This window comes from Oncorhynchus mykiss, chromosome 25 (genome assembly GCF_013265735.2).
Source record: "Oncorhynchus mykiss isolate Arlee chromosome 25, USDA_OmykA_1.1, whole genome shotgun sequence".
Classification (NCBI taxonomy): domain Eukaryota; kingdom Metazoa; phylum Chordata; class Actinopteri; order Salmoniformes; family Salmonidae; genus Oncorhynchus; species Oncorhynchus mykiss.
The window spans coordinates 43,052,440-43,196,618 of NC_048589.1; the positions used below are offsets into that span (position 1 = coordinate 43,052,440).

Below are 144,179 nucleotides of genomic sequence, written 5' to 3' on the forward strand. Positions count from 1 at the left end.
TCCACCCATTTATGTTAATCTATTAAAAATATGCAAATATACCCATTGTATTTATGCAAAGTAAGCACCATTTTCTTGATTTTAACACAAACATAAATTTAAAAAATGCTTGATATCATTAGAAAATGTATATATGAGTGCATTCTAAGAAAACAAAATTTGAAATTTTACAATTAATTGAAAACCTGAATCCCAACGCTTTAATTCCATAATTGCTATAATTCAGTCGATATCTGACAGATGATAAAAATTCAAAAAAAAGTTTGGAATATCTTCATCCATTGTTCAACTGCATTTATTAGAATTATTATTATTATTATTATTATTATTATTATTATTATTATTATTATTATTATTATTATTGTTTTGAATCTAACCTGGGTCAGGGACTGAATGTGCTACATACTGTAGCATAATCTCTACCTCACCTGAATTGTTTTGAATCTAACCTGGGTCAGGGACTAAATGTGCTACATACTGTAGCATAATCTCTACCTCACCTGAATTGTTTTGAATCTAACCTGGGTCAGGGACTAAATGTGCTACATACTGTAGCATAATCTCTACCTCACCTGAATTGTTTTGAATCTAACCTGGGTCAGGGACTAAATGTGCTACATACTGTAGCATAATCTCTACCTCACCTGAATTGTTTTGAATCTAACCTGGGTCAGGGACTAAATGTGCTACATACTGTAGCATAATCTCTACCTCACCTGAAGTGTTTCCCGGTGAGAGAGTGCAGCTCCTCTGCCACAGCGCAGTAGATGGATGTCTGGGCCCCGTCCCGAGGGCTCTTCAGGAACAAGGAGAACAGAGAGAACAGCAGAGACAGGATGGTGGAGTGGCGTACCAGCTCCGAGCGCACCAACCCAGGGTGGACAGAGTTCACAGTCACACTGGAACCTGGGGAGGGAGGTAGGAAGTGTTACCATGGGGGACAGTGTTTCTTCAAGATCACCTTCTGTGTGAGAACGTTTTAGATCACCGTATGTTGCTAAGTAACTTCATAACTGTCATTTTGCCTTTCTGATCATGTATTTTGTGTATGTGTTTTCTCACCAAAACTCTTTACCTCAGTTTCTCTTCGGTATTTTCTGATCCATTATACAACAAATGTGGCAGGTTGCCATTCTCTCTCCCCCTCCCCCTCCCCAGCCTACCTTTGAGTCTGCGGGCCAGCTCCCTAGCGAACAGAAGGTTGGCCAACTTGCTCTGGCAGTATGCGAGGCCGCTGTTGTAGCTGCCCTGGCTGAGCAGGTCATGGAAGCGGATCCAGCCAACGTTATGAGCCAGAGAGGAAACCACGACGATACGGGCCGGAGCACTACGCTTCAGCAGACCAATCAGGAGGTACGTCAACAGGAAGTGACCTATCAGGAGTAAACAACAACACAATCAGTTGCTTTGTCAGAAAGTGGGGGCGAGGCAATCTTTACCAAGGGTCCCCTTCAGTGCTCGGTTGTCTCCCAGCTGACCAAATCCTAAAGCAATGGGACTCCCAACATTTCTCAGATTATTACCAATCCCACAAGGTATGACTCCAAACACCCAGAAAAGGCTACTGTCCTCAATGTTTTCCTCAAAAAATAATCCTTAAAGGTATCTACTGCCCATGTCCCTTAATGTTGTGGTTGTTACTGACAAGAAGCACATGGCTGAGCTCTTTAAATCACCACTTCATTAAGTCAGGATTCCTATTTGACTCAGCCATGTCTCCTTGCTCGTCCAACATTTCCTCATCTCCCACCCCTTCTAATGCGACTATTCCCGATGCTTCTCCCTCTTGTTCCCCTGCCCAGGTCTCTCCCTGCAGGCAGTCACTGAGTCCGAGGTGCTAAAGGAGCTCCTTAAACTTGACCCCGAAAACCCTTTTTTCTTCAAGGTTGTTGCCCCTATAATCGCCCGTCTCTCCTCTCTGGGGAGGTTCCCATTGCTTGGAAGGCAGCCACAGTTCATCCTGTATTTAAAAGGGGGAGGTCAAGCTGACCCTAACTGTTACAGGTCTATTTATATTTTGCCCTGTTTATCAAAAGTGTTGCAAAAACTTGTCAATAATCAACCGACTGGCTTTCTTAATGTCTGTAGTATTCTCTCTGGTATGCAATCTGGTTTCCGCTCAGGTTATGGATGTGTCACTGCAACCTTAAAAGGTCCTCAATGATGTCACCATTACCCTTGATTCTAAGCAATGTTGTGCTGCTATTTTTATTGACTTGGGCAAAGCTGTTGATACAGTAGACCATTCCATCTTTGTGATCATTCCAGTATTGGTGTCTCTGAGGGGTCGTTGGCCTGGTTTGCCAACTACCTCTCTCAAAGAGGGCAGCCACTGCCTGTCACCAAGGCAGTACCCCAAGGCTCGATCCTAGGCCCAACGCTCTTCTCAATTTACATCAACAACATAGCTCAGGCGATAGGAAGCTCTCTCATCCATGTATATGCAGATCAGACAGTTTTATACTCAGCTGGCCCCTCCCCGGATTTTGTGTTAAACGCTCTACAACAAAGCTTTCTTAGTGTCCAACAAGCTTTATCTACCCTTAACCTTGTCCTGAACACCACCAAAACAAAGGTCATGTGGTTTGGTAAGAAGAAGGCCCCTCTCCCCACAGGTGTGATTACTACCTCTGAGGGTTTAGAGCTTGAGGTAGTCACCTCATACAAGTACTTGGGAGTATGGTTAGACGGTACACTGCACTTCTCTCAGCACATATCAAAGCTGCAGGCTAAAGTTAGATGAAACCAAGTCTAGATTTATCGTAATCGCTCCTCTTTAACCCAAGCTGACAAACTAACCCTGATTCAGATGGTCATCCTACCCATGCTAGATTACGGAGACGTAATTTATAGATCGGCAGGTAAGGGTGCTCTCGAGCGGCTAGATGTTCTTTACTATTTCTCCCGTAGGAGTCCTTGGTTTCGGATCCCACCCATGACATCAGCGTCTCGGTCTCACCCAGATGGTTGACCCCCAGCTGCATCTCGAAGCCGTCGTTGGTCTTCACGTAAGGACACATCATGACCCCAGCATTGTTGATCAGGATGTGGAGGTGGTCGACCTCTACAGGGGGTCAGAGCCAATATTAGACAGTTTTTAACAGAGGAGTAAACACATAATGAGAGCTAATTAAATTATGAATAATAAATACTGTAATAATGAGTGCTTGCTAATAACTAATAAATACTGTCATAATATTGTAATAACATGTAAAGGTCACATGGCCTGCGCCCCAAATGTAAAGGTCACATGGCCTGCGCCCCAAATGTAAAGGTCACAAGGCCTGCGCCCCAAATGTAAAGGTCACAAGGCCTGCGCCCCAAATGTAAAGGTCACAAGGCCTGCGCCCCAAATGTAAAGGTCACAAGGCCTGCGCCCCAAATGTAAAGGTCACAAGGCCTGCGCCCCAAATGTAAAGGTCACAAGGCCTGCGCCCCAAATGTAAAGGTCACAAGGCCTGCGCCCCAAATGTAAAGGTCACATGGCCTGCGCCCCAAATGTAAAGGTCACATGGCCTGCGCCCCAAATGTAAAGGTCACATGGCTTGCGTCCCAAATGTAAAGGTCACATGGCTTGCGCCCCAAATGCCACCGTTTTTAGAGCTCTATGGGCCCTGGTCAAAAGTAGCGCACTACATAGGGAACAGGGTGCTATTTGAGAAGCATCTGAAGTAGTAGGTTGACCTCTGAGTAAGCGTTGAGCGAAGGCCCGTATGGAGCTGGTATCAGCCAGGTCTAGCTCTCGGACCTCTACGTTTGCCTTAGAGTAGACGCGTCGTATCGATGCTGCAGCCTCCTCACCCTTCTCCACATCCCTGCACGCCATGATCACCCTCGCACCTGGCAATAGACAATAATCAATAACCAATAAATCAGCATAGATGACACAGTGTTCCTTTTTAAAAGACCACTTCTCCTCTTCCTTTACATCCTTCTATCGTTATTGTTGAGGTCATGAAGGAAAGGAGGTAAGGAAAGGAGGTAAGGAAAAGAGGTAAGGACAGTAATGAGGCCACACTATGAATTACTATTAGGATGAAGACCAGGTGTGCGTACCAAATGGGACTATATGCATTACTGTTGACCAAGGGCCCAGAGTAGTGCACTGAATAAGGAAAAGGGCCCAGAGTAGTGCACTAAATAAGGAACAGGGCCCAGAGTAGTACACTAAATAAGGAACCGGGGCCAGAGTAGTGCACTAAATAAGGAAAAGGGCCCAGAGTAGTGCACTAAATAAGGAACAGGGCCCAGAGTAGTGCACTAAATAAGGAACCGGGCCCAGAGTAGTGCACTAAATAAGGAACCGGGCCCAGAGTAGTGCACTAAATAAGGAACCGGGCCCAGAGTAGTGCACTAAATAAGGAACATGGCCCAGAGTAGTGCACTAAATAAGAAAGGGCCCAGAGTAGTGCACTAAATAAGAAAGGGCCCAGAGTAGTGCACTAAATAAGGAAAAGGTTCCATTTGAGCCTGTTTCTTTACTTAATCTCCACCGGCTGGCAATATCTGTGTGATGATGAATGTAAGGAGGCAAGGAAAGGAGACAAGGAATAGACTCCACACCATGTATGACTATCAGGATATGACCTTGTATGTGTCAGTTAGTCACCTCTGATAGCCAGGTCCAGGGCAGTCTCCTTCCCAATACCAGTGTTGGCTCCAGTAATCAGGACCGTCTTCCCGTCCAACCGGGCCATAGACATACATGTTCCACCTGCAGAGTATTTCCTGGACAGACAGGAAATATATCGGTGTTATTATCTCAAATCCAACGTATGTAGCTGTTCTGTCTACGTTGGTAAGGTTGGCACTGGCACATTGTGAAAAGTCCACACAGACCGCGTTACAAAATGGCTCCCTATTCTCCATATAGGGCTCTTCTGTTGGCCAGGGATCATAGGGCTCTACTGTTGACCAGGGATCATAGGGCTCTACTGTTGACCACGGCCCATGGAGCTCTACGGTTGACCAGGGCCCATAGAGCTCTACTGTCGACCAGGGATCATAGAGCTCTACGGTCAACCAGGGATCATTGAGCTATACTGTCGACCAGGGATCATTGAGCTATACTGTCGACCAGGGATCATTGAGCTATACTGTCGACCAGGGATCATTGAGCTATACTGTCGACCAGGGATCATTGAGCTATACTGTCGACCAGGGATCATTGAGCTATACTGTCGACCAGGGCCCATAGAGCGCTACTGTCGACCAGGGATCATAGAGCTCTATTGTCGACCAGGGATCATAGAGCTCTACTGTCGACCAGGGATCATTGATCTCTATTTTTGAGCAGGGCCATTAGAGCTCTACTGTCGACCAGGGATCATAGAGCTCTACTGTCGACCAGGGGTCATAGAGCTCTACTGTCGACCAGGGGTCATAGAGCTCTACTGTCGACCAGGGGTCATAGAGCTCTACTGTCGACCAGGGGTCATAGAGCTCTACTGTCGACCAGGGGTCATAGAGCTCTACTGTCGACCAGGGGTCATAGAGCTCTACTGTCGACCAGGGGTCATAGAGCTCTACTGACGACCAGGGGTCATAGAGCTCTACTGTCGACTAGGGGTCATAGAGCTCTACTGTTGACCAGGGGTCATAGAGCTCTACTGTTGACCAGGGGTCAGAGCTCTACTGTTGACCAGGGGTCATAGAGCTCTACTGTTGACCAGGGATCATAGAGCTCTACTGTTGACCAGGGATCATAGAGCTCTACTGTCGACCAGGGGTCATAGAGCTCTACTGTCGACCAGGGGTCATAGAGCTCTACTGTCGACCAGGGATCATAGAGCTCTACTGTCGACCAGGGGTCATAGAGCTCTACTGTCGACCAGGGGTCATAGAGCTCTACTGTCGACTAGGGGTCATAGAGCTCTACTGTCGACCAGGGGTCATAGAGCTCTACTGTTGACCAGGGGTCATAGAGCTCTACTGTTGACCAGGGGTCAGAGCTCTACTGTTGACCAGGGGTCATAGAGCTCTACTGTTGACCAGGGATCATAGAGCTCTACTGTTGACCAGGGATCATAGAGCTCTACTGTCGACCAGGGATCATAGAGCTCTACTGTCGACCAGGGGTCATAGAGCTCTACTGTTGACCAGGGATCATAGAGCTCTACTGTCGACCAGGGATCATAGAGCTCTACTGTCGACCAGGGATCATAGAGCTCTACTGTCGACCAGGGATCGATATAGGGAATAGGCTGTCATTTTGGATGCACCTCCCAGGCTACACAGAAAAGAGATTACTGGTTAAAATTGTATAAAAACATTTTTTGGGGAATTTATTATTTATTACTTTTATTTACGATTTAACATTAAACATATTGGTTTCTCAATATGCAAGGATCAATCTGACAACAATGATCAAACATTAACTCGTCCAACAGTTACACCACAAAACCTGGCTCGCTACCGATTAACCAATGGCTCGCGGAACATAATTTAACTCCAACCACGCGCGCAACGCTTCTTATGCATATTCATTAATATGATAGCGCTCGAGCCTACTCATCTGCATTATTCAGCGGTACTGGTCGCCTGACAATGACAATCATTGTCCGACTAATTTAGGCAATATGAGATGCCAATAATTCACAATTGGATCATATTCAATTGACAGTGCATTTTGAGCCTTTAATCCAAACAAACAACAAATTAATATTGTACTGAAGAAGGTTGTCTTCGTTATTGGGAGGAAAATGTGTTTCTTTGGGCTTTATTATTGCAGAGAAATCATTTTTTTTAAATGTAATCATCAACACTGATGTCGATTAATTTAGCGACCCAATTGCCTGTCACAATCTCTTCGTTTTTCGGTAGCCTGACAATGATGCCAAGCATAGTAACGGATGATGCATCGGCTATAGCCTGGAACATACGCCGCTCATTCTTACCTAATGTAGGGTGCGAATAAAACCATGAGCAGCGCGACAACCACAAGACCTGCGACAATCAGGACGAGCACCATCATGACACGGATCCTCTCTCTCTCGTTGGTTTTCCTCACTGCTGTTCCATCATGGCTCTGTGCTCCAGCGACCACACAGCTGATCTGAGATGTTAAACTTTATGGTGAAGTGTATGTAGGTGGATGGGTGTGTCACAGATGCTCGTTCAATGGAACCTGGGATTGTAGTTTTCTTTCCCCACATTAATCGTTGATTTTTTAATTTTTTAAATTTATTTATTATGTTTTAAAGAAAATAAAAAAAAACGAAAAAGTTGAAGTTGAAGTTGAATCTAATAACTGCTATTTAGTTTGTAAAATACTAGTCTACATATTCCCCCTTAGATGAAAACAATAATTAATCTGAAAGATGGTAAAGATATCAGTTATGATTATTATAAAAACGACATTGACCACAATGCACCATTGAACGTTACCCTTTCAATGCCCGTATATAAATATCTAACATATTATTTCGGTTTTAACCACAATTTTTTTAAACCATTATTCATATTAGAAGTATTCAACATACACTGCTGTCATACATTTTAAGTTACTTTGATTTTAAAAGCATGTACTTGACATTTTATTCGTGATAATTGGGCAGGATATTCACTTCAGGCAGGCAGTGACGCTAGACATGTGACACACGATCACCAGAATGCGGAAAGAGTCCCGAGGATCTTGTTAGGGGGTTTACGGTTTTATCAACAAAGCGTATAAGCGGCAATTAAACAGTTTAATGTTCTAGTATTTGGGCGTTTGTGTTGTCAAGAAAGAAACGGACAATTGAAAACACAAATCCTGCTGCTAAAATAAAAGCAAAATGTCATCGGAAGAGTTTGAAAAGCTGCAAGAGATCTTCAAATCCCTTTATGACGAACTGAAGTTGATGCCTGACAGATTACTGAAATGTCAAGGAGGTAAAACAAACAGTTGAATTTGTATCTGTAAATATGTATTTTGCATTCTAAATATCTCTCCAATCCACTACCATTAGCTGACCCCCCCACCCTGTTGTCTTGCTTTAGTTTTACTTCTGCTTAGCCGCCCACTGCTGTTAAATGTCCAAAATATGGTTGCTATCAAATGTAAATGATAAACTGGGTGGTTCGAGCCCTGAATGCTGATTAGCCGACAGCCGTGGAATATCAGACTGTATACCACGGGTATGGCAAAACGTTTACTTACACTGCTCTAATTTACGTTGGTAACCAGTTTATAATAGCAATAAGGCACCTCAGGGGTTTGTGGTATATGGCCAATATACCATGGCTAAGGACTGTATCCCGGCACTCCGTGTTGCGTCGTGCTTAAGAACAACCCTTAGCCGTGGTATATTGGCCATATACCACCCCCCGGGCCTTATTGCTTAATTATAAGAGGAGGTTGCAAGGCCGAGCAGATGAGTGTCGTCAACAACATTGTCGTGAGCAACAATAGTGGAATTGGCGGTTCGTCTTCAAAATAAAGTCCTCCCCATTTGAAACTGATGCAAACAGGTGAAACATAGTCTTGCCACACTTGGACGAGATAATGCTAAACAAGGGTTGGAATGTTGTTTATGACAAACACAAAATCTGTTTAAATCGCACGTTGAATGTATAGACTTTGCATTGGGGGAATACATACACTATAATGACAAAGGATGTGGACACCTGTCAAATTAGTGGATTTGGATATTTCACCCACACCCGTTCCTGGTGCATAAAATCGAGTACACAGTCATGCAATCATTTGACTTGGCCCCGTCGTAAGGATGCCACCTTTCTAACAAGTCAGTCCGTCAAATTTTTCCTCTGCTAGAGCTGCCCCTGCACTGTAAGTGCTTTTATTGTGAAGTGGAAACGTCTAGGAGCAACAACGGCTCAGCAGCGAAGTGGTAGGCCACACAAGCTCACAGAACGGGACCACCGAGTGCTGAAGTGTGTAGAGTGTAAAAATAGTCTGTCCTCGGTTGCAGTACTCACTACCAGGTTCCATACTCGGGGTGTCCAAATCCAAAGCTTATTTGTCATGTGCGCCGAATAGACCTTACAGTGAAATGCTTACTTACAGGCTCTAACCAATAGTGCAAAAAAAGGTATTGGGTGAACAATAGGTAGGTAAAGAAATAAAAACAACAGTAAAATGACAGTAGCGAGGCTGTACCTGCCCAGACACCGATTAGTCGGGCTGATTGAGGTAGTATGTACATGTACCACTGCTTTTAATCAGGGCAAGGTGACCGGAAACATGACCGAATACAAACAGTGTAGCTATTCCCTCCGCAAGGCAATCAAACAAGCTAAGCATCAGTATAGAGACAAAGTAGAGTCGCAATTCAACGGCTCAGACACGAGAGGTATGTGGCAGGGTCTACAGTCAATCACGTACTACAAAAGGAAAACCAGCCCCGTCGCAGACCATGATGTCTTGCTCCAAGACAAACTAAACTTCTTTGCTCGCTTTGAGGACAATACAGTGCCACTGACACGGCCCGCTACCAAAACCTGCGTCACTGCAAACCAACGTGAGTAAAACATTTAAACGTGTTCACCCTCGCAAGGCTGCAGGCCCAGACAGCATCCCCAGCCACTATTGTCCCTGTTCCCAAGAAAGCGAAGGTAACTGAGCTAAACGACTACGGCCCCGTAGCACTCACTTCCGTCATCATGAAGTGCTTTGAGAGACTAGTCAAGGACCATATCACCTCCACCCTACCTGACACCCTAGACCCACTCCAATTTGCTTACCGCCCCAATAGGTCCACAGACGATGCAATCGCAAACACACTGCACACTGCCCTAACCCATCTGGACAAGAGGAATACCAATGTAAGAATGCTGTTCATCGACTACAGCTCTGCATTTAACACCATAGTACCCTCCAAACTCGTCATCAAGCTTGAGACCCTGGGTCTGAACCTCGCCCTATGCAACTGCATCCTGGACTTCCTGATGGGCCGCCCCAGGTGCTGTGAGGGTAGGTAACAGCATCTCCACCCCGCTGATCCTCAACACTGGGGCCCCACAAGGGTGTGTTCTCAGCCCCCTCCTGTACTCCCTGTTCACCCATGACTGCGTGGCCATGCACGCCTCCAACTCAATCATCAAGTCTGCAGACGACACTAGAGTGGTGGGCGTGATTACCAACAATGACTTGACAGCCTACAGGGAGGAGGTGAGGGCCCTCGGAGTATGGTGTCAGGGGGGGGGGCGAGGGGTGTCTGGCCAGGTGTGATGTCGTTGATGTTAAAAAGATAGACAGGAGCGTGTGATGAGTGTACATTTTTTTAAAACGGGGTCATTGTAGGTAGTCCAGGTAGCGACTTGGTTAACTATTTCGAATAAAGTGACTAGGCAACAGGGTCGATAATAAACAGTAGCAGCAGCAGTGTATGTGATGAGTCAAAAGAGTTTTTACAAAAAGGCTCAATGCAGGTAGTCCGGGTAGCCATTTTATTCAGCTATTTAGCATTCTTGTTTAGATGTCTCATGACTTGGGGGTAGAAGCTGTTCAGGGTCCTGTTGGCTACAGACTTGGTGTGTCAGTACCACTTGCTTGGCAGTAGCAGAGAGAACAGTCTATGACTTGGGGGTAGAAGCTGTTCAGGGTCCTGTTGGTTCCAGACTTGATGCGTCGGTACCGCTTGACATGCGGAAGCAGAGAGAACAGTCTATGACTTGGGTGGCTGGGTTCTTTGACAATTTTTAGGTCCTTCCTCTGACACCGCCTGGTATAGAGGTCCTGGATGGCAACCAGTGATTACTGGGCCGTACACACTAGCTCTATAGCGCCTTGCAGTCAGATGCCAAACCAAGAAATGATGCAACCAGTCAAGATCCTGTCAACTGTAGAACTTTCTGAGGATCTCATGGCACATGCCAAATCTTTTCGGCCTCCTGAGGGGCAAGAGGCGTTGTCGTGTACTCTTCACAACTGTGTTGGTGTGTTTGGACCATGGTAGGTCCTTAAGTGATGTGGTCTGTCTCCACTACAGATCTGTCGATCTCAATGGGGGCGTGCTCAGCCCTCCTTTTTCCTGTTGTCCACCGATAATCTCCTTTGTCTTGCTGACGTTGAGGGAGAGATGGCAGGTCTCTGACCTCCCTATAGGCTTTCATTGGTGATCAGGCCTACCACCGTTGTGTCATCTGCAAACTTAATGATGGTGTTTGAGTCGTGTTTGGCCACGAAGTCACGGGTGAACAAGGAATACAGGAGGGGACTAAGCACTCACCCCTGAGGGGCCCCCTTCATTTCATGGACCATCCAGATCCATAGGTAAGGCTCTACGTTGCAAAAGGATTGTCCAATACTCACAATAGACTGAATAGTGAGGTGATTTCCCAAAGTTAATGTCCTGCAAGAAGAGCTACGACACTGATATTTGTGTAAACCCTTCGCAGTTATGATCTGTGAGTGTCACTGAGTAGACTGATACCTCATTTCATGGAGCCAAGGTCCAGTGAGAAGGATGTACATTGCAATATAATTATGTCCCCTTTGCAAATCTGAAGTCTATAAATCCACAGTGCTATTTCAACAGATTATTTTTTAATGGCAAGGAACTCCACACTGTCGTTTCCCACCTGGACAAAAGGCATTGACTACAGCTCAGCGTTCAACACCGTAGTGCCCACGAAGCTCATCGTTAAGGTAAGGATCCTGGGACTAAACACCTCCCTCTGCAACTGGATCCTAGACTTCCTGACGGGCTGCCCCCAGGTGGTAAGGGTTTGTAACAACACATCTGCCACGCTGATCCTCAACACTGGGGCCCCTCAGGGGTGTGTACTTAGTCGTAGTAGAGTAGTACTTAGTAGTAGAGCGGGTCGGGAGTTTATAGTTCCTTGGTGTCCACATCACCAACAAACTATCACGGTCCAAACACACCTAGATAGTCGTGAAGAGGGCATAACAAAACCTTTTCCCCCTCAGGAGACTGAAAAGATTTGGCATGGGTCCCCTGATCCTCAAAAAGTTCTACAGCTGCACCATCGAGAGCATCCTGACCGGTGGCATCACCACCTTTTTATGGCAACTGCTCGGCATCTGACCGCAAGAGGGTAGTGCGTACGGCCCACTACATCACTAAGGGCTAAGCTATCTGCCGTCCAGGACCTATATAATAAGCGGTGTCAGAGGACAGCTCATAAAATTGTCAGAGACTTCAGCCACCCTAGTCATAGACTGTTCTCTATGCCACCGCACAGCAAGTGTTACCGGAGCACCATGTTGAGGTGGTGGTAACAGGTCACAGCCCTCTGACCCCCTGTTGAGGTGGTGGTAGAGGACCAACAACAGGACATCCACTGTCATTAGCACTAATATCTTAATCATGCTATGCTAGCAGGATAACACAGGCCACCACTAACCCGTCTCCCTCACAGAGAACAGAGGATTTTAAAAAACAGTGGCAGCAGTACAGAACTCATCCAAAGACCTTTTGACTTGTCGAAGGCCACATCTCTCTAAGAAAGCAAGGCATTAGCCCAACTCTCACCTCTGATACAGTCACCTTAACGGTGTTAACCCAATGCTTATGCTAAGCTAACGCAAAGCTAGCGCGTATATATCTTGTACTGACGGCGGCTGAGCAATCACCAGTCATTTACAGGAAGTAGGAAAAGTTCACCGCACGCTGAATACCAACCAGAACTACGGCAGTTTATACAGCGTTGATAATAGACTCTTCTCCCATTCCTCAAATGTCCCTCTCCCTTCTCTCATTCCTCTAATGTCCCTCTCCCTTCTCCCATTCCTCAAATGTCTCTCTCTTCTCTCATTCCTCAAATGTCCCTCTCTCTTCTCCCATTCCTTTAATATCCATCTCCCTTCTCCCATTCCTCAAATGTCCCACTCTCTTCTCCCATTCCTCAAATGTCCCACTCTCTTCTCCCATTCCTCAAATGTCTCTCTCTCTCTCCTCTCTCCTCTCTCCTCTCTCCTCTCTCCTCTCTCCTCTCTTCTCCTCTCTCCTCTCTCCTCTCTCCTCTCTCCTCTCTCCTCTCTCCTCTCTCCTCTCTTCTCTCTTCTCTCTTCTCTCTTCTCTCTTCTCTCTCTCTCTCTCTGAACCATTTCTCCCCAATTTCGTGGTATTGGTAGTTAGTCTTGTCTCATCGCTGCGACTCCCGTACGGACTCGGTAGAGGCGAAGGCCAAAGAGCCGTGCGTCCTCCGAAACACAGCCCAGCCCACAGCCACACTGCTTCTTGACACAATGCCCACTTAACCCGGAAGCCAGCCGCACCAATGTGTCAGAGGAAACAACCGTACACCTGGCGACCGTGTCAGCGTGCACTGCTCCCGGCCCGCCACAGGAGACGCTATAACGCGCGATGGGACAACGACATCCCCTCCTCTAACCCGGACGACGCAGGGCCAATTGTACGCCGCCCCATGGGTCTCTCGGTCGCGGCCTGATGTGACAGAGTCTGGACTCGAACCCAGAATCTCTAGTGACACAGCTAACACTGTTACTTTTTTATAATTTTTTAAAACTTTTGTTTATTTGGTAAATATTTTCTTAACTCTTCTTGAACTGCACTGTTGGTTAAGGGCTTGTAAAGTCAGCATTTCACTGTAAGGTCTACCTACACCTGTTGTATTCAGCATTTCACTGTAAGGTCTACTACACCTGTTGTATTCAGCATTTCACTGTGAGGTCTACTACACCTGTTGTATTCAGCATTTCACTGTAAGATCTACTACACCTGTTGTATTCAGCATTTCACTGTAAGGTCTACTACACCTGTTGTATTCAGCATTTCACTGTAAGGTCTACTACACCTGTTGTATTCAGCATTTCACTGTGAGGTCTACTACACCTGTTGTATTCAGCATTTCACTGTAAGGTCTACTACACCTGTTGTATTCAGCATTTCACTGTGAGGTCTACTACACCTGTTGTATTCAGCATTTCACTAAGGTCTACTACACCTGTTGTATTCAGCATTTCACTGTAAGGTCTACTACACCTGTTGTATTCAGCATTTCACTGTAAGGTCTACTACACCTGTTGTATTCAGCATTTCACTGTGAGGTCTACTACACCTGTTGTATTCAGCATTTCACTGTAAGGTCTACTACACCTGTTGTATTCAGCATTTCACTGTAAGGTCTACTACACCTGTTGTATTCAGCATTTCACTAAGGTCTACTACACCTGTTGTATTCAGCATTTCACTGTAAGGTCTACTACACCTGTTGTATTCAGCATTTCACTGTAAGGTCTACTACACCTGTTGTATTCAGCATTTCACTGTAAGGTCTACTACACCTGTTGTATTCAGCATTTCACTGTGAGGTCTACTACACCTGTTATATTCAGCATTTCACTGTGAGGTCTACTACACCTGTTGTATTCAGCATTTCACTGTAAGGTCTACTACACCTGTTGTATTCAGCATTTCACTGTAAGGTCTACTACACCTGTTGTATTCAGCATTTCACTGTAAGGTCTACTACACCTGTTGTATTCAGCATTTCACTGTAAGGTCTACCTACACCTGTTGTATTCAGCATTTCACTGTGAGGTCTACTACACCTGTTGTATTCAGCATTTCACTGTAAGGTCTACTACACCTGTTGTATTCAGCATTTCACTAAGGTCTACTACACCTGTTGTATTCAGCATTTCACTGTAAGGTCTACTACACCTGTTGTATTCGGCATTTCACTGTAAGGTCTACTACACCTGTTGTATTCAGCATTTCACTGTAAGGTCTACTACACCTGTTGTATTCAGCATTTCACTGTGAGGTCTACTACACCTGTTGTATTCAGCATTTCACTGTAAGGTCTACTACACCTGTTGTATTCAGCATTTCACTGTGAGGTCTACTACACCTGTTGTATTCAGCATTTCACTGTGAGGTCTACTACACCTGTTGTATTCAGCATTTCACTGTGAGGTCTACTACACCTGTTGTATTCAGCATTTCACGGTAAGGTCTACTACACTTGTTGTATTCAGCATTTCACTGTAAGGTCTACTACACCTGTTGTATTCAGCATTTCACTGTGAGGTCTACTACACCTGTTGTATTCAGCATTTCACTGTGAGGTCTACTACACCTGTTGTATTCAGCATTTCACTGTAAGGTCTACTACACCTGTTGTATTCAGCATTTCACTGTAAGGTCTACTACACCTGTTGTATTCAGCATTTCACTGTGAGGTCTACTACACCTGTTGTATTCAGCATTTCACTGTGAGGTCTACTACACCTGTTGTATTCAGCATTTCACTGTAAGGTCTACTACACCTGTTGTATTCAGCATTTCACTGTAAGGTCTACTACACCTGTTGTATTCAGCATTTCACTGTAAGGTCTACTACACCTGTTGTATTCAGCATTTCACTGTGAGGTCTACTACACCTGTTGTATTCAGCATTTCACTGTGAGGTCTACTACACCTGTTGTATTCAGCATTTCACGGTAAGGTCTACTACACCTGTTGTATTCAGCATTTCACTGTAAGGTCTACTACACCTGTTGTATTCAGCATTTCACTGTGAGGTCTACTACACCTGTTGTATTCAGCATTTCACTGTAAGGTCTACTACACCTGTTGTATTCAGCATTTCACTGTAAGGTCTACTACACCTGTTGTATTCAGCATTTCACTGTGAGGTCTACTACACCTGTTGTATTCAGCATTTCACTGTGAGGTCTACTACACCTGTTGTATTCAGCATTTCACTGTAAGGTCTACTACACCTGTTGTATTCAGCATTTCACTGTAAGGTCTACTACACCTGTTGTATTCAGCATTTCACTGTGAGGTCTACTACACCTGTTGTATTCAGCATTTCACTGTGAGGTCTACTACACCTGTTGTATTCAGCATTTCACTGTAAGGTCTACTACACCTGTTGTATTCAGCATTTCACTGTAAGGTCTACTACACCTGTTGTATTCAGCATTTCACTGTCAGGTCTACTACACCTGTTGTATTCAGCATTTCACTGTGAGGTCTACTACACCTGTTGTATTCAGCATTTCACTGTAAGGTCTACTACACCTGTTGTATTCAGCATTTCACTGTCAGGTCTACTACACCTGTTGTATTCAGCATTTCACTGTGAGGTCTACTACACCTGTTGTATTCAGCATTTCACTGTGAGGTCTACTACACCTGCGCATGTGACAAATATAGTTTTTATTTTATTTTGAAGGAAACAAAACACAAAGTGGATTTAAATAATTTTAGGAAAACAGCCCTGATGTTGGAAACAAACATTTATATTGTAATCCACAGTCACATCTATTTAAATTAAATATATTCCAAGATGTAGAAAAGTTATTTTATTTTTACCATGGGGGAAATAAAAACATTGCGATACTGATATTGTCCAAGCCCTACTACAATGCTGTCATAATTCCACTATTTGTATCCGTTTGCATCAGTTTCAACGGGAGACTTTTATTTTGAAGGCGAGCCGCTATTCCACTAGTGTTGCTCAAGCTAATGTTGTTCATGACACATTGGCACCTAGGTATGCTTGCATATCATAATGAACATTTAGAAAAATGTTTTTTTCAAAGTAAACACCAAACAATACCGTGCAGCTCAGCCTTTAAAAAAAAAACATAAATAAATAAATTGAATACAGAGGTGTTCCTGTTTTACAGAGGAGAAGAAGAGGTTGGTGCGAACTTTTGACGAAAGACACGGAGAGGCCGTGGAAGTGGTAAGCGGCCATTTTGTATTTTATTGTATATGTTACACTTGGGGGGGAAAAGCGATCTGTCGCAATTCTCATCTGTATCGATTTATAGCTATAAAAATAAATTCTAGCAGATTATTCTAAATGTCCGTCGGCTGGTACTAGTGATCTGGCAACATAGTAGATAGTAAAAACATGATCGGTTTACTAATTAAACCTCAGATGGAAACGCTACTGGCATAGAGTTGAAGGAATTAACATGTACTACAATAACATGGGTTAACATTTCACAAATTAACTGGTTTTATTGAACAATAGTGTATTAATCCATATGAGATTAGTGTTTTTTTTCTTCAGTACCCAACATCTCCTTGTGTGTGTGTCACTCACACTCTCTCTCTCTCACACACACACATATATATATATATCTCTTGACCCAGTACAGCCTCCGAGGAAGGGCCACTCCAAGGAGCCAGGTCCTCCCAGGGTTTCTCCGCCCGACCAATAGGGAGTTTTTGCCACTGGCCACCGTCCTAAACACGGTCCAAGGAGTAGAGGCTGGGCCCATGAAGTACCAATTTACCCCGTTTTCCGTCACCGGATTGGAGCGTTTTATATATATATATATATATATACTCATTCATTCATACATACACGCATTAGGTTGCAAAGGCTGGAGCCGAGGGCAGCTATAATGTCATTTTTAGAGAGGTATGAAATGTTTCTCCTGGTGACTCTCCAGCTGCAGGGGATGGAGCAGGAGTTGATCGGTGTTCCCTCGTCCTACCGGAACGCCATGTCCACCAGGCTGCGTCTGTTCCGCAGAGACCTGGGGAAGCTCCAGAGAGAGGTGAAGAGCTCTGACCTGTCCTCCACCTCCTCTACCCGGCCAGCAGAGGGCGCCTACGGCATCTACTCCTCTCAGAACGAACACAGCGTGAGTCTAGACTGACTGACGTTGGTTCAAGGAGGGTAAAGTTGCCCCTAGAGACACTGATCTGGGGTCAGTTTAGCATTTTTTTCCCTAATAATGGTTAAGGTTAGAATTGGGGGAAGGGAAGCTGATCCTAGATCTGTACCTAGAGGGAGCTGTTTACATAAACCATCCATTCACCCAGTTTTATTTTATTTTATTTATTTCACCTTTTATTTAACCAGGCAAACTAGTTGAGAACAAGTTATCATTTACAACTGCGACCAAGATAAAAGCAAAGCAGTGCGACAGAAAAAAACAACAACAGAGTTACACATGGAATAAACAAGCACACAGTAGCCTTACAGTAGGATGAGTGGTGTCAGTTACAACTGGTAGTGGCTAAGACCACACAGCCCTGATATGTGGTGATGCTGTTGAGATATTATTACAAGACAACGTTCCTGAAACACAATAAAGAATATATTCAGGGCTTACGTTCTCCTGACAGCTTATTGCACTTTCCGTGCAGGGATTGATTGATTTATTAATTGATTGATTTTATATTATCTGTTTGTTTTCAGACCCAGCTTCAGTCTCAGAGGGCCTTGCTGATCCAGGGACACGAGCACCTGAACAACGCCAGTCAGAGTATAGAGAGGAGTCAGCGCATCGCCGCCGAGACAGACCAGATCGGCGTGGACATCATCGAGGAGCTGGGAGAGCAGAGAGAACAGCTGGACCGCACCAGAGACAGGGTGAGTGGGATTGGGACGCTCTGGAGACACAAGGCTCTGATTGGGAAGCTCTGGAGACATAAGGCTCTGATTGGGAAGCTCTGGAGACAAGGCTCTGATTGGGAAGCTCTGGAGACATAAGGCTCTGAGTGGGAAGCTCTGGAGACATACAGTGGGGCAAAAAAGTATTTAGTCAGCCACCAATTGTGCAAGTTCTCCCACTTAAAAAGACGAGAGAAGCCTGTAATTTTCATTATAGGTACACTTCAACTATGACAGACAAAATGAGAAGAAAAAAATCCAGAAAATCACATTGTAGGATTTTTAATGAATTTATTTGCAAATGATGAGATGATATGGACAGATATGAGATGATATGGACAGATATGAGATGATATGGACAGATATGAGATGATATGGACAGATATGAGATGATATGGACAGATATGAGATGATATGGACAGATCTGAGATCAGATTGAATGAGATGATATGGTGGATAGCTCCTCCTCAACACTGGTTGTCAATCCAGACTTGTCAGATCATTAAATATAAAAGGGGAGGGAGCAAATTGAGACTTTCTTGGAATCATAACCGTCAAAGAGTTTTTGAAAAGAGAAGATGTTGAATTCTGATGACCTGTTGTCTTTCGATGTTGTGTTCCACCTGTTAGCTGGTCAACACTGGGGAGAACCTCAGCCGGAGCAGGAAGATCCTACGAGCCATGTCTCGACGGTGAGTCAGATGGGTGTGCGGACAACGCTGTTACGCTATGGTCCATGTCCTCATGTTGGTGTAAAAATGGCGTCTGTATTTATACAGGTTATTCTAATTGTGAGAACTATTTATCAATAGAGGCCTTGCTTCTTCTTCAGTTTGTTGAATCTGTCCTCTGTCATTGAGTTGCTGTGTGTGTGTCTGTCCTTCCTGTTTTAGACTGATGACCAACAAGCTGTTGTTATCTGTCATCATTCTGATGGAGCTGGTCATACTGGGTGCAGTCGTCTACCTCAAGTTCTTCCGCAAGTAGTAGGTCTGCTGACGCATCAACGAGCAATACAGGTCGCAGCCAGCACTCAGCAACGCTCTCCTCTCCCTCTCCTCTCCCTGTCCTCTCTCCTCTCCCTGTCCTCTCCCTGTCCTCTCTCCTCTCTCCTCTCCCTGTCCTCTCTCCTCTCTCCTCTCCCTGTCCTCTCTCCTCTCACTGTCCTCTCTCCCTGTCCTCTCTCCTCTCCCTGTCCTCTCTCCTCTCTCCTCTCCCTGTCCTCTCTCCTCTCTCCTCTCCCTGTCCTCTCCCTCTCCCTGTCCTCTCTCCTCTCCCTGTCCTCTCTCCTCTCCCTGTCCTCTCTCCTCTCCCTGTCCTCTCCCTCTCCCTGTCCTCTCTCCTCTCCCTGTCCTCTCTCCTCTCCCTGTCCTCTCTCCTCTCCCTGTCCTCTCTCCTCTCTCCTCTCCCTGTCCTCTCCCTGTCCTCTCTCTCTCCCTGTCCTCTCTCTTCTCCCTGTCCTCTCTCCTCTCCCTGTCCTCTCCCTGTCCTCTCTCCTCTCCCTGTCCTCTCCCTGTCCTCTCCCTCTCCCTGTCCTCTCTCCTCTCCCTGTCCTCTCTCCTCTCCCTGTCCTCTCTCCTCTCCCTGTCCTCTCTCCTCTCCCTGTCCTCTCTCCTCTCCCTGTCCTCTCTCCTCTCCCTGTCCTCTCTCCTCTCCCTGTCCTCTCTCCTCTCCCTGTCCTCTCTCCTCTCCCTGTCCTCTCTCCTCTCCCTGTCCTCTCTCCTCTCCCTGTCCTCTCTCCTCTCCCTGTCCTCTCTCCTCTCCCTGTCCTCTCCCTGTCCTCTCCCTGTCCTCTCTCCTCTCCCTGTCCTCTGTCCTCTCTCCCTGTCCTCTGTCCTCTCTCCCTGTCCTCTGTCCTCTCTCCTCTCCCTGTCCTCTCTCCTCTCCCTGTCCTCTCTCCTCTCCCTGTCCTCTCCCTCTCCTCTGTCCTCTCTCCTGTCCTCTCCTTGTCCTCTCCTCTCCCTGTCCTCTCCCTGTCCTCTCTCCTGTCCTATCCTGTTCTCTCTCTTCTCTTCTCTCTCGTCCTGTCTCCCCTGTCCACATATACCTCACTATGCTGTTCCTGACCTGAGCTAAACCACTAAACTCTTGTAATATATCCCTGGGGCTGGGGGAGTGCTCATGAGGACACAACACGGTTTTCTTGACTGAAGATAAGGAACAGTGTGAGGAAGAATGATCGTTTCTGTTCTTCAGGACGGGAGTGTAACCCGAGCCGCGTTTCAATCCAGGATGTATGGACCGAACCGAACCCAGGAACGTTATATTAATACTGGACATTGATCTGATACAGACTTGTTAATGTACAAGTACGCTGTCGTCTGATCCAGGAGTGAACTCCCCTTGGTTCTGTTCACACTTTATCATGAAGTTTCTGCAGTTGTTTATTTACTGACTCGAGTTGCTGTGTAGGATGGATTTTTTTTTGTTGTGTGTTTTTGTCTCAGGTCTGAGCGTTAAGGCCTCAAATCAATCCTACCCATGCTCCTTTACTCTTAGTCTCGACATAGAACTAACTCTACTGCTGTAGGGCCCTTCCGAGTGGCGCAGTGGTCTAAGGCTCTGCATCGCAGTGCTAGCTGTGCCACTAGAGATTCTGGGTTCGAGTCCAGGCTTTGTCGCAGCCGGCCGCGACCGGAAGACCCATGGGACGGCTCACAATTGGCCCAGTGTCGTCCGGGTTAAGGGAGGGTTTGGCCGGCAGGGATGTCCTTGTCCCATTGCGCACTAGCGACTCCTGTTGTGGGCCCGGGTGCAATGCACGCTGACACGGTCGCCGACACATTGGTGCGGTTGGCTTCCGGGTTAAGTGTGGGCGTTGTGGCTGGGTCGTGTTTCCCAGGATGCACGGCTCTCGACCTTATCCTCTCCCGAGTCCGTACGGGAGTTGCAGCGATGAGACAAGACTGTGACTACCAATTGGGGAGAAAAAAAGGAGGTAAATATAAATAAATATAAATAAATAAATAAATATGAACACTACTGCTTATGCTGCTGTTATGACAACACCTTGAGGACTGAGCAGTTGAAGGATTCATCCCATGCTAACTTTGTGAACTAGTCTTTCATTGAAATGCATGAAATTAAAAATATGCATTCTCCACTAATGAATTCCCTCTATAGAAATACCCATTGACATGTACTAACAATAACAAAAAGTAATGAATTTATATAAATGTGGTTTCTAAATGTATTTTTGTGTGGCGTTTTATCTTTGGTACGGTCTCTCTGTGGCCAACGCTGAGAAGATGAAAGAAGGAGGGGTTAGGGACTGGGGGGGGGGGGGGGGGGGGGGGGTTGGGGACTGGGGGGGGGGTTGGGGACTGAGGGGGGGGGGGGGGGGGGGGTTGGGGACTGAGGGGTTGGGGACTGAGGGGGGGGGGGGGGTTGGGGACTGAGGGGGAGGGGACTGAGGGGGAGGGGTTGGGGACTGAGCGGGAGGGGTTGGGGACAGAAATACTGATAACAAAAACATTCAGCATCGTTTTGAGACCAGGTTTTCAAAGGGCTGTAGTCCAACTTAACCTGTGCCAATATAATATGAAAACAAATACAAGTCATGTGTTTTATATTATTAAAATGTAGTATTAAAGTTAAGCTAAGCTAACCATTACACAATCTATCTGCAATATTAAAGCTAAGCTAACCATTACATAATCTATCTGCAATATTAAAGCTAAGCTAACCATTACACAATCTATCTGCAATATTAAAGATAAGCTAACCATTACATGTGTCTGATAGACAGCCCACCACAGCATGTCTCTGATAGACAGCCCACCACAGCATGTCTCTGATAGACAGCCCACCACAGCATGTCTCTGATAGACAGCCCACTACAGCATGTGTCTGATAGACAGCCCACTACAGCATGTGTCTGATAGACAGCCCACTACAGTTGTTCACATGTCAGAGGACACAAGTGTAGTGATTTATACACTGGTCAGGGACAGAGGACACAGGTGTAGTGATTTATACACTGGACAGAGGACACAGGTGTAGTGATTACACACTGGACAGGGACAGAGGACACAGGTGTAGTGATTACACACTGGACAGGGACAGAGGACACAGGTGTAGTGATTTATACACTGAACAGAGGACACAGGTGTAGTGATTACACACTGGACAGGGACAGGGGACACAGGAGTAGTGATTACACACTGGACAGGGACAGAGGACACAGGTGTAGTGATTTATACACTGAACAGAGGACACAGGTGTAGTGATTACACACTGGACAGGGACAGAGGACACAGGTGTAGTGATTTATACACTGAACAGGAACAGAGGACACAGGTGTAGTGATTACACACTGGACAGGGACAGAGGACACAGGTGTAGTGATTTATACACTGGACAGGGACAGAGGACACAGGTGTAGTGATTACACACTGGACAGGGACAGAAGCCACAGGTGTAGTGATTACACACTGAACAGGGACAGAGGACACAGGTGTAGTGATTACACACTGAACAGGGACAGAGGACACAGGTGTAGTGATTACACACTGAACAGGGACAGAGGACACAGGTGTAGTGATTACACACTGGACAGGGACAGAGGACACAGGTGTAGTGATTTATACACTGGACAGGGACAGAGGACACAGGTGTAGTGATTTATACACTGGACAGGGACAGAAGCCACAGGTGTAGTGATTACACACTGAACAGGGACAGAGGACACAGGTGTAGTGATTACACACTGAACAGGGACAGAGGACACAGGTGTAGTGATTACACACTGAACAGGGACAGAGGACACAGGTGTAGTGATTACACACTGGACAGGGACAGAAGACACAGGTGTAGTGATTACACACTGGACAGGGACACAGGTGTAGTGATTACACACTGGACAGGGACAGAGGACACAGGTGTAGTGATTACACACTGGACAGGGACAGAGGACACAGGTGTAGTGATTACACACTGAACAGGGACAGAGGACACAGGTGTAGTGATTACACACTGAACAGGGACAGAGGACACAGGTGTAGTGATTACACACTGGACAGGGACAGAGGACACAGGTGTAGTGATTACACACTGGACAGGGACAGAGAACACAGGTGTAGTGATTACACACTGAACAGGGACAGAGGACACAGGTGTAGTGATTACACACTGGACGGGGACAGAGGACACAGGTGTAGTGATTACACACTGGACAGGGACAGAGGACACAGGTGTAGTGATTTATACACTGAACAGGGACAGAGGACACAGGTGTAGTGATTACACACTGGACAGAGGACACAGGTGTAGTGATTACACACTGGACAGGGACAGAGGACACAGGTGTAGTGATTTATACACTGAACAGGGACAGAGGACACATGTTTATCAGAGATAGGCTAAAGAGGGGTATAAAACGATTGAAGCTAGATCTACTCAGGGTTTTCTAAAGCTAGCCAGCTTCAGTTAGCTTCACAGTCCAGCTCAGGCTTCATCCGTACGGTAGATATTGCTTGTCTGCTTGCTGATAACTCTAACAGGCTTGTAACTGGTTTGCCACCGGCATACCACCCTGCATCCCACTGCTGGCTTGCTTCTGAAGCTTAGCAGGGTTGGTCCTGGTCAGTTCCTGGATGGGAGACCAGATGCTGCTGGAAGTGGTGTTGGGGGGCCAGTAGGAGGCACTGGTCTAAAAGAATATCCCAATGCCCCAGGGTAGTGTGCCGTCTTTCAGATGGGATGTTAAACAGGTGTCCTGACTCTGTGGTCACTAGAGATCCCATGGTACTTATTGTTAGAGTAGGGGTGTTAACCCTGGTGTCCTGGCTAAATTCCATATCTGGCCCTCATACCATCATGGTCACTTAATCATCCCCAGTTTACAATTGGATGTCACAAGGCCATGTCTACCCAACTCCTCTGTCATCTTACCTTGTTCTGCAGCTCTTTCAGCATAAAGGCAACCGACTGTCCGTGGAGGTTCCCTGAGGGCGAGGTGAGGGGCGTGTTTATGTCAGCGTGGGCGTCGACCCAGATCAGACACAGGTCAGGACACTGCCGGGCGTGGCCTTCCACTGAACCAATGGCCAGGCTGCGGGGGTTAGAATCCAATCTCCATTATTTATAGATTTTAATTACCTGTAATACATTCAGTTCCCCCCCCAGGGCAACGCTGACTGTGTTACACAACCCACTGATAAACCTGTTGCCGCTATGTTTTTATTCAACCTTTATTTAAATAGGCAACTCAGTTCAGAACAAATTCCTATTTTACAATGATGGCCTAGGAACAGTGGGTTAACTGCCTTGTTCAGGGACTATGGTGGTCTGCTTGAGACATGTAGGTATTACAGACTGGGTCAGGTTGAGACATGTAGGTATTACAGACTGGGTCAGGTTGAGACATGTAGGTATTACAGACTGGGTCAGGTTGAGACATGTAGGTATTACAGACTGGGTCAGGTATGGAGTGCAATAGAGAATGCGTCATCTGCGGATTTGTTGGTGCGGTATGCAAATTGGAGTGGGTCTAAGGGTTTCTGGGATAATAGTGTTGATATGAACCATGACCAGCCTTTCAAAGCACTTCATGGCTACAGAGGTGAGTGCTACGGGTCGGTAGTCATTTAGACAGGTTACCTTGGCATTCTTGGGCACAGGCACTATGGTGGTCTGCATAAAACATGCTTGTATTATAGACTCGGACAGAGAGAGGTTGAAAATATCAGTGAAGACACTTGCTAGTTTGTCAGCACATGCTCTCAGTACACGTCCTGGTAATCCGTCTGGCCCTGCGGCCTTGTGAATGTTGACCTGTCTAAAGGTCTTACTCGCATAGGTTGTGGAGAGCGTGATCACACAGTCTTCCGGAACAGTTGGTGCTCTCATGCATGTTTCAGTGTTATTTGCCTCGAAGCGAGCATAGAAGTAGTTTAGCTCGTGTCACTGGGCAGCTCTCGGCTGTGCTTCTCTTCGTAGTCTGTCATGGTTTGCAAGCCCTGCCTCATCCGACGAGCATCAGAGCCGGTGTAGTACGAATCGATCTTAGTCCTGTATTGATGCTTTGCCTGTTTGATGGTTCAAACAAGCTTGCAGGTTAGAGTCCTGCTCTTTGAAAGTGGCAGCTCTACCCTTTAGCTCAGCGCGGATGCTGCCTGTAACCCATGGCTTCTGGTTGGGGTATGTACGTACGGTCACTGAGGGGACGACTTCATCAATGCACTTATTGATGAAGCCAATGACACGTGGTGTACTCCTCAATGCCATTGGAGGAATCGCAGAACATATTCCAGTCTGTGCTGCAAAACAGTCCTGTAGCTTAGCATCTGCTTCATCTGACCACTTTTTTTATTGATCTAGTCACTGGTGCTTCTTGCTTTAATTTTTGCTTGTAATCAGGAATCAGTAGGATGGAATTATGGTCAGATTTTCCAAATGGAGGGCGAGTGAGAGCTTTTTTTATGCGTCTCTGTGTGTGGAGTATAGGTGGTCCAGAGTTATTTTCCCTCTGGTTGCACATTTAATATGCTGATAGAAATTTGGTAAAACAAATGTACTTTTCCCTGCATTAAAGTCCCCCGGGCCACTAGGGGCGCTACCTCTGGATGAGCATTTTCTTGTTTGCTTATGGCAGAATACAGCTCATTCAATGCGGTCTTAGTGCCAACCTCTGACTGTGGTGGTAGGTAAAACAGCTAGAATACAGATGAAAGCTCTCTCGGTAGGTAGTGTGGTCTACAGCTTATCATGAGAAACTCTACCTCGGGCGAGCAATAGGTCACATGCGGAGGTCATCCGTTCACCCACACCACATCTCACAAAGGCAGTTGGCAACAAAAAGGACAAATCACACCTCCTCCTCCATGCTTCACAGTGGGAAATACAAATGCGGAGATCATCCGTTCACCCACACGGCGTCTTACAAAGACACATCGGTTGGAACCAAAAATCTTACATTTGGACTCCAGACCAAAGGACAAATTTCCACCGGTCTAATGTCCATTGCTCGTGTTTCTTGGCCCGAGTAAGTCTCGTATTCTTATTGGTGTCCTTTAGTAGTGGTTTCTTTGCAGCAATTCGACCATAACGGCCTGATTCACACAGTCTCCTCTGAACAGTTGATGTTGAGGTGTGTCTGTTACTTGAAGTCTGAAGCATTTATTTGGGCTGCAATTTCTGAGGTTGGTAACTCTAATGAACTTATTCTCTGCAGCAGAGGTAACTCTGGTTCTTCCTTTCCTGTGGCGATCCTCATGAGAGGCAGTTAACTCTAATGAACTTATCCTCTGTAGCAGAGGTAACTCTGGTTCTTCCTTTCCTGTGGTGGTCCTCATGAGAGGCAGTTTCATCACAGTGCTTGATGAAACTTTCAAAGTTCTTGAAATGTTCCGTATTGACTGACCTTCATCTACTTCCGGCGCCGACAGAGATGGCCGCCTCGCTTCGCGTTCCTAGGAAACTATGCAGTTTTTTGTTTTTTTATGTGTTATTTCTTACATTGGTACCCCAGGTCATCTTAGGTTTCATTACATACAGTCGAGAAGAACTACTGAACATAAGAGCAGCGTCAACTCACCATCAGTACGACCAAGAATATGACTTTCGCAAAGCGGATCCTGTGTTCTGCCTTTCACCCAGGACAACGGAATGGATCCCAGCCGGCGACCCCAAAAAATGACTTCGTAAAAGGGGTAAACGGAGCGGTCTTCTGGTCAGACTCCGGAGACGGGCACATCGTGCACCACTCCCTAGCATTCTTCTCGCCAATGTCCAGTCTCTTGACAACAAGGTTGATGAAATCCGAGCAAGGGTAGCCCGAACCACTGCTTTTAATCAGGGCAAGGTGACCGGAAACATGACCGAATACAAACAGTGTAACTATTCCCTCCGCAAGGCAATCAAACAAGCTAAGCGTCAGTATAGAGACAAAGTAGAATCTCAATTCAACGGCTCAGACACAAGAGGTATGTGGCAGGGTCTACAGTCAATCACGGATTACAAAAAGAAAACCAGCCCTGTCACGGACCAGGATGTCTTGCTCCCAGGCAGACTAAATAACTTTTTTGCCCGCTTTGAGGACAATACAGTGCCACTGACACAGCCCGCAACTAAAACATGCAGACTCTCCTTCACTGCAGCCGACGTGAGGAAAACATTTAAACGTGTCAACCCTCGCAAGGCTGCAGGCCCAGACGGCATCCCCAGCCGTGCCCTCAGAGCATGCGCAGACCAGCTGGCTGGTGTGTTTACGGACATATTCAATCAATTCCTATCCCAGTCTGTTGTTCCCACATGCTTCAAGAGGGCCACCATTGTTCCTGTTCCCAAGAAAGCTAAGGTAACTGAGCTAAACGACTGAGTAGCACTCACTTCCGTCATCATGAAGTGCTTTGAGAGACTAGTCAAGGACCATATCACCTCCACCCTACCTGACACCCTAGACCCACTCCAATTTGCTTTCCGCCCAAATAGGTCCACAGACGATGCAATCTCAACCACACTGCACACTGCCCTAACCCATCTGGACAAGAGGAATACCTATGTGAGAATGCTGTTCATCGACTACAGCTTGGCATTTAACACCATAGTGCCCTCCAAGCTCGTCATCAAGCTCGAGACCCTGGGTCTCGAACCTGCCCTGTGCAACTGGGTACTGGACTTCCTGACGGGCCGCCCCCAGGTGGTGAGGGTAGGCAACAACATTTCCACCCCGCTGATCCTCAACACTGGGGCCCCACAAGGGTGCGTTCTGAGCCCTCTCCTGTACTCCCTGTTCACCCACGACTGCGTGGCCACGCACGCCTCCAACTCAATCATAAAGTTTGCGGACGACACAACAGTGGTAGGCTTGATTACCAACAACGACGAGACGGCCTACAGGGAGGAGGTGAGTTTTAAGTTCCTCGGTGTACACATCACAGACAAACTGAATTGGTCCACCCACACAGACAGCATCGTGAAGAAGGCGCAGCAGCGCCTCTTCAACCTCAGGAGGCTGAAGAAATTCGGCTTGTCACCAAAAGCACTCACAAACTTCTACAGATGCACAATCGAGAGCATCCTGTCGGGCTGTATCACTGCCTGGTACGGCAACTGCTCCGCCCACAACCGTAAGGCTCTCCAGAGGGTAGTGAGGTCTGCACAACACATCACCGGGGGCAAACTACCTGCCCTCCAGGACACCTACACCACCCAATGTCACAGGAAGGCCATAAAGATCATCAAGGACAACAACCACCCGAGCCACTGCCTGTTCACCCTGCTATCATCCAGAAGGCGAGGTCAGTACAGGTGCATCAAAGCTGGGACCGAGAGACTGAAAAACAGCTTCTATCTCAAGGCCATCAGACTGTTAAACAGCCACCACTAACATTGAGTGGCTGCTGCCAACACACTGACTCAACTCCAGGCACTTTAATAATGGGAATTGATGGGAAATGATGTAAAATATATCACTAGCCACTTTAAACAATGCTACCTAATATAATGTTTACATACCCTACATTATTCATCTCATATGTATATGTATATGCTGTACTCTATATCATCTACTGCATCTTTATGTAATACATGTATCACTAGCCACTTTAACTATGCCACTTTGTTTACATGCTCATCTCATATGTATATACTGCACTCAATACCATCTACTGTATCTTGCCTATGCCGCTCTGTACCATCACTCATTCATATATCTTTATTTACATATATATTCTTTATCCCCTTACACTTGTGTCTATAAGGTAGTAGTTTTGGAATTGTTAGCTAGATTACTTGTTGGTTATTACTGCATTGTCGGAACTAGAAGCATTTCGCTACACTCGCATTAACATCTGCTAACCATGTGTATGTGACAAATAAAATTTGATTTGATTTGATTAAAGTAATGATGGACTGTCATTTCTCTTTGCTTATTTGAGCTGTTCTTGACCATAATATGGACTTGGTCTTTTACCAAATAGGGCTGTATACCCCCCCACCTTGTCACAGCACAACTAATTGAGGAAAGAAATTCCACTAATTATTTTAAGAAGGCACACCTGAAGCTGGTTGAGAGAATGCCAAGAGTGCGCAAAACTGTCATCAAGGCAAAAGGGTGGCTACTTTGAAGAATCTTAAATTATATTTTGATTTCGTAACTACACGATTCCATATGTGTTATTTCATAGTTACAATTTAGAAAATAGAAACAGAAAAACCCTTGAACGAGTAGGTGTTCTAAAACTTTTACCCGGTAGTGTATGTATGTATTTATGGTGATGCTGTGCTGTGGTGTGTTGAGATGCAAAACACATTTCCCCGAAAGGGACACACTACAGAAATGATTATTATTCAGCTGAAGGGCTGGAATGGAGGCACACAGACGGCTCTCTCCCTATTTACAATAGACCTTGATGCAAGACTAGAACCAACGAGACTTGCTCTGCCAGTGTCACCACAAAGCAAAACACACAGACTGATTTCATTGTGGAAGACTAATTATATATATATATATATATTTTTTTTTAAAAGACAGTCATTCAGTGGGCATGTCAAAAAGGCATTTGTTATATTTAGTAAATAAAATAGTTATTTCACTCAGCATTTACCATACAGCCATTACATACACTCATTTTAACTTATTAAAAATGAACTGGTCATTTAATATGGACTAAAATAACACAGTAAATACCCCAATATGGATTCATAAGTCATTATTAACTACTACAAATACCCCAACAGATTCATAATAGTCATTATTAATGTCATGTATTGTCATGTTGTGTCTCTGTCCTTTCCTTTCACCCTGTCTCCCTCTGCTGGTCGTATTAGGTTACCTTTTCTCCCCCGCTTTCCCCCAGCTGTTCCTTGTCTCCTCCTGACTACCTCGTCACCCCGTTTCCCACCTGTTCCCTTTTTCCCTCTGATTAGTCCCCTATATCTCTCTCTGTTTTTGTTCCTGTCCTTGTCGGATTCTTGTTTGTTGTGTTTCATGCCTGAACCAGACTATCGTCATGTTTGCTGTAACCTTGTCCTGTCCTGTCGGAATCTGCCGGTCTATCTGAGCCTACCTATGTTTGGTTATTAAAGAAGCTCTGTTTAAGTTAATTCGCTTTTGGGTCCTCATTCACTCACCGTAACAGAAGAATCCGACCAAGAATGGACCCAGCGACTTCGGATCCTCTCCACTCAGCCGTCGGGATCCAGGGAGCGATGCTAGGCAGACACGAGCAGGAATTGTCTGCTGCTCGACATGCCGTTGAGACCCTGGCCACCCAAGTCTCCAACCTCACAGAACAGGTTCACCATCTCCGCCTCGATCCACCGGCCACTTCCAGGGCTTTCGAATCTCCGGAGCCCAGAATCAATAACCCGCCGTGTTACTCTGGGGAGCCCACTGAATGCCGCTCGTTCCTCACCCAGTGTGATATTGTGTTTTCTCTCCAGCCCAACACTTACGCCAGGAGCACTGCTCGTGTCGCCTACGTCATATCTCTCCTTACTGGACGGGCTCGTGAGTGGGGCACGGCAATCTGGGAGGCAAGGGCTGAGTGTACTAACCAGTATCAGGACTTTAAGGAGGAGATGATACGGGTTTTTGATCGATCTGTTTTTGGGGAGGAGGCTTCCAGGGCCCTGTCTTCCCTATGTCAAGGCAATCGATCCATAACAGACTACTCTATTGAGTTTCGCACTCTTGCTGCCTCCAGTGGCTGGAACGAGCCGGCCTTGCTCGCTCGTCTTCTGGAGGGTCTCCGCGCAGAGGTAAAGGATGAGATTCTCTCCCGGGAGGTTCCTTCCAGCGTGGATTCCTTGATTGAACTCGCTATTCGCATTGAGCGACGGGTTGATCTTCGTCACCGAGCTCGTGGAAAGGAGCTCGCGCTCTCCGTTGCCCCCCTCTCCGCATCACTACCATCTTCCTCTGCCGGCTCGGGAGCTGAGCCTATGCAGCTGGGAGGTATCCGCATCTCGACTAAGGAGAGGGAACGGAGAATCACCAACCGCCTCTGTCTCTATTGCGGTTCTGCTGGTCATTTTGTCACTTCATGTCCAGTAAAAGCCAGAGCTCATCAGTAAGCGGAGGGCTACTGGTGAGCGCTACTACTCCTGTCTCTCCTTCAAGATCCTGCACTACCTTGTCGGTCCATCTACGCTGGACCGGTTCGTCAGCTTCCTGCAGTGCCTTAATAGACTCTGGGGCGGAGGGCTGTTTTATGGACGAGACCTGGGCTCGGGAACATGACATTCCTCTCAGACAGTTAAGGGAGTCCACGGCCTTGTTCGCCCTGGATGGTAGTCCTCTCCCCAGGATTCAGCGTGAGACGCTACCTTTAACCCTCACTGTTTCTGGTAATCATAGCGAAACCATTTCTTTTTTAATTTTTCGTTCACCTTTTACACCTGTTGTTTTGGGCCATCCCTGGCTAGTTTGTCATAATCCTTCCATTAATTGGTCTAGTAATTCTATCCTCTCCTGGAACGTCTCTTGTCATGTGAAATGTTTAATGTCTGCTATCCCTCCTGTTTCCTCTGTCTCTTCTTCACAGGAGGAGCCTGGTGATTTGACAGGGGTGCCGGAGGAATATCACGATCTGCGCACGGTGTTCAGTCGGTCCAGGGCCACCTCTCTTCCTCCACACCGGTCGTATGATTGTAGTATTGATCTCCTTCCGGGAACCACTCCCCCCCGGGGTAGACTATACTCTCTGTCGGCTCCCGAACGTAAGGCTCTCGAGGATTATTTGTCTGTAGCTCTTGACGCCGGTACCATAGTCCCCTCCTCCTCTCCCGCCGGAGCGGGGTTTTTTTTTTGTCAAGAAGAAGGACGGGTCTCTGCGCCCCTGCATAGATTATCGAGGGCTGAATGACATAACAGTTAAGAATCGTTATCCGCTTCCTCTTATGTCTTCAGCCTTCGAGATCCTGCAGGGAGCCAGGTTTTTCACTAAGTTGGACCTTCGTAACGCTTACCATCTCGTGCGCATCAGGGAGGGGGACGAGTGGAAGACGGCGTTTAACACTCCGTTAGGGCACTTTGAATACCGGGTTCTTCCTTTCGGCCTCGCTAACGCTCCAGCTGTCTTTCAGGCATTAGTCAATGATGTCCTGAGAGACATGCTGAACATCTTTGTTTTCGTTTACCTTGACGATATCCTGATTTTTTCACCGTCACTCCAGATTCATCTTCAGCACGTTCGACGTGTCCTCCAGCGCCTTTTAGAGAATTGTCTTTTTGTGAAGGCTGAGAAGTGCTCTTTTCATGCCGCCTCCGTCACATTTCTCGGTTCTGTTATTTCCGCTGAAGGCATTAAGATGGATCCCGCTAAGGTCCAAGCTGTCATTGATTGGCCCGCCCCTAAGTCACGCGTCGAGCTGCAGCGCTTTCTCGGCTTCGCGAACTTCTATCGTCGTTTCATCCGTAATTTCGGTCAGGTGGCAGCTCCTCTCACAGCCCTTACTTCTGTCAAGACGTGCTTTAAGTGGTCCGTTTCCGCCCAGGGAGCTTTTGATCTCCTCAAGAATCGTTTTACATCCGCTCCTATCCTTGTTACACCTGACGTCTCTAGACAGTTCGTTGTCGAGGTTGACGCGTCAGAGGTGGGCGTGGGAGCCATTCTTTCTCAGCGCTCCCTCTCTGACGACAAGGTCCACCCATGCGCGTATTTTTCTCATCGCCTGTCCCCGTCGGAACGTAACTATGATGTGGGAAACCGCGAACTGCTCGCCATCCGGTTAGCCCTAGGCGAATGGCGACAGTGGTTGGAGGGGGCGACCGTTCCTTTTGTCGTTTGGACTGACCATAGGAACCTTGAGTACATCCGTTCTGCCAAACGACTTAATGCGCGTCAGGCGCGTTGGGCGCTGTTTTTCGCTCGTTTCGAGTTCGTGATTTCTTATCGTCCGGGCTCTAAGAACACCAAGCCTGATGCTTTATCTCGTCTCTTCAGTTCTTCAGTAGCCTCCACTGACCCCGAGGGGATTCTCCCTGAGGGGCGTGTTGTCGGGTTGACTGTCTGGGGAATTGAGAGGCAGGTAAAGCAAGCGCTCACTCAAACTCCGTCGCCGCGCGCTTGTCCTAGGAACCTTCTTTTCGTTCCCGTTCCTACTCGTCTGGCCGTTCTTCAGTGGGCTCACTCTGCCAAGTTAGCCGGCCACCCTGGCGTTCGGGGTACGCTTGCTTCCATTCGCCAGCGTTTTTGGTGGCCCACCCGGGAGCATGACACGCGTCGTTTCGTGGCTGCTTGTTCGGTCTGCGCGCAGACTAAGTCCGGTAACTCTCCTCCTGCTGGCCGTCTCAGGCCGCTTCCCATTCCCTCTCGACCGTGGTCTCACATCGCCTTAGATTTTGTCACCGGACTGCCTTCGTCAGCGGGGAAGACTGTTATTCTTACGGTTGTCGATAGGTTCTCTAAGGCGGCTCATTTCATTCCCCTTGCTAAGCTTCCTTCTGCTAAAGAGACGGCACAAATCATCATCGAGAATGTTTTCAGAATTCATGGCCTTCCGTCAGACGTCGTTTCGGACAGAGGTCCGCAATTCACGTCTCAATTTTGGAGGGAGTTTTGCCGTTTGATTGGGGCTTCCGTCAGTCTCTCTTCCGGCTTTCACCCCCAGTCTAACGGTCAAGCAGAACGGGCCAATCAGACTATTGGTCGCATCTTACGCAGTCTTTCTTTTCGCAACCCTGCGTCTTGGTCAGAGCAGCTCCCCTGGGCAGAATACGCCCACAACTCGCTTCCTTCGTCTGCGACCGGGCTATCTCCTTTTCAGAGTAGCCTCGGGTACCAGCCTCCGCTGTTCTCATCTCAGTTCGCCGAGTCCAGCGTCCCCTCCGCTCAGGCTTTTGTCCAACGTTGCGAGCGCACCTGGAAGAGGGTCAGGTCTGCACTTTGCCGTTATAGGACGCAGACTGTGAGGGCTGCTAATAAGCGTAGAACTAAGAGTCCTAGATATTGTCGCGGTCAGAGAGTTTGGCTCTCCACTCAGAACCTTCCCCTTAAGACGGCTTCTCGCAAGTTGACCCCGCGGTTCATTGGTCCGTTCCGCATTTCTCGGGTCATTAATCCTGTCGCAGTTCGACTTCTTCTTCCGCGATACCTTCGTCGCGTCCACCCGGTCTTCCATGTCTCCTGTATTAAGCCCGTTCTTCGCGCCCCCGCTCGTCTTCCCCCCCCCCCCCCATCCTTGTCGAGGGCGCACCCATCTACAGGGTCCGCAGGATTTTGGACATGCGTCCTCGGGGCCGTGGTCACCAGTACCTCGTTGATTGGGAGGGGTACGGTCCTGAGGAGAGGAGTTGGGTTCCCTCTCGGGACGTGCTGGACCGTGCGCTGATCGAGGATTTCCTCCGTTGCCGCCAGGTTTCCTCCTCGAGTGCGCCAGGAGGCGCTCGGTGAGTGGGGGGGTACTGTCATGTATTGTCATGTTGTGTCTCTGTCCTTTCCTTTCACCCTGTCTCCCTCTGCTGGTCGTATTAGGTTACCTTTTCTCCCCCGCTTTCCCCCAGCTGTTCCTTGTCTCCTCCTGACTACCTCGTCACCCCGTTTCCCACCTGTTCCCTTTTTCCCTCTGATTAGTCCCCTATATCTCTCTCTGTTTTTGTTCCTGTCCTTGTCGGATTCTTGTTTGTTGTGTTTCATGCCTGAACCAGACTATCGTCATGTTTGCTGTAACCTTGTCCTGTCCTGTCGGAATCTGCCGGTCTATCTGAGCCTACCTATGTTTGGTTATTAAAGAAGCTCTGTTTAAGTTAATTCGCTTTTGGGTCCTCATTCACTCACCGTAACAGAAGAATCCGACCAAGAATGGACCCAGCGACTTCGGATCCTCTCCACTCAGCCGTCGGGATCCAGGGAGCGATGCTAGGCAGACACGAGCAGGAATTGTCTGCTGCTCGACATGCCGTTGAGACCCTGGCCACCCAAGTCTCCAACCTCACAGAACAGGTTCACCATCTCCGCCTCGATCCACCGGCCACTTCCAGGGCTTTCGAATCTCCGGAGCCCAGAATCAATAACCCGCCGTGTTACTCTGGGGAGCCCACTGAATGCCGCTCGTTCCTCACCCAGTGTGATATTGTGTTTTCTCTCCAGCCCAACACTTACGCCAGGAGCACTGCTCGTGTCGCCTACGTCATATCTCTCCTTACTGGACGGGCTCGTGAGTGGGGCACGGCAATCTGGGAGGCAAGGGCTGAGTGTACTAACCAGTATCAGGACTTTAAGGAGGAGATGATACGGGTTTTTGATCGATCTGTTTTTGGGGAGGAGGCTTCCAGGGCCCTGTCTTCCCTATGTCAAGGCAATCGATCCATAACAGACTACTCTATTGAGTTTCGCACTCTTGCTGCCTCCAGTGGCTGGAACGAGCCGGCCTTGCTCGCTCGTCTTCTGGAGGGTCTCCGCGCAGAGGTAAAGGATGAGATTCTCTCCCGGGAGGTTCCTTCCAGCGTGGATTCCTTGATTGAACTCGCTATTCGCATTGAGCGACGGGTTGATCTTCGTCACCGAGCTCGTGGAAAGGAGCTCGCGCTCTCCGTTGCCCCCCTCTCCGCATCACTACCATCTTCCTCTGCCGGCTCGGGAGCTGAGCCTATGCAGCTGGGAGGTATCCGCATCTCGACTAAGGAGAGGGAACGGAGAATCACCAACCGCCTCTGTCTCTATTGCGGTTCTGCTGGTCATTTTGTCACTTCATGTCCAGTAAAAGCCAGAGCTCATCAGTAAGCGGAGGGCTACTGGTGAGCGCTACTACTCCTGTCTCTCCTTCAAGATCCTGCACTACCTTGTCGGTCCATCTACGCTGGACCGGTTCGTCAGCTTCCTGCAGTGCCTTAATAGACTCTGGGGCGGAGGGCTGTTTTATGGACGAGACCTGGGCTCGGGAACATGACATTCCTCTCAGACAGTTAAGGGAGTCCACGGCCTTGTTCGCCCTGGATGGTAGTCCTCTCCCCAGGATTCAGCGTGAGACGCTACCTTTAACCCTCACTGTTTCTGGTAATCATAGCGAAACCATTTCTTTTTTAATTTTTCGTTCACCTTTTACACCTGTTGTTTTGGGCCATCCCTGGCTAGTTTGTCATAATCCTTCCATTAATTGGTCTAGTAATTCTATCCTCTCCTGGAACGTCTCTTGTCATGTGAAATGTTTAATGTCTGCTATCCCTCCTGTTTCCTCTGTCTCTTCTTCACAGGAGGAGCCTGGTGATTTGACAGGGGTGCCGGAGGAATATCACGATCTGCGCACGGTGTTCAGTCGGTCCAGGGCCACCTCTCTTCCTCCACACCGGTCGTATGATTGTAGTATTGATCTCCTTCCGGGAACCACTCCCCCCCGGGGTAGACTATACTCTGTCGGCTCCCGAACGTAAGGCTCTCGAGGATTATTTGTCTGTAGCTCTTGACGCCGGTACCATAGTCCCCTCCTCCTCTCCCGCCGGAGCGGGGTTTTTTTTTGTCAAGAAGAAGGACGGGTCTCTGCGCCCCTGCATAGATTATCGAGGGCTGAATGACATAACAGTTAAGAATCGTTATCCGCTTCCTCTTATGTCTTCAGCCTTCGAGATCCTGCAGGGAGCCAGGTTTTTCACTAAGTTGGACCTTCGTAACGCTTACCATCTCGTGCGCATCAGGGAGGGGGACGAGTGGAAGACGGCGTTTAACACTCCGTTAGGGCACTTTGAATACCGGGTTCTTCCTTTCGGCCTCGCTAACGCTCCAGCTGTCTTTCAGGCATTAGTCAATGATGTCCTGAGAGACATGCTGAACATCTTTGTTTTCGTTTACCTTGACGATATCCTGATTTTTTCACCGTCACTCCAGATTCATCTTCAGCACGTTCGACGTGTCCTCCAGCGCCTTTTAGAGAATTGTCTTTTTGTGAAGGCTGAGAAGTGCTCTTTTCATGCCTCCTCCGTCACATTTCTCGGTTCTGTTATTTCCGCTGAAGGCATTAAGATGGATCCCGCTAAGGTCCAAGCTGTCATTGATTGGCCCGCCCCTAAGTCACGCGTCGAGCTGCAGCGCTTTCTCGGCTTCGCGAACTTCTATCGTCGTTTCATCCGTAATTTCGGTCAGGTGGCAGCTCCTCTCACAGCCCTTACTTCTGTCAAGACGTGCTTTAAGTGGTCCGTTTCCGCCCAGGGAGCTTTTGATCTCCTCAAGAATCGTTTTACATCCGCTCCTATCCTTGTTACACCTGACGTCTCTAGACAGTTCGTTGTCGAGGTTGACGCGTCAGAGGTGGGCGTGGGAGCCATTCTTTCTCAGCGCTCCCTCTCTGACGACAAGGTCCACCCATGCGCGTATTTTTCTCATCGCCTGTCCCCGTCGGAACGTAACTATGATGTGGGAAACCGCGAACTGCTCGCCATCCGGTTAGCCCTAGGCGAATGGCGACAGTGGTTGGAGGGGGTGACCGTTCCTTTTGTCGTTTGGACTGACCATAGGAACCTTGAGTACATCCGTTCTGCCAAACGACTTAATGCGCGTTGGGCGCTGTTTTTCGCTCGTTTCGAGTTCGTGATTTCTTATCGTCCGGGCTCTAAGAACACCAAGCCTGATGCTTTATCTCGTCTCTTCAGTTCTTCAGTAGCCTCCACTGACCCCGAGGGGATTCTCCCTGAGGGGCGTGTTGTCGGGTTGACTGTCTGGGGAATTGAGAGGCAGGTAAAGCAAGCGCTCACTCAAACTCTGTCGCCGCGCGCTTGTCCTAGGAACCTTCTTTTCGTTCCCGTTCCTACTCGTCTGGCCGTTCTTCAGTGGGCTCACTCTGCCAAGTTAGCCGGCCACCCTGGCGTTCGGGGTACGCTTGCTTCCATTCGCCAGCGTTTTTGGTGGCCCACCCGGGAGCATGACACGCGTCGTTTCGTGGCTGTTGTTCGGTCAGCGCGCAGAATAAGTCCGGTAACTCTCCTCCTGCCGGCCGTCTCAGGCCGCTTCCCATTCCCTCTCGACCGTGGTCTCACATCGCCTTAGATTTTGTCACCGGACTGCCTTCGTCAGCGGGGAAGACTGTTATTCTTACGGTTGTCGATAGGTTCTCTAAGGCGGCTCATTTCATTCCCCTTGCTAAGCTTCCTTCTGCTAAAGAGACGGCACAAATCATCATCGAGAATGTTTTCAGAATTCATGGCCTTCCGTCAGACGTCGTTTCGGACAGAGGTCCGCAATTCACGTCTCAATTTTGGAGGGAGTTTTGCCGTTTGATTGGGGCTTCCGTCAGTCTCTCTTCCGGCTTTCACCCCCAGTCTAACGGTCAAGCAGAACGGGCCAATCAGACTATTGGTCGCATCTTACGCAGTCTTTCTTTTCGCAACCCTGCGTCTTGGTCAGAGCAGCTCCCCTGGGCAGAATACGCCCACAACTCGCTTCCTTCGTCTGCGACCGGGCTATCTCCTTTTCAGAGTAGCCTCGGGTACCAGCCTCCGCTGTTCTCATCTCAGTTCGCCGAGTCCAGCGTCCCCTCCGCTCAGGCTTTTGTCCAACGTTGCGAGCGCACCTGGAAGAGGGTCAGGTCTGCACTTTGCCGTTATAGGACGCAGACTGTGAGGGCTGCTAATAAGCGTAGAACTAAGAGTCCTAGATATTGTCGCGGTCAGAGAGTTTGGCTCTCCACTCAGAACCTTCCCCTTAAGACGGCTTCTCGCAAGTTGACCCCGCGGTTCATTGGTCCGTTCCGCATTTCTCGGGTCATTAATCCTGTCGCAGTTCGACTTCTTCTTCCGCGATACCTTCGTCGCGTCCACCCGGTCTTCCATGTCTCCTGTATTAAGCCCGTTCTTCGCGCCCCCGCTCGTCTTCCCCCCCCCCCCCCCCCCCATCCTTGTCGAGGGCGCACCCATCTACAGGGTCCGCAGGATTTTGGACATGCGTCCTCGGGGCCGTGGTCACCAGTACCTCGTTGATTGGGAGGGGTACGGTCCTGAGGAGAGGAGTTGGGTTCCCTCTCGGGACGTGCTGGACCGTGCGCTGATCGAGGATTTCCTCCGTTGCCGCCAGGTTTCCTCCTCGAGTGCGCCAGGAGGCGCTCGGTGAGTGGGGGGGTACTGTCATGTATTGTCATGTTGTGTCTCTGTCCTTTCCTTTCACCCTGTCTCCCTCTGCTGGTCGTATTAGGTTACCTTTTCTCCCCCGCTTTCCCCCAGCTGTTCCTTGTCTCCTCCTGACTACCTCGTCACCCCGTTTCCCACCTGTTCCCTTTTTCCCTCTGATTAGTCCCCTATATCTCTCTCTGTTTTTGTTCCTGTCCTTGTCGGATTCTTGTTTGTTGTGTTTCATGCCTGAACCAGACTATCGTCATGTTTGCTGTAACCTTGTCCTGTCCTGTCGGAATCTGCCGGTCTATCTGAGCCTACCTATGTTTGGTTATTAAAGAAGCTCTGTTTAAGTTAATTCGCTTTTGGGTCCTCATTCACTCACCGTAACAATTAACTACTACAAATACACCAACATGGATTCATAATAGTCATTATTAACTACTACAAAACACAATCCTTCTAGACAAAAACAAATGACAAACCCCACACCTGCTCCTTGAGTGCAAACGCATCACTACGACAACTCAACTGGCAGAGCCACTAGCTCGAGCTGAGGTATTTGTGTTTCCAAACCACACTATGGTCACATTAGTATTATCATTTTATTTCGTTACAACCCTGTTATATTTCAGAGATTCAGGATCCAGTCATGAGCAATACTGAGTTTTAGTGATCGCCTGTGGGGCATACCACCGATCACCGCCTGTGGGGCATACCACCGATCACCGCCTGTGGGGCATACCACCGATCACCGCCTGTGGGGCATACCACCGATCACCGCCTGTGGCGCATACCACCGATCACCGCCTGTGGCGCATACCACCGATCACCGCATACCACCGATCACATCGAATACAGTCAACATTTAAATAGTGGCGCTAGGGAGACTGTCCTGTCAAGGCCAGAGCGACCAGCTGTCGATCACATCAATTACAGTTTACATGTGAGATGTGGGCTTTTAATAGCCTGCGTTACCAGTCTATTTGTACTACTATTTTGCCAGTCTTGTCATGGCAAACAGTTGCCATGAAAACACAGATCTGGGCCCAGGCTAAAGCTTTTCTTAGTAAATTAGCGATGTAATCCTTGAACAAGGCTTTCTAAATTCAGTCATGATTGTTTGACTGACTGTTGAACAGGTTGCCATACAGTACTATATATATATATATATATATATATATATATATATATATATATACATACACACACAGAAGATGCAACTAAATGCTTTGAAACTATTCAATTACAGTTTCAGTGCATCTGTTCTGTATGTAAAGTATTTTAATTTTTTTTTAAATTCAGGAATGCCAAGTGGTTATATGTTGAGTCTTTTGAGTTCTAGAATGTGGTTCTAGAATGTGGTTCTAGAGTCGAAGCTGTTCCGTGTCGTCTTTGAGTGTTTGCGACTCCTGGGTGATGGGACCTCCCTCGCGGGTCTGGCCCAGGGATGATGCGATGACGTCCACCGCCATGGAAACGGTGCTCGCCACCGCCTCACGACTCGCCCCCAGGGCTGGGTTGACCTCAACAAGGTCCATCACCGACAACAACCCTGGAGATTAGACACAATCTATTAGTTTCAGTTCCTTTTTTTTTTTCTTTTTTTTTTTTGTAGAATGTTGCAGACAGAAAATGTACTTCAAAGAATGTTACATATTGAAATGTTACTTCATAGAAGACTGTTCTTATCGTACCAACAGCATTACTATATAAACCACTCATGCAATGCAATAACTATTCTCATCCTACCAAGAGTCTTGCATAGCTTGGAGGAAAAGTTTAAGTTTAATGACAGACCTTCCCCCATAATTTCTTATAATTGTAGCATTATAGTGTTCCTGTGTTGTGGATCATTCTAGTGTTCCTGTGTTATGGATCATTCTAGTGTTCCTGTGTTGTGGATCATTATAGTGTTCCTGTGTTGTGAATCATTATAGTGTTCCTGTGTTGTGAATCATTATAGTGTTCCTGTGTTGTGGATCATTATAGTGTTCCTGTGTTGTGAATCATTATAGTGTTCCTGTGTTGTGGATCATTCTAGTGTTCCTGTGTTGTGGATCATTATAGCCCTAACATACCTGTGTTGTGGATCATTATAGTGTTCCTGTGTTGTGGATCATTATAGTGTTCCTGTGTTGTGAATCATTATAGCCCTAACATACCTGTGTTGTGGATCATTATAGTGTTCCTGTGTTGTGAATCATTATAGTGTTCCTGTGTTGTGGATCATTATAGTGTTCCTGTGTTGTGGATCATTATAGTGTTCCTGTGTTGTGGATCATTCTAGTGTTCCTGTGTTGTGGATCATTATAGTGTTCCTGTGTTGTGGATCATTCTAGTGTTCCTGTGTTGTGGATCATTATAGTGTTCCTGTGTTGTGGATCATTATAGCCCTAACATACCTGTGTTGTGGATCATTATAGCCCTAACATACCTGTGTTGTGGATCATTATAGCCCTAACATACCTGTGTTGTGGATCATTATAGTGTTCCTGTGTTGTGGATCATTATAGTGTTCCTGTGTTGTGAATCATTATAGCCCTAACATACCTGTGTTGTGGATCATTATAGTGTTCCTGTGTTGTGGATCATTATAGTCCTAACATACCTGTGTTGTGGATCATTATAGTGTTCCTGTGTTGTGGATCATTATAGTGTTCCTGTGTTGTGGATCATTCTAGTGTTCCTGTGTTGTGGATCATTATAGTGTTCCTGTGTTGTGGATCATTCTAGTGTTCCTGTGTTGTGGATCATTCTAGTGTTCCTGTGTTGTGGATCATTATAGTGTTCCTGTGTTGTGGATCATTCTAGTGTTCCTGTGTTGTGGATCATTATAGCATGCCCTAACATACCTGTGTTGTGGATCATTATAGCATGCCCTAACATACCTGTGTTGTGAATCATTATAGTGTTCCTGTGTTGTGAATCATTATAGTGTTCCTGTGTTGTGGATCATTATAGTGTTCCTGTGTTGTGAATCATTATAGTGTTCCTGTGTTGTGGATCATTATAGTGTTCCTGTGTTGTGGATCATTATAGTGTGCCTGTGTTGTGGATCATTAGTTATGGATCATTATAGCATGCCCTAACATACCTGTGTTGTGGATCATTATAGTCCTAACATACCTGTGTTGTGGATCATTATAGCCCTAACATACCTGTGTTGTGGATCATTATAGTGTTCCTGTGTTGTGAATCATTATAGTGTTCCTGTGTTGTGGATCATTATAGTGTTCCTGTGTTGTGAATCATTATAGTGTTCCTGTGTTGTGAATCATTATAGTGTTCCTGTGTTGTGAATCATTATAGTGTTCCTGTGTTGTGAATCATTATAGTGTTCCTGTGTTGTGGATCATTATAGTCCTAACATACCTGTGTTGTGGATCTCCTCTGTGATCCAGATTCCTTCTCTGTAGGTCAGTCCTCCGTTTACTGGTGTTCCTGTGGCCGGGGCCAAAGACGGGTCCATCGCATCAATGTCAAAACTCAGATGGATCGGCCGCTGCTTCCTGTTGGACAAGAGAAGAAGACAATAAAGTGTTCAGAATACAGTTCAGGGAATCAATCAACTTTCAACTCAAATTCATCTGTCGCCGGAACACACTCCAAACAGTCGCCTGAACACACTCCAACCAGTCGCCTGAACACACTCCAACCAGTCGCCTGAACACACTCCAAACAGTCGCCTGAACACACTCCAAACAGTCGCCTGAACACACTCCAACCAGTCGCCTGAACACATCTATGGGGCCTAATGTAATTGACACAACGAAAGGCTCAAAGTCAGTCATACAGTAAGCTGCTTAGTTAGTTTATAACATCACTCCTTAATCTTTTAACAGTAATTCAATGACCTTGACAAGAGGTGGTCGAAAGAGACTTCCATGACTCTCTGGATGCCGAGCCTGTCGATGTCTCTCATTGTGAAGTACTGGACACCCAAGTCCTTCAGGGTGTCGCTGTGAGGAGAAAGGAGAGTAGAATGTCACGAGGAGGGTGTCTGGAAGAGTATTTTAAAAACAGGTGGAATTATGTGGACAGTTGCATTTTTGAATTCACATTTAGGTCATTTAGCAGACACTCTTATCCAGATCAACAACTATCAGGCTACTTGTGTGTACTGCGGAGGCCCGTCAGAATCTTGACCACTTTGGCCAATCAGAAGGAAAAAAATAATTCACTGTGTCTGCCTTGAGGATGCTCATAAAACTCCACAGACCTTTCTCTTTCCTCTCTCTCCCCCCTCTCCGCTCGCTCTCTCACCCTCTCCTCGCTCTTGCGCAGAGGAACCCAGAACGATATGTGACCACTTGGTTAAGGCAACACCGTTTTGCCTAGGACACCCAAACCAGTGGCCACCGCTAAGTCCAAGGAGCCTGGCCCTCTCTGGAAGTCGCTGTAGCCCTGCCTGGGATGGTTAGCCTACATTGTCTATTGGTTGAGACACAGGGCCCGTTCTAGCTTGGTATGTCAGGGTGGGGAAACTGGAAATGTAAATTGGGCCAATTTAGAGTTAGTAAGGCATTTGTACTGAACAAAAATATAAATGCAACAGGCAACAGTTCATAAGGAAATCAGACAATTGAAATGAATTAATTTGGCCCTAATCTATGGATTTCACATGACTGGGAATACAGACATCCATCTGTTGGTCACAGAGACACTACATGTGGACACCTGCTCGTCGAACATCTCATTCTAAAATCATGGGCATTAATATGGAGTTGGTCCCCCCCCCTTTCGGCTATAACAGCCTCCACTCTTCTGGGAAGGCTTTCCAATAGATGGGGTTGAGGTCAGGGCTCTGTTCAGGCCAGTCAAGTTCTTCCACACCGATCTCGACAAACCATTTCTGTATTGACCTCACTTTGTGCAAGGAATCAATGTCATGCTGAAACTGGAAAGGGCCTTCCCTGAACTGGTGCCACACATTTGGAAGCACAGAATGGTCTAGAATGTCATTGTATGCTGTAGCATTAAGATTTCCCTTCACTGGAACTAAGGGGCCTGAACCATGAAAAACAGCTCCAGACCATTATTCCTCCTCCACCAAACTTTACAGTTGGCACTACTACAGTTGGCACTACAGTTGGCACTACTACATCTGTCATATTCTATAATGATAGACTACATCTGTCATATTCTATAATGATAGACTACATCTGTCATATTCTATAATGATAGACTACATCTGTCATATTCTATAATGATAGACTACATCTGTCATATTCTATAATGATAGACTACATCTGTCATATTCTATAATGATAGGCTATTCAATAGACTACATCTGTCATATTCTATAATGATAGACTACATCTGTCATATTATATAATGATAGGCTATTCAATAGGCTACATCTGTCATATTCTATAATGATAGACTACGTCTGTCATATTCTATAATGATAGACTACATCTGTCATATTCTATAATGATAGACTACATCTGTCATATTCTATAATGATAGGCTACATCTGTCATATTCTATAATGATAGGCTACATCTGTCATATTCTATAATGATAGGCTACATCTGTCATATTCTATAATGATAGACTACATCTGTCATATTCTATAATGATAGACTACATCTGTCATATTCTATAATGATAGACTACATCTGTCATATTCTATAATGATAGACTACATCTGTCATATTCTATAATGATAGACTACATCTGTCATATTCTATAATGATAGGCTACATCTGTCATATTCTATAATGATAGGCTACATCTGTCATATTCTATAATGATAGACTACATCTGTCATATTCTATAATGATAGGCTATTTAATAGGCTACATCTGTCATATTCTATATTCAATACATCTGTCATATTCTATAATGATAGACTACATCTGTCATATTCTATAATGATAGACTACATCTGTCATATTCTATAATGATAGACTACATCTGTCATATTCTATAATGATAGACTACATCTGTCATATTCTATAATGATAGACTACATCTGTCATATTCTATAATGATAGACTACATCTGTCATATTCTATAATGATAGACTACATCTGTCATATTCTATAATGATAGACTACATCTGTCATATTCTATAATGATAGACTACATCTGTCATATTCTATAATGATAGGCTACATCTGTCATATTCTATAATGATAGACTACATCTGTAATATTCTATAATGATAGACTACATCTGTCATATTCTATAATGATAGACTACATCTGTCATATTCTATAATGATAGGCTATTCAATAGGCTACGTCTGTCATATTCTATAATGATAGACTACATCTGTCATATTCTATAATGATAGACTACATCTGTCATATTCTATAATGATAGACTACATCTGTCATATTCTATAATGATAGACTACATCTGTCATATTCTATAATGATAGACTACATCTGTCATATTATATAATGATAGACTACATCTGTCATATTCTATAATGATAGACTACATCTGTCATATTCTATAATGATAGGCTATTCAATAGACTACATCTGTCATATTCTATAATGATAGACTACATCTGTCATATTCTATAATGATAGACTACATCTGTCATATTCTATAATGATAGGCTACATCTGTCATATTCTATAATGATAGGCTACATCTGTCATATTCTATAATGATAGGCTACATCTGTCATATTCTATAATGATAGACTACATCTGTCATATTCTATAATGATAGACTACATCTGTCATATTCTATAATGATAGACTACATCTGTCATATTCTATAATGATAGACTACATCTGTCATATTCTATAATGATAGACTACATCTGTCATATTCTATAATGATAGACTACATCTGTCATATTCTATAATGATAGACTACATCTGTCATATTCTATAATGATAGACTACATCTGTCATATTCTATAATGATAGACTACATCTGTCATATTCTATAATGATAGGCTATTCAATAGACTACATCTGTCATATTCTATAATGATAGACTACATCTGTCATATTCTATAATGATAGACTACATCTGTCATATTCTATAATGATAGACTACATCTGTCATATTCTATAATGATAGACTACATCTGTCATATTCTATAATGATAGACTACATCTGTCATATTCTATAATGATAGACTACATCTGTCATATTCTATAATGATAGGCTACGTCTGTCATATTCTATAATGATAGACTACATCTGTCATATTCTATAATGATAGGCTATTCAATAGACTACATCTGTCATATTCTATAATGATAGGCTATTCAATAGACTACATCTGTCATATTCTATAATGATAGACTACATCTGTCATATTCTATAATGATAGACTACATCTGTCATATTCTATAATGATAGACTACATCTGTCATATTCTATAATGATAGACTACATCTGTCATATTCTATAATGATAGACTACTTCTGTCATATTCTATAATGATAGACTACATCTGTCATATTCTATAATGATAGACTACATCTGTCATATTCTATAATGATAGACTACATCTGTCATATTCTATAATGATAGACTACATCTGTCATATTCTATAATGATAGACTACATCTGTCATATTCTATAATGATAGACTACATCTGTCATATTCTATAATGAAAGACTACATCTGTCATATTCTATAATGATAGACTACATCTGTCATATTCTATAATGATAGACTACATCTGTCATATTCTATAATGATAGACTACATCTGTCATATTCTATAATGATAGACTACATCTGTCATATTCTATAATGATAGACTACATCTGTCATATTCTATAATGATAGACTACATCTGTCATATTCTATAATGATAGACTACATCTGTCATATTCTATAATGATAGACTACATCTGTCATATTCTATAATGATAGGCTACGTCTGTCATATTCTATAATGATAGACTACGTCTGTCATATTCTATAATGATAGACTACATCTGTCATATTCTATAATGATAGACTACATCTGTCATATTCTATAATGATAGACTACATCTGTCATATTCTATAATGATAGGCTACGTCTGTCATATTCTATAATGATAGACTACATCTGTCATATTCTATAATGATAGACTACATCTGTCATATTCTATAATGATAGACTACATCTGTCATATTCTATAATGATAGGCTATTCAATAGGCTACATCTGTCATATTCTATAATGATAGACTACATCTGTCATATTCTATAATGATAGGCTACATCTGTCATATTCTATAATGATAGGCTATTCAATAGACTACATCTGTCATATTCTATAATGATAGGCTATTCAATAGGTTACATCTGTCATATTCTATAATGATAGACTACATCTGTCATATTCTATAATGATAGACTACATCTGTCATATTCTATAATGATAGACTACATCTGTCATATTCTATAATGATAGACTACATCTGTCATATTCTATAATGATAGACTACATCTGTCATATTATATAATGATAGGCTATTCAATAGGCTACATCTGTCATATTCTATAATGATAGACTACGTCTGTCATATTCTATAATGATAGACTACATCTGTCATATTCTATAATGATAGACTACATCTGTCATATTCTATAATGATAGACTACATCTGTCATATTCTATAATGATAGACTACATCTGTCATATTCTATAATGATAGACTACATCTGTCATATTCTATAATGATAGACTACATCTGTCATATTCTATAATGATAGGCTACATCTGTCATATTCTATAATGATAGGCTACATCTGTCATATTCTATAATGATAGGCTACATCTGTCATATTCTATAATGATAGACTACATCTGTCATATTCTATAATGATAGACTACATCTGTCATATTCTATAATGATAGACTACATCTGTCATATTCTATAATGATAGACTATTCAATAGACTACATCTGTCATATTCTATAATGATAGGCTACATCTGTCATATTCTATAATGATAGACTACATCTGTCATATTCTATAATGATAGGCTATTTAATAGGCTACATCTGTCATATTCTATATTCAATACATCTGTCATATTCTATAATGATAGACTACATCTGTCATATTCTATAATGATAGGCTACATCTGTCATATTCTATAATGATAGACTACATCTGTCATATTCTATAATGATAGACTACATCTGTCATATTCTATAATGATAGACTACATCTGTCATATTCTATAATGATAGACTACATCTGTCATATTCTATAATGATAGACTACATCTGTCATATTCTATAATGATAGACTACATCTGTCATATTCTATAATGATAGACTACATCTGTCATATTCTATAATGATAGACTACATCTGTCATATTCTATAATGATAGACTACATCTGTCATATTCTATAATGATAGACTACATCTGTCATATTCTATAATGATAGACTACATCTGTCATATTCTATAATGATAGACTACATCTGTCATATTCTATAATGATAGACTACATCTGTCATATTCTATAATGATAGACTACATCTGTCATATTCTATAATGATAGACTACATCTGTCATATTCTATAATGATAGACTACATCTGTCATATTCTATAATGATAGACTACATCTGTCATATTCTATAATGATAGACTACATCTGTCATATTCTATAATGATAGACTACATCTGTCATATTCTATAATGATAGGCTACATCTGTCATATTCTATAATGATAGACTACATCTGTCATATTCTATTATGATAGGCTACATCTGTCATATTCTATAATGATAGGCTATTCAATAGGCTACATCTGTCATATTCTATAATGATAGGCTATTCAATAGGCTACATCTGCCGGTATAAACTTTGCCGAAATGATGATGTCATTTACATTTTGTTTGCGCTCTCTCACCTCAAAACAGTAGCTATACACCACTGCTTATTAGTTACAAGTTAAGTATAACTATAAGAAATATAGGATGTGTCCAATACATTAGATCCAGCTATGTATTTGGTTTGCTAACTTGCTAGCGACGTGGCTATATGTCAAGATCAAGCTTCATGGTGACAGCAGAGACATTCAATCCCCTTCCTTGGATCGAGATTAGTTTGAATACCAGACTCTCTCGCTGAAGTTCCACTCCTTGCCAAAGATAATTGGCTTTTGGCAATCTCAACATTCAATACCCGCTGGATTTACAGTGGAGTTGCTCATTGGTTGTTGGAAATAACATTAATTATTTTCCATGACAACATGTGGAGCCTCAAATAGAATTATAATTATAACAAAGTAAAGAAAACAAACATTTAGCTGTTAGCTAGTTACAGCTAGGTACAGTGGGGAGAACAAGTATTTGATACACTGCCGATTTTGCAGGTTTTCCTACTTACAAATCATGTAGAGGTCTGTAATTTTTATTATAGGTACACTTGAACTGTGAGAGACGGAATCTAAAACAAAAATTCAGAAAATCACATTGTATGATTTCTAAGTAAATCATTTGCATTTTATTGACCATGACCAGCCTTTCAAAGCACTTCACGGCTACAGACGTGTGTGCTTCAGGTCGGTAGTCATTTAGGCAGGTTACCTTCGCTTTCTTGGGCACAGGGACTATGGTGGTCTGCTTGAAACATGTAGGTATTACAGACTGGGTCAGGGACAGGTTGAGACATGTAGGTATTACAGACTGGGTCAGGGACAGGTTGAGACATGTAGGTATTACAGACTGGGTCAGGGACAGGTTGAGACATGTAGGTATTACAGACTGGGTCAGGGAGAGGTTGAGACATGTAGGTATTACAGACTGGGTCAGGTTGAGACATGTAGGTATTACAGACTGGGTCAGGGAGAGGTTGAAAATGTCAGTATAGTAAAGGTGTTCTAGAGTATTTTTTGTCAGGTTGCACATGTGACATGCTGGTAGAAATGAGGTAAATGAGGTAAAACAGATTTAAGTTTGCCTGCATTAAAGTCTCCGGCCACTAGGAGTGCAGCTTCTGGATGAGCATTTTCTTTTGCTTATGGCCCTATACAGCTCGTTGAGTGCAGTCTTAGTGCCAGCATCGGTCTGTGGTGGTAAATAGACGGCTACGAAAAACATAGATGAGAACTCTCTTGGTAGATAGTGTGGTCTACAGCTTATCATGAGGTAGTCTACCTCCGGCGAGCAATACATCGAGACTTACTTCATATTAGATGTCTCCACACCAGCTGGATTTACCAATAGACACACACCATCACCCCTCCGCACCCCTTGCCGGACGTGCATGTTCTGTCCTGACGATGCAGATCCCAGCTAACTGTACATTATCCATGTTGTCGTTCAGCCACGACTCGGTGAAACATAAGATATGACCGTTTTTAATGTCCTGTTGGTAGAATAGTCTTGAACGGAGCTCATCCAGTTTATTCTCCAGTGATTGCACGTTGGACAATAGGATGGACGGTAGAGGCCGGTTACCTACTTGCCGACGAATTCTCACAGAGATGGTATTAACATCTAGATACTGCCCAACCTTAGTATACTGTGGTGTGACAGTGGTATGTGGTGTGACAGTGGTATGTGGTTGACAGTGGTATGTGGTTGACAGTGGTATGTGGTTGACAGTGGTATGTGGTTGAATGCACCAAGTTCAACTATAAGTCGCTCTGGATAAGAGCGTCTGCTCATTTCTATGTATTTATTTCACCTTTATTTAACCAGGTAGGCAAGTTGAGAACAAGTTCTCATTTACAATTGCAACCTGGCCAAGATAAAGCAAAGCAGTTCGACACATACAACAACCACAGAGTTACACATGGAGTAAAACAAACATACAGTCAATAATACAGTAGAAAAAGAAGTCTATATACACACAATGATATACAAAATGACTAAAATGCCAAATGTAATGTGTTTTAACTGTGTTATAAATCGTAGTGTACAGAGTAGTGTACTTGGTAGTGTACAGAGTAGTGTACTTGGTAGTGTACAGAGTAGTGTACTTACTACTCTCCAGGGTCGACGTCTCTCAGGCCAATGTAGACCAGGTCCTTAGCTGACAGGAAGGGCTTCATCCAGCTGAACCCTGGCAGCTCTGGCATCTACAGACACAACAACAACAACAACAACAGATAACAGGTCAGTATCAGAGGGAGAGCAGAAAAAGGCTGTAGTGAGAACATAGCCTGGTATCCAGATCTGTTAGTGCTGTATAGCCAACTCTATGGTCACTGAGGCTGTAGTGAGAATATAGCCTGGTATCCAGATCTGTTAGTGTTCTATAGCCAACTCTATGGTCACTGAGGCTGTAGTGAGAATATAGCCTGGTATCCAGATCTGTTAGTGCTCTATAGCCAACTATGGTCACTGAGGCGGTGTGGAGAATATAGCCTGGTATCCAGATCTGCTAGTGCTGTATAGCCAACTCTTTGGTCACTGAGGCGGTAGGGAGAATATAGCCTGGTATCCAGATCTGCTAGTGCTGTATAGCCAACTCTATGGTCACTGAGGCCACGGGGGAGGGGGAACCACTTGGACATGACACCTTCATTTGAAACCCACAGACTTCCGGTGGCTACCCAGGCAACCAGAGACGTAAGCATGGCCTGGCGTTAGGGATCAGGATAGTGAGAATGCATATCACAAGGCCATGTCTACCCAACTCCTCTGTCATCTTACCTTGTTCTGCAGTTCTTTCAGCATAAAGGCAACCGACTGTCCGTGGAGGTTCCCTGAGGGCGAGGTGAGGGGCGTGTTTATGTCAGCGTGGGCGTCGACCCAGATCAGACACAGGTCAGGACACTGCCGGGCGTGGCCTTCCACTGAACCAATGGCCAGGCTGCGGGGGTTAGAATCCAATCTCCATTATTAATAGATTTGAATTACCTGTAATACATTCAGTTCCCCCCCCAGGGCAACGCTGACTGTGTTACACAACCCACTGATAAACCTGTTGCCGCTATGTTTTTATTCAACCTTTATTTAAATAGGCAACTCAGTTCAGAACAAATTCCTATTTTACAATGATGGCCTAGGAACAGTGGGTTAACTGCCTTGTTCAGGGGCAGAACGACAGATTTTTACCTCGTCAGTTCGGGGATTCGACCTTTCAACCTTTTGGTTACAAGTCCAACGCTCTAACCACTAGGCTACCTGCCGCCCCTAACCCGGCCAAACCCTCCCCTAACCCGGCCAAACCCCCCCCCCCAACCCGGCCAAACCCTACCCCCCAACCCGGCCAAACCTCCCCCTAACCCGTATGACGCTGGGCCAATTGTGTGCCGCCCCATGTCTAAGGTCCTAAGCCTGCCCAATGCTTAATTTCCTAACACTGTCAATGTTGCTAAAATAACAATACCGTGTTGGTTCTCTGAGAACATGAAAGGGTTGTTGTTGTGGTATGTACCTGTGGTCTCCTCCCAGCATGATGGTAGTGTGTCCGGCTCCCACAGCGTTGCTGACGGCCCCTGACAGCAGTTTATTAGCTCTGCCCACAGTGCGAGGGTAGGGGACGTGCATGTAGGGCTCGTCCTTCTCCAGATACTGGAAGCTCAGGTCTCCAAAGTCATGCACTGGGTAATCTGCACAAGGATATAAAAGGTACGGGTTTACTACACACTGGCTTAATTCAACAGCAAATGGTATGGATGAATTGGAGCATGAATGGTAATGTAGCAGATGGCTTAGTGCAGCTAGAAGTACTGTGGCCCCGGATCCTGAGAGCTAGAAGTACTGTGGCCCCGGATCCTGAGAGCTAGAAGTACTGTGGCCCCGGATCCTGAGAGCTAGAAGTACTGTGGCCCCAGATCCTGAGAGCTAGAAGTACTGTGGCCCCGGATCCTGAGAGCAAGAAGTACTGTGTCCCCAGATCCTGATCCTGAGAGCTAGAAGTACTGTGGCCCCGAGTCCTGAGAGCAAGAAGTACTGTGGCCCCAGATCCTGAGAGCTAGAAGTACTGTGGCCCCAGATCCTGAGAACTAGAAATACACTGGCCCCGGATCCTGAGAGCTAGAAGTACTGTGGCCCCAGATCCTGAGAGCTAGAAGTACTGTGGCCCCGGATCCTGCGAGCAAGAAGTACTGTGGCCCCGGATCCTGAGAGCTAGAAGTACACTGGCCCCGGATCCTGAGAGCTAGAAGTACTGTGGCCCCAGATCCTGAGAGCTAGAAGTACTGTGGCCCCAGATCCTGATCCTGAGAGCTAGAAGTACTGTGTCCCCGGATCCTGAGAGCTAGAAGTACTGTGGCCCCAGATCCTGATAGCTAGAAGTACTGTGGCCCCAGATCCTGACAGCTAGAAGTACTGTGGCCCCAGATTCTGAGAGCTAGAAGTACTGTGGCGCCAGATTCATGAATGGCCTTGGCCAGTTCGTGCCCCAGTTCGTCAGCGCAGAATTTCCACTGTCACATTAAGCGTTAGGTAGGCTGCATGTCTTCGAGTCATTAGTTAAACTCTTTCTCCAGGCTCTGATGTCCAAACCCTCTAACCTGGCTCTCCTCACACACCCCTCTCCTATCATCTCTGATGTCCAATCCCCTTTACCCTGGCTCTTCTCACACACCCCTCTCCTATCATCTCTGATGTCCAATCCCCTTTACCCTGGCTCTTCTCACACACCCCTCTCCTATCATCTCTGATGTCCAATCCCCTTTACCCTGGCTCTTCTCACACACCCCTCTCCTATCATCTCTGATGTCCAATCCCCTTTACCCTGGCTCTTCTCACACACCCCTCTCCTATCATCTCTGATGTCCAATCCCCTTTACCCTGGCTCTTCTCACACACCCCTCTCCTATAATCTCTGATGTCCAATCCCCTTTACCCTGGCTCTCCTCACACACCCCTCTCCTATCATCTCTGATGTCCAATCCCCTTTACCCTGGCTCTCCTCACACACCCCTCTCCTATCATCTCTGATGTCCAATCCCCTTTACCCTGGCTCTCCTCACACACCCCTCTCCTATCATCTATGATTGACGAGGTGGAGTCATTCAAGCTGTTTGCTGGAACCGCTGTCTGTCTGACTGGGCACTACTTTCCATGTGTCCCATTTCCCATGTGTGACCTCTCAGGTTTCTCTAAGACCAAATCACCCTCTGATACCACGGCAACGGCAGAGTAAACAGAGGAATTTCTCCAGAAAGTGGGCTGCACCGACGCTACTGGTATTGGCACCTCGGACTAATGACTTATGAGTTGAAGTAAACAAGAAATTTGAGGCGCCACTTGTAGGTGACAATGTTCCATTCGATAGCGGTGTCGTGTCACTCTGCTGGTCGGGAGGGGACCAATGTGGTGCCCCGTTACCATCTAAGACAGGGGTGGAAAACTCTAGTCCTCAGGGGCCAGAGTAGTGTCACCCCCCCCCCCACACACACCCCATTCTTAGAAAACACAGCTGATTAAACTAGTTGCATTCTAAACTGAAGATCATGAATATTTGATTATTGGAGTCAGGACTGGAATTGCTCTCCCTGATCTAAGATCTCTCCCCGTGTTACCATCTTAGACCCCTGGACAGGAATAGCTCAACCCAGTGCCTCTCTGTTAATGTAATCATAATCTAATATGTTTTTGAACTTGACTCAATGTCAGTGATATTTAATGCAGTTGACATGGCTAGAGTTTCTCTTCTTGGCAAGTGCACAATGTCTGATCATCTCAGCTATAAGGAGGATACAATTTATAGTCTCCCTGTTGCTAAAATGGCATCAGCAGAAGTAAGGCTATTAACTTTCCATACTTTTGTTTTTAATAAACTTCCTATTTTAGCAGTTTGAAGTCCACTTTTAGAGACAACTAAAATAGCACCATATGTACATGCTTGGGCACAGCAGGAGATGTCTATAGAAAGCTTTGGACTAGACTATAGGCCATACTCAAGGATGAGTAAAATGGAACGTTTCGTTCCCAGGGAGCTGCAAATTACAATTGAGGCCCATCCAGACTAGGCCTAACACTACACCTACAACTAGGGTTTTAGGCTAGTATTTTCATAAAATGATCGGGTTTCTTAAAGACTATGGAGGTTTGATGTCTTCACAAAAAGTATGTCCATCGTCTACATCCAACAAAGGGGGAAAAAACGGCCATCTAAAGATCAGCTTCTCGTATTACACCGACGGCCGGCCACAGGAACCGTCGATTGCGTAACTGGCTAGAAACTGACAAGAAGCTCCGTTGTCCTGCCTCGAGCGCTCTCCAGCTGAGTGCTCAGGGACACAAACCGAGCTAAGATTACAGGGACATGACTTGCACATTCCAGAACTGAACCTCTACTTGAAGTGAAAAGCTTTATTATAAGATTGTTTGTGTGTGATAAATATCCACTCTGTGACATCCCAGTCCTCTTTTTATTTTTATTTTTTATGAATTGATAATAATCTACTGGTTTAGAAGGGTAACCTAGTTGCCTGACGAAAAGAGTGCGTATCTTTGCTCAGACCGGTCCCCATTCTCGCCAGGCAGATGGGTTGTCTGCCACATTGACACTGTTTCTAGACTAACCAACTAACTGACCAACACAGTCTCACAATCAATTCGTGCATATATGTACAAAATGCATTTCAGCAAATTTCGTGCGTTTTTGTCTGGCTTAATTCGTGAGGCTGGGCTGAACTGACGCATTAACATGGCCCGTTTAGCTGATAAATAGCCGTTCAATGGGGGATTCCTAGCCTAGCCTATACTGATAGGTTTCTCTTCATCACAACTAGGATCTGACCACATAATATGTTATGTATGACTTGATCATAATCCATTGGTTTAGAAGTGGCAGCATTTTGTCTGACGAAATGTGTGCCCCTCCTTGCTCAGATTTGTCAATGGTCGTAAAAAAAATGCCCGTGGTTTACTCTGGATTGGAACCCACAGTCTGGGTGTTTACTGTCACATGGAGCCGGCTGTGTGAAGCAGTCTCGCAGTTACTCACAAAAAAAAAAAAAAAGTTAGTTTTGTCTTTCAAGCATTCAAGGCAGCGATAGGGCCCCCTACTCAACTATGATAGGCAGAAGTGTACAAAGGGAAGGCTGCAATGGGAGGAGAGAGTTTGTTTTTCGGAGAAAGCTCTGTTCATGCCGGCCTCGGGAACGGTTGATTGCATAACTGACTGTACAGTGACGACAGCAGACTTGCCCATCCTTTCTCGCCCGTGTGACCCAATAAAACCGTTATTTTAATTACAAGAACGTTATCCTTTTAGACAAAAAAAATAAATACATCTGTGTTGATCGCCAGCATTCAAGGTCTGAGCAATACCTGTGTTTGATTTCGTTGTTTGACAATATTAGATAATACACACTTATGTTAAAGACTGACGAAACACACAGCCTATAGCCCAATGCTTTACTTCCGAGAACTGAATGACTCAGGGAAGCAGCTCTTGCATGAATCATTAACCTATTTTAGGGTTAGAATAAGTATTACCAGATCATTTTAGTTCAACAGTACATCTAGCAGTTTGTTTTTAACACATTAATAAGATGTTCCATCACTTACCCAGATTTGAAAGCCTCTCGATCAGACCGGCATCCCTGATGGCTTTGGGTCCATGTTCCACCCCTCTCCTTTTCTAAAGAAAAATAACAGCAAAGTTCAATAATTCTGGTAAAAGAAATAACCTAGTCAAATAGCCATATTAAAACGAATGGTTTCTAATAGGATGAGCTTTTTCCTTACCTGTCCTTTTGAGAATGGTGCTCCTAAAACAGCCACAGAATGAGCTCTGCTCTGACAGGTATTGTTGAGTTGAGTCCGTAGAAGACGACGCAGTGGCCCTCTTAAAGCCATTTTAAAATCGTATTTAATTTATCAATTGACTTCAAAATAATTTATAACAACCGTTTAACGACCAAGGCTGAGATTCAAAAGTGGATTCAAACGCTCTTCTTGTAGGATCCCACTCTGACGATGGTGACGCTTTGATGTAAGCGCACGTCGGGGGGATGGTTTTATGCTCTTATGATTTCATTAATATTAATGAGGGGATGGATGGCGGTCAGGATTAAGAGCACGATCAACTGAAATTTGTCTCTAAATACCTTGTAGAGTTTGAAAATATTTGAACCCCATATCATAATCAAATTCACCCAATGCCACGCGTTAAATCTGAAAACACAATCATTAATTCTGTGTCCTTATTCATAAATCCCGTTACCTCATGAAGGAAGACGTGCGTCAATACTGTAAACGACGCCTTCGAACTAGCCAATGAGATGTATCCAATAGATGGGTTTGTTCCAAAGGCGTGTCTTGTGTTTCCATAATGCACCCATTGGCCCGCAATTTCTAAGGGGCAGACATTTTTAAAATGTTCCTTTATTTAAATTGGCAAGTCAGTTAAGAACAAATTATTATTTACAATGACAGCCAGTGTGTTAACTGCCCTGTTCAGGGCCAGAACGACTGATTTTTACCTTGTCAGCTCTGGGATTCGACCTTGCAACCTTTCGGTTACTAGTCCAACGCTCTGAGCTACCTGCCGCCCCGAAATTCCACATAGACAGCAAACCGTGGTTGACAAATGTGTTGCTTAACCTGGATGTCTGCCTTCCATAATAGTTCAAAACACATCCTATCAGATGTCAGCCTGCACCCCATGTTTATATGTAAGTGACCATAAACGACGTGCCTTACTAGTGGCTCTGTTCATTTGATAAGGAGAGTTTATGCTGTGCGGTAGCCCCCCATAGGCTAGTACAGGCATTGGCTTACACATGTTATATTGAAAAATAGAATTGAACAGAAAGTAACACACCAATTGCCAAAAATGTATATCCATGGGGGTTACAAATACAGTGGTTTGTGTCTGTTATTCTGTGATGTGTTATCTGTTTTTGAGCAAAAAACAAACAAACTGGTATGTTTACTATAATTTACTATAACAAACAGGGTTATTTTGGTACAGTAATATACATTTCTGTCGACCTCAAGCGTTGAAAAAATATGAACACTCTTTTAAAAATAAAAAACATATCCCATAATGCATTGCGAAAAACATCTCTTTTTTTTAGCGGCATAACGTAGCTAGCAAATTAGCTATCGAAGACAGATAACATATTGTTCATTAAAGGTTATACAAGGTTACAGTGTGTATACGTCGCCCGGTTTCAGGTATGTACATCCCACTCTTCTAGCAAAAGTTTATAAACGTTAGAATAGCTAGCAAGTTAGCAACATTTAGTTAGTTCGCTAGCTAGCTCTTTAGCTTGCTTGGTAGCGTCAGTAGCTTAACTAACGATGGCCAATAGGAAGTGTGTAATGGAAAGAGCTTATTCTATTAAATTCTATTAACTAGGCAGCCAGTTGGCCTACAACATTTAACTTCATTGGTGTAATTGTTTAATGTCAATTGTAGGTAATGTAGGCTAACCAAACACCCAGTTTAGCTGTTAGCTAGCTAGGCTAGCTTAGTTATCTCCGCAGGCCAGAATGTATTCATGGGTTACCCCATGCCATGGTAATCCTTGAACCTGTTCTTCCTTTACATTTCATTTTCCAGGTCACTGCACCCACCTCCCAAGATGTCGTACCCCCCTCACCTGAACCGCCTCCCCCAGTTGCCCCCCGGGATTTGCCCTCCCCAATTCGCGGGGTTCCCCCAGGGAGTCCCAGCAGGTGAGAAACATTTTAGTCTGAGTGATCAAACTGGATGTAAGCAGAGGCCTCTGCTACCAGAAACCTTTTCAGTTTTCTAATTATGTATTGCTATGTGGATTAAAGGCATCTTGCGTGCATTGATCTGATCTTCTGTTATATACTATTGCAATGCCTAAAGGCCAGATCAATGCCAGTGGTCTGGACAGACCATAATATTGTGACTATAATGATGAACACCAAGATTTCAAAGAAATCCCCAAGGATTGTGGTCAAGATACATAAAAAAAAATAATAATTGTTTTAATCATGTGCAATTTCAAAATTATTTGAAGCTGATTTATCTAGAGGATGATTTAAATCACACGACAGAATGTTTTATTTATTTGCTCACTGAGGTAATGGACCATCATGCATCAGTAAGAAAGAGGACAGTTGGGGCTCGTCCATCTCCATGGATTGATGAACTGATGAGGCGTTTTCTCAAAGAAATATGGCAAAAGACTTAGCAGCCAAATCAAAACTAAAAAGACAATTATAGAATATTACGTAATTATGCAGTTAAATGAAATTTGAGGGGGAAAAAAACCCCGTTATTTTATAAAAATGCTTGTTTTGATTGTAAAAAAGGTATGAAATACAGTGAAGGGCTTACTTGATACATCTATCTCATCATGCCCGTCTTGTGTGGAGGTTGACTGGAAAACTAATTTGCTGAGAGGTAATGTAAACACCAATTCTTCCAAACAAGCTATTGTCCAATGAATTGATGATCATATTATGAGCAATAAGATCTGCTCTTTTTGTCTAAAACGGTGTCAGTGGAGGAGGTGCTAAACCTATTGAAGTCATTACCTGATGGTAAATCTACAGGTAAATCTATGATCTTATGTGACAATTATTTTACTTCGCTCTGCTGCTTCCCCAGATTGCAGCTCCACTGAAATTCCTATTTAATTGGTCACTGGAAAAGAGGCACTTTCCAAATGTTTGTCCAATCCTGAAAGACAGCAAAGAACTCATTACTCCTGCCAATGGTCGACCAATCAGTGAGATATTGGAGGGTATTGTGCTATTTTTAATTGAACCTTTTATTTAACGAGGCAAGTCAATTAAGAACAAATTCTTATTTACAATGACGGCGTACACCCTGGCCAAACCCGGGCGACTCTGAGGCCAATTGTGCGCCGCCCCTACGGGACTCCCAATCACGTCCGGATGTGATACAGCCTGGATGTTTGTGTTACCCAGCCAGGAAAGAGAAATAGACAAAATATCATTTAGATTCAAAAGAAATAAAGAAATGTAATAGTTTATCGGAGCAAACCAGAAACTTTTTCAATGTATAAAATGCACGCAATACTTTAGAAGTATTTGTAAAAATCCAATACATGTGAAGGTTATGCAGGACTACGGTAGATGAATGACGCAATCTATCTAGTCATAATATTATGTCTGCAGTTTGTAGCAGTGGGTTATATGTCAACATGTGATTTGTTTTTGTTTGTTGCATTCATTATACATTTGTATTTAAATGTTTTAACGACTCTTAGAAGATCAGTCCAAATGAGGACTAAAAGAGATCCTAATAAAATCGAATCAACACATCACTTTTGATGGTCAAGTGCAGCGGTGTATTAGGGAGAGAACCGATGTCGTACTGCAGATTCGTCTGATGTGTCTCTGTGTCTTCTTCGAGGTACGCCCATGATTCCAGTCCACATGGGGATTATGACCTCTGCGCCCGCTGTAAGCCTCTACTGCTGCTGCTGTTACACAAAAACAAATATATATACACACACACACACACACACACACACACACACACACACACAAACAAATATATATATACACACACACACACACAAACAAATATATATACACACACACACAAATATATATACACACACAAATATATATATACACACACACACACACAAACAAATATATATACACACACAAACAAATATACACACACACAAACACAAACAAATATATATACAAACACAAACAAATAAATGTATACACACACACACACACACACACACACACACAAACAAATATATATACACACACACACACACACACACACACACACACACACACACACACACACACACACACACACACACACACACACACACACACACACACACACACACACACACACACACACACACAAACAAATATATATACACACACACACACACACACACACAAGTAAACACAAACACACACAAATAAACACACAAAAATGCACAGACACACAAACTCCCCTCTCCTAATGTCTGTGTTGTATTATTGTATTGCAGGTCATGGTTCCTACCACAGTGTCTATGGTCCAGATGCCTCCTGGCCCTAGGAAGGATCTGAACCCAGTCCGAGTCAAGGAGAACCAGGATGGGGGCAGTGGAGACCCCACCACCACAGTGTTTGTTGGGAACATCTCCGAGAAGGCTTCAGACATGCTGGTCAGACAGCTGTTAGCGGTGAGCACTGAGCAGGGCACGGAAACAGGGGATTTAACTTTCTGTTTGTGTTTTTATTTGTGATCTGGGTCCTCTTGAGGCTTTTTATTTGCCACTGCGCTTCTGCTTGGTTCTTGGTTTCTAGGCCGGGTTACTGTAAAGCACTTTGTGACAACAGTTTATGTAAAAATAAGGGCTTTTATAAAGTAGGGCTTGTCTACAATACCAGTATTGCGATACGACAATACTCGGTTTTTCCATGGCAAAAAAATAAATTAAAGAATGAAGCAGACTAATCTCGTATGTTCCTCAGACAATTTGTGTGAACTCAGTGCGGTTTGCCTAAATCAGTTTTGTGAAGTGTGAACACTCTCTACAGGAACTCAGGCCCTTCAAAAGAGCCCTTGAACCCGAACTGAGATCATCTTGAGAGGCGCTATGAGTTCGCGCTATGAGTTCGGTCCGCTTGAATTCCCGCCATCCTGTTCCCTTCCACATAAAATTACAAGACAGAGAGAGAGAGAGAGAGAGAGAGTCGTCTTTGCATTCACATTGCTATGGTTACAACGGAACCAATATTATTATTTTTTTTCTCCCAACATTCACTCAATGCACTCTGGGATTTTACAGAAGCCATTAAATCAGAACGTATTATCACGCATTGAGTGAATGTTGTGAAAAAAAAAAAATCTTGGTTCCTTTGTAACCAAGCTGTTTTTAAAAATATATTTTACCCCTTTTTCTCCCCAATTTCGTGGTCTCCAATTGTTTTAGTAGCTACTATCTTGTCTCATCGCTACAACTCCCGTACGGGCTCGGGAGAGACGGAGGTTGAAAGTCATGCGTCCTCCGATACACAGCCCAACCAAGCCGCACTGCTTCTTAACACAGTGCCATCCAACCCGGAAGCCAGCCGCACCGTGCACCTGGCAACCGTGGTTAGCGCGCACTGCGCCCGGCCCGCCACAGGAGTCCCTGGTGCGCGATGAGACAAGGATTTCCCTACCGGCCAACCCCTCCCTAACCCGGACGACTCTAGGCCAATTGTGCGTCACCCCACGGACATCCCGGTCGCGGCCGGTTTCGACAGAGCCTGGGCGCGAACCCAGAGTCTCTGGTGGCACAGCTGGCGCTGCAGTACAGCGCCCTTAACCACTGCGCCACCCGGGAGGCCTATGCTGTTTTTTCGGGGGATATTGATTAAGCGATTGTCAACGGATACATTCCAAAAATATGTGTGGAGTTTTTGACACAATGTTGAGATGTTGAGAATCACGACAGGGTACAAAATCAATGCTTGCTCTTAAAGGGACAGTAGCCTACATTTTGAGTGTACAATTTTCAATTACAGCATTATTTAATCTACCTGTATTCTTCTGCTATTTAATTCTGTTTCCAGTAATATTTACATGTTAATATGATCTTCTGATTTATAATTTTTTATATGTCATCTTTATATTAGTTTCCAAAATGTAAGTTGGTTTATCTCGCTGTCTGATAACACGTTCTGATTTAATGGCTTGTCTTGCACTTCTGTAAAATCCCAGAGTGCATTGAGTGAATGTTGGGAGAAAAAAAAAAAAAAAATCTTGGTTCCTTTGTAACCATAGCAATGTGAATGCAAAGATGACTCTCTCTCTCTCACAAAAATAGGTGAACTGACAAAATAGTTGAATCCTTATTCAAAGGCAGTGTGAATACAACGAGAACTGAGTTATTTTTTTTTACCCAGAGTTCACTTTTAAAAGGACTGAGATCTGTTATTTTAAAGAGGACTAAACACCCAACCTGATGTAGGTAAAATATTGTGTGATATACAGTGCATTCGGGAATATTATTATTCTATGAATTATATAATATATTATAATATAATAATATTATTATTATTCTATTAATTATATAATATAATAATATTATTATTCTATGAATTATATAATATATTATAATATACTACTATTATTATTATTCTATTAATTATATAATATATTATAATATTTTTATTCTATTAATTATATAATATACTAATATTATTATTCTATTAATTATATAATCTATTATAATATACTAATATTATTATTCTATTAATTAATATTTTATAATATAATAATATTATTATTCTATTAATGATATAATATATTATAATATAATAATATTATATTATTCTATTAGAATAAATTATTCTATAATGTAGAAAATGGTACTAAATAAAGAAAAACCTTTGAGTGAGTAGGTGTCCAAACTTTTGGACACCTTTTGATTGGTATTGTATGTAAATATGGTATTTCTGGGGAGGGTTTATTCATAAATTTGTTAAAATTTCTAAAAACCAGTTTTTCGCTTTGTCCTTATGGGGTATTGTGTGTACATTGATATAGAAACTAATTAATTTAATCAATTTTAGAATAAGTCAAAATAACTCAACAAAATGTGGAAAAAGTCCAGGGGTCTGAATACTTTCTGAAATGCTCTGGGAAGAAAAACAAATGTGCCTCAACAGAAGGCTGTGTGTTTGCTACATTGAGAGCATTCCTTGCCACGATTCTCGGTTGTGTATCGTGATCCTGGTGTCGTAATAACCCTAATATAAAGTTTACAAACCAATTTGATGGAATGATATTGGATCACACTGACATTTTGGTCTTTAGTCTCAGATGAGTGATTTCCCTCTGCCTGTCTTTTCCACCATCCTGTAGAAATGTGGCCTGGTCCTGAGCTGGAAGAGGGTCCAAGGGGCTTCTGGGAAACTGCAAGGTAAAAACAAAACAGGTACAACACTTCTATTATACTTTCCCTCCTTTCCTTGTTGTGTTGTTAACCGCCGAGCCTGTGTAGTTACCGCAGAGTCTGTGTAGTTACCGCCGAGCCTGTGTAGTTACCGCCGAGCCTGTGTAGTTACCGCCGACTCTGTGTAGTTACCGCCGAGTCTGTGTAGTTACCGCCGAGTCTGTGTAGTTACCGCCGAGTCTGTGTAGTTACCGCCGACTCTGTGTAGTTACCGCCGACTCTGTGTAGTTACCGCCGACTCTGTGTAGTTACCGCCGAGTCTGTGTAGTTACCGCCGAGTCTGTGTAGTTACCGCCGACTCTGTGTAGTTACCGCCGAGCCTGTGTAGTTACCGCAGAGTTTGTGTAGTTACCGTAGAGCCTGTGTAGTTACCGCCGAGCCTGTGTAGTTACCGTAGAGCCTGTGTAGTTACCGCTGAGCCTGTGTAGTTACCGCAGAGCCTGTGTAGTTACCGCTGAGCCTGTGTAGTTACCGCTGAGCCTGTGTAGTTACCGCAGAGCCTGTGTAGTTACCGCCGAGTCTGTGTAGTTACCGCCGAGCCTGTGTAGTTACCGCCGAGTCTGTGTAGTTACCGCAGAGTCTGTGTAGTTACCGCCGAGCCTGTGTAGTTACCGCTGAGTCTGTGTAGTTACCGCAGAGTCTGTGTAGTTACCGCCGAGTCTGTGTAGTTACCGCAGAGTCTGTGTAGTTACCGCCGAGCAAGTTATTTTTATTTCACCTTTATTTAACCAGGTAGGCCAGTTGAGAACAAGTTCTCATTTACAACTGTATAAAACTCTCTCTCTCTCTCCCCCAGTGACTGTATAAAACTCTCTCTCTCTCTCTCTCTCTCCCCCAGTGACTGTATAAATCTCTCTCTCTCTCCCAGTGACTGTATAAAACTCTCTCTCTCTCTCTCTCTCTCTCTCTCTCTCTCTCCCCCAGTGACTGTATAAAACTCTCTCTCTCTCCCAGTGACTGTATAAAACTCTCTCTCTCTCTCTCCCAGTGACTGTATAAATATCTCTCTCTCTCTCTCCCAGTGACTGTATAAATCTCTCTCTCTCTCTCTCTCTCTCTCTCTCTCTCTCTCCCAGTGACTGTATAAAACTCTCTCTCTCGCTCTCTCTCCCAGTGACTGTATAAAACTCTCTCTCTCTCTCGCTCTCTCTCCCAGTGACTGTATAAAACTCTCTCTCTCTCTCTCTCTCTCTCTCTCTCTCTCTCCCAGTGACTGTATAAAACTCTCTCTCTCTCTCTCTCTCTCCCAGTGACTGTATAAATCTCTCTCTCTCTCTCCCAGTGACTGTATAAATCTCTCTCTCTCTCTCTCTCTCTCTCTCTCTCCCAGTGACTGTATAAATCTCTCTCTCTCTCTCTCTCTCTCTCTCCCAGTGACTGTATAAATCTCTCTCTCTCTCTCTCCCTCCCAGTGACTGTATAAAACTCTCTCTCTCCCAGTGACTGTATACAACTCTCTCTCCCTCTGTAGCGTTTGGTTTCTGTGAGTACAAGGAGCCAGAGTCCACCCTGCGTTCCCTTCGTCTGCTACATGAGCTGTTGCTGGGAGACAAGAAGCTGCTGGTCAAGGTGGATGCTAAGACCAAGGCCCAGCTTGAAGAATGGAAGGCTAGGAAGAGGAACGCCAATGGGGTGAACACACACACACACACTGTCTACCATGAGAGGGTAATGGAGGAGAGCAGACTGGGTTCAGAAAATATAAGTGTCACCTCTCTCCTAGCAGTGAGCATTTCATTACCAACATTTAGTCTCTCGGGTCTTCTATGTGGTCCGGGACGATACCGGTATCACGATACTCGTTTGTATCACGGCAAGGCAATACAACACAAAGCAGATGTTAAACTTCTTTATGAAAACAGCTCTAATGTTGGAAACAAACAAACATTATTACTCTACATTACTACATTACATTATTAAACTATTCAGAGTCCCAAAATAATAACACTCAATATTTTACACACAGCAGTTTTATTTTTTATTTTATTTATAGCACCGTAGAGTTTGGTCTGTTTTGTGTTCTTCTATTCGTCATGTAACACAAAATATTGCGATAGTGGTATCATCCCGGCCCTAGTCTTCGTCAGGGCAGAGCATTGGCTTGGTCTTAACATGGCTTCTGCGTGGCACACCTTGCAAAATCCAACATGAACATTCCTCTTTTCTCTGTACTTTTTTTGTTTTATTTTATAAAGGAATGTCTCTTGTCTTTCTCTACTCTCTCTTTTTTTTACGTCTCATAGGGAGCCAAGTCTGAGGACGGGCCCAAGGAAGAAGAGGACGAGGAAGAGGTTCTTGACGAAGACACAAAGCGTCGTGACCACATAGTGAAAGGGGCGATCGAGGGGTTGATCCGGGAGTACGGCAGTGAGCTCAACGCCCCTTCTCAGGACGGAGACAACCAGCCCCGCAAGAAGAAGAGAGAGAAGAAAGAGGAGGTAGTAGCGTCCGTTCCACTGGAGAGAGGAGGTAGTAGCGTCCGTTCCTCTGGAGAGAGGAGATAGTAGCGTCCGTTCCACTGGAGAGAGGAGGTAGTAGCGTCCGTTCCACTGGAGAGAGGAGGTAGTAGCGTCCGTTCTACTGGAGAGAGGAGGTAGTAGGGTCCGTTCCTCTGGAGAGAGGAGGTAGTAGCGTCCGTTCTACTGGAGAGAGGAGGTAGTAGCGTCCGTTCCTCTGGAGAGAGGAGGTAGTAGCGTCCGTTCTACTGGAGAGAGGAGGTAGTAGCGTCCGTTCTACTGGAGAGAGGAGGTAGTAGCGTCCGTTTAGCTGGAGAGAGGAGGTAGTAGCGTCCGTTCTACTGGAGAGAGGAGGTAGTAGCGTCCGTTTAGCTGGAGAGAGGAGGTAGTAGCGTCCGTTTAGCTGGAGAGAGGAGGTAGTAGCGTCCGTTCTACTGGAGAGAGGAGGTAGTAGCGTCCGTTCCTCTGGAGAGAGGAGGTAGTAGCGTCCGTTCCCCTGGAGAGAGGAGGTAGTAGCGTCCGTTCCTCTGGAGAGAGGAGGTAGTAGCGTCCGTTCCACCGGAGAGAGGAGGTAGTAGCGTCCGTTCCACCGGAGAGAGGAGGTAGTAGCGTCCGTTCCTCTGGAGAGAGGAGGTAGTAGCGTCCGTTCCTCTGGAGAGAGGAGGTAGTAGCGTCCGTTCCTCCTATTTAAAGCGCGTGATGAGAGAGATTGTCGATGTTGTTTTACATGGAGTGTGTTTTTTTTTGTTTCTTCACTTTGTTTTCCAGGAGGAGGCGCTTAACCTGCAGCCATTTTGTTTTTATTTTCTGTAAATCGCTACGCTAACTTCTGGGCCGCCCTGGACCTTGTTTCAGCAGTGTCGTTTGGTGACGGTAGAAGGACATGTTATGAACCTGATATCACGTTTATCTGTTTCCCCAGGAGGACATCAATGTGATGGACATGGAAGATGACAAAAGAGACCTGATATCCAGAGAGATCAGTAAATTCAGAGACACTCACAAGGTAACACACTCCACTGTTCTCACATTTAGGCTTTGGAGAAAGAAACTACAATACCCATATCTAGATTATACCCAGTGTAGTTTTAACATCCCTGTCAATGACTGGACTACAAATTAATGTATTGACCCCCATTTCTAACGTCCTAACATTAATTTCAAATAGTTCAGATATTTGCTAATTTTGTTCAATTGAACTTGATAAAAAAATAAAAATAAACAATATGTGGAATGTCCATTAAGTCAACAACTGATATATTTCAGTTTCCCCAACAGTGTAAAGAATTATAGGATAAACTGTTAATAACAGTGACTTGGGATGAAAGTATACAGTAGAACGTTCAGTTAGACGCAGGACAGGGCGACTCCAGTCCTCGGTGGCCTTATTCAGGGTCACCCCCCCGTCCCCCAGCATCCTTAGCAAACACACAGGATTTTTAAACTTAATTGCATTCTAAACTGAAGATCATGAACGAGTTGATTATTGGAGTCAGGTGTGTCAGCTGGGGCACAAGTGTGGCGCTAATCAAGCCCCCCCTCCTCCCCCGAGGACTGGAGTTACACCCCCCCCCCCCCTCCACCCCCCCAAAGCCTGATAGGATGGACGAAATGTTAAAATTCCTCAAAGCTAATCTATTGATTATAACCCCACCATTATGGTAGACATCATATGATGACTAAAGCAAGATGAATCTCAGAGCTTTTGGGGGAAAAGTATGCGAGGATAGGATGTAAGTATCATCTTTTAATTTATAATCTCTACGTCTCGGGCGCTCCCTTCTGGAGGACTTGCAAAGGGGCAACTGGCTCTGAGACTGTGCTACACTATATATATATATATATATATATATATATGGTATTCGGGTACCATTTTGCATACACCAATGCCTTTTAGCTAGTTGGCATGGGTTAAAAGGAGAGCCCTACTGGTTGTGTGAATACAAAGCCAGAGAGCCTAGTGAACCTATGCAGGTCCTTGTGTTGTGTTTTGAAGAAGGCAGACTAGGGACTCAAAATTATGGCCCAGATTCCCCCAGTTTTCCAGAATTCCCGGTTGAAAGATTTATGAAATTACGGGGATTTTTTGGGGAAAACTATCCTATTTTGGGGAAAACTACCTGGGATTTTGCAACCCAAAGGTAGAGACTGAATAGAGTGAATAACCACGGCAGCTGTTTAAGCAGTCTGTAGTGTAGGGTACTAAAAGCAGGGAGCGTCCCTCCACAGCAGCACTTTGAGATCTGAAGACTAGACAGGTAAGACTTTCTGTCTGTCTTTTATCCTCCTCCCTCCCTCGCTCTCTCCCTCTCCTCCTCCCTCCCTCTCACTCTCCCTCTCCTCCTCTCTCCCTCTCCCACTCCCTCCCTTGCTCTCTCCCTCTCCCACTCCCTCCCTCGCTCTCTCCCTCTCCCACTCCCTCGCTCTCCCTCTCCCACTCCCTCACTCTTGCTCTCCCTCTCAATCTCCCACTCCCTCCCTCTCAATCTCCCACTCCCTCCCTCTCAATCTCCCACTCCCTCCCTCTCGCTCTCTCTCTCCCACTCCCTCCCTCTCTCCCACTCCCTCCCTCTCGCTCTCCCTCTCCCTCCCTCTCGCTCTCCCTCTCCCTCCCTCTCGCTCTCCCTCTCCCACTCCCTCGCTCTCCCTCTCCCACTCCCTCGCTCTCCCTCTCCCACTCCCTCGCTCTCCCTCTCCCACTCCCTCGCTCTCCCTCTCCCACTCCCTCGCTCTCCCACTCCCTCCCTCTCGCTCTCCCACTCCCTCCCTCTCGCTCTCCCACTCCCTCCCTCTCGCTCTCCCTCTCAATCCCCCTCCCCCCTCCCTCCCTCCCTCTCCCTCTCGCTCTCCCACTCCCTCCCTCTCGCTCTCCCTCTCAATCCCTCTCCCCCCTCCCTCCCTCCCTCTCCCTCGCTCTCCCCCTCTCCCCCCCCCTCCAGCTTTCAACTCTTACTTTCTCCTTTTCTACTTCGTTGTGATTTATATTTGTATACGTCTTATATTACCTCTCTATTATGTTAAATAAAAACCTTGTTTAGGAACATCACAGGAAGGTTTTATGCTGCTTATTTTCCAAATCTAATAGACTTGGAAGGTTTTTAGGGTAAAGACGAGCACTATTCCCATCATATACAGTGTGTAAGTGGAACGTGAAGGTTCAAGCATGTTAGGAAACATTACCCACACTAAACACCACACATCTAGTGACAGGATATTACCTCATCGCCAGGGGACTGTTGCATCAGAGGCATTTTCAGACAGGACAGGGAACTGTTGCGTCAGAGGTATTTTCAGACAGGACAGGGGACTGTTGCATCAGAGGTAATTTCAGACAGGACAGGGGACTGTTGCATCAGAGGCATTTTCAGACAGGACAGGGGACTGTTGCATCAGAGGCATTTTCAGACAGGACAGGGGACTGTTGCGTCAGAGGTAATTTCAGACAGGACAGGGGACTGTTGCATCAGAGGCATTTTCAGACAGGACAGGGGACTGTTGCGTCAGAGGTAATTCCAGACAGGACAGGGGACTGTTGCATCAGAGGTAAGTCCAGACAGGACAGGGGACTGTTGCATCAGAGGTAAGTCCAGACAGGACAGGGAACATTCTAGAACATCAGTTTAATCCAAAGGGAAGTGAGAGATGTAGTGGAGGGAAATCTTCGCTATAATCTCTTTCAGCTCCAGCTTTCTCTATTCTATTTCCTCTCCTCCTTCTTCTCTCTGACAGGACAGGAGACCCACAGTTCAGTTTAGTCCAGCAGATTTACACGTTGTAGTTCACTATCCAGCACAAAATTGACGAACATCATTCAATGGCATTTGACCAGCTCAATGAATGGGCATATAGCCATAGCATTTTTTTGTTGTAGTGAGGTACCATATTGGTGAGGTACCGTATCTCTCTGTATGGTAAGGACTGTTGGTACTCTTGTCTCTGTCTGGTGTTGTGTTAATCACTCTGTTGGTCTGAGACGATCTGACGGTGGACATCAGAAGACGACCTCTGGGTAAGAACAGCTCTATGATTTCATTCCTTTTACCCAAACTGGAATACCTACCTGCATTGACTCTCTCTAACACCAATGTAAAAGATCACCATTTTGTATCTAAACTAGTCTTTTTAATGTGGTGTGATTTTAACTGGATAATGTGTACAGTAAATTAATCACTGGTCCATCGTAAGGGATCTATGGACAGATATATTTTGCCACTTTTATTTATTTTTATTTTGTTTCTGTGAACTTGACCTGCTCTTCCTCACAGGAGTAGCTTGTAGGCTTGTAGGGGCAGAGACAGACGCGCTGAGTGAGTCCGTAATTCATCACCTGTAAGTCACAAACAACCAATTAGCCCCACAGAGGATCCATCTCTATTTCCTGTTTTTCTGAGAGGAGTGAACCCTGATGTGTGTTTCTGTGCTGTTAATACATAAAACAACAACAACAGTTTGTTTTGGTTCACTTTGAAATCTTATGAATGTCGCTAGCTAAATTATTTATGGTAACTAGATAAAGTGGTTTCCACCGTCTCCAGATTGGGATTTTTTGGCTCTGATAAGTCACCACCTTCATTAAGAAGTGCATTGACCAGTGACCGTACGTACATACCCCAACCAGAAGTCATGGATTACATGCAACATCTGCACTGAGTTTAAGGCTAGAGCTGCTGCTTTCAAGGAGCGGGGACAGTAATCCAGATGCTTATAAGAAATCCCGCTAAGACCTCCAACGAACCATCAAACAGGTAAAGCATCGATACAGGACTAAGATTGAATCCTACGACACCGGCCAAAAGAAATATCCGCCATGTTGCGCAGTCAACATTAGTCAGAAATAGCATTATAAATATTCACTTACCTTTGATGATCTTCATCAGAATGCACTCCCAGGAATCGCAGTTCCACAATAAATGTTTGTTTTGTTCGATAATGTCCATTTATGTCCAAATAGCTTCTTTTGTTAGGGCGTTTGGTAAACAAATCCAAACGCGCGTTCAGGTCCAGCCGAACGTCGGATGAAAAGTTCAAAAATTATATTACAGGTCGAAGAAACTTCTCAAACTAAGTATAGAATCAATATTTAGGATGTTTTTATCATAAATGTTCAATAATGTTCCAGCCGGAGAATTCCATTGTCTGTAGAAAAGCAATGGAACGAGAGATACCTCTCATGTGAACGCGCGTGACTGAGAACGAGGCTGCTGCCAGACCACTTAGTCAAACAGCTCTCATTCGCTCCCCCTTCACAGTAGAAGCCTGAAACAACATTCTAAAGACGGTTGACATCTAGTGGAAGCCTTAGGAAGTGCAACATAACCCATATCCCACTGTGTATTCGATAGGGACTGAGTTCAAAAACTACAAACCTCAGATTTCCCACTTCCTGTTTGGATTTTTTATGAGTTCTGTTATACTCACAGACCTCATTCAAACAGTTTTAGAAACTTCAGAGTGTTTTCTATCCAATACTAATAATAATATGCATATATTAGCATCTGGGACTGAGTAGGAGGCAGTTCACTCTGGGCACGCTATTCATCCAAAAGTGAAAATGCTGCCCCGTATCCCAAAGAAGTTAAACAGGTTAATATGCGCAAGGCCAGATGAAATACCAGGATGTACCATGGGAATACACTGACCAGCTAGCTGGCAAGTGTCTTCACTGACTTTCTTTACTTATCCCTGACCCTGTAATACCTACAAGCAGACCCCCATTGTCCCTGTACACCCAAGAACGCCAAGGTAACCTGCCTAAATGACTACCGACCCCGTAGCACTCACATCTATAACTATGAAAGACTGGTCATGGATCACATCAACACCATCATCCCAGAAACCTTAGACCCACACCAATTTGCATACCGCCCCAACAGATCCATCCACACTGCCCTCACCCACCTGGACAAAAGGAATACCTATGTAAGAATGCTGTACATTGACTACAGCTCAGCATTCAACACCGTAGTCCCTTCCAAGCTAATCACCAAGCTCAGGACCCTGTGGACTGCACATCTCCGTCTGCAACTGGATCCTGGACTTCCTGTAGAGCAGCCCCCAGGTTGCGAGGGTAGGTAACAACACATCCGCCACACTGACCATCAACACGGGGCCCCCTCAGGGTTGGGTGCTTAGTCCCTTCCTGTACTCCCAGTTCACCCAAGACTGCAAGGCCGCGCACGACTCCCAGCACCGTCATTTTGCAGTTTGCTGACGACACAATGGTGGTAGGACTGATCACCGACAACAATGAGGGAGCCTATAGGGAGGAGGTCAGAGACCAGGACTACAACCTCTCCCTCAACGTCAGCAAGACAAAGCAGCTGATGATGGACATATAGGATGAGTTGAGCGGGTTGAGAGTTCCTCAGTGTCCACAGTTGAGTGTTCCTAAGGCATTCACATGGTCCACACACACCCAGACAGCTGTAAAGAGGGCACACCAGCACCTCTTCCCCCTGACGCTGAAAATATTTGGCATTGGCCCTCAGATCCTCAAAGTTCTACAGCATCGTCTTGACTGTCTGCATCACCACTTGGTATGGTAACTGCAAGGCACCCGAAGGCAAGGCGCTACAGAGGGTGGTGAGTAGGGCCCAGTACATCACTGGGGCCAAGCTCCCTGCCATCCAGGACCTCTATACCAGTGTCAGAGGAAGGCCCCAAAATATTGTCCAACTCCAGCCACCCAAGTCATAGACATACACTGGACTCTATATATATATATACACACACACACACTGGACTCTATATACACACACACACACACACACACACACACACACACACACACACACACTGGACTCTGCGCACACACACACACACACATTTCAATGGACAATTTTTTTTGCATTTCTTTCAAAAACAAGGACATTTCTAAGTGACCCCAAACTTTTGAAAGGTAGTGTATATGTAGGTCGGGATAAAGTGACTATCGATAATAAACAGCGAGTAGCAGCAGCGTAAAACATTGGGAGGGGGGGGGCAATGCAAATTGTCCGGGGGCCATTTGATTAGCTGTTCAGCAGTCTTATGGCTTGGAGGTAGAAGCTGTTAAGAAGACTTTTGGACCTAGACTTGCACTCCGGTACCGCTTGCCGTGCGGTAGCAGAGAGAACAGTCTATGACTAGGGCGGTTGGAATCTTTGGCAATTTTTAGGGTCTTCCTCTGACACCGCCTGGTATAGAGGTCCTGGATGGCAGGAAGCTTGGCCACAGTGATGTACTGGGCCGTACGCACTACCCTCTGTAGAGCTTTGCGGTCGGAGGCCGAGCAGTTGCCATACCAGACGGTGATGCAACCAGTCTGCATGCTCTCAATGGTGCCGCTGTAGAACTTTTTGAGGATCCATGCCAAATCTTTTCAGTCTCCTGAGGGGGAATAAGCGTTGTCGTGTCCTCTTCATGACTGTGTTGATGATGTGGACACCAAGGAACTTGAAGCTCTCAACCTGCTCCACTGCAGCCCCGACGATGAGAATGATGGTGTTCTCGGTCCTCCTTTTCCTGTAGTCCACAATCATCTCCTTTATCAAGATCACTTTGAGGGAGAAGTTGTCGTCCTTGCACCACACTTCCAGGTCTCTGACCTCCTCCCTATAGGCTGTCTCGTTGTCGGTGATCAGACCTACCTCTATTGTGTCATCGGCAAACTTAATGATGGGGTTGGAGTCGTGCTTGTTCATGCAGTCATGGGTGAACAGGGTGTACAGGAAGGGACAAAGAACACAACCCTGGGGGGCCCCCGTGTTGAGAATCAGTGTGACAGATGTGATGTTGCCTACCCTTACCAGGAACCAGTTGCAGAGAGGAGGGGATGTTTAGTCCCAGGGTCCTTAGTGATGAGCTTTGTGAGAACTATGTTGTTGAGTGCTGAGCAGTAGTCAATGAATAGCATTCTCACGTAGGTTACTTTTGTCCATATGGGAAAGGGCTTTGTGGGGTGCAATAGATTTTGCATCATCTGTGGATGTGTTGGGGCGATATGCAAATTGGAATAGGTCTAAGGTTTCTGGGATGATGGTGTTGTGAGCCATGACCAGCCTTTCAAAGCACTTCATGGCTACAGATGTGAGTGCTACGTGTCGGTAGTCAGTCCCTGTGCCCAAGAACCTACCTAACTATGGTGGTCTGTGTGAAATATGTGGGTATTACGGACTCGGCCAGGGACAGGTTGAAAATGTCAGTGAACACACTTGCAAGTTGGTCAGCGCATGCTCGGAGTACACGTCCTGGTATTCCGTCTGGCCCTGTGGCCTTGTGAATGTTGACCTGTATAAAGGTCTTACTCACATCGATTACGGCGAGTGTGATCACCTAGTCATCCGGAACAGCTGGTGCTCTCATGCATGCTTCAGTGTTGTTTGCTTCGAAGCGCGCATAGAAGTCATTTAGCTCGTCTGGTAGGCTTGTCACTGGGCAGCTCGCGGATGGGCTTCCCTTTGTAGTCTGTAATACTTTACTTTGCAAGCCCTCCCACATAGGATTCAATCTCAGTCCTGTATTTACACTTTGCATGTTTAATGGTTCGTCGGCAGGCATAGCGGGATTTCTTATAAGTGTCCGGATTAGTCTCACGCTCCTTGAAAGCAGCAGCTCTAGCCTTGAGCTCAGTGCGTGTGCTGCCTGTAAATCCATGGCTTCTGGTTGGTACGTACAGTCACCGTAGGGACAATGTCATCGATGCACTTATTGAGGAAGCCGGTGACTGATGTGGTATACTCCTCAATGCCATCGGATGAGTCCCGGAACATATTCCAGTCTGTGCTCGCAAAACTGTCCTGTAACTTTGCATCTGCGTCATCTGACCACTTCCGTATTGACCGAGTCACTGGTGCTTCCTGCTTTAGTTTTATCTTGTAAGCAGGAATCGGGAGGATAGAATTGTGGTCAGATTTTCCCAATGGAGAGCGAGGGAGAGCTTTGTACACGTCTCTGTGTGTGGAGTAAAGGTGGTCTAGAGTTTTTTTACCTCTAGTTGCACATTTTACATGCTGGTAGAAATTAGGTGAAACTGATTTAAGTTTCCCTGCATTAATGTCCCCGGCCACTAGGAGCGCCACCTCTGGATGAGCATTTTCTTGTTTGCTTTCGGCTTTATACAGTTGGTTGAGTGCAGTCTTAGTGCCTGCATCGGTCTGTGGTGGTAAATAGACAGCTACGAAAAATATAGATGCTAAACTCTCTTGGTAAATAGTGTGATTTACATTTTATCGTGAGATACTCTACCTGAGATGAGCAAAACCTTGAGTTCCTTAATATTTGATTTCGCACACCAGCTGTTATTGACCAATAGACACAGACCGCCACCCTTTGTCTTACCGGAGGCAGCTGTTTTATCTTGCCTATGCAGCATAAACCCAGACAACTGTATATTATCCATGTCGTCGTTCAGCCAAGACTAGGTGAAACATAAGATATTACAGTTTTTAATGTCCGGTTGGTAGGTTGATAGTCTTGAACGGAGCTCGTCCAGTTTATTCTCCAGTGATTGCACGTTGGCCAATAGGATGGATGGTAGAGGCGGGTTACCTACTCGCCAAGGCACCCGGACCTCCGTCCCCTGTATCGACATCTTCTCTTCATGCGAATGACAGGGATTTCCTTCATGTCCGGCTCGTTAAAAGAAAAAAAAAATCTATGTCCAGTTCGAGGTGAGTAAATCGGTGTTCTGATATTTCCAGAAGCTGTTTTCGGTCAAAAGAGACAGTAGCAGAAACATTATGTACAAAATAAGTTACAAACAACGTGAAAAAAAAAAAATTGCAATTGGTTAGGAGCCAGTAAAACGGCAGCCATCTTTTCCGGCACAGCAGAGTGACTAACAATGTATTCCTTCTTCCTGTAGAAACTGTTGTCCGTGGTTGAATACAACGGTAGAGTGATAACACAGGATACTCCTCTTCTTCCCGTAGAAACTGGAGGAGGAGAAGGGAAAGAAAGAGCAGGAACGGCAAGAGATCGATAAGGACAGGAGGGAGAGGGACAAAGAGAGGGAGCGAGAGAGGGAGCGCCGGGACCGCGAGAGGGAGAAGGAGAGAGAGAAGGAGAAGGAACGAAACGACAACAACAACAAGGAGAGAGAGCGGGACCGGGATCGAGAACGCATCGATCGGGACCGTGAACGGACGAGGGAGAGGGAGAGGGGAGACAGAGGAGAGAGGGAGCGCGTGAAGGAGAGGAGTCGAGAAGTCAGCATAGACCGCAGTAGATCCAGGTTGGTACGAGGTTAACGCAGATTCAGGTTGGTATGAGGTTAAAGCTGAAACAGGTTGGTATGAGGTTAACGCTGAAACAGGTTGGTATGAGGTTAAAGCTGAAACAGGTTGGTATGAGGTTAACGCTGAAACAGGTTGGTATGAGGTTAACGCTGAAACAGGTTGGTATGAGGTTAACGCTGAAACAGGTTGGTATGAGGTTAACGCTGAAACAGGTTGGTATGAGGTTAACGCTGAAACAGGTTGGTATGAGGTTAACGCTGAAACAGGTTGGTATGAGGTTAACGCTGAAACAGGTTGGTATGATGTTAACGCAGATTCAGGTTGGTATGAGGTTAACGCAGATTCAGGTTGGTATGAGGTTAACGCTGAAACAGGTTGGTATGAGGTTAACGCTGAAACAGGTTGGTATGAGGTTAACGCTGCATGACTGACTGGCCTCCCCCCTCTCCCTCCCCCGTCTCCCTCCCAGGGGTAGTGTTATACAAACATCTGGGCCCGTATTCATAAAGCATCTCCGAGTAGTCAGAGTAGGAGTGCTGATCTAGGATCAGTGTTGCCTTTTAGATCATAATGAATAAGATTATATGGACAGATTCTAGATCAGAATGAATAAGATTATATGGACAGATCCTAGATCAGAATGAATAAGACTATATGGACAGATCCTAGATCAGAATGAATAAGACTATATGGACAGATCCTAGATCAGAATGAATAAGATTATATGGACAGATCCTAGATCAGAATGAATAAGACTATATGGACAGATCCTAGATCAGAATGAATAAGACTATATGGACAGATCCTAGATCAGAATGAATAAGACTGTATGGACAGATCCTAGATCAGAATGAATAAGACTGTATGGACAGATCCTAGATCAGAATGAATAAGACTATATGGACAGATCCTAGATCAGAATGAATAAGATTATATGGACAGATCCTAGATCATAATGAATAAGACTATATGGACAGATCCTAGATCAGAATGAATAAGATTATATGGACAGATCCTAGATCAGAATGAATAAGACTACATGGACAGATCCTAGATCAGAATGAATAAGACTGTATGGACACATCCTAGATCAGCACTCTTGTTCTGAAACACTTAAGTGGCGAGTGTTTGAACTCACGTCTCTTCCTGTAGAGAACGGAGCCGCGATGAGAAGAAACACGACCGCGAGGAGGATCAGGAGGAGGCGTACGAACGCAGGAAACTGGAGAGGAAGATGAGGGACAAGGAGACTGCCTACCAGGAAGTAAGTTTGACATGTAGTCCCATGTTTGACGAGGTTTAAAGCCTGAATTTATACCCTACGCAAGTACACAACACAAGAACTACATTAGCTACGGAAGAATGGTAAATCCTGTGTAGCTGCACAAGTCCACAAACTTGGGCATCCTTGTAACGCAACAGGTCTGTTTGTATGTTTGTTTGTATGTTTGTTTGTATTTTATTTATTTCACCTTTATTTAATTAATTATTTTATATATTTCACCTTTATTTAACCAGGTAGGCTAGTTGAGAACACCTTTATTTAACCAGGTAGGCTAGTTGAGAACACCTTTATTTAACCAGGTAGGCTAGTTGAGAACACCTTTATTTAACCAGGTAGGCTAGTTGAGAACACCTTTATTTAACCAGGTAGGCTAGTTGAGAACACCTTTATTTAACCAGGTAGGCTAGTTGAGAACAACTTCTAATTTACAATTGCGACCTGGCCAAGATAAAGCAAAGCAGTTCGACACAAACAACGACACAGAGTTACACATGGAGTAAAACAAACATACAGTCAATAATACAGTAGAAACAAGTTTATATACGATGTGAGCAAATGAGGTGAGATAAGGGAGGTAAAGGCAAAAAAAGGCCATGGTGGCAAAGTAAATACAATATAGCAAGTAAAACAATAGAAATGTATGTTTGTATGCAGGATTGTTTGTATGTACACTACTGATCTAAACGTTTGGGGTCACTTGGAAATGTCTTTGTTTTTGAAAGAAAAGCACATCTTTTTTTTTTTGTCCATTTTTAAAATAACATAAAATTGATCAGAAATACTGTGTAGGCATTGTTAATGTTGTAAATTACTATTGTAGCTGGAAACGGCAGATTTATTATGGAATATCAGTCCTGTGTTCCAATGGAACGTTGTATTAGCAAATTAATCCAAGTTTATCATTTTATAAGGCTAATTGATCATTAGAAAACCATTCACAGCCAGTCTGACTACTCTTTCTCTCAGGCCTAAGGCACTTAGTATATGTGTCCCAAATGACACCCTATTCTCTATATAGTGCACCACAGTATTTTGCAATGGTTTTCTAGTGCACTACTTTTGTCCTGAGCCCGAAAGGCCCTGGTGCACTGTGTAGGGTGTCTTTTGGGACTCGGGCACTGTGTTCATACTGGCTCTGTCGTAAGAGAACTCAATATAACACCTGTCTATGTGTATGTACATTATGAAAAGATGCTGATTGGCTGAAACAGCATTCTAACTGTGTTTTATATCAGGCCTGTTTTGATTCAGGGATGCTGATTGGCTGTTGCTCCTCTTGTTTCAGCGTCTGAAGAACTGGGAGATGAGAGAGAGGAAGAAGACTCGGGACTACGACAAAGAGAACCAACGAGAGGACGAGAGACGGCGTGAGATGGTAGTAGACATCCGGGGCCTGATTGGGCCCGCGGGTGATTTTCTTTGCCCCCCCCCCAAGTTTTTGATAATAAATAAATAAATGTCTATTTATTTATTGTTGGACAAAAGAACTGAAAACACCAGCAAATCAGCTCCAAGTGATTTAGTTGTTAATCTGTTCCAAGCTATTCCCACGCATAATATAATGTATAATAGATGTATGTAATGTAATGTAATGTAATGTAGTGTGTGTGTGTGTGTGTGTGTGATCATATAGAAATGTAAGCAAGTTTTGAAATGATTCTGTTTTAGTCAAGTAATTGTTTGGGTTTCTTGCGGTCTACTAATTATGTGTAATGATGTTCCGGCCCCCCTGACCATCCACTAAACAAAAGATCGTCCCGTGGCCGAATCTAGTTGTTGAAAATCTGTCGTTCTGCCACTGAACAAGGCAGTTAACCCACTGTTCCCCGGGCGCCGACGACGTGGATGTCGATAATGGCAGCCCCCCGCACCTCTCTGATTCAGAGAGGTTAAATGCGGAAGACACATTTCAGTTGAATGCATTCAGTTGTACAACTGACTAGGTTGACAGGTGTAGTTAATACAGGTAATGAGTGGAGAACAGGAGGGATTCTTAATGAAAAACAACCCCTTTTCCCAGATGCAGTTACAATTTTAAACGTTTTAACGTTTAAAAAAATATATATATATTTTTAAAAATATATATTTTTATTTTATTTTTGTGTCAAATTGCCAATTGTCAACCGATCCCTTAAAGGATTAATTGACATATACACAAATATAACAATAATTCACTGTGGTAATTCAATGATCATTCTTCTTCTAATGTTCTCTGCATTGCGCATCGCATAAGAGTGAAAAAATGTAAGGTAAAATATCAATACATAATAGTAAATAAGTTTATCCAAACAATAATTATATCCCTAGAGCAGTACAATAATGTACATACATACAATACTGGTGAAAAGTTTTAGAACACCTACTCATTCAAGGATTTTTCTTTATTTTGACTATTTTCTACATTGTAGAATAATAGGGAAGACATCAAAACATATGAAATAACACATATGGAATCATGTAGTAACCAAAAAAAGTGTTAAACAAATCAAAATTATATTTTAAATTTGAGATTCTTCAAATAGCCACCCTTTTGCCTTGATGACAGCTTTGCACACTCTTGGCATTATCTCAACCAGCTTCACCTGGAATGGTTTTCCAACGGTCTTGAAGGAGTTCCCACATATGCTGAGCACTTGTTGGCTGCTTTTCCTTCACTCTGCGGTCCAACTCATCCCAAACCATCTCAATTGGGTTGAGGCCAGGTGATTGTGGAGGCCAGGTCATCTGATGCAGCACTCCATCACTCTCCTCCTAGGTAAAATATCCTTTGCATAACCTGGAGGTGTGTTGGGTCATCGTGCTGTTGAAAAACAAATGATAGTCCCACTAAGTCCAAACCAGGCGGGATGGCGTATCGCTGCAGAATACTGTGATAGTAATACTGGATAAGTGTGCCTTGAATTCCAACTAAATCACAGACAGTGTCACCAGCTAAGCACCATCACACCACCTCCTCCATGCTTCACAGTGGGAAATACACACGCGGAGATCATCCGTTCACCCATACTGCGTCTCACAAAGACATGGCGGTTGGAACCAAAAATCTCCAATTTGGACTCATCATACCAAAGGACAGATTTACACCGATTTTTAACACTTTTTTTGGTTACTACATGATTCCATAATTGTTATTTCATAGTTTTGATGTCTTCACTAGTATTCTACAATGTAGAAAGAAACAAATAAATCCTGGAATGAGTAGGTATTCTATGTACATATAAATACAGAAGACATTTGAACCCAGTCTGGCACGAAGAGAAGATTCATATGGGAGACAAGCCTTTACACCATCTATAATATTAGCCGTTTGAATGCGTCATTTACCTCATGGAAGCTAAATGTATGCAATCATTTGTTCTTCTTCAGACCAAAGAAGGCAAGCGCCTGAAAGAGTTCCTGGAAGATTATGACGATGACAAAGACGACCTGAAATACTACAGGTGAGGACACACCTTTTATAACACAGACGACCTGAAATACTACAGGTGAGGACACACCTTTATAACACAGACGACCTGAAATACTACAGGTGAGGACACACCTTTATTACACAGAGATGACCTGATATACTACAGGTGAGGACACACCTTTTATAACACAGAGATGACCTGATATACTACAGGTGAGGACACACCTTTATAACACAGAGATGACCTGATATACTACAGGTGAGGACACACCTTTATTACACAGAGATGACCTGATATACTACAGGTGAGGACACACCTTTTATAACACAGAGATGACCTGATATACTACAGGTGAGGACACACCTTTATAACACAGACGACCTGATATACTACAGGTGAGGACACACCTTTTATAACACAGACGACCTGAAATACTACAGGTGAGGACACACCTTTTATAACACAGAGATGACCTGATATACTACAGGTGAGGACACACCTTTTATAACACAGAGACGACCTGAAATACTACAGGTGAGGACACACCTTTATAACACAGAGATGACCTGATATACTACAGGTGAGGACACACCTTTTATAACACAGAGATGACCTGATATACTACAGGTGAGGACACACCTTTTATAACACAGAGACGACCTGAAATACTACAGGTGAGGACACACCTTTATAACACAGAGATGACCTGATATACTACAGGTGAGGACACACCTTTTATAACACAGAGATGACCTGATATACTACAGGTGAGGACACACCTTTTATAACACAGAGATTACCTGAAATACTACAGGTGAGGACACACCTTTATAACACAGAGATGACCTGATATACTACAGGTGAGGACACACCTTTATAACACAGAGATGACCTGATATACTACAGGTGAGGACACACCTTTTATAACACAGAGATGACCTGATATACTACAGGTGAGGACACACCTTTTATAACACAGAGACGACCTGAAATACTACAGGTGAGGACACACCTTTATAACACAGAGATGACCTGATATACTACAGGTGAGGACACACCTTTTATAACACAGAGATGACCTGATATACTACAGGTGAGGACACACCTTTTATAACACAGAGATTACCTGAAATACTACAGGTGAGGACACACCTTTATAACACAGAAATGACCTGATATACTACAGGTGAGGACACACCTTTTATAACACAGAGATGACCTGATATACTACAGGTGAGGACACACCTTTTATAACACAGAGATGACCTGAAATACTACAGGTGAGGACACACCTTTATAACACAGAGATGACCTGATATACTACAGGTGAGGACATACCTTTTATAACACAGAGATGACCTGAAATACTACAGGTGAGGACATACCTTTTATAACACAATTGTCCTTGTTGGGGACCTAATATTAACCCCTACATTGTTAGCGCAATTGCTAACTAGCGTGTTAAGCGCAATGACTGAAGGTCTAAGCTAACTGCTAGCAGATACCATAGACTTTCAGTCATTGCGCTAACGCTGGTAGGCATTTGGCTCGTGAAAGTAACTCCAACTTCCTTTATGCTGGATGCAGAAATGGTATCCATCAGTTTATCTCTCTCTGGGGAAGTAGATAAAGGGCCTCATCTCTCTCTCTGAGGAAGTAGGGCCAAAATCCTGAAGTATCCTTTCATGCTGTATGACTGACCGGCCTTCCTCTCTCTCCCTCCAGGGGTAGTGCTTTACAGAAGCGTCTGAGAGACCGTGAGAAGGAGACGGAGCTGGATGAGAGAGACAGGAAGCGGGAGAAGGAGGAGCATGATCAGATCAGACAGAGACTGTTAGCTGAGGGACACCCAGACCCTGAGGCCGAGCTGCAGAGGGTATGTCTGGCCGTCTGTCTGGCTCTATTGCTGTCTGTCTGGAACGTCTGTCTGGCCATCTGTCTGTCTGGCTGACCGTCTGGCTCTATTGCTGTTTGTCTGTCTCTGTCTGTCAACTCTGTGTTGTTATTGTTCAAGTTCAGGTTGTACCTTCCAGTTTCCAACCATTTCCTCCCTCCTGAACACAACCCTGCCGTCTGTCAGCTGGCTAACTGGCACATCAACAGACATGAGCAATGTGCATTGTACCCTGTCAAATAGGGACAATGAACATGAATCAACATGAATCAACATGAATCAACATGAATCGACAATGCACATATTTTTCATATATTTTTATTTTAGTGTGTTGACTTTTTTTGTATAAATGCACTTTTAAATACATTTGATTTGAATCCAAGATGGAGGAGGAGGCAGAGCGGAGGCGGCAGCCCCCAGTGAAGCCGGTGCCAGAGGAGGAGGTGCAGCAGGAGAAACCAAACCGGGACAGGGAGCACCGGGAGAGGGAGCACCGGGAGAGGGAGCACCGAGAGAGGGAGCACCACAGGGACAGGAGAGGAGCAGACAGGCCTTCTCTCCAGCACCTTCAACCCCAATCAGACGATGACTTGGAGGAAGGGGAGGAGCTTGATGATTGTGACCGGGAGGACTCATCAGATGCCAGGCCAAACCCAAACCTGAAGCCCACGATGCGGCCAATAACATCGGCCCCCTCGGTGTCGTCGGGCAGCGGCGGCGCCACACCCAACTCCCCCGGCAACGAGTCTCCGTGCGGCATCATCATCCCTCATGAAAATTCTCCTGAAGCCCGGCCCACTGAAGAACAGCATCCCAAGATTGGCCTCAGCCTCAAACTGGGTGAGTTAAAACTAGATTGAACTAGTTAGAACAAGATTGGCCTCAGCCTCAAACTGGGTGAATTAAAACTAGATTGAACTAGTTAGAACAAGATTGGCCTCAGCCTCAAACTGGGTGAGTTAAAACTAGATTGAACTAGTTAGAACAAGATTGGCCTCAGCCTCAAACTGGGTGAGTTAAAACTAGATTGAACTAGTTAGAACAAGATTGGCCTCAGCCTCAAACTGGGTGAGTTAAAACTAGATTGAACTAGTTAGAACAAGATTGGCCTCAGCCTCAAACTGGGTGAGTTAAAACTAGATTGAACTAGTTAGAACAAGATTGGCCTCAGCCTCAAACTGGGTGAGTTAAAACTAGATTGAACTAGTTAGAACAAGATTGGCCTCAGCCTCAAACTGGGTGAGTTAAAACTAGATTGAACTAGTTAGAACAAGATTGGCCTCAGCCTCAAACTGGGTGAGTTAAAACTAGATTGAACTAGTTAGAACAAGATTGGCCTCAGCCTCAAACTGGGTGAGTTAAAACTAGATTGAACTAGTTAGAACAAGATTGGCCTCAGCCTCAAACTGGGTGAATTAAAACTAGATTGAACTAGTTAGAACAAGATTGGCCTCAGCCTCAAACTGGGTGAATTAAAACTAGATTGAACTAGTTAGAACAAGATTGGCCTCAGCCTCAAACTGGGTGAGTTAAAACTAGATTGAACTAGTTAGAACAAGATTGGCCTCAGCCTCAAACTGGGTGAATTAAAACTAGATCGAACTAGTTAGAACAAGATTGGCCTCAGCCTCAAACTGGGTGAGTTAAAACTAGATCGAACTAGTTAGAACAAGATTGGCCTCAGCCTCAAACTGGGTGAGTTAAAACTAGATTGAACTAGTTAGAACAAGATTGGCCTCAGCCTCAAACTGGTTAAATCGTCATCGTCGTCTCTCAGTCTAACGTGCTGACCACACCGCTCGCGTAACAAAATAAAAGTAAGCATACGCGTTATTTCAATCATTGCACCCACACTGCTGACGGCAACGAGCGTCTGCGTAGCTAAATAGGACAAATTAGCTAGCGACAGCAAGCTAGCTAAATAGGACAAATTAGCTAGTGACAGCAAGCTAGCTAAATAGGACAAATTAGCTAGCGACAGCAAGCTAGCTAAATAGGACAAATTAGCTAGCGACAGCAAGCTAGCTAAATAGGACAAATTAGCTAGCGACTGCAAGCTAGCTAAATAGGACAAATTAGCTAGCGACTGCAAGCTAGCTAAATAGGACAAATTAGCTAGCGACTGCAAGCTAGCTAAATTGGACGAAGTAGCTAGCGACTGCAAGCTAGCTAAATAGGACGAAGTAGCTAGCGACTGCAAGCTAGCTAAACAGGACGAAATAGCTAGCGACTGCAAGCTAGCTAAACAGGACGAAGTAGCTAGCGACTGCAAGCTAGCTAAACAGGACGAAGTAGCTAGCGACTGCAAGCTAGCTAAACAGGACGAAATAGCTAGCGACTGCAAGCTAGCTAAACAGGACGAAGTAGCTAGCGACTGCAAGCTAGCTAAACAGGACGAAGTAGCTAGCGACTGCAAGCTAGCTAAACAGGACGAAGTAGCTAGCGACTGCAAGCTAGCTAAACAGGACGAAATAGCTAGCGACTGCAAGCTAGCTAAACAGGACGAAATAGCTAGCGACTGCAAGCTAGCTAAACAGGACGAAATAGCTAGCGACTGCAAGCTAGCTAAACAGGACAAATTAGCTAGTGACTGCAAGCTAGCTCGCTAAATGTCCATTGATGTTTAATGCTTTTCGACCTGTCCCCAAATTAATATAGTTGGTTCAGAGTTGGTTTTGATATTTCAACATGCGTGTGATGGAATACACGCGCTCCCGGTCTAGTCAGTGTATGACCCTCTAGCTTTGACCCTCAAATCTCTATAACCCACTGTAACCCACCAACCCGTCTCTCTCTCTCCGTCCCCTCTATAACCCGTCTCTCTCTCTCTCTCCGTCCCCTCTATAACCCATCTCTCTCTCTCTCTGTCCCCTCTATAACCCGTCTCTCTCTCCGTCCCCTCTATAACCCGTCTCTCTCTCTCCGTCCCCTCTATAACCCGTCTCTCTCTCTCTCTCCGTCCCCTCTATAACCCGTCTCTCTCTCTCTCTCCGTCCCCTCTATAACCCGTCTCTCTCTCGTCCCCTCTATAACCCGTCTCTCTCTCTCCGTCCCCTCTATAACCTGTCTCTCTCTCCGTCCCCTCTATAACCCGTCTCTCTCTCTCTCTCTCCGTCCCCTCTATAACCCGTCTCTCTCTCCGTCCCCTCTATAACCCGTCTCTCTCTCTCCGTCCCCTCTATAACCTGTCTCTCTCTCTCCGTCCCCACTATAACCCGTCTCTCTCTCTCCGTCCCCACTATAACCCGTCTCTCTCTCTCTCTCCGTCCCCACTATAACCCGTCTCTCTCTCTCTCCGTCCCCACTATAACCCGTCTCTCTCTCTCCGTCCCCACTATAACCCGTCTCTCTCTCTCTCTCCGTCCCCACTATAACCTGTCTTTCTCTCTCTCTCCGTCCCCACTATAACCCGTCTCTCTCTCCGTCCCCACTATAACCCGTCTCTCTCTCCGTCCCCACTATAACCTGTCTTTCTCTCTCTCTCCGTCCCCACTATAACATGTCTTTCTCTCTCTCTCCGTCCCCACTATAACCCGTCTCTCTCTCCGTCCCCACTATAACCCGTCTCTCTCTCTCCGTCCCCACTATAACCCGTCTCTCTCTCTCCATCCCCTCTATAACCTGTCTCTCTCTCCGTCCCCTCTATAACCCGTCTCTCTCTCTCTCCGTCCCCTCTATAACCCGTCTCTCTCTCTCTCTCTCTCCGTCCCCTCTAACCTGCCTCTCTCTCCGTCCCCTCTATAACCCGTCTCTCTCTCTCCGTCCCCTCTATAACCCGTCTCTCTCTCTCCGTCCCCTCTATAACCTGTCTCTCTCTCTCCGTCCCCTCTATAACCCGTCTCTCTCTCCGTCCCCTCTATAACCTGTCTCTCTCTCCGTCCCCTCTATAACCTGTCTCTCTCTCCGTCCCCTCTATAACCCGTCTCTCTCTCCGTCCCCTCTATAACCTGTCTCTCTCTCTCTCTCTCCGTCCCCTATAACCCGTCTCTCTCTCTCTTTCCCCTCTATAACCCGTCTCTCTCTCCGTCCCCTCTATAACCCGTCTCTCTCTCCGTCCCCTCTATAACGCGTCTCTCTCTCTCTCTCTCTCCGTGCCCTCTATAACCCGTCTCTCTCTCCGTCCTCTCTATAACCCGTCTCTCTCTCCGTCCTCTCTATAACCCGTCTCTCTCTCTTTCCCCTCTATAACCCGTCTCTCTCTCCGTCCCCTCTATAACGCGTCTCTCTCTCTCTCTCTCTCCGTCCCCTCTATAACCCGTCTCTCTCTCCGTCCTCTCTATAACCCGTCTCTCTCTCCGTCCTCTCTATAACCCGTCTCTCTCTCTTTCCCCTCTATAACCCGTCTCTCTCTCCGTCCCCTATAACCCGTCTCTCTCTCGCTCCGTCCCCTATAACCCGTCTCTCTCTCCGTCCCCTCTATAACCCGTCTCTCTCTGCGTCCCCTCTATAACGCGTCTCTCTCTCTCTCTCTCTCCGTCCCCTCTATAACCCGTCTCTCTCTCTCTCTCTCCGTCCCCTATAACCTGTCTCTCTCTCTCTTTCCCCTCTATAACCCGTCTCTCTCTCTCTCTCCGTCCACTCTATAACCTGTCTCTCTCTCTCTCTCTCTCCGTCCCCTATAACCCGTCTCTCTCCCCGTCCTCTCTATAACCCGTCTCTCTCTCCGTCCCCTATAACCCGTCTCTCTCTCTCTTTCCCCTCTATAACCCGTCTCTCTCTCCGTCCCCTCTATAACCCGTCTCTCTCTCCGTCCCCTCTATAACCCGTCTCTCTCTCTCTCTCTCCGTACCCTCTATAACGCGTCTCTCTCTCTCTCTCTCCGTCCCCTCTATAACCCGTCTCTCTCTCTCTACGTCCCCTCTATAACCTGTCTCTCTCTCTCTCCGTCCCCTCTATAACCCGTCTCTCTCTCTCTCTCCGTCCCCTATAACCCGTCTCTCTCTCTCTTTCCCCTCTATAACCCGTCTCTCTCTCTCTCCGTCCCCTCTATAACCTGTCTCTCTCTCTCTCTCCGTCCCCTATAACCCGTCTCTCTCTCTCTTTCCCCTCTATAACCCGTCTCTCTCTCTCTCTCTCCGTCCCCTCTATAACCCGTCTCTCTCTCTCTCTCCGTCCCCTATAACCCGTCTCTCTCTCTCTTTCCCCTCTATAACCCGTCTCTCTCTCTCTCTCTCTCCGTCCCCTCTATAACCTGTCTCTCTCTCCGTCCCCTATAACCCGTCTCTCTCCGTCCCCTCTATAACCCGTCTCTCTCTCCGTCCCCTCTATAACCCGTCTCTCTCTTTCCCCTCTATAACCCGTCTCTCTCTCCGTCCCCTATAACCCGTCTCTCTCTCTTTCCCCTCTATAACCCGTCTCTCTCTCTTTCCCCTCTATAACCCGTCTCTCTCTCCGTCCCCTATAACCTGTCTCTCTCTCTCTTTCCCCTCTATAACCCGTTTCTCTCTCTCTCTCCGTCCCCTATAACCCGTCTCTCTCTCTCTTTCCCCTCTATAACCCGTCTCTCTCTCCGTCCTCTCTATAACCCGTCTCTCTCTCCGTCCTCTCTATAACCCGTCTCTCTCTCCGTCCCCTCTATAACCCGTCTCTCTCTCTTTCCCCTCTATAACCCGTCTCTCTCTCCGTCCCCTATAACCCGTCTCTCTCTCTCTTTCCCCTCTATAACCCGTCTCTCTCTCTCGTTCCCCTCTATAACCCGTCTCTCTCTCCGTCCTCTCTATAACCCGTCTCTCTCTCCGTCCTCTCTATAACCCGTCTCTCTCTCCGTCCTCTCTATAACCCGTCTCTCTCTCCGTCCCCTCTATAACCCGTCTCTCTCTCTTTCCCCTCTATAACCCGTCTCTCTCTCCGTCCCCTATAACCCGTCTCTCTCTCCGTCCCTTATAACCCGTCTCTCTCTCTGTCCCCTATAACCCGTCTCTCTCTCTCTCCGTCCCCTATAACCCGTCTCTCTCTCTTTCCCCTCTATAACCCGTCTCTCTCTCCGTCCCCTCTATAACCCGTCTCTCTCTCCGTCCCCTCTATAACGCGTCTCTCTCTCTCTCTCTCCGTCCCCTCTATAACCCGTCTCTCTCTCCGTCCCCTATAACCCGTCTCTCTCTCTCTCCGTCCCCTATAACCCGTCTCTCTCTCTCTTTCACCTCTATAACCCGTCTCTCTCTCCGTCCCCTCTATAACCCGTCTCTCTCTCCGTCCCCTCTATAACGTGTCTCTCTCTCTCTCTCTCCGTCCCCTCTATAACCCGTCTCTCTCTCCGTCCTCTCTATAACCCATCTCTCTCCGTCCTCTCTATAACCCGTCTCTCTCTCCGTCCCCTCTATAACCCGTCTCTCTCTCTTTCCCCTCTATAACCCGTCTCTCTCTCCGTCCCCTATAACCTGTCTCTCTCTCTCTCTTTCCCCTCTATAACCCGTTTCTCTCTCTCTCTCCGTCCCCTATAACCCGTCTCTCTCTCTCTTTCCCCTCTATAACCCGTCTCTCTCTCCGTCCTCTCTATAACCCGTCTCTCTCTCCGTCCTCTCTATAACCCGTCTCTCTCTCCGTCCCCTCTATAACCCGTCTCTCTCTCTTTCCCCTCTATAACCCGTCTCTCTCTCCGTCCCCTATAACCCGTCTCTCTCTCTCTTTCCCCTCTATAACCCATCTCTCTCTCTCTCGTTCCCCTCTATAACCCGTCTCTCTCTCCGTCCTCTCTATAACCCGTCTCTCTCTCCGTCCTCTCTATAACCCGTCTCTCTCTCCGTCCTCTCTATAACCCGTCTCTCTCTCCGTCCCCTCTATAACCCGTCTCTCTCTCTTTCCCCTCTATAACCCGTCTCTCTCTCTGTCCCCTATAACCCGTCTCTCTCTCTCTCCGTCCCCTATAACCCGTCTCTCTCTCTCTTTCCCCTCTATAACCCGTCTCTCTCTCCGTCCCCTCTATAACCCGTCTCTCTCTCCGTCCCCTCTATAACGCGTCTCTCTCTCTCTCTCTCTCCGTCCCCTCTATAACCCGTCTCTCTCTCCGTCCTCTCTATAACCCGTCTCTCTCTCCGTCCTCTCTATAACCCGTCTCTCTCTCTTTCCCCTCTATAACCCGTCTCTCTCTCCGTCCCCTATAACCCGTCTCTCTCTCCGTCCCCTATAACCCGTCTCTCTCTCCGTCCTCTCTATAACCCATCTCTCTCTCCGTCCTCTCTATAACCCGTCTCTCTCTCCGTCCCCTATAACCCGTCTCTCTCTCGCTCCGTCCCCTATAACCCGTCTCTCTCTCCGTCCCCTCTATAACCCGTCTCTCTCTGCGTCCCCTCTATAACGCGTCTCTCTCTCTCTCTCTCCGTCCCCTCTATAACCCGTCTCTCTCTCTCTCTACGTCCCCTCTATAACCTGTCTCTCTCTCTCTCCGTCCCCTCTAACCCGTCTCTCTCTCTCTCTCTCCGTCCCCTATAACCTGTCTCTCTCTCTCTTTCCCCTCTATAACCCGTCTCTCTCTCTCTCTCCGTCCCCTCTATAACCTGTCTCTCTCTCTCTCTCCGTCCCCTATAACCCGTCTCTCTCTCCGTCCTCTCTATAACCCGTCTCTCTCTCCGTCCCCTATAACCCGTCTCTCTCTCTCCGTCCCCTATAACCCGTCTCTCTCTCTCTTTCCCCTCTATAACCCGTCTCTCTCTCTCTCCGTCCCCTCTATAACCCGTCTCTCTCTCTCTCTCTCCGTCCCCTCTATAACCTGTCTCTCTCTCTCTCTCCGTCCCCTATAACCCGTCTCTCTCTCCGTCCTCTCTATAACCTGTCTCTCTCTCCGTCCCCTATAACCCGTCTCTCTCTCCGTCCCCTCTATAACCCGTCTCTCTCTCCGTCCCCTCTATAATCCGTCTCTCTCTCTCTCTCTCCGTCCCCTCTATAACGCGTCTCTCTCTCTCTCTCTCCGTCCCCTCTATAACCCGTCTCTCTCTCTCTCTACGTCCCCTCTATAACCTGTCTCTCTCTCTCTCTTTCCCCTCTATAACCCGTCTCTCTCTCTCTCCGTCCCCTCTATAACCTGTCTCTCTCTCTCTCTCCGTCCCCTATAACCCGTCTCTCTCTCTCTTTCCCCTCTATAACCCGTCTCTCTCTCTCTCTCTCTCTCTCCGTCCCCTCTATAACCTGTCTCTCTCTCTCTCTCCGTCCCCTATAACCCGTCTCTCTCTCTCTTTCCCCTCTATAACCCGTCTCTCTCTCTCTCTCTCTCCGTCCCCTCTATAACCTGTCTCTCTCTCCGTCCCCTATAACCCGTCTCTCTCCGTCCCCTCTATAACCCGTCTCTCTCTCCGTCCCCTCTATAACCCGTCTCTCTCTCTCTTTCCCCTCTATAACCCATCTCTCTCTCTCCGTCCCCTATAACCCGTCTCTCTCTCTCTCCGTCCCATCTATAACCCGTCTCTCTCTCCGTCCCCTATAACCCGTCTCTCTCTCTCTCTTCCCCTCTATAACCCGTCTCTCTCTCTCTTTCCCCTCTATAACCCGTCTCTCTCTCTCCGTCCCCTATAACCCGTCTCTCTCTCTCTTTCCCCTCTATAACCCGTCTCTCTCTCCGTCCCCTATAACCCGTCTCTCTCTCTTTCCCCTCCATAACCCGTCTCTCTCTCTTTCCCCTCTATAACCCGTCTCTCTCTCTTTCCCCTCTATAACCCGTCTCTCTCTCTCTTTCCCCTCTATAACCCATCTCTCTCTCTCCGTCCCCTATAACCCGTCTCTCTCTCTCTCTTCCCCTCTATAACCCGTCTCTCTCTCTCTTTCCCCTCTATAACCCGTCTCTCTCTCTCCGTCCCCTATAACCTGTCTCTCTCTCTCTTTCCCCTCTATAACCCGTCTCTCTCTCCGTCCCCTATAACCCGTCTCTCTCTCTTTCCCCTCCATAACCCGTCTCTCTCTCTTTCCCCTCTATAACCCGTCTCTCTCTCTTTCCCCTCTATAACCCGTCTCTCTCTCTTTCCCCTCTATAACCCGTCTCTCTCTCTTTCCCCTCTATAACCCGTCTCTCTCTCTTTCCCCTCTATAACCTGTCTCTCTCTCCTTCCCCCTCTATAACCTGTCTCTCTCTCCTTCCCCTATAACCCATCTCTCTCTCTCTCCGTCCCCTATAACCCGTCTCTCTCTCTCTTTCCCCTCTATAACCCGTGTCTCTCTCCGTCCCCTCTATAACCCGTCTCTCTCTCCGTCCCCTCTATAACCCGTCTCTCTCTCTCTGTCCCCTCTATAACCCGTCTCTCTCTCTTTCCCCTCTATAACCTGTCTCTCTCTCTCCGTCCCCTCTATAACCTGTCTCTCTCTCTCTCTCTTTCCCCTCTATAACCCGTCTCTCTCTTTCCCCTCTATAACCCGTCTCTCTCTCTCTCTCCGTCCCCTATAACCCGTCTCTCTCTCTCTCTGTCCCATCTATAACCCGTCTCTCTCTCCGTCCCCTATAACCCGTCTCTCTCTCTCTCTTCCCCTCTATAACCCGTCTCTCTCTCTCTCTCTTCCCCTCTATAACCCGTCTCTCTCTCTCTCTCTTCCCCTCTATAACCCGTCTCTCTCTCTCCGTCCCCTATAACCCGTCTCTCTCTCTCTTTCCCCTCTATAACCCGTCTCTCTCTCCGTCCCCTATACGCCGTCTCTCTCTCTTTCCCCTCCATAACCCGTCTCTCTCTCCGTCCCCTCTATAACCCGTCTCTCTCTCCGTCCCCTCTATAACCCGTCTCTCTCTCTCTTCCCCTCTATAACCCGTCTCTCTCTCTCTTCCCCTCTATAACCCGTCTCTCTCTCTCCGTCCCCTATAACCCGTCTCTCTCTCTCTTTCCCCTCTATAACCCGTCTCTCTCTCTCTTTCCCCTCTATAACCCGTCTCTCTCTCTCTCCGTCCCCTATAACCCGTCTCTCTCTCTCTCCGTCCCCTCTATAACCCGTCTCTCTCTCTCTCTCTCCGTCCCCTCTATAACCCGTCTTTCTCTCTCTCTCTGTCCTCTCTATAACCCGTCTCTCTCTCTCTCTCTTTCCCCTCTATAACCCGTCTCTCTCTCTCCGTCCCCTCTATAACCTGTCTCTCTCTCTCTCTCCGTCCTCTCTATAACCCGTCTCTCTCTCTCTCTCTTTCCCCTCTATAACCCGTCTCTCTCTCCGTCCCCTCTATAACCCGTCTCTCTCTCCGTCCCCTCTATAACCCGTCTCTCTCTCCGTCCCCTCTATAACCCGTCTCTCTCTCTCCGTCCCCTCTATAACCCGTCTGTCTCTCTCCGTCCCCTCTATAACCCGTCTCTCTCTCTCCGTCCCCTCTATAACCCGTCTCTCTCTCCGTCCCCTCTATAACCCGTCTCTCTCTCTCTTTCCCCTCTATAACCCGTCTCTCTCTCTCTCTCTTTCCCCTCTATAACCCGTCTCTCTCTCTCTCCGTCCCCTCTATAACCTGTCTCTCTCTCTTTCCCCTCTATAACCCGTCTCTCTCTCTTTCCCCTCTATAACCCGTCTCTCTCTCTCCGTCCCCTCTATAACCTGTCTCTCTCTCTCTCTCCGTCCCCTCTATAACCCGTCTCTCTCTTTCCCCTCTATAACCCGTCTCTCTCTCTCTCCATCCCCTATAACCCGTCTCTCTCTCTCTTTCCCCTATATAACCCTTCTCTCTCTCCGTCCTCTCTTTAACCCGTCTCTCTCTCTCTTTCCCCTCTATAACCCGTCTCTCTCTCTCTCTCTCTTTCCCCTCTATAACCCGTCTCTCTCTCTCTCTCCGTCCCCTCTATAACCTGTCTCTCTCTCCGTCCCCTCTATAATCCGTCTCTCTCTCTCCGTCCCCTCTATAACCCGTCTCTATAACCCGTCTCTCTCTCTCCGTCCTCTCTATAACCCGTCTCTCTCTCTCTCTCTTTCCCCTCTATAACCCGTCTCTCTCTCTCTCTCTGTCCCCTCTATAACCCGTCTCTCTCTCTCTCTTTCCCCTCTATAACCCGTCTCTCTCTCCGTCCCCTCTATAACCCGTCTCTCTCTCTCTCTTTCCCCTCTATAACCCGTCTCTCTCTCCGTCCCCTCTATAACCCGTCTCTCTCTCTCTCCGTCTCCAGGCGCCAGCCCCAACCATCAGATCCACACTGGGAGTAAACGTAAGAAGCTGGCCAACGTCGACAGCGTCTTCAACAAGTTCGGCGAGGAGGAGGCCGACGAAGCGCCTCGTAAACGTAAGCTGGTTCCGCTGGACTACGGCGAGGATGATAAGAGCTTGGGTCTGGACGGGGCAGAGGTACCCGGAGGGAAGGGAGGACAAAACACAGAGGAGAAACGGAAACACATCAGGAGTCTCATTGAGAAGATCCCTACGGCCAGACCGGATCTGTTTAACTACCCTCTGGACTGGACTGCTGTGGACTCGGTAAGGAGGAGGAGGATTTTAAAAAATTGAACCTTTTATTTAACTAGGCAAGTCAGAACAAGTTCTTATTTTCAATGACGGCCCTAGGAACAGTGGGTTAACTGGTCTAGGAACAGTGGGTTAACTGGTCTAGGAACAGTGGGTTAACTGGTCTAGGAACAGTGGGTTAACTGGTCTAGGAACAGTGGGGTTAACTGGTCTAGGAACAGTGGGTTAACTGGTCTAGGAACAGTGGGGTTAACTGGTCTAGGAACAGTGGGTTAACTGGTCTAGGAACAGTGGGTTAACTGGTCTAGGAACAGTGGGTTAACTGGTCTAGGAACAGTGGGTTAATTGGTCTAGGAACAGTGGGTTAACTGGTCTAGGAACAGTGGGTTAACTGGTCTAGGAACAGTGGGTTAACTGGTCTAGGAACAGTGGGTTAACTGGTCTAGGAACAGTGGGTTAACTGGTCTAGGAACAGTGGGTTAACTGGTCTAGGAACAGTGGGTTAACTGGTCTAGGAACAGTGGGTTAACTGGTCTAGGAACAGTGGGTTAACTGCGTTGTTCAGGAGCAGTCAGCTCGGGGATTTGAACTTGCAGCCTTTCGGTTACTAGTCCAACGCTCTAACCACTAGGCTACCCTGATGATGATGATGATGATGATGAGGCAGGTCGGCCCCAGAGCTCTGGTTGGTAATAACGTGACGATTGCAGCGTTAAGGAGTGATTCAAACATCCCGTAGGGTTCACACACACTGACCAAGGGTCCTGCTCCTCTGTGGACAACCTAATCTACTCTTGACATATTTGGTCAACTGGAAATTGAAAAGCGATGCGGGAAGAACTAGTTGTTCTCTGTAAATCACCGGATGTCTGAAACCTCTTGTTCTTCTTCCTGTCTCAGACTCTGATGGAGCGCCGCATCAGGCCCTGGATCAACAAGAAGATTATAGAGTACATCGGAGAGGAGGAAGCTACGCTAGTGGACTTTGTCTGTTCGAAGGTGAGTCGGTAACTGATTGAGTGGGAGAGAGAATGATTTGTCTGAGGAAGGATGACATCTTACCTTGTAAGAAGTTTATAGACGAGGTATGACTGCAACCCAAGGCGTTCGTTTAGTTCACACGTACGTGGGGGGGGGGGCATTTATGGCACAAATCCAATGTACCTTTACCACTGAGTGTACAAAACATTAGGAACACCTAACGTCGGGGCGTGGACTCTAAAACGTGTCGAAAGTGTTCCCCAGAAATGCTGGCCCATGTTGACCGGATGTTCTTTGGGTGGGTTGATCATTCTCGATGATACACACAGGAAAATAACTGTTGAGTGGGGGAAAAACCCAGCAGCGTTGCAGTTCTTGACACAAACCGGTGCGCCCTGGCACCTACTACCAAACCCCAGTCAAAGGCACAAATATTTTGTCTTCCCCGTTCACCCTCTGAATGGCACACGAACACAACCCATGTCTCAATTTGTCTCAAGGCTTAAACATGACATCAATAAGGAATCATATCTTTCACCTGGTCAGTTTATGTCATGGAAAGAGCATGTTCCTAATATTTTGTACACTCAGTGTATGTTTGTCAATGGGTGAACTACTCCTTTACCTTAAAGCTTGCCGTTATAATGCATTGATGGGACACTCTTCACATTCTTCACATTGTCCACGGAGGTAGCGATGGGACACGGTCGGGGGTAGCGATGGGGCACGGTCGGGGGTAGCGATGGGACACGGGTCGGGGGTAGCGATGGGACACGGGGGTAGCGATGGGACACGGTCGGGGGTAGCGATAGGACACGGGGGGTAGCGATGGGACACGGGGGTAGCGATGGGACACGGGGGTAGCGATGGGACACGGGGGTAGCGATGGGACACGGGGGTAGCGATGGGACACGGGGGTAGCGATGGGACACGGTCGGGGGTAGCGATGGGACACGGTCGGGGGTAGCGATGGGACACGGTCGGGGGTAGCGATGGGACACGGTCGGGGGTAGCGATGGGACACGGTCGGGGGTAGCGATGGGACACGGTCGGGGGTAGCGATGGGACACGGTCGGGGGTAGCGATGGGACACGGTCGGGGGTAGCGATGGGACACGGTCGGGGGTAGCGATGGGACACGGTCGGGGGTAGCGATGGGACACGGTCGGGGGTAGCGATGGTAGCGATGGGACACGGGGGTAGCGATGGGACACGGTCGGGGGTAGCGATGGGACACGGGGGTAGCGATGGGACACGGGGGTAGCGATGGGACACGGGGGTAGCGATGGGACACGGGGGTAGCGATGGGACACGGAGGTAGCGATGGGACACGGAGGTAGCGATGGGACACGGTCGGGGGTAGCGATGGTAGCGATGGGACACGGGGGTAGCGATGGGACACAGAGGTAGCGATGGGACACGGTCGGGGGTAGCGATGGTAGCGATGGGACACGGGGGTAGCGATGGGACACGGTCGGGGGTAGCGATGGGACACGGTCGGGGGTTGCGATGGGACACGGTCGGGGGTTGCGATGGGACACAGTCGGGGGTAGCGATGGGACACGGTCGGGGTAGCGATGGGACACGGTCGGAGGTAGCGATGGGACACGGTCCGAGGTAGCGATGGGACGCGGTCGGGGGTAGCGATGGGACGCGGTCGGGGGTAGCGATGGGACGCGGTCGGAGGTAGCGATGGGACGCGGTCGGAGGTAGCGATGGGACGCGGTCGGGGGTAGCGATGGGACGCGGTCGGGGGTAGCGATGGGACGCGGTCGGGGGTAGCGATGGGACGCGGTCGGGGGTAGCGATGGGACACGGTCGGGGGTAGCGATGGGACACGGTCGGGGGTAGCGGTCGGGGGTAGCGATGGGACACGGTCGGGGGTAGCGATGGGACACGGTCGGGGTTAGCGATGGGACACGGTCTGGGGTTGCGATGGGACACGGTCGGGGGTAGCGATGGGACACGGTCGGGGGTAGCGATGGGACACGGTCGGGGGTAGCGGTCGGGGGTAGCGATGGGACACGGTCGGGGGTAGCGATGGGACACGGTCGGGGGTAGCGATGGGGCACGGTCGGGGGTAGCGATGGGACACGGTCGGGGGTAGCGATGGGGCACGGTCGGGGGTAGCGATGGGACACGGTCGGGGGTAGCGATGGGACACGGTCGGGTGTAGCGATGGGACACGGTCGGGGGTAGCGATGGGACACGGTCGGGGGTAGCGATGGGACACGGTCGGTGGTAGCGATGGGACACGGTCGGGGGTAGCGATGGGGCACGGTCGGGGGTAGCGATGGGACACGGTCGGGGGTAGCGATGGGGCACGGTCGGGGGTAGCGATGGGGCACGGTCGGGGGTAGCGATGGGACACGGTCGGGGGTAGCGATGGGACACGGTCGGGGGTAGCGATGGGACACGGTCGGTGGTAGCGATGGGACACGGTCGGGGGTAGCGATGGGGCACGGTCGGGGGTAGCGATGGGACACGGTCGAGGGTAGCGATGGGACACGGTCGGGGGTAGCGATGGGACACGGTCGGTGGTAGCGATGGGACACGGTCGGGGGTAGCGATGGGGCACGGTCGGGGGTAGCGATGGGACACGGTCGAGGGTAGCGATGGGGCACGGTCGGGGGTAGCGATGGGGCACGGTCGGGGGTAGCGATGGGACACGGTCGGGGGTAGCGATGGGACACGGTCGGTGGTAGCGATGGGACACGGTCGGGGGTAGCGATGGGGCACGGTCGGGGGTAGCGATGGGACACGGTCGAGGGTAGCGATGGGACACGGTCGGGGGTAGCGATGGGACACGGTCGGTGGTAGCGATGGGACACGGTCGGGGGTAGCGATGGGGCACGGTCGGGGGTAGCGATGGGGCACGGTCGGGGGTAGCGATGGGACACGGTCGGGGGTAGCGATGGGACACGGTCGGTGGTAGCGATGGGACACGGTCGGGGGTAGCGATGGGACACGGTCGGGGGTAGCGATGGGACACGGTCGGTGGTAGCGATGGGACACGGTCGGGGGTAGCGATGGGGCACGGTCGGGGGTAGCGATGGGACACGGTCGGGGGTAGCGATGGGACACGGTCGGGGGTAGCGATGGGACACGGTCGGGGGTAGCGATGGGACACGGTCGGGGGTAGCGGTCGGGGGTAGCGATGGGACACGGTCGGGGGTAGCGATGGGACACGGTCGGGGGTAGCGATGGGACACGGTCGGGGGTAGCGATGGGGCACGGTCGGGGGTAGCGATGGGACACGGTCGGGGGTAGCGATGGGACACGGTCGGGGGTAGCGATGGGACACGGTCGGGGGTAGCGATGGGACACGGTCGGGGGTAGCGATGGGACACGGTCGGTGGTAGCGATGGGACACGGTCGGGGGTAGCGATGGGGCACGGTCGGGGGTAGCGATGGGACACGGTCGAGGGTAGCGATGGGGCACGGTCGGGGGTAGCGATGGGACACGGTCGGGGGTAGCGATGGGACACGGTCGGGGGTAGCGATGGGACACGGTCGGGGGTAGCGATGGGACACGGTCGGGGGTAGCGATGGGGCACGGTCGGGGGTAGCGATGGGACACGGTCGGGGGTAGCGATGGGACACGGTCGGGGGTAGCGATGGGACACGGAGGTGGTATTGAGGACCCATTGTCTCTGGCGTATTCCCTGCAGTAGGCTTTGTGAGTGTTGTTGTCTTCCACGGTGTTTCACCAGCTTCTTGTCTCCTCAGGTGATGTCTCACGGCACACCGCAGGGGATCTTGGATGATGTTGCCATGGTGAGTTAAATAATAGATCATGATTTTAAAACGTGGTCATAGAAAAACAATCTTATAGGCTTAACCAGTTTACGGTTCATATGTTATCAAATGTAAGCCAACATTTGAGTTCGTTCTAAATCTTAAGTTTGTTCTCGTCAACAGTGCAGTAGACCTAACAGGTGTTAGAACGTGTGTTATTAAGAGAGGAGACCCACTAACTGATGTTTTGTACCTGCAGGTTCTGGACGAGGAGGCAGAGGTGTTCATAGTTAAAATGTGGAGGCTGTTGATCTACGAAACGGAGGCCAAGAAGATTGGTCTGGGGAAATGAAGACTAGTACTACTACAGTACTACTATCTAGTACTACTACAGTACTACTATCTAGTACTACTACAGTACCACTGTTGTGAGGGACAGTTTTTTTTTTTTTTTTTCCTCCGGCTCTCAAGTCTCTTTATTTCTCTTGACTGATCACACGGACACCTCTCACTCACTAGGGTGTTGAGACTATGAGCATGGGCCTATTACCAGTCCCCAACCCCCCCCCCCCCTCTACTCCCCCAACCCCCTCTACCGCTCCCCCCAAAAGATCTCTTTTAAATGAGTATAAACTTCCCTGAGTCAATACATGTTAGAAACACCTTTTGGCTGTGCTATACAGCTGTGTCTTTCTGGGTAAGTCTCTTAAGAGCTTTTCACACCTCGATTGTACAATATTTTGCCGTTTATTCTTTTTTTAAAAATCTTCAAACTCTGTCAAGTTGATTTGTTGATCATTGCTAGACAACCATTTTCAAGTCTTGCCATAGATGTTCAAGCCAATTTGAAGTCAAAACTGTAACTAGGCCACTCAGGAACATTCAATGTCGTCTTGGGAAGCAACTCCAGTGTAGATTTGGCTTTGTGTTTTTGGTTATTGTCCTGCTGAAAGGTGAATTTGTCTCCCAGTGTCTGTTGGAAAGCAGACTGAACCAGGTTTTCCTCTGGGATTTTGCCTGTGCTAAGCTCTAGTCCGCTTCTTTTTATCCTGAAAAACTCCCACATTGAGTACCACTCTTCATATTCTCAAGCATGGCAGTGCCTGCATCATGTTATCGGTATGCTTGTCATTGGCAAGGCTGTGTTGGATTTGCCCCAAGCATAACACTTTGTAGTCAGGACAAAAAGTTAATTTTTGCAGTCTTACTTAAGTGCCTTGTTGCAAACAGGATGCGTGTAAAGTAATATTTTTATTCTGTGCAGGCTTCCTTCTTTTCACTCTTGTCATTTAGGTTAGTATTGTGGAATAACTACAATGTTGTTGATCCATCCTCAGTTGTCTCCCATCACAGCCGTTAAACTCTGTAAACTGTTTTAAAGTCACCATTGACCTCCATGGTGAAATCCCTGAGCGGTTTCCTTCCTCTCCGGCAACTGAGTTAGGAAGGGACGCCTGTATCTTTGTAGTGACTGGGTGTATTGATACACCATCCAAAGCCTAAATTAATAACTTCACCATGCTCAAAGGGATCTTAAATGTCTGCTGTTTTTAGTTTTAACACATCTACCCATCTGTTGAAAAACCTCCCTGGTCTTTGTGGTTAAATCTTTGCTTGAAATCCACTACTCGATTTAGGGACCTTACAGATAATTGCGTGTGGGGGGTACAGAGTTGAGGTAGCCATTTAAAAAAAAAAAAATCATGTAAACAATTTTATTGAACACGGAATTAGTCCATGCAAATTATTATGCGTTTTTTGTACTTATTTAGGCTTGCCATAACAAAGAGGTTGAAGACGTGTTGATTCAAGACAACTTTAAATTCATTAATAAAAAAAAACAAAACTTTTTTTTTTTTTTTTAAATTCACTTTGACATGATGGGATATTGTATGTAGATCAATGGCACAAAATCTCAGTTGAATCCATTTTAAATTAAGGCTGTAACACAACAAATTGTGGGAGGGGGGGGGGGGGGGATCAAGGTCTGTGAATACTTTCTGAAGGCACTGGTCTAATCTCTGTACTATCTGCTGGAGGATTTGCTCCACTGTGGGATCTAATGATAAAATAAAAGAAGCTTCTTTTTATATATATTTTTTAAATGAAGTGTTCAATTTATCTTAAAATTTGAACATGTGGAAATGTGATGTCACAACTGGATGCAATTATTTTGTTTTCTGTATTCCGATGAAGGATAGTAGGAGTGAGAGAGGATCGTTTTTGGGGGGAGAGGATAGTAGGAGTGAGAGAGGATCGTTTTGGGGGGAGAGGATAGTAGGAGTGAGAGAGGATCGCTTTGGGGGGAGAGGATAGTAGGAGTGAGAGAGGATCGTTTTGGGGGGAGAGGATAGTAGGAGTGAGAGCGGATCGCTTTGGGGGGAGAGGATAGTAGGAGTGAGAGAGGATCGTTTTGGGGGGAGAGGGTAGTAGGAGTGAGAGAGGATCGCTTTGGGGGAGAGGATAGTAGGAGTGAGAGAGGATCGTTTTGGGGGGAGAGGGTAGTAGGAGTGAGAGAGGATCGCTTTGGGGGGAGAGGATAGTAGGAGTGAGAGAGGATCGCTTTGGGGGGAGAGGATAGTAGGAGTGAGAGAGGATCGTTTTGGGGGAGAGGGTCGTTTCAGGAGTGAGAGAGGATCGTTTTGGGGGGGGAGAGGGTCGTTTCAGGAGTGAGAGAGGATCGTTTTGGGGGGGGAGAGGGTCGTTTCAGGAGTGAGAGAGGATCGTTTTGGGGGGGGGAGGGTCGTTTCAGGAGTGAGAGAGGATCGTTTTGGGGGGAGAGGGTCGTTTCAGGAGTGAGAGAGGATCGTTTTGGGGGGAGAGGGTCGTTTCAGGAGTGAGAGAGGATCGCTTTGGGGGGAGAGGGTCGTTTCAGGAGTGAGAGAGGATCGTTTTGGGGGGAGAGGGTCGTTTCAGGAGTGAGAGAGGATCGCTTTGGGGGGAGAGGGTCGTTTCAGGAGTGAGAGAGGATCGTTTTGGGGGGGGAGAGGGTCGTTTCAGGAGTGAGAGAGGATCGTTTTGGGGGGAGAGGGTCGTTTCAGGAGTGAGAGAGGATCGCTTTGGGGGGAGAGGGTCGTTTCAGGAGTGAGAGAGGATCGCTTTGGGGGGAGAGGATAGTAGGAGTGAGAGAGGATCGTTTTGGGGGGAGAGGGTCGTTTCAGGAGTGAGAGAGGATCGCTTTGGGGGGAGAGGATAGTAGGAGTGAGAGAGGATCGTTTTGGGGGGAGAGGGTCGTTTCAGGAGTGAGAGAGGATCGCTTTGGGGGGAGAGGATAGTAGGAGTGAGAGAGGATCGTTTTGGGGGGAGAGGATAGTAGGAGTGAGAGAGGATCGTTTTGGGGGGAGAGGATAGCAGGGGTAGAGGGACGTTTCAGGAGTGAGAGATGATCGTTTTGGGGGGAGAGGGTCATTTCAGGAGTGAGAGAGGATCGTTTTGGGGGGGGAGAGGGTCGTTTCAGGAGTGAGAGAGGATCGTTTTGGGGGGAGAGGGTCGTTTCAGGAGTGAGAGAGGATCGTTTTGGGGGGAGAGGGTCGTTTCAGGAGTGAGAGAGGATCGTTTTGGGGGGAGAGGGTCGTTTCAGGAGTGAGAGAGGATCGTTTTGGGGGGAGAGGGTCGTTTCAGGAGTGAGAGAGGATCGTTTTGGGGGGGGAGAGGGTCGTTTCAGGAGTGAGAGAGGATCGTTTTGGGGGGAGAGGGTCGTTTCAGGAGTGAGAGAGGATCGTTTTGGGGGGGGAGAGGGTCGTTTCAGGAGTGAGAGAGGATCGTTTTGGGGGGGGAGAGGGTCGTTTCAGGAGTGAGAGAGGATCGTTTTGGGGGGAGAGGGTAGTTTCAGGAGTGAGTGGGAGAACGAGGAGAGTTTCAGGAGGGAGTGGGAGAACGAGGAGAGTTTCAGGAGTGAGAGAGCGAGAGAAAATATGTTTATTTATTCCAAGAAAATATTTACCACCATTTTGGCTTTATAACAATCAGCTGAAATGTTTTTATACTTGTGAATAATTGTTTTTTTTGCATGTAAACAGTCAAGTCGGTGACGAAAAGGAATCAGAATGTTTCATGTGTTTACGTGGAATACAGTACCAGTCAATAGTTTGGACACATCTACTCATTAAAGGGTTTTTCTTTATTTTTACTATTTTCCACATTGTAGAATAATAGTGAAGACAATCAAAACTATGAAGTAACACATATGGAATCATGTAGTAACCAAAAAAGTGTTAAACAAATCAAAATATATTTTATGTTTTAGATTCTTCAAAGTAGCCACCCTTTTCCTTGATGACAGCTTTGCACACTCTTGGCATTATCTCAACCAGCTTCACCTGGAATGGTTTTCCAACGGTCTTGGAGTTCCCACATATGCTGAGCACTTGTTGGCTGCTTTTCCTTCACTCTGCGGTCCAACTCATCCCAAACCATCTCAACTGGGTTGAGGTCAGGTGATTGTGGAGGCCAGGTCATCTGATGCAGCACTCCATCACTCTCCTTCTTGGTCAAATATCCCTTACACAGCCTGGTGGTGTGTTGGGTCATTGTCATGTTGAAAAACAAATGATAGTCCCACTAAGCCCAAACCAGATGGGAATGGCGCAACGTTTCAGAATGCTGTGGTAGCCATGCTGGTTAAGTGTGCCTTGATTTCTAAATTAATCACAGACAGTGTCATCAGCAAAGCAGCCCAACACCATCACACCTCCTCCTCCATGCTTCACGGTGGGAAATACACATGCAGAGAACATTCGTTCACCCCCACGGCATCTCACAAAGACACGGCGGTTGGAACCAAAAATCTCCAATTTGGACTCCAGACTAAAGGACAGATTTCCACCGGTCTAATGTACGTTGCTCGTGTTTCTTGGCCCAAGCAAGTCTCTTCTTCTGATTGGCTCAAACGCATTAAGGAGGAAAGAAATTGCACAAATTAACTTTTAAAACAAGGCACACCTGTTTATTGAAATGCATTCCAGGTGACTACCTCAAGAAGCTGGTTGAGAGTAGAGGTCGACCGATTAATCGGAATGGCCGATTAATTAAGGCCGATTTCAAGTTTTCATAACAATCGGAAGTCGGTATTTTTGGGCGCCGATTTGCCATTTTTTTTATTATTATTATTTATTTTGTATACCTTTTATTTAACCAGGCAAGTCAGTTAAGAACACATTTTTATTTTCAATGGCGGCCTAGGAACGGTGGGTTAACTGCCTTGTTCAGGGGCAGAACGACAGATTTTCACCTTGTCGGCTCGGGGGATCCAATCTCGCAACCTTACAGTTAACTAGTCCAACGCAATAACAACCTGCCTCTCTCGTTGCACTTCACAAGGAGACTGTTACGCGAATGCAGTAAGCCAAGGTAAGTTGCTAGCTAGCATGAAACTTATCTTATAAAAAAACAATCAATCATAATCACTAGTTAACTACACATGGTTGAGGATATTACTAGATATTATCTAGCGTGTCCTGCGTTGCATATAATCTGACTGAGCATACAAGTATCTGACTGAGTGGTGGTAGGCAGAAGCAGGCGCGTGAACATTCATTCAATGCTTGTGCGTCAAGCATTGCGCTGTTTATGACTTCAAGCCTATCAACTCCCGAGATGAGGCTGGTGTAACCGAAATGAAATGGCTAGCTAGTTAGCGCGCGCTAATAGCATTTCAAATGTCACTCGCTCTGAGTCTTCTAGTAGTTGTTCCCCTTGCTCTGCATGGGTAACGCTGCTTCGAGGGTGGCTGTTGTCGTTGTGTTGCTGGTTCGAGCCCAGGGAGGAGAGGGGCAGAAGCTATACTGTTACACTGGCAATACTAAAGTGCCTATAAGAACATCCAATAGTCAAAGGTTAATGAAATACAAATGGTATAGAGGGAAATAGTCCTATAATTCCTATAATAACTACAACCTAAAACTTATTACCTGGGAATATTGAAGACTCATGTTAAAAGGAACCACCAGCTTTCATATGTTCTCATGTTCTGAGCAAGGAACTGAAACGTTAGCTTTCTTACATGGCACATATTGCACTTTTGCTTTCTTCTCCAACACTTTGTTTTTGCATTACTTAAACCAAATTAGAACATGTTTCATTATTTACTTGAGGCTAAATTTATTTTATTGATGTATTATATATAATAAGTTAAAATAAGTGTTCATTCAGTATTGTTGTAATTGTCACTATTACAAACAAATAAATAAATAAATAAATAATCGTCCGATTTAATTGGCGTTGAAAAATCATAATCGAAGATTCTCAAATATAAAATATATTTTTGATGTAACACTTATTTTGGTTACTACATGATTTCATGTGTTATTTCATAGTTTTGATGTCTTCAAAAAACATTTGACTGGTGCTGTATGTTAAGAGGCACGATCAGCAGAGCCAACGTGATTTAACGCTCAGATCCCAACTGGAGGGATCCCTGGCAGTCAGTGATGAGGAAGTCACATGACCTCAGAAACTGAGGAAGAGGGTACAAAGGGAAGATCTCAATTGCATACTCCCCTCTCCACATCTCCTTCTTCTCAAAACCCATTGGAGGAGAAGGTCAGAGGGGAGGGATCTCTGGCTTTCACATCTAATGGATTTTTAGAAGGGGAGAGAGGACGTGCAGAGTATGAAATTGAGATCTTCCCAAAGAGTTCAATATTCTCCTAGGACACATTGGCAGTAAGCAAATCGGACGTTCCACTCAACCGCTAGAGGGCTTACTAAACCTGAGACTGGTGTAGTACCACTCATAACCACTAGAGGTCACTAAACCTGAGACTGGTGTAGTAGCACTCATAACCACTAGAGGACTTACTAAACCTGAGACTGGTGGTACTACCATTCATAACCACGAGAGGTCAGGCTAAACCTGAGACTGGTGTAGTACCACTCATAACCACTAGAGGTCATACTAAACCTGAGACTGGTGTAATAGCACTCATAATCACTAGAGGTCATACTAAACCTGAGACTGGTGGTACTACCACTCACAACCACTAGAGGTCATACTTAACCTGAGACTGGTGTAGTAACTCAAATCAAAAGTATTTATATATAGCCCTTCGTACATCAGCTGATATCTCAAAGTGCTGTACAGAAACCCAGCTTAAAACCCCAAACAGCAAGCAATGCAGGTGTAGAAGCAAGGTGGCTAGGAAAAACTCCCTAGAAAGGCCAGAACCTAGGAAGAAACCTAGAGAGGAACCAGGCTATGTGGGGTGGCCAGTCCTCTTCTGGCTGCGCCGGGTGGAGATTATAACAAAACATGGTCAAGATGTTCAAATGTTCATAAATGACCAGCATGGTCCAATAATAATAAGGCAGAACAGTTGAAACTGGAGCAGCAGCACGGCCAGGTGGACTGGGGACAGCAAGGAGTCATCATGTCAGGTAGTCCTGAGGCATGGTCCTAGGGCTCAGGTCCTCCGAGAGAGAGAAAGAAAGAGAGAATTAGAGAGAGCACACTTAAATTCACACAGGACACCGAATAGGACAGGAGAAGTACTCCAGATATAACAAACTGACCCTAGCCCCCGACACATAAACTACTGCAGCATAAATACTGGAGGCTGAGACAGGAGGGGTCAGGAGACACTGTGGCCCCATCCGAGGACACCCCCGGACAGGTCCAAACAGGAAGGATATAACCCCACCCACTTTGCCAAAGCACAGACCCCAGACCACTAGAGGGATATCTTCAACCACCAACTTACCATCCTGAGACAAGGCCGAGTATAGCCCACAAAGATCTCCGCCACGGCACAACCCAAGGGGGGGCGCCAACCCAGATAGTACCACTCATAACCACTAGAGGTCATGCTAAACCTGAGACAGTGTGAACTCCCACCTCAGTGTGACTTGTAGATGGGGTTTTAGAATGTCGTGACACCTGTATTTTCCTCTCAAATCATTTGTTCAGGAACCAGTCATGAAGTCGCCCCACTCTTCAATGGACGTGTAAGTTTAAACCCTCCATTAGATCACTGGTTGTAATCTCTCCTCAGGGTCCCCAGACATCTATATACTATAACACTAGTCTAATTTAACCCTCCATTAGTTAACTGGTTGTAACCTCTCCTCAGGGTCCCCAGACATCTATATACTATAACACTAGTCTAGTTTAACCCTCCATTAGTTAACTGGTTGTAACCTCTCCTCAGGGTCCCCAGACATCTATATACTATAACACTAGTCTAGTTTAACCCTCCATTAGATCACTGGTTGTAACCTCTCCTCAGGGTCCCCAGACATCTATATACTATAACACTAGTCTAGTTTAACCCTCCATTAGATCACTGGTTGTAATCTCTCCTCAGGGTCCCCAGACATCTATATACTATAACACTAGTCTAGTTTAACCCTCCATTAGATCACTGGTTGTAACCTCTCCTCAGGGTCCCCAGACATCTATATACTATAACACTAGTCTAGTTTAACCCTCCATTAGATCACTGGTTGTAATTTCTCCTCAGGGTCACCAGACATCTATATACTATAACACTAGTCTAGTTTAACCCTCCATTAGACAACATAACACTAATCCGTAAGGGTGATTGAGATCCTAAATGTGAAGGTATGAAGTATTCGCCTTCATCCCAAATGGCACCAAATTCCCTTTATAGTGGACCAGGACCTATAGGTAATATAGTGGATCAGGACCTATAGGGAATATAGTGGACCAGGACCTATAGGGAATATAGTGGACCAGGTCCTATAGGGAATATAGTGGACCAGGACCTATAGGGAATGTAGTGGACCAGGACCTATAGGGAATATAGTGGACCAGGACCTATAGGGAATATAGTGGACCAGGACCTATAGGGAATATAGTGGACCAGGACCTATAGGGAATATAGTGGACCAGGACCTATAGGGAATATAGTGGACCAGGACCTATAGGGAATATAGTGGACCAGGACCTATAGGGAATATAGTGGACCAGGACCTATAGGGAATATAGTGGACCAGGACCTATGGGGAATATAGTGGACCAGGACCTATAGGGAATATAGTGGACCAGGACCTATGGGGAATATAGTGGACCAGGACCTATAGGGAATATAGTGGACCAGGACCTATAGGGAATATAGTGGACCAGGACCTATAGGGAATATAGTGGACCAGGACCTATAGGGAATATAGTGGACCAGGACCTATAGGGAATACAGTGCCCTATAGTGGACCAGGGCCTATAGGGAATATAGTGGACCAGGACCTATAGGGAATACAGTGGACCAGGACCTATAGGGAATATAGTGGACCAGGACCTATAGGGAATATAGTGGACCAGGACCTATAGGGAATATAGTGGACCAGGACCTATAGGGAATATAGTGCCCTATAGTGGACCAGGACCTATAGGGAATATAGTGGACCAGGACCTATAGGTAATATAGTGGACCAGGACCTATAGGGAATGTAGTGGACCAGGACCTATAGGGAATATAGTGGACCAGGACCTATAGGGAATATAGTGGACCAGGACCTATAGGGAATATAGTGGACCAGGACCTATAGGGAATATAGTGGACCAGGACCTATAGGGAATGTAGTGGACCAGGACCTATAGGGAATATAGTGGACCAGGACCTATAGGTAATATAGTGGACCAGGACCTATAGGGAATATAGTGGCCCAGGACCTATAGGGAATATAGTGGATCAGGACCTATAGGGAATATAGTGGACCAGGACCTATAGGGAATATAGTGGACCAGGACCTATAGGGAATATAGTGCCCTATAGTGGACCAGGACCTATAGGGAATATAGTGGACCAGGACCTATAGGGAATACAGTGGACCAGGACCTATAGGGAATATAGTGGACCAGGACCTATAGGGAATATAGTGGACCAGTACCTATAGGGAATATAGTGGACCAGGACCTATAGGGAATATAGTGGACCAGTACCTATAGGGAATATAGTGCCCTATAGTGGACCAGGACCTATGGGGAATATAGTGGACCAGGACCTATAGGGAATATAGTGGACCAGGACCTATAGGGAATATAGTGCCCTATAGTGGACCAGGACCTATAGGGAATATAGTGGACCAGGACCTATAGGGAATATAGTGGACCAGGACCTATGGGGAATATAGTGGACCAGGACCTATAGGGAATATAGTGGACCAGGACCTATAGGGAATATAGTGGACCAGGACCTATAGGGAATATAGTGGACCAGGACCTATAGGGAATATAGTGGCCCAGGACCTATAGGGAATATAGTGGATCAGGACCTATAGGGAATATAGTGGACCAGGTCCTATAGGGAATATAGTGGACCAGGTCCTATAGGGAATATAGTGGACCAGGACCTATAGGGAATATAGTGGACCAGGACCTATAGGGAATATAGTGGACCAGTACCTATAGGGAATATAGTGGACCAGGACCTATAGGGAATATAGTGCCCTATAGTGGACCAGGGCCTATAGGGAATATAGTGGACCAGGACCTATAGGGAATACAGTGGACCAGGACCTATAGGGAATATAGTGGACCAGGACCTATAGGGAATATAGTGGACCAGGACCTATAGGGAATATAGTGGACCAGGACCTATAGGGAATATAGTGGACCAGGACCTATAGGGAATATAGTGGACCAGGACCTATAGGGAATATAGTGGCCCAGGACCTATAGGGAATATAGTGCCCTATAGTGGACCAGGACCTATAGGGAATATAGTGGACCAGGACCTATAGGGAATATAGTGGATCAGGACCTATAGGGAATATAGTGGACCAGGACCTATAGGGAATATAGTGGACCAGGACCTATAGGGAATATAGTGGACCAGGACCTATAGGGAATATAGTGGACCAGGACCTATAGGGAATATAGTGGACCAGGACCTATAGGGAATATAGTGGACCAGGACCTATAGGGAATATAGTGGACCAGGACCTATAGGGAATATAGTGGACCAGGACCTACAGGCAATATAGTGGACCAGGACCTATAGGGAATATAGTGGACCAGGACCTATAGGGAATATAGTGGACCAGGACCTATAGGCAATATAGTGGACCAGGACCTATAGGGAATATAGTGGACCAGGACCTATAGGGAATATAGTGGACCAGGACCTATAGGGAATAGAGTGGACCAGGTCCTATAGGGAATAGAGTGGACCAGGACTTATAGGGAATATAGTGGACCAGGACCTATAGGCAATATAGTGGACCAGGACCTATAGGGAATATAGTGGACCAGAACCTATAGGGAATATAGTGGACCAGGACCTATAGGGAATAGAGTGGACCAGGTCCTATAGGGAATATAGTGGACCAGGACCTATAGGGAATATAGTGGACCAGGACCTATAGGGAATATAGTGGACCAGGTCCTATAGGGAATATAGTGGACCAGGACCTATAGGGAATATAGTGGACCAGGACCTATAGGGAATATAGTGGACCAGGACCTATAGGGAATATAGTGGACCAGGACCTATAGGGAATATAGTGGACCAGGACCTATAGGGAATATAGTGGACCAGGACCTATAGGGAATATAGTGGACCAGGACCTATGGGGAATATAGTGGATCAGGACCTATAGGGAATATAGTGGACCAGGACCTATAGGGAATATAGTGGACCAGGACCTATAGGGAATATAGTGGACCAGGACCTATAGGGAATATAGTGGACCAGGACCTATAGGGAATATAGTGGACCAGGACCTATAGGTAATATAGTGCCCTATAGTGGACCAGGACCTATAGGGAATATAGTGGACCAGGACCTATAGGGAATATAGTGGACCAGGACCTATAGGGAATATAGTGGACCAGGACCTATAGGGAATATAGTGGACCAGGACCTATAGGGAATATAGTGGACCAGGACCTATAGGTAATATAGTGCCCTATAGTGGACCAGGACCTATAGGGAATATAGTGGACCAGGACCTATAGGGAATATAGTGGACCAGGACCTATAGGGAATATAGTGGACCAGGACCTATAGGGAATATAGTGGACCAGGACCTATAGGGAATATAGTGGACCAGGACCTATAGGGAATATAGTGGACCAGGACCTATAGGGAATATAGTGGACCAGGACCTATAGGGAATAGAGTGGACCAGGACCTATAGGGAATAGAGTGGACCAGGTCCTATAGGGAATAGAGTGGACCAGGACTTATAGGGAATATAGTGGACCAGGACCTATAGGGAATATAGTGGACCAGAACCTATAGGGAATATAGTGGACCAGGACCTATAGGGAATAGAGTGGACCAGGTCCTATAGGGAATATAGTGGACCAGGACCTATAGGGAATATAGTGGACCAGGACCTATAGGGAATATAGTGGACCAGGTCCTATAGGGAATATAGTGGACCAGGACCTATAGGGAATATAGTGGACCAGGTCCTATAGGGAATATAGTGGACCAGGACCTACAGGGAATATAGTGGACCAGGTCTGGACCACTGTAGAGGGGTTACCCACAGTACCCACAGTATGACAGATCAGACACGGTTCTGTACAAAAACCCACCAACACAATCAAACATTAAGACTCATTAAGGCACCAAGAGACAGATTGTCACAGCTCCACACCATCATTAATACTCATTAATGTACCAAGAGACAGATTGGCACAGCTCCTCACCATCATTAAGACTCATTAATGCACCAAGATACAGATTGTCACAGCTCCACACCATCATTAAGACTCATTAATGCACCAAGAGACAGATTGTCACAGCTCCACAGCTATTAGTCATCAGAGATGGAGCTATAGGACTCTATTACAGTCATCAGAGATGGAGCTATAGGACTCTATTACAGTCATCAGAGATGGAGCTATAGGACTCTCTATTACAGCCATCAGAGATGGAGCTGTAGGACTCTATTACAGTCATCAGAGATGGAGCTATAGGACTCTCTATTACAGCCATCAGAGATGGAGCAAAATGACTCTATTACAGTCATCAGAAATGGAGCTATAGGACTCTCTATTACAGTCATCAGAGATGGAGCTATAGGACTCTATTACAGTCATCAGAGATGGAGCTATATGACTCTATTACAGTCATCAGAGATGGAGCTATAGGACTCTATTACAGTCATCAGAGATGGAGCTATAGAAACCTCTTCCACAACACTACATGGAAAAGTAGAATGAACATCAAAACATTGTAGAAGAGAGACTACACTACTTGTCATTTCTTTACAACAGGTTGAACAAACAGCTGTGTGTGTGACGGTGACAACATGTGACTCAGAAAGGTCTCTGGGCCTTGTTATGCCAGTTGACATAGAAATGGAACATCATCTGTGGCTGTTGTGTTTGAGGAGAGGAGAGGAGAGGAGAGGAGAGGAGATTGCAAAGCTGCAGGTGTGTGTTGCACAGTGTGGGTTGGGTAAGGTTGTGGTGAGATGGAAGGCTGTTTCTCAGCATCCTGCCTGTGCTTCAGCGCGTTCTCGCTCCGTCACCACATCCTCTCCTCGGCTGTCTCTCTCTCTCTCTCTCTCTCTACCTCCGCCTCCACCCCTGCAGAGCTGCAAGGTTCAGTTTCACAACAACCACTAACACACACCACCCCCACTCTTCTATGCGATGGGAGCATCAATTTCCTGTTATAAGGTAGAAATACAGCTATGTGATAATCACCACACTGTTTCTCTCCCAGACCATAAATGTATTTAGTAAAAAGGACAATTTATAACTTATATACAGCCATTAAACTTGCAGACGTCAACTGAAAGTGTTGAACTGCTGTGAATGTAGCCTGAAACTTCCTTTTGACTCAGAGGGAAATATGATCTGAGCCAGATAAACCCTATCTGGGTCAGATATAACTTTTCCACTTGAGTGTATAGGCCATGAGACCCACGATGCACTGCAGCGCTGCAGAGCATCATGGAAACGTCCTCTCTGTGTGGGCAGGAAGTGGTGAGTTTCTCAGAAACAGGTGTGACACAGACACACAACAGAATGAAAATAACTGCAAGAAAACATCCTCTGTTCATGGGAAGGATGAAGCTACTGTTGAAATCACAACTGTGTAGAGAGTTTCTGCTCCAACGAGCTTTGAGTAAATCAACCATCTTGTGATGGATTCAATTATATACATTTGTTCATTTGATAAAGAGTGTGTATTATTGTCAATTGAAATTATATACATTTGTTAATTTGACAGAGTTTTTATTTTCAGATGAAATATAAATTTGTTAATCTGACAAAGTGTCTAATGTCAGATTAAATGATAGACATTTGTTAATTTGACAGTCTATTATTGTCAGATTAAATTATATAAACTTGTTAATTTGACAGTCTATTGTTGTCAGATTGGTCATTGCCAAGCCCTTTCCATAAATTACGACATGAGTTCGGTTTCAACATCACTAACTTCTCTTAGCTGGAAATAAGTATCAGAGTCACAATCTGTCATTTACAACTTTATTACTGAGTAAAGAGAGAGTATATAGTAACAGTTTATGTTTTCCAGCTGATTGATATGCTAAAACTACACACAGGCAAACCAAGGGACAGATCAACATTTACTGGGGGGGGGGGGGGGGGGGTTGAAATTAGGGGCGGGTTGTCAACCTCTTTTTTTGGGGCACGGGAGTTTTTTTAATTACATTTGCTCTTCTGCTTGTATTTTCCTAATAAACTATGGTTTGACTTTTGATATTACCCTAATAAAGTTTAGAAACGTTTGTGAAGGTTTGTTATGAAGTGGCTATTATTAAGCTTTAGCTACTGCAGGTCTATGGTACGAAGGCAGCGCATCCCGGCGCTCCAACGGACTCTGACAGTTGGACTTGAGTTGAGGAAGACTGTTTCAGCAGAGCTCCAACGGACTCTGACAGTTGGACTTGAGTTGAGGAAGACTGTTTCAGCAGAGCTCCAACGGACTCTGACAATTGGACTTGAGTTGAGGAAGACTGTTTCAGCAGAGCTCCAACGGACTCTGACAGTTGGACTTGAGTTGAGGAAGACTGTTTCAGCAGAGCTCCAACGGACTCTGACAGTTGGACTTGAGTTGAGGAAGACTGTTTCAGCAGAGCTCCAACGGACTCCGACAGTTGGACTTGAGTTGAGGAAGACTGTTTCAGCAGAGCTCCAACGGACTCTGACAGTTGGACTTGAGTTGAGGAAGACTGTTTCAGCAGAGCTCCAACGGACTCTGACAGTTGGACTTGAGTTGAGGAAGACTGTTTCAGCAGAGCTCCAACGGACTCTGACAGTTGGACTTGAGTTGAGGAAGACTGTTTCAGCAGAGCTCCAACGGACTCTGACAGTTGGACTTGAGTTGAGGAAGACTTTCAGCAGAGCTCCAACGGACTCTGACAGTTGGACTTGAGTTGAGGAAGACTGTTTCAGCAGAGCTCCAACGGACTCTGACAGTTGACTTGAGTTGAGGAAGACTGTTTCAGCAGAGCTCCAACGGACTCTGACAGTTGGACCTGAGTTGAGGAAGACTGTTTCAGCAGAGCTCCAACGGACTCTGACAGTTGGACTTGAGTTGAGGAAGACTGTTTCAGCAGAGCTCCAACGGACTCTGACAGTTGGACTTGAGTTGAGGAAGACTGTTTCAGCAGAGCTCCAACGGACTCTGACAGTTGGACATGAGTTGAGGAAGACTTTCAGCAGAGCTCCAACGGACTCTGACAGTTGGATTTGAGTTGAGGAAGACTGTTTCAGCAGAGCTCCAACGGACTCTGACAGTTGGACTTGAGTTGAGGAAGACTGTTTCAGCAGAGCTCCAACGGACTCTGACAGTTGGATTTGAGTTGAGGAAGACTGTTTCAGCAGAGCTCCAACGGACTCTGACAGTTGGACTTGAGTTGAGGAAGACTTTCAGCAGAGCTCCAACGGACTCCGACAGTTGGACTTGAGTTGAGGAAGACTTTCAGCAGAGCTCCAACGGACTCTGACAGTTGGACTTGAGTTGAGGAAGACTGTTTCAGCAGCCCAACCAGAGTAACTCCTATAATCTAACAATATAATACTAATCTTTATACAAAATATTCAGATAGAAAATGTTTGAATTACCCTCCTTCTGTAAGTCTATGTCTGTATAGCAGATGCAGTAGCCATCTAACATAAGGAAACGCATGTGGGTGTCGTAGCTTGCCACGGGCAAATCTCTATCTCTCTGGAGTTATTCTGGCCTAAGCTTCTCTTCCTTTAAAGAGGCTACGTATATACACACTACCGTTCAAAAGTTTGTGGTCACTTAGAAATGTCCTTGTTTTTGAAAGAAAAGCACATTTATGTCCATTAAAATAACATCAAATTGATCAGAAATACAGTGTAGACATTGTTAATGTTGTAAATGACTATTGTAGCTGAAAACGGCTGATTTTTTAATGGAATATCTACATAGGCGTACAGAGGCCCATTATCAGCAACCATCACTCCTGTGTTCCAATGACACGTTGTGTTAACTAATCCAAGTTTATCATTTTAAAAGGCTAATTGATCAAAAGAAAACCCTTTTGCTATTGTGTTATCACAGCTGAAAACTGTTGTCCTGATTAAAGAAGCAACAAAACTGTCCTTCTTTAGACAAGTTGAGTATCTGGAGCATCAGCATTTGTGGGTTCGATTACAGACTCAAAACGGCCAGAAACAAATAGCTTTCTTCTGAAACTCGTCAGTCTATTCTTGTTCTGAGAAATGAAGGCTATTCCGTGTGAGTAATTGCCAAGAAACTGAAGATCTCGTACAACGCTGTGTACTACTCCCTTCACAGAACAGCGCAAACTGTGTGGGAGGCTCCGGTGCACAACTGAGCAAGAGGACAAGTATTTTAGAGTGTCTAGTTTGAGAAACAGACGCCTCACAAGTTCTCAACTGGCAGCTTCATTAAATAGTACCCGCAAAACACCAGTCTCAACGTCAACAGTGAAGAGGAGACTCCGGGATGCTAGCCTTCTAGGCAGAGTTCCTCTGTCCAGTCTCAACGTCAACAGTGAAGAGGCGACTCCGGGATGCTGGCCTTCTAGGCAGAGTTCCTCTGTCCAGTGTCTGTGTTCTTTTGCCCATCTTAATCTTTTATTTTTATTGGCCAGTCTGAGATATGGCTTTTCTTTGCAACTCTGCCTAGAAGGCCAGCATCCCGGAGTCGCCGCTTCACTGTTGACGTTGAGACTGGACAGAGAAACTCTGCCTAGAAGGCCAGCATCCCGGAGTCGCCTCTTCACTGTTGACGTTGAGACTGGTGTTTTGCAGGTACTACACAATGTGCTATTGGAACACAGGAGTGATGGCTGCTGATAATGGGCCTCTGTACGCCTATGTAGATTTTCCATTAAAACTCAGCCGTTTCCAGCTACAATAGTCATTTACAACATTAACAATGTCTACACTGTATTTCTGATCAAATTGATGTTATTTTAATGGACAAAAAAATGTCCTTTTCTTTCAAAAACAAGGACATTTCTAAGTGACCACAAACTTTTGAACGGTAGTGTATATATTAAAATGGTTATATCATACAGTAGACATTTAAGCCTTTGCATTCAATGCCCTGAAAAAATATCCCATTGCCCCAGGGCAGTGATTGGGGACACTGCCCTGTGTAGGGTGCCGTCTTTCGGATGGGACGTTAAACGGGTGTCCTGACTCTCTGAGGTCATTAAAGATCCCATGGCACTTATCGTAAGAGTTGGGGTGTTAACCCTGGTGTCCTGGTAAAATTCCAAATCTGGCCCTCAAACCATCACGGCCACCTAATAATCCCCAGTTTACAATTGTCTCATTCATCCCCCCCTCCTCTCCCCTGTAACTATTCCCCAGGTCGTTGCTGCAAATGAGAACGTGTTCTCAGTCAACATACCTGGTAAAATAACAGATAAATAATGAATTATTTTTATTAGGCTGTTTTTAAGGACATATAAATGTGGCTCATTTGGCCACATTATTCCTCGTTAATTGATCTGCGCCAGGTTGGATCTGAATGGATGTCCAATTTATCAAATGTTCGGTAAATTACAATCTTCCCATGTTGTCCGGCTCCAAACTTTACTGATGGAAACTCTGAAATGGCATATTGTTTTTATGAAGATTTTGAATTTTCTTATGATAATCTGTCGACCAATTAGATGAAAACCTAGAAGCTACAGACACCATAAAGACTCAAACACATCATGGTTCACCAGCAGCCCCAAACATCTAGTCTAGTGTCTGATTATGCTGAACATCATGGTTCCCCAGCAGCCCCAAACATCTAGTCTAGTGTCTGATTATGCTGCACATCATGGTTCCCCGGCAGCCCCAAACATCTAGTCTAGTGTCTGATTATGCTGCACATCATGGTTCCCCAGCAGCCCCAAACATCTAGTCTAGTGTCTGATTATGCTGCACATCATGGTTCCCCAGCAGCCCCAAACATCTAGTCTAGTGTCTGATTATGCTGAACATCATGGTTCCCCCCAGCAGCCCCAAACATCTAGTCTAGTGTCTGATTATGCTGCACATCATGGTGCCCCAGCAGCCCCAAACATTTAGTCTAGTGTCTGATTATGCTGCACATCATGGTTCCCCAGCAGCCCCAAACATTTAGTCTAGTGTCTGATTATGCTGAACATCACGGTTCCCCAGCAGCCCCAAACATCTAGTATAGTGTCTGATTATGCTGCACATAATGGTTCCCCAGCAGCCCCAAACATCTAGTATAGTGTCTGATTATGCTGCACATCATGGTTCACCAGCAGCCCCAAACATCTAGTCTAGTGTCTGATTATGCTGCACATCATGGTTCCCCAGCAGCCCCAAACATCTAGTCTAGTGTCTGATTATGCTGAACATCATGGTTCCCCCCAGCAGCCCCAAACATCTAATCTAGTGTCTGATTATGCTTCACATCATGGTTCCCCAGCAGCCCCAAACATCTAGTATAGTGTCTGATTATGCTGCACATCATGGTTCACCAGCAGCCCCAAACATCTAGTCTAGTGTCTGATTATGCTGCACATCATGGTTCCCCAGCAGCCCCAAACATCTAGTCTAGTGTCTGATTATGCTGAACATCATGGTTCCCCCCAGCAGCCCCAAACATCTAATCTAGTGTCTGATTATGCTGCACATCATGGTTCCCCAGCAGCCCCAAACATCTAGTCTAGTGTCTGATTATGCTGAACATCATGGTTCCCCCCAGCAGCCCCAAACATCTAATCTAGTGTCTGATTATGCTTCACATCATGGTTCCCCAGCAGCCCCAAACATCTAGTCTAGTGTATGATTATGCTGAACATCATGGTTCACCAGCAGCCCCAAACATCTAGTCTAGTGTCTGATTATGCTGCACATCATGGTTCCCCAGCAGCCCCAAACATCTAGTCTAGTGTCTGATTATGCTGAACATCATGGTTCCCCCCAGCAGCCCCAAACATCTAATCTAGTGTCTGATTATGCTTCACATCATGGTTCCCCAGCAGCCCCAAACATCTAGTCTAGTGTATGATTATGCTGAACATCATGGTTCCCCAGCAGCCCCAAACATCTAGTCTAGTGTATGATTATGCTGAACATCATGGTTCCCCTGCAGCCCCAAACATCTAGTATAGTGTCTGATTATTCTATATATATATATATATGTATTTGTTTTGTACAGACAAATAAAATCAATCAATCAATCCAAACTGTGCAGTGGCCAATTGATGAATGAAAAGAGACATTGTTCCAAAACACTAGAAAGTTTAATGACACTAGGAGATTGTCAAGCCAAGCCTTCAATACTGGGTAAGTCTACAAGACAGGGAGGGATGTATTTTCTGTTTGTTCAAAACACAAACCATGATATCGAAGTGCTCGAAGTTGGTTTGTTTTGTTAATTGGTTGTCAAACCTGTCGGTGGAAGATTCGTTGAATATATTTTATATAAATATGGCATCAAAATGTTGAAACTCTGATTTCCCCCTAGCTGATCATGGTCTGCCTCCGTCTCTGATCGTAATGTGATGAAACAGGCAGGGAGAGGGAGCTCGTCTGTGGTGGTCGGTAAACCCTCAACCTTCTGGCCCAAAGCCCTGCGTGGCATCAACTGTGCCAGAAAAGCAGACTGAAGTGGCAAAGTCAATATCCACGTTTATAAAAACAGGGTCGCTACAGTTCTTGTTATTTGTGGTCGTAAACATTATATTGAGTTAATTCTATGAGGGCGGAGGGTCGTGGAAATATTTGTAACTGTGGAGAGGTACATTTTGATCTGTCCCCTAATTATATACCGTTTATTATTCACAAACTAACATTTAGAAAATGGAAAGCAAAGTGTATTGATACATAATCTACTGTAATTACTGGAAAAACAAACAGACATTGATTTTGTAAGTTAATGGAAAGATTGTTTTGGCTGAATTTATTTAAATATACATTTAAATTGCCAGTTCATGTTCATAGGAGATTCTTAAAAGCACATCTTCACATAGACAGGGCAATAAAGAGATACTGGCAACAATAAGCACAATGGACAATACAATTATATGCAGGGGCAGACTGGGACCAGAAACCGGCCCAGGCATTTCTAACACACCTGCCCATGTTTTTCTTTAAGACCCTCTTTACTAGACAAATTATTATTATTTTGCTAAAAAAAAAAAGCCAATTTAGACAGGCCCACTGGGCTAAAGATGAATCGGTCCATCTGGCATTTGCCAGAATTGCCCATTTGCCAGTCCATTCTTGATCACATGGAAGAATCAACACCCATGCAGGACATCCTCCTTGGGCCGCTTGTATTCCGTTAAATCTGTTTCTCTGAGGAGCCCTGCATGTGAAACACAGACACAGAGATTAAAGACAGTATGTTGTCTGCATGTGAAACACACAGATACAGGATAAAGACAGTATGGTGTCTGTATGGAAACACAGACACAGAGATACAGGATAAAGACAGTATGGTGTCTGTATGGAAACACAGAGATACAGGATGAAGACAGTATGGTGTCTGTATGGTGTCTGTTTAGTGTCTGTATGGAAACACAGACACAGAGATACAGGATAAAGACAGTATGGTGTCTGTATGGGAAACACAGAGATACAAGATAAAGACAGTATGGTGTCTGTATGGGAACACAGAGATACAGGATAAAGACAGGATGGTGTCTGTATGGTGTCTGTATGGGAACACAGAGATACAGGATAAAGACAGTATGGTGTCTGAATGGGAACACAGAGATACAGGATAAAGACAGTATGGTGTCTGTATGGGAAACACAGAGATACAGGATAAAGACAGTATGGTGTCAGTATGGTGTCCACAGAAATAGAATCAAGGTTTTATTTATATGATGGTGTCAGGTTCAAACCTTTATTAGCCCATAGCTAACCTGATCCCAGATCTGTTTGTGCTGTCCTGTCAACTCCTATGGTCATTACCTAACCTGATCCCAGATCTGTTTGTGTTGTCTTGACAACTCCTTTGGTCATCACCTAGCCTGGTCCCAGATCTGTTTGTTCTGTCCTGCGTGTCCCGCCTGCCTGTCATGTGACATCCCACTGGGCTCAAACTGATTGAATCAACGTCGTTTCAACGCTATTTGTCAACGTATTGTGACGTGGAATCTACGTAGAATATACTTTTTTTTTAAATTAAAGTAATCGACGTAAACTGTTTTTGTTTGGGGGGGGTGGGGGGTGAAATTTAAATCACAGGATTGTGTCATTATGGTAAACTAATTTCAACATAGACAAAATATTTTGAATTTTGATCGATTTAAAACAATATCAGATATTCAAGGTCAGGGTCACTATCAGAAACAAAAACATTATGCTGGGCAGCCCCTCCTACTGGAGAGTTAATTTGTCTTCCATCCCAGGTTTTAACCCAGTCACGCTTAGCTATGCTATTTTTCAGTGATTATGACCTCTGTGCTATCGTGGGATGGATTGTTGAGAGATCTCCGCTTAAAATAGAATCTCAAATGGCATTGATCATTTGTACCGTGTGCTATAATGTAACTCTCAACTGCCATCCAGCTCATGTGGTTGTGCTATTAGATGAAGCCCAGTGATAACACAGTAATCTGTTCTGTAAAGGATTCAATATCTGACAGTGGATCCCCATTTGAACTGTGTTGTGCTATTAGATGAAGCCCAGTGATAACACATTAATCTGTTCTGTAAAGGATTCAATATCTGACAGTGGATCCCCATTTGAACTGTGTTGTGCTATTAGATGAAGCCCAGTGATTGTGCTATTAGATGAAGCCCAGTGATTGTGCTATTAGATGAAGCCCAGTGATTGTGCTATTAGATGAAGCCCAGTGATTGTGCTATTAGATGAAGCCCAGTGATTGTGCTATTAGATAAAGCCCAGTGATTGTGCTATTAGATGAAGCCCAGTGATTGTGCTATTAGATGAAGCCCAGTGATTGTGCTATTAGATGAAGCCCAGTGATTGTGCTATTAGATGAAGCCCAGTGATTGTGCTATTAGATGAAGCCCAGTGATTGTGCAATTAGATGAAGCCCAGTGATTGTGCTATTAGATGAAGCCCAGTGATTGTGCTATTAGATGAAGCCCAGTGATTGTGCAATTAGATGAAGCCCAGTGATTGTGCTATTATATGAAGCCCAGTGATAACACATTCATCTGTTCTGTAAAGGATTCAATATCTGACAGTGGATCCCCATTTGAACTGTGTTGTGCTATTAGATGAAGCCCAGTGATAACACATTAATCTGTTCTGTAAAGGATTCAATATCTGACAGTGAATCCCCATTTGAACTGTGTTGTGCTATTAGATGAAGCCCAGTGATTGTGCTATTAGATGAGGCCCAGTGATTGTGCTATTAGATGAGGCCCAGTGATTGTGCTATTAGATGAAGCCCAGTGATTGTGCTATTAGATGAGGCCCAGTGATTGTGCTATTAGATGAAGCCCAGTGATTGTGCTATTAGATGAAGCCCAGTGATTGTGCTATTAGATGAAGCCCAGTGATTGTGCTATTAGATGAAGCCCAGTGATTGTGCTATTAGATGAAGCCCAGTGATTGTGCTATTAGATGAGGCCCAGTGATTGTGCTATTAGATGAAGCCCAGTGATTGTGCTATTAGATGAGGCCCAGTGATTGTGCTATTAGATGAAGCCCAGTGATTGTGCTATTAGATGAAGCCCAGTGATTGTGCTATTAGATGAAGCCCAGTGATTGTGCTATTAGATAAAGCCCAGTGATTGTGCTATTAGATGAAGCCCAGTGATTGTGCTATTAGATGAAGCCCAGTGATTGTGCTATTAGATGAAGCCCAGTGATTGTGCTATTAGATGAAGCCCAGTGATTGTGCTATTAGATGAAGCCCAGTGATTGTGCAATTAGATGAAGCCCAGTGATTGTGCTATTAGATGAAGCCCAGTGATTGTGCTATTAGATGAAGCCCAGTGATTGTGCAATTAGATGAAGCCCAGTGATTGTGCTATTAGATGAAGCCCAGTGATAACACATTCATCTGTTCTGTAAAGGATTCAATATCTGACAGTGGATCCCCATTTGAACTGTGTTGTGCTATTAGATGAAGCCCAGTGATAACACATTAATCTGTTCTGTAAAGGATTCAATATCTGACAGTGGATCCCCATTTGAACTGTGTTGTGCTATTAGATGAAGCCCAGTGATAACACATTAATCTGTTCTATAAATGATTCAATATCTGACAGTGGATCCCCATTTGAACTGTGTTGTGCTATTAGATGAAGCCCAGTGATAACACATTAATCTGTTCTGTAAAGGATTCAATATCTGACAGTGGATCCCCATTTGAACTGTGTTGTGCTATTAGATGAAGCCCAGTGATAACACATTAATCTGTTCTATAAATGATTCAACATCTGACAGTGGATCCCCATTTGAACCGTGCTGTGCTTTTCAATGGTTGAAAGAGCAGTGATAGACATTTGGGTGACAACTCAACCAAAAATCAGACACACTGGGAATTCAACTAACTTTTGGCTGTCTTTTTTGATTGGGTGAACATAAATTGTAATCTGATTGATCAACGTCTAAACCAAATATTTCCCAATTATCCACGTTGAAACGACGTGGTGTGCCCAGTGGGATCTGTTTGTGTGGTCACTGTCAACCTGACCATAGGAGTTGGCAAGACCGTACGAAACTGATCTGGGACTCCTTTAGCACAAGGCAGAGATAGAAGAGGAGAGAGATTAACCTTTATCACATTTGCAGCGAACTCACCTGGAACTTCCAAATCATAACCATGACGACCAGGCCATAGAAGGTACTCTTAGCGATGAAGATGCTGTAGGCCAGCTTGGCAGTCTGGGTGCTCTTCACGTAGTAATCTGCAAGGACAATAATACATTCAAATTACCTTGATTAAGGTGGTATCAGATGATATTGTTAGCAGATCAGCCATTGAGAAAAATACAGCACAACCAATGATCTAGGTTAGTGTTTCTTGGCCCTGAGGATCCAACTAATGATCTAGGCCAGTGTCATCAGTCATCAGTACAGTATGCAGGTCATCAGTATGTTGTTCATCAGTATGTAGGTCATCAGTATGTTGGTCATCAGTACAGTATGTAGGTCATCAGTACAGTATGTTGGTCATCAGTACAGTATACAGGTCATCAGTACAGTATACAGGTCATCAGTACAGTATGCAGGTCATCAGTACAGTATGCAGGTCATCAGTATATTGGTCATCAGTGCAGTATGCAGGTCATCAGTATGTTGGTCATCAGTACAGTATGCAGGTCATCAGTATGTTGGTCATCAGTACAGTATACAGGTAATCAGTACAGTATGCAGGTCATCAGTATGCAGGTCATCAGTACAGTATACAGGTATAAAATGGGCACATTTACCTGTCGTTATCTCTCCCCCACTTTGACCTGAAAGAAACAAAGAAGGAGAGTTTCAGATGAGATTATACACCACGGTACCACTTAGACATTGGGGAATGCATTAGAGCCTCAAAACTAGTGTACTAGTTCAGTCAAATCTCTTTCTTCTCAGAAACACAGACAGTGTTCATTGTTTTATTACCTTGGAGATCTCCACTAATGGTGTCATTCACTCTTATATTGTCAGTCCCATCGTAAAAGCTGACAATGCAGGTGAATCTGTTCTCTGGTTTGTGCCATTCATTGGCTGGGACTCTCAGTCTGCTGGTGATACTGTATAAACCGTCTTTATCCCACAAGGCCCTGTTGTCGGTCCCGGCACCTTCAGTTCTGTTGACATTGTTGACTTGCCAGAAGACCGTGACGTGGTCGGGGTAGAAGCGGGTGGCTACACACACTAGGGTCTTCTTCTTCTTCTTGTTTCTGTCTTCACACTCCTTAGCGGAGGGTGCTAGGACTTTCACTGTGGGTTCAGTGACTTTGATGTTTGGATCTGCATGGAGAAAACAGTGGAGTATTTTAACACTCAATCAATGGCTCTGTTTGCTGTCGACATCATACCTGAACCCGAGTGCTTTAAAACACAGTTCATCACAAAATGAATCAATGAGACAGTTCATCACAAAATGAATCAATGAGACAGTTCATCACAAAATGAATCAATGAGACAGTTCATCACAAAATGAATCAATGAGACAGTTCATCACAAAATGAATCAATGAGACAGTTCATCACAAAATGAATCAATGAGACAGTTCATCACAAAATGAATCAATGAGAGAGTTCATCACAAAATGAATCAATGAGAGAGTTCATCACAAAATGAATCAATGAGAGAGTTCATCACAAAATGAATCAATGAGAGAGTTCATCACAAAATGTCATTAATCAATAAATGTATGCCAAGTCGAACACATAGAAACACATTCTTACAGAATTCTTACAGTATTAATATTACTACAGTATTATTACAGTATTCTTACAGTATTCTTATAGTATGATTATTACTACAGTATTCTTACAGTATTCTTATAGTATCATTATTACTACAGTATTATTACAGTATTCTTATAGTATCATTATTACTACAGTAGTATTACAGTATTCCTCTTACAATATTCTTACAGTATTATAACAGTATTCTTGCAGTATTATAACAGTATTCTTACTGTATTGTAACAGTATTACTACAGTATTCTAACATTATTCTTACAGTATTCTTACAGTATTACTACAGTATTCTTGCAGTATTCTTACAGTATTACTACAGTATTACTACAGTATTACTACAGTATTCTTACAGCGTTACTACAGGTTCTACCAGTATTACAGTTGTATACCAGTATTACTACAGTATTACTACAGTATTACTACAGTATTCTAACAGTATTACAGTATTCTACCAGTATTACTACAGTATTACTACAGTATTCTAACTGTATTACAGTATTCTACCAGTATTACAGTATTCTAACAGTATTACTACAGTATTATAACAGTATTACTACAGTATTATAACAGTATTACAGTTTTCTTACCCAGAACTGTTAGCTTAGTTCCCTCTCCAAAGTAGGCAGCATTAGCACCAGAGCACACCACATCCTCACAGACAGAAAACCAAGAGGATTCTAGCTACCCATTGGTGTATTTGCAGTAGTATTGTAGCAAAGGAAGTAATACCGTATTTCTAAGCATGTCTATGTCGACAGAGCATAGGGCTAATTCACTTTATCATTAGCTCTTTGTACAGCTTAAATGTCCCCCCCCCCCCCCCCCCCCCCTGAATATTTTCATGCTCAACTATGCCAGGAATGCAAAGCAAACAAAGCCCTTAATTTAAAAACAATTTCATGATGATGTATTTGCAATATTTTTTTTTAAAGAAAGTTGAAAAGCTGAATCCCTTACCTAGAACAGTGAGTCTGGTACCTGGACCAAACTCTGCCTTATCCGTGTACCACAGAGACATACCATGCTCTACATTACAGACACTCGATGACATCTGACACAGATCTGTTACTTTGCCTCTTCTGAACTGTTATGCACTTCCATTCAAACTGATACAACACCACAATATAGATCCATTACAAACCAAACGCCTGAGGAATTGGAACATTGTTTTATAAACCATAAAGATATTTTCTCTCCATCTCTGGTTCACACACCGGATAAAAAAAACAAGACAACGTCTCTTTCACTAACAGATAAACCCATGACGGCATAGATAACAGGTGACAGAATCAGTTTTCTCACCCAGAACTGTGAGTTTGGTGCCGTTGCCGAAGTACGCCTGGTTGGTGTTCACACTGATACAGAGCTACAGAAATAACCCCTCCTCACCACTCAGTACTAGCAGAGTTTAGCTGCAGCCTTTACATCCCCAACCTGCTGTCTTTGGTTGTTGGATTTAGTTATTCTATGAAATGTAATGACATCACAAAATCATTTCCAGATTATGTAGAGATGAAATGGATCATTGTTTTGACCTAAGTACCTAAGACTGTGTCTGGTTCCACTGCGAAGGAACCTCTTCTCCTCTAGCTGATAGGCATTATAATGAAGGAAGACTGTGTCTAGTTCCACTGTGAAGGAACCTCTTCTCCTCTAGCTGATAGGTATTATAATGAAGGAAGACTGTGTCTGGTTCCACTGTGAAGGAACCTCTTCTCCTCTAGCTGATAGGTATTATAATAAAGGAAGACTGTGTCTGGTTCCACTGCTAAGGAACCTCTTCTCCTCTAGCTGATAGGCATTATAATGAAGGAAGACTGTGTCTGGTTCCACTGCTAAGGAACCTCTTCTCCTCTAGCTGATATGTATTATAATGAAGGAAGACTGCGTCTGGTTCCACTGCTAAGGAACCTCTTCTCCTCTAGCTGATAGGTATTATAATGAAGAAAGACTGTGTCTGGTTCCACTGCTAAGGAACCTCTTCTCCTCTAGCTGATAGGTATTATAATGAAGGAAGACTGTGTCTGGGCACGGAGCCAGACAGCGTTATAACCATGATGATTGGAGCACATAACTAATGCATTTACTGGGATCCATTCAAATACAGTCTCTTACTTTAACACCATTTAGACGTATAGTCAAATCCGATATTTTCTATATTGCCAAATGTAAAAATGTTTTGGTCTTTGTTATTTCCTCGTGTACATTTGTCAGATAGAGTCCACAACAGTTCATTGTTCATTTTCTTACCTAAAACGGTGAGTTTGGTGCCGGCTCCAAAATATGCCTCCGAGTACGAGCACAGAGACACAAAGCAGTATCTTTACTGTCTCTCTGACTTTGTTTCGATCTTTGTTCCTCTGTTAAAGTTATTCAAAAACTCTTCACAGGACCTCTGAGACATTCAGCTGAGTGTGGTTAAATCTGACACAGTTTAACAACCAAATCAATTATGGGGACTATTTTACTAATGACATTCAAGTGCGTTCCACCTCGACCAATCTTTAGGTCACATTCCAATCCATGAATATCAACCACACACTGTAACCTACAGACTGTAGCCATAAGATATAAAGGTGTTTAAATTGTAGTTTTTAAAAATCACAATCAGGTGCCAACGTTATATTATGTTGGTGTGTTGTCTCACCTAGAACAGTTAACCGGGTTCCTCCACCGAAGTCAGCCTGGCCGACACCACCAGCACAGTGGATTTACTCCACCTGTATGTAACCACGTCAGGAGGACGATCGATAGATACCACCCAGTCATTCTGTTACAGTACCATTCTCTAATAAACTTTACAACCACCTACATTATAACCACATAGTTTACATGGTTTATAACCAACAGCTTACTGCTCTTTTTTTCAGTGTCATTTCTCACCTAGAACAGTTAACCTGGTTCCTCCACCGAAGTAAGCCTGGCCGACACCATTAGCACAGTACAGTGGAACACTGCTCTATTATAGATATACAGTATAGACGTGCTGAGCCTGGCCCCATTAACACAGTACAGTGGGATACTGCTCTAGTCAAGCAAGTCCTTTTCTCGTCAACTTTAAATCGTACTTGGCCTTCGATAACTGTATTGGTCAAGACGTCCTACCGATCAACACCGCGTTTCAACCAGTTAAACAAGACCGACACAGATGACTCAAACATACTGTAATACTACGATATCAAATCTCTTCTCACGAGCATGTTGTCTCACTCACATTCATTGTCCGTACGCCAAACATAGTGTACGGGATCACTTACCGAGAACTGTTAATTTGGTGCCTTGTCCAAAATAGGCCTCATAGTTGGCACAGTGTACAGGCTTAACATCAAAAAGCGGAGTAACACTAGTATGAACTAATCTAATGTACTGAATCTAGAATCAACTAACTCCTCACATCACCAAACCCCTAAACCACAAATAGAGACCCATTAGTTCCATCATGGTGAATATTCTCTTACCCAGAACAGTCAGTTTGGTTCCTGCTCCAAAGAATGCAGGATCATAGTTGTCACAGTGCGGACGTACTGAGCAGTAATGTGCCAACCAGTAGCTACTGAACTTGTCTACGTATTTGGCATCTAACATAATAACCGCTTTTTACGACTTGCCAATTGTTCAAATGAACTATTAGATCCATAAACATAACATTGTCAGGTACAGTAAGTAAATCAATTAGGAAGTATTTACCTAAAACAGTGAGTTTGGTTCCATTGCCAAAGAAGGCTGGTTGGTTTGAAGTCACAGTGTTTTCACATCAACCATTTAGTTCAGCTGAATCAGAGACACTAATCAAACATCTCCAGGGTTACAGATCTATATCAATGTCGTTCATCTGAAGTGAACTTACCTAAAACAGTGAGTTTGGTTCCATTCCCAAAGTAGGCCTCACTTCCAGTGTCACATCGTTTTCCTCCTCTTCCAAAAATACCTCAGATCTTTTTTGTCATTCAGCCTCAAGGGAATATGAACAGAGATACTCAGAGATACTCAGAGATACTCTAAAAATAACTACTGAGTTCAGCAAAACATTTGAGGAGATTTTGTGGTCAAACATGAATCAAACCAACTCCCTTATGGAACTAAATCTGACTCCATAAGTTTGTTGTTTTGTCTAGGAAAATGCTCCCAATAAAGCAGATTTTATAATCCTGAAGACTGGTTGAAATCTTGTTTTATCCTTCAGTATTATCAAAACATCTCTCCAGACTCCTCGACAGTCTGTAGTAGTGTGTGAATAGGCCCCAGACCTGCCCTGTATGGAAGTGAATGGTAGGAGGTTTTTGTACGGCGTCTCTATGTAAATATATCACCGTGGCCCCCTGTCCCCACAGTGTGAAAGCATCACACAAAAACACTCGTTCTGTTCTTTCTGTTGTTTATTTCCCCTCCCCTGTTCTCTCTCTGTATCTCTCTCACCATCTCAGTCTCTCAGTATCTGTCTGCAGCAGCAGGTGCCTCGGCATGGAGGGTTACTGCAGTTGGATCCTGGCCCTATAAATAGAACATCAAATTCATGATTTTAATAATAAACATTTACATTTGGATATTTACTTTTTATCTCTCTATTGATTGATGTAATGAATAACATCAATAAAAAAGACAATGTAAAAAGACAATATCCAAATGTAATGTTTATAATTAATATTATGGCATTCTACTGTTGTTACTGGAGTGGGATCCTGATCCAAACTGACAGCTTCTATTTCCGTCAGCAGTACTAAGAAAAGCAGCAGGGAGGAGAGGAGGAGCAGAGGAGGGGGAGGAGAGGGAGAGGAGGAGGAGAGGAGGGGGAGGAGAGGAGGAGGAGAGGAGGGGGAGGAGAGGAGGAGGGGGAGGAGAGGAGGAGGAGAGGAGGGGGAGGAGAGGAGGGGGAGGAGAGGAGGAGGGAGAGGAGGGGGAGGAGAGGAGGGGGAGGAGAGGAGGAGGATAGGAGGGGGAGGAGAGGAGGGGGAGGAGGAGGAGAGGAGGGGGAGGAGGAGGAGGAGGAGGAGGAGGAGGAGAGGAGGGGGAGGAGAGGAGGAGGAGGAGGAGGAGAGGAGGGGGAGGAGAGGAGGAGGAGGAGGAGGAGAGGAGGGGGAGGAGAGGAGGAGGAGAGGAGAGGAGAGGAGAGGAGAGGAGAGGAGAGGAGAGGAGAGGAGGAGAGGAGAGGAGAGGAGAGGGGAGAAGAGGAGGACATATGTTTTTTAAAATCTAAAAATGTAAATGATAGCTGTCTAAGGCACAGCCCTGTCCCCTCTCCCTCTCCTCTCCCCCTGCCATGCTGCATCAGGTGACAGTAACAGCCTATCATAGAGCAGGGCTGACAAGATCCAGTCTTAAACTTGCACTACCTTCTAACTTGATTCTAATTGCATTTGATCATATCTTTTTTCTTTCTTTCTTTTTTATTCAACCTTTATTTAACTGGTATGAGGTATATGCTTTAGTGACAGTATCATTATATTGTGGAATGGTTTGTATAAAAGGTATATATGTATTTAGGGATAATCTTAAATGTGTTTCTTTTGTTTTATATCTCAAGCCAATGGAATTGAATTGAATAGGATACTATAGAATTCTGGCGTGACTTTGTGTCATCCCACAGTTTCCCTCCAGAGGTCAGTGTAGGATCATCTCTGAGAAATGTCTCCCTTTTTAATCGAAGAGCTTCATTTGATATCAAGGGTAGGCTTATATACTAGCAGTGGTGGAAAAAGTACCCAGTTGTCATACTTGAGTAAAAGTAAAGACACCTTCATAGAAAATGATTCAAGTAACAATGAAAGTCACCCAGTAAAATACTACTTGAGTATAAGCCTAAAAGTATTTGGTTTAAAATATACTTAGGTATCAAAAGTAAAAGTATAAATAATTTCAAATTCCTTATATTAAGCAAACCAGATGGCACTATTTGATTTGGTATTTTATCTAGTTAGCCAGGGGCACACTCCAACACTCAGACAGTGTGTTTAGTGAGTCCTCCAGATCAGAGGCAGTAGGGAGGACCAGGGATGTTCTCTGTTTAGTGAGTCCTCCAGATCAGAGGCAGTAGGGATGACCAGGGATGTTCTCTGTTTAGTGAGTCCTCCAGATCAGAGGCAGTAGAGATGACCAGGGATGTTCTCTGTTTAGTGAGTCCTCCAGATCAGAGGCAGTACGGATGACCAGGGATGTTCTCTGTTTAGTGAGTCCTCCAGATCAGAGGCAGTAGGGAGGACCAGGGATGTTCTCTGTTTAGTGAGTCCTCCAGATCAGAGGCAGTAGGGATGTCCAGGGATGTTCTCTGTTTAGTGAGTCCTCCAGATCAGAGGCAGTAGAGATGACCAGGGAAGTTCTCTGTTTAGTGAGTCCTCCAGATCAGAGGCAGTACGGATGACCAGGGATGTTCTCTGTTTAGTGAGTCCTCCAGATCAGAGGCAGTAGGGAGGACCAGGGATGTTCTCTGTTTAGTGAGTCCTCCAGATCAGAGGCAGTAGGGATGTCCAGGGATGTTCTCTGTTTAGTGAGTCCTCCAGATCAGAGGCAGTAGGGAGGACCAGGGATGTTCTCTGTTTAGTGAGTCCTCCAGATCAGAGGCAGTAGGGATGACCAGGGAAGTTCTCTGTTTAGTGAGTCCTCCAGATCAGAGGCAGTAGGGAGGACCAGGGATGTTCTCTGTTTAGTGAGTCCTCCAGATCAGAGGCAGTAGGGATGTCCAGGGATGTTCTCTGTTTAGTGAGTCCTCCAGATCAGAGGCAGTAGGGAGGACCAGGGATGCTATCTGTTTAGTGAGTCCTCCAGATCAGAGGCAGTAGGGATGACCAGGGATGTTCTCTGTTTAGTGAGTCCTCCAGATCAGAGGCAGTATGGAGGACCAGGGATGTTCTCTGTTTAGTGAGTCCTCCAGATCAGAGGCAGTAGGGATAACCAGGGATGTTCTCTGTTTAGTGAGTCCACCAGATCAGAGGCAGTAGAGATGACCAGGGATGTTCTCTGTTTAGTGAGTCCACCAGATCAGAGGCAGTAGGGATGACCAGGGATGTTCTCTGTTTAGTGAGTCCTCCAGATCAGAGGCAGTAGGGATGATCAGGGATGTTCTCTGTTTAGTGAGTCCTCCAGATCAGGGGCAGTAGGGATGGCCAGGGATGTTCTCTGTTTAGTGAGTCCTCCAGATCAGAGGCAGTAGGGATGACCAGGGATGTTATCTGTTTAGTGAGTCCTCCAGATCAGCGGCAGTAGGGAGGACCAGGGATGTTCTCTGTTTAGTGAGTCCTCCAGATCAGAGGCAGTAGTGATGACCAGGGATGTTCTCTGTTTAGTGAGTCCTCCAGATCAGAGGCAGTAGGGAGGACCAGGGATGTTCTCTGTTTAGTGAGTCCTCCAGATCAGAGGCAGCAGGGAAGACCAGGGATGTTCTCTGTTTAGTGAGTCCTCCAGATCAGAGGCAGTAAGGATAACCAGGGATGTTCTCTGTTTAGTGAGTCCACCAGATCAGAGGCAGTAGAGATGACCAGGGATGTTCTCTGTTTAGTGAGTCCACCAGATCAGAGGCAGTAGGGATGACCAGGGATGTTCTCTGTTTAGTGAGTCCTCCAGATCAGAGGCAGTAGGGATGATCAGGGATGTTCTCTGTTTAGTGAGTCCTCCAGATCAGGGGCAGTAGGGATGGCCAGGGATGTTCTCTGTTTAGTGAGTCCACCAGATCAGAGGCAGTAGGGAGGACCAGGGATGTTCTCTGTTTAGTGAGTCCTCCAGATCAAAGGCAGTAGGGAGGACCAGGGATGTTCTCTGTTTAGTGAGTCCTCCAGATCAGAGGCAGTAGGGAGGACCAGGGATGTTCTCTGTTTAGTGAGTCCTCCAGATCAGAGGCAGTAGGGATAACCAGGGATGTTCTCTGTTTAGTGAGTCCACCAGATCAGAGGCAGTAGAGATGACCAGGGATGTTCTCTGTTTAGTGAGTCCACCAGATCAGAGGCAGTAGGGATGACCAGGGAAGTTCTCTGTTTAGTGAGTCCACCAGATCAGAGGCAGTAGGGATGACCAGGGATGTTCTCTGTTTAGTGAGTCCTCCAGATCAGAGGCAGTAGGGATGATCAGGGATGTTCTCTGTTTAGTGAGTCCTCCAGATCAGGGGCAGTAGGGATGGCCAGGGATGTTCTCTGTTTAGTGAGTCCTCCAGATCAGAGGCAGTAGGGATGACCAGGGATGTTATCTGTTTAGTGAGTCCTCCAGATCAGCGGCAGTAGGGAGGACCAGGGATGTTCTCTGTTTAGTGAGTCCTCCAGATCAGAGGCAGTAGTGATGACCAGGGATGTTCTCTGTTTAGTGAGTCCTCCAGATCAGGGGCAGTAGGGATGGCCAGGGATGTTCTCTGTTTAGTGAGTCCACCAGATCAGCGGCAGTAGGGAGGACCAGGGATGTTCTCTGTTTAGTGAGTCCTCCAGATCAGAGGCAGTAGGGATGACCAGGGATGTTATCTGTTTAGTGAGTCCTCCAGATCAGCGGCAGTAGGGAGGACCAGGGATGTTCTCTGTTTAGTGAGTCCTCCAGATCAGAGGCAGTAGTGATGACCGGGGATGTTCTCTGTTTAGTGAGTCCTCCAGATCAGAGGCAGTAGGGAGGACCAGGGATGTTCTCTGTTTAGTGAGTCCTCCAGATCAGAGGCAGCAGCGAAGACCAGGGATGTTCTCTGTTTAGTGAGTCCTCCAGATCAGAGGCAGTAAGGATAACCAGGGATGTTCTCTGTTTAGTGAGTCCACCAGATCAGAGGCAGTAGAGATGACCAGGGATGTTCTCTGTTTAGTGAGTCCACCAGATCAGAGGCAGTAGGGATGACCAGGGATGTTCTCTGTTTAGTGAGTCCTCCAGATCAGAGGCAGTAGGGATGATCAGGGATGTTCTCTGTTTAGTGAGTCCTCCAGATCAGGGGCAGTAGGGATGGCCAGGGATGTTCTCTGTTTAGTGAGTCCACCAGATCAGAGGCAGTAGGGAGGACCAGGGATGTTCTCTGTTTAGTGAGTCCTCCAGATCAAAGGCAGTAGGGAGGACCAGGGATGTTCTCTGTTTAGTGAGTCCTCCAGATCAGAGGCAGTAGGGAGGACCAGGGATGTTCTCTGTTTAGTGAGTCCTCCAGATCAGAGGCAGTAGGGATAACCAGGGATGTTCTCTGTTTAGTGAGTCCACCAGATCAGAGGCAGTAGAGATGACCAGGGATGTTCTCTGTTTAGTGAGTCCACCAGATCAGAGGCAGTAGGGATGACCAGGGAAGTTCTCTGTTTAGTGAGTCCTCCAGATCAGAGGCAGTAGGGAGGACCAGGGATGTTCTCTGTTTAGTGAGTCCTCCAGATCAGAGGCAGTAGGGATGTCCAGGGATGTTCTCTGTTTAGTGAGTCCTCCAGATCAGAGGCAGTAGGGAGGACCAGGGATGTTCTCTGTTTAGTGAGTCCTCCAGATCAGAGGCAGTAGTGATGACCAGGGAAGTTCTCTGTTTAGTGAGTCCTCCAGATCAGAGGCAGTAGGGAGGACCAGGGATGTTCTCTGTTTAGTGAGTCCTCCAGATCAGAGGCAGTTGGGATGTCCAGGGATGTTCTCTGTTTAGTGAGTCCTCCAGATCAGAGGCAGTAGGGAGGACCAGGGATGTTCTCTGTTTAGTGAGTCCTCCAGATCAGAGGCAGTAGGGATGACCAGGGATGTTCTCTGTTTAGTGAGTCCTCCAGATCAGAGGCAGTATGGAGGACCAGGGATGTTCTCTGTTTAGTGAGTCCTCCAGATCAGAGGCAGTAGGGATAACCAGGGATGTTCTCTGTTTAGTGAGTCCACCAGATCAGAGGCAGTAGAGATGACCAGGGATGTTCTCTGTTTAGTGAGTCCACCAGATCAGAGGCAGTAGGGATGACCAGGGATGTTCTCTGTTTAGTGAGTCCTCCAGATCAGAGGCAGTAGGGATGATCAGGGATGTTCTCTGTTTAGTGAGTCCTCCAGATCAGGGGCAGTAGGGATGGCCAGGGATGTTCTCTGTTTAGTGAGTCCTCCAGATCAGAGGCAGTAGGGATGACCAGGGATGTTATCTGTTTAGTGAGTCCTCCAGATCAGCGGCAGTAGGGAGGACCAGGGATGTTCTCTGTTTAGTGAGTCCTCCAGATCAGAGGCAGTAGTGATGACCAGGGATGTTCTCTGTTTAGTGAATCCTCCAGATCAGAGGCAGTAGGGAGGACCAGGGATGTTCTCTGTTTAGTGAGTCCTCCAGATCAGAGGCAGCAGGGAAGACCAGGGATGTTCTCTGTTTAGTGAGTCCTCCAGATCAGAGGCAGTAGGGATAACCAGGGATGTTCTCTGTTTAGTGAGTCCACCAGATCAGAGGCAGTAGAGATGACCAGGGATGTTCTCTGTTTAGTGAGTCCACCAGATCAGAGGCAGTATGGATGACCAGGGATGTTCTCTGTTTAGTGAGTCCTCCAGATCAGAGGCAGTAGGGATGATCAGGGATGTTCTCTGTTTAGTGAGTCCTCCAGATCAGGGGCAGTAGGGATGGCCAGGGATGTTCTCTGTTTAGTGAGTCCTCCAGATCAGAGGCCGTAGGGATGACCAGGGATGTTATCTGTTTAGTGAGTCCTCCAGATCAGCGGCAGTAGGGAGGACCAGGGATGTTCTCTGTTTAGTGAGTCCTCCAGATCAGAGGCAGTAGTGATGACCAGGGATGTTCTCTGTTTAGTGAGTCCTCCAGATCAGAGGCAGTAGGGAGGACCAGGGATGTTCTCTGTTTAGTGAGTCCTCCAGATCAGAGGCAGCAGAGAAGACCAGGGATGTTCTCTGTTTAGTGAGTCCTCCAGATCAGAGGCAGTAGGGATGACCAGGGATGTTCCCTGTTTAGTGAGTCCACCAGATCAGAGGCAGTAGGGAGGACCAGGGATGTTCTCTGTTTAGTGAGTCTTCCAGATCAGAGGCAGTAGGGAGGACCAGGGATGTTCTCTTGATAAGTGTGTGAATTGGACCATTTTCCTGTCCTGCTAAGCATTCCAAATCTAACAAGTACTTTTGGGTGTCAGGGAAAATGTACAGAGTAAAAAGTACATCGCTTTCTTTAGGAATGTAGTGAAGTAAAAGTACAATTTGCGAAAAATATAAATAGTAACGTACAGATACCCCAGAAAAATGACTTAAGTAGTACTTTAAAGTATTTTTACTGAAGTACTTTACACCACGGTATACTAGGAATACCTCCATGACAGTCAGAGAAACACCCATTGATTGTTCTATCTATTTATACAAAAAAACAATGTTTTAAGGGAAATATTAGCTTTTTGTCTGAAGCTGAAAAAGAAGGGAAATACAAAATGTAATTGTACTGATGTACTAACAAGGCTGTTCATCATTCATTACGCAGCTCGTCACCTGCTCGACTGATCTACTGCACTTCAACAACAGATGTCCTCACATTGGATGGGTTGATTAGGATTCAAACCTTCTCTCACACAGCCTAATACATACTCTTAGAGTTGGTTTACCCCATTAATGTACTTGGTAATGTACCTGGATAATAATATATCATTATAATGTAAACGCAGAAACAAACAGGAGACACGTCTTTACAGAAAATGATGCAGAAAAATTCATCCATGCTTTTGTCACTTCTAGGTTAGACTACTGCAATGCTCTACTTTCCGACTACCCGGATAAGGCAGTAAATATAATTCAGTTAGTGCTAAATACGGCTGCTAGAATCCTGACTAGAATAAAAAAAATTGATCATATTACTCCAGTGCTAGCCTCCCTACACTGGCTTCCTGTCAAGGCAAGGGCTGATTTCAAGGTTTTACTGCTAACCTACAAAGCATTACATGGGCTTGCTCCTACCTATCTCTCTGATTTGGTCCTGCCGTACATACCTACACGTACGCTACGGTCACAAGACGCAGGCCTCCTAATTGTCCCTAGAATTTCTAAACAAACAGCTGGAGGCAGGGCTTTCTCCTATAGAGCTCCATTTTTATGGAATGGTCTGCCTACCCATGTAAGAGACGCAAACTCGGTCTAAACCTTTAAGTCTTTACTGAAGACTCATCTCTTCAGTGGGTCATATGATTGAGTGTAGTCTGGCCCAGGAGTGGGAAGGTGAACGGAAAGGCTCTGGAGCAACGAACCGCCCTTGCTGTCTCTGCCTGGCCGGTTCCCCTCTTTCCACTGGGATTCTCTGCCTCTCACCCTATTACAGGGGCTGAGTCACTGGCTTACTGGGGCTCTTTCATACCGTCCCTAGGAGGGGTGCGTCACTTGAGTGGGTTGAGTCACTGATGTGATCTTCCTGTCTGGGTTGGCGCCCCCCCTTGGGTTGTGCCGTGGCGGAGATCTTTGTGGGCTATACTCGGCCTTGTCTCAGGATGGTAAGTTGGTGGTTGAAGATATCCCTCTAGTGGTGTGGGGGCTGTGCTTTGGCAAAGTGGGTGGGGTTATATCCTTCCTGTTTGGCCCTGTCCGGGGGTGTCCTCGGATGGGGCCACAGTGTCTCCTGACCCCTCCTGTCTCAGCCTCCAGTATTTATGCTGCAGTAGTTTATGTGTCGGGGGGCTAGGGTCAGTTTGTTATATCTGGAGTACTTCTCCTGTCCTATTCGGTGTCCTGTGTGAATTTAAGTGTGCTCTCTCTAATTCTCTCTTTCTCTCTTTCTTTCTCTCTCTCGGAGGACCTGAGCCCTAGGACCATGCCTCAGGACTACCTGACATGATGACTCCTTGCTGTCCACAGTTCACCTGGCCATGCTGCTGCTCCAGTTTCAACTGTTCTGCCTTATCATTATTGGACCATGCTGGTCATTTATGAACATTTGAACATCTTGGCCATGTTCTGTTATAATCTCTACCCGGCACAGCCAGAAGAGGACTGGCCACCCCACATAGCCTGGTTCCTCTCTAGGTTTCATCCTAGGTTTTGGCCTTTCTAGGGAGTTTTTCCTAGCCACCGTGCTTCTACACCTGCATTGCTTGCTGTTTGTGGTTTTAGGCTGGGTTTCTGTACAGCACTTTAAGATATCAGCTGATGTTCGAAGGGCTATATAAATACATTTTGATTTGATTTTGATTTGATTTGATTTAAAGAAACAGGAGACAGTCTTTACAGAAACACAAATAGGAGACAGTCTTTACAGAAACAGGAGACAGTCTTTACAGAAACACAAACAGGAGACAGTCTTTACAGAAACAGCAGACAGGCTTTACAGAAACAGGAGACAGTCTTTACAGAAACACAAACAGGAGACAGTCTTTACACAAACAGGAGACAGTCTTTACAGAAACAGGAGACAGTCTTTACAGAAACACAAACAGGAGACAGTCTTTACACAAACAGGAGACAGTCTTTACAGAAACAGGAGACAGTCTTTACAGAAACACAAACAGGAGACAGTCTTTACAGAAACAGGAGACAATCTTTACAGAAACACAAACAGGAGACAGTCTTTACAGAAACACAAACAGGAGACAGTCTTTACAGAAACAGGAGACAGTCTTTACAGAAACACAAACAGGAGACAGTCTTTACAGAAACACAAACAGGAGACAGTCTTTACAGAAACACAAACAGGAGACAGTCTTTACAGAAACACAAACAGGAGGCAGTCTTTACAGAAACAGGAGACAGTCTTTACAGAAACACAAACAGGAGACAGTCTTTACAGAAACACAAACAGGAGACAGTCTTTACAGAAACAGGAGACAGTCTTTACAGAAACAGCAGACAGTCTTTACAGAAACACAAACAGGAGAAAGTCTTTACAGAAACACAAACAGGAGACAGTCTTTACAGAAACACAAACAGGAGACAGTCTTTACAGAAACAGGAGACTAGCTACTAGTAGCTACTAACTAATCGTGGATGCATGACCTATTCTGTGATATATCTGGGTTAACTTGCTCATATCAAGCGACACATACCAGACCGTTTGTGGAAAGGTAAAAGGTGGGCTCGTTTTTTAAACAGACAGCTCTGTAGAACATCTGTGCTAGCTGATCACGCACTCAAAATGTCTCAACCAATCACCCAACGGTTTCCATGTCGAGAGTCATGAATATTCATGAAATTGTGTTGCCGGGCAATGATGGAGGTTAAGCTAGCTAGCTATCTTGCTAAGTTAGCTAGCTAATGTTAGTTTGGTAGCTAGCTGGTGAAAAGGGGTTGACATTAGTTAGTTAATGGACTATGGTTAAAAGCTTCCTTGTGTTGTGTGCCTTTTTCTGCAGTCCATATTTCTAGGCATCGTTTTGTTTGTGTCTAACAACGTTAGATACTGAACATAGGTCATGTTTCTAACATAGCATTAGGTACATTCACATTGGAACATGAATTACTAGCCCAACATAAGATATTTGGGTTGAGTACCGGGTGGTAGCCGGCTAGTAACAGTTTCTAAAGTTCAGACAGGATACTGGGCGGAGGCCGGCTAGTAACAGTGTCTACAGTTCAGACAGGATACTGGGCGGAGGCCGGCTAGTAACAGTGTCTACAGTTTAGACAGGATACTGGGCAGAGGCCGGCTAGTAACAGTGTCTACAGTTCAGACAGGATACTGGGCGGAGGCCGGCTAGTAACAGTGTCTAAAGTTCAGACAGGATACTGGGCGGAGGCCGGCTAGTGGTGACTATTTAACAGTCTGATGGCCTGAGGACTGGTTCTAGTGAATGTTAGCTTACTTAGATGCAGCAAAGGAGCTTGTGAAAAAAGTTATGAATTCAATTAAATAATGAACCTGATGGACAAATGTCCTCCCGCTCCCACTGGTCTGGCTGTTTACTAACGTTACAGTCCTCTTCGGCTTGTGGAAGAAGGGGACTGGGTGGCGTGGCTGTCTAAGGCACTGCATCACAGTTCTAGAGGCGTCACTACAAACCCAGGTTGGATCACGGGCTGTATCACAACCGGCTGTGACCGGGAGCCTCACAGGGCGGCGCACAATTGGCCCAGCGTCGTCCGGGTTAGAGGAGTGTTTGGCCCGGGAGGGCCGTCATTGTAAATAATGATTTGTTCTTAACTGACTTGCCAGGTTAAATCAAATGTTAAACATAAGGTGGTAAGTATACCTCTGTCTGTGTGGGGGCCAATGCTGGGGTGGGCAAGGAGTCATGTACCCTCAATTTGCTGGCCCCTGTGCACATTCCTGATAGCAGAGGTATTGCTCCTCTGAGTAAGCTATGACCCGCTAGCTAACAACAGTTACCTAGCTACAACATAAACAAATACTATTCAAGCATTCTGTCCTGAATTCAATTGTGAATATTGCTGAGAATTTAACCAAATATATTGAACTTCTCTGTGGTTCAGGTGTCTCTGTTGACAACTTCTCTGTGGTTCAGGTGTCTCTGTTGACAACTTCTCTGTGGTTCAGGTGTCTCTGTTGACAACTTCTCTGTGGTTCAGGTGTCTCTGTTGACAAGTTCTCTGTGGTTCGGGTGTCTCTGTTGACAAGTTCTCTGTGGTTCAGGTGTCTCTGTTGACAACTTCTCTGTGGTTCAGGTGTCTCTGTTGACAACTTCTCTGTGGTTCAGGTGTCTCTGTTGACAACTTCTCTGTGGTTCAGGTGTCTCTGTTGACAACTTCTCTGTGGTTCGGGTGTCTCTGTTGACAACTTCTCTGTGGCTCAAGTGTCTCTGTTGACAACTTCTCTGTGGTTCAGGTGTCTCTGTTGACAACTTCTCTGTGGTTCAGGTGTCTCTGATGACAACTTCTCTGTGGTTCAGGTGTCTCTGTTGACAACTTCTCTGTGGTTCAGGTGTCTCTGTTGACAACTTGGTGGTATGTCTTGGAGGTCATTTCAAAAAGTGCCTATAATATTCAAACTCCCTTTTACCAAGAAAACTAGCCATCTGGCGACCATATAGGAGTTCTCAGCTGAGGTGACAAATGTCACAGGAATAATGGCGGAGAAAAGAGGAGGAGAAAAACTCTCTTTGACATGCATTGGCCAATCAAAATCTAATATAGACATGACGTATGACCTTGGAATCACTGACTAGGCCAGCGAGTAAGAGGTCACAAAACAGTTTTCTGATTTCAAAAACATTAACAGGAAGATGGTTTTTCTATTCAATCCGTAACACAGAAGCGTTACAGATTCCGCAATCAAAATTTGAAAGGTATTTTTCCGATCCGATTGAGCCGACTGGTTCACTGAATGTAGTCTCCGATAAAGCGGGAACATGGCTTTTCCATTTCAGTCACGCTGTAAAGCTGAACTTCTGCGATGTGGATCGAAACGAGCCCTAAGTCCAGGAGAAGACGGAGAGCCCTAAGTCCAGGAGAAGAAGGAGAGCCCTAAGTCAAGGAGAAGACGGAGAGCCCTAAGTCCAGGAGAAGAGAGAGAGCCCTAAGTCCAGGAGAAGACGGAGAGCCCTAAGTCCAGGAGAAGACGGAGAGCCCTAAGTCCAGGAGAAGACGGAGAGCCCTAAGTCCAGGAGAAGACGGAGAGCCCTAAGTCCAGGAGAAGACGGAGAGCCCTAAGTCCAGGAGAAGACGGAGAGCCCTAAGTCCAGGAGAAGACGGAGAGTCCTAAGTCCAGGAGAAGACGGAGAGTCCTAAGTCCAGGAGAAGACGGAGAGCCCTAAGTCCAGGAGGAGACGGAGAGCCCTAAGTCCAGGAGAAGACGGAGAGCCCTAAGTCCAGGAGAAGACGGAGAGCCCTAAGTCCAGGAGAAGACGGAGAGCCCTAAGTCCAGAAGAAGACGGAGAGCCCTAAGTCCAGGAGAAGACGGAGAGCCCTAAGTCCAGAAGAAGACGGAGAGCCCTAAGTCCAGGAGAAGACGGAGAGCCCTAAGTCCAGGAGAAGACGGAGAGCCCTAAGTCCAGGAGAAGACGGAGAGCCCTAAGTCCAGAAGAAGACGGAGAGCCCTAAGTCCAGGAGAAGACGGAGAGCCCTAAGTCCAGGAGAAGACGGAGAGCCCTAAGTCCAGGAGAAGACGGAGAGCCCTAAGTCCAGAAGAAGACGGAGAGCCCTTTGTCCAGGAGAAGACGGAGAGCCCTAAGTCCAGACGAAGACGGAGAGCCCTAAGTCCAGAAGAAGACGGAAAGCCCTAAGTCCAGGAGAAGACGGAGAGCCCTAAGTCCAGGAGAAGACGGAGAGCCCTAAGTCCAGTAGAAGACGGAGAGCCCTAAGTCCAGGAGAAGACGGAGAGCCCTAAGTCCAGTAGAAGACGGAGAGCCCTAAGTCCAGTAGAAGACGGAGAGCCCTAAGTCCAGGAGAAGACGGAGAGCCCTAAGTCCAGGAGAAGACGGAGAGCCCTAAGTCCAGTAGAAGACGGAGAGTCCTAAGTCCAGGAGAAGACGGAGAGCCCTAAGTCCAGGAGAAGACGGAGAGCCCTAAGTCCAGGAGAAGACGGAGAGCCCTAAGTCCAGGAGAAGACGGAGAGCCATATGTCCAGAAGAAGACGGATAGCCCTAAGTCAAGGAGAAGACGGAGAGCCCTAAGTCCAGGAGAAGACGGAGAGCCCTAAGTCCAGGAGAAGACGGAGAGCCCTAAGTCCAGGAGAAGACGGAAAGCCCTAAGTCCAGGAGAAGACGGAGAGCCCTAAGTCCAGGAGAAGACGGAGAGCCCTAAGTCCAGAAGAAGACGGAAAGCCCTAAGTCCAGGAGAAGACGGAGAGCCCTAAGTCCAGAAGAAGACGGAGAGCCCTTTGTCCAGGAGAAGACGGAGAGCCCTAAGTCCAGACGAAGACGGAGAGCCCTAAGTCCAGAAGAAGACGGAAAGCCCTAAGTCCAGGAGAAGACGGAGAGCCCTAAGTCCAGGAGAAGACGGAGAGCCCTAAGTCCAGGAGAAGACAGAGAGGCCAAAGTCCAGGAGAAGAAGGCGAGCCCTAAGTCCAGGAGAAGACGGAGAGCCCTAAGTCCAGAAGAAGACGGAAAGCCCTAAGTCCAGGATAAGACGGAGAGCCCTAAGTCCAGAAGAAGACGGAGAGCCCTAAGTCCAGGAGAAGACGGAGAGCCCTAAGTCCAGAAGAAGACGGATAGCCCTAAGTCCAGGAGAAGACGGAGAGCCCTAAGTCCAGAAGAAGACGGAGAGCCCTAAGTCCAGGAGAAGACGGAGAGCCCTAAGTCCAGGAGAAGATGGAGAGCCCTAAGTCCAGGAGAAGACGGAGAGCACTAAGTCCAGGAGAAGACGGAGAGCCCTAAGTCCAGGAGAAGACGGAGAACCCTAAGTCCAGAAGAAGACGGAAAGCCCTAAGTCCAGAAGAAGACGGAGAGCCCTAAGTCCAGGAGAAGACGGAGAGCCCTAAGTCCAGGAGAAGACGGAGAGCCCTAAGTCCAGGAGATGACGGAGAGTCCTAAGTCCAGGAGAAGACGGAGAGCCCTAAGTCCAGGAGAAGACGGAGAGCCCTAAGTCCAGGAGAAGACGGAGAGCCCTAAGTCCAGGAGAAGACGGAGAGCCCTAAGTCCAGGAGAAGACGGAGAGCCCTAAGTCCAGGAGAAGACGGAGAGCCCTAAGTCCAGTAGAAGACGGAGAGCCCTAAGTCCAGTAGAAGACGGAGAGCCCTAAGTCCAGGAGAAGACGGAGAGCCCTAAGTCCAGGAGAAGACGGAGAGTCCTAAGTCCAGGAGAAGACGGAGAGCCCTAAGTCCAGGAGAAGACGGAGAGCCCTAAGTCCAGGAGAAGACGGAGAGCCCTAAGTCCAGGAGAAGACGGAGAGCCCTAAGTCCAGGAGAAGACGGAGAGCCCTAAGTCCAGGAGAAGACGGAGAGCCCTAAGTCCAGGAGAAGACGGAGAGCCCTAAGTCCAGGAGAAGACGGAGAGCCCTAAGTCCAGGAGAAGACGGAGAGTCCTAAGTCCAGGAGAAGACGGAGAGCCCTAAGTCCAGGAGAAGACGGAGAGTCCAAGTCCAGGAGAAGACGGAGAGCCCTAAGTCCAGGAGGAGACGGAGAGCCCTAAGTCCAGGAGAAGACGGAGAGCCCTAAGTCCAGGAGAAGACGGAGAGCCCTAAGTCCAGGAGAAGACGGAGAGCCCTAAGTCCAGAAGAAGACGGAGAGCCCTAAGTCCAGGAGAAGACGGAGAGCCCTAAGTCCAGAAGAAGACGGAGAGCCCTAAGTCCAGGAGAAGACGGAGAGCCCTAAGT

At 45.9% G+C, this 144,179-nt stretch overlaps 5 protein-coding genes across 13 annotated transcripts in view; 2 read left to right on the top strand and 3 right to left on the bottom strand.

Annotated features, from left to right (window-relative positions):
* The window catches only part of LOC110506003 (retinol dehydrogenase 12), a 17,446-nt gene extending 10,336 nt beyond the window's left edge, over positions 1–7,110 (bottom strand). For 4 of the 8 annotated variants that reach the window (XR_005039527.1, XR_005039526.1, XM_021585472.2 and 1 more), the window contains exons 1-6: positions 6,897–7,096; positions 4,610–4,728; positions 3,685–3,840; positions 2,960–3,064; positions 1,164–1,373; positions 717–906 (exon numbers count right to left, since the gene is read on the bottom strand). Coding sequence is in view for 6 of the 8 variants with exons in the window: in XM_021585472.2 (XP_021441147.2) it covers positions 717–906; positions 1,164–1,373; positions 2,960–3,064; positions 3,685–3,840; positions 4,610–4,728; positions 6,897–6,973 (857 nt within the window). In the remaining 2 variants the exon portion in view is untranslated. Of the gene's footprint in view, positions 1–362; positions 645–716; positions 907–1,163; positions 1,374–2,959; positions 3,065–3,684; positions 3,841–4,609; positions 4,729–6,896 lie in introns of those variants that run through there. The other 4 variants (XM_036962595.1, XM_036962593.1, XM_036962596.1 and 1 more) reach the window with 4 other exon arrangements.
* A 458-nt stretch (positions 7,111–7,568) lies between these two features.
* Positions 7,569–21,490, top strand: vti1b (vesicle transport through interaction with t-SNAREs 1B). The gene is made up of 7 exons (XM_036962598.1): positions 7,569–7,872; positions 16,571–16,629; positions 17,348–17,542; positions 18,103–18,276; positions 18,928–18,989; positions 19,191–19,283; positions 20,494–21,490. Coding segments are annotated over exons 1-7 (681 nt in total). The 5' UTR covers positions 7,569–7,775; the 3' UTR covers positions 20,495–21,490.
* An 18,373-nt stretch (positions 21,491–39,863) lies between these two features.
* Positions 39,864–57,507, bottom strand: arg2 (arginase 2). Its single transcript, XM_036962601.1, has 8 exons — positions 56,875–57,507; positions 56,695–56,767; positions 52,604–52,778; positions 51,877–52,036; positions 51,205–51,299; positions 43,135–43,239; positions 42,653–42,789; positions 39,864–40,832 (listed from the first exon to the last, which is right to left on the bottom strand). The coding sequence occupies exons 1-8, from the start codon at positions 56,983–56,985 to the stop codon at positions 40,645–40,647; spliced, it is 1,044 nt and encodes a 347-aa protein (XP_036818496.1). The 5' UTR covers positions 56,986–57,507; the 3' UTR covers positions 39,864–40,644.
* A 665-nt stretch (positions 57,508–58,172) lies between these two features.
* Positions 58,173–100,126, top strand: LOC110506001 (RNA-binding protein 25). 2 transcript variants are annotated; one of them, XM_036962599.1, is made up of 18 exons: positions 58,173–58,308; positions 58,697–58,812; positions 60,491–60,540; positions 61,104–61,280; positions 63,953–64,025; positions 65,515–65,675; positions 66,287–66,481; positions 67,422–67,505; positions 76,411–76,712; positions 77,869–77,980; positions 79,287–79,376; positions 81,368–81,441; positions 83,137–83,287; positions 83,689–84,145; positions 94,354–94,658; positions 95,547–95,645; positions 99,356–99,403; positions 99,624–100,126. In XM_036962599.1, the coding sequence occupies exons 2-18, from the start codon at positions 58,719–58,721 to the stop codon at positions 99,714–99,716; spliced, it is 2,565 nt and encodes an 854-aa protein (XP_036818494.1). In that variant the 5' UTR covers positions 58,173–58,308; positions 58,697–58,718; the 3' UTR covers positions 99,717–100,126. The 2 variants fall into 2 exon arrangements, with proteins under 2 accessions (XP_036818494.1, XP_036818495.1); XM_036962600.1 differs by having other exon boundaries at positions 63,953–64,010.
* An 18,853-nt stretch (positions 100,127–118,979) lies between these two features.
* Positions 118,980–144,179, bottom strand: part of LOC110519337 (M1-specific T cell receptor beta chain-like) — a 50,135-nt gene continuing 24,935 nt past the window's right edge. Inside the window, exons 3-7 of the mRNA XM_036962366.1 lie at positions 128,983–129,029; positions 124,327–124,677; positions 124,146–124,172; positions 123,514–123,620; positions 118,980–120,090 (exon numbers count right to left, since the gene is read on the bottom strand). Of these exons, the coding sequence (XP_036818261.1) occupies positions 120,067–120,090; positions 123,514–123,620; positions 124,146–124,172; positions 124,327–124,677; positions 128,983–129,029 (556 nt within the window). The 3' untranslated portion in view covers positions 118,980–120,066. The remainder of the gene's footprint in view (positions 120,091–123,513; positions 123,621–124,145; positions 124,173–124,326; positions 124,678–128,982; positions 129,030–144,179) is intronic.

Coding starts and splice junctions, on each gene's coding strand:
- arg2 (XM_036962601.1), bottom strand. CDS start 56,985: ATGGCTTTAAGAGGGCCACTGCGTCGTCTTCTACGGACTCAACTCAAC. Junction 52,037..52,603: donor ATGCTGGGAGGAGACCACAG/GTACATACCACA, acceptor TAACCCCCGCAG/CCTGGCCATTGGTTCAGTGG. Junction 43,240..51,204: donor GACGTCGACCCTGGAGAGTA/GTAAGTACACTA, acceptor TTCTCCTCACAG/CGACACCCTGAAGGACTTGG.
- LOC110506001 (XM_036962599.1), top strand. CDS start 58,719: ATGTCGTACCCCCCTCACCTGAACCGCCTCCCCCAGTTGCCCCCCGGG. Junction 83,288..83,688: donor CTGAGGCCGAGCTGCAGAGG/GTATGTCTGGCC, acceptor TTTGAATCCAAG/ATGGAGGAGGAGGCAGAGCG. Junction 84,146..94,353: donor TGGCCTCAGCCTCAAACTGG/GTGAGTTAAAAC, acceptor CTCCGTCTCCAG/GCGCCAGCCCCAACCATCAG.
- vti1b (XM_036962598.1), top strand. CDS start 7,776: ATGTCATCGGAAGAGTTTGAAAAGCTGCAAGAGATCTTCAAATCCCTT. Junction 16,630..17,347: donor ACGGAGAGGCCGTGGAAGTG/GTAAGCGGCCAT, acceptor GTGACTCTCCAG/CTGCAGGGGATGGAGCAGGA. Junction 18,277..18,927: donor TGGACCGCACCAGAGACAGG/GTGAGTGGGATT, acceptor TCCACCTGTTAG/CTGGTCAACACTGGGGAGAA.